The sequence below is a fragment of the Eublepharis macularius genome, chromosome 5 (assembly GCF_028583425.1).
Source record: "Eublepharis macularius isolate TG4126 chromosome 5, MPM_Emac_v1.0, whole genome shotgun sequence".
Lineage (NCBI taxonomy): Eukaryota > Metazoa > Chordata > Lepidosauria > Squamata > Eublepharidae > Eublepharis > Eublepharis macularius.
This window is the reverse complement of record NC_072794.1, coordinates 123,071,605-123,200,122: the sequence shown is the minus strand read 5'-3', so window position 1 is coordinate 123,200,122 and position 128,518 is coordinate 123,071,605. Positions and strand designations below refer to the sequence as shown.

At 42.2% G+C, this 128,518-nt stretch overlaps 2 protein-coding genes across 3 annotated transcripts; one reads left to right on the top strand and one right to left on the bottom strand.

Annotated features, from left to right (window-relative positions):
* Window positions 1-9,201: 9,201 nt before the first annotated feature.
* RHOC (ras homolog family member C) lies at window positions 9,202-43,103 on the top strand. The gene is made up of 5 exons (XM_054980126.1): window positions 9,202-9,287; window positions 36,523-36,680; window positions 38,415-38,535; window positions 40,032-40,162; window positions 42,239-43,103. Exons 2-5 carry the CDS (start codon window positions 36,525-36,527, stop codon window positions 42,410-42,412), a joined length of 582 nt encoding a protein of 193 aa, XP_054836101.1. The 5' UTR covers window positions 9,202-9,287; window positions 36,523-36,524; the 3' UTR covers window positions 42,413-43,103.
* A 14,884-nt stretch (window positions 43,104-57,987) lies between these two features.
* On the bottom strand, window positions 57,988-127,712 carry MOV10 (Mov10 RISC complex RNA helicase). Of its 2 annotated transcripts, none has more exons than XM_054981068.1 (22): window positions 127,481-127,712; window positions 107,110-107,209; window positions 105,166-105,290; window positions 101,180-101,406; window positions 95,486-95,726; window positions 93,939-94,076; window positions 88,203-88,365; window positions 87,719-87,873; window positions 85,646-85,822; window positions 84,810-84,957; window positions 80,702-80,863; window positions 80,413-80,516; window positions 76,113-76,210; window positions 75,506-75,625; window positions 74,860-74,962; window positions 73,542-73,659; window positions 73,252-73,446; window positions 71,821-71,889; window positions 64,039-64,164; window positions 63,150-63,238; window positions 59,620-59,741; window positions 57,988-58,631 (listed from the first exon to the last, which is right to left on the bottom strand). In XM_054981068.1, exons 1-22 carry the CDS (start codon window positions 127,609-127,611, stop codon window positions 58,567-58,569), a joined length of 2,976 nt encoding a protein of 991 aa, XP_054837043.1. In that variant the 5' UTR covers window positions 127,612-127,712; the 3' UTR covers window positions 57,988-58,566. The 2 variants fall into 2 exon arrangements, with proteins under 2 accessions (XP_054837043.1, XP_054837044.1); XM_054981069.1 differs by having other exon boundaries at window positions 107,125-107,209.
* Window positions 127,713-128,518: the final 806 nt, after the last annotated feature.

Below are 128,518 nucleotides of genomic sequence, written 5' to 3'. Positions count from 1 at the left end.
CCTACAGGATTGCAAGTTATACAGACACAAGGGCAAATGGGTAAATTACTCAAATGAACAAGGTAAAACAGTAGTTATAAACTTGTAGCAGCAGCAACTTCCAAATACAGACAATAAGAATTAATAAAAGGGCTAGCATAGAAATAATGCTCCTAGCCAAAGTTTATGTAGAAATAATACAGCTATCTATCCTGAGCGGTCTGAAGAACCACACATCCATTCCTTCTAGCGCATGGATTCTTACCGCTAACCTTAATCACAGTTAGGTATTAAGTCCTCTGTGAAGTTGACTGTGGTTAGGCTAATCAGTATTTGAGTGCGGATCCTAATTAATTAAGATTAGGAGAGTTACATTTGCAAAAGAGTCAAAGAAAAAGCTAGATGTTTGCTAGTTTTGCTATCTGAAGTATACCATGAAACTCATGCAATCCCATTCAACTATCTCCCACCTCAAGGAGAAGTAGCAACAATATATTGATGTTAAGATTGGCAACAGGCCTGGACAAAAATGTCCTGTCCCTTTAATGGAGGCTTAATGTATGGAAATAGGCAACTGAAGATTTCCACTGGTAATCCATTCAGTCTCTTCTAAAGGGCATTTTTTTAAATTGAGGCAGTTGGCAATTCTAATGCTGTTTGCGTGTGAATGCTGTGACAGAAGCACTCCATGAAGGGAAGATATCTGGATCTTGTATATCAAATGAACAAAAACTCTGCATTTGTTCTTCCGTAAATTAATGCTCTGGAGAAGCCCTGAGAAACAATGCTCTCAAGATGCAGAGGAGTTAGCCGTGTTAGTCTGTGGTAGCAAAATCAAAAAGAGTCCAGTAGCACCTTTAAGACTAACCAATTTTATTGTAGCATAAGCTTTCGAGAATCAAGTTCTCTTCGTCAGATGCATCTGACGAAGAGAACTTGATTCTCGAAAGCTTATGCTACAATGCTCTCAAGGGGGCATTTTGACTTGACAACATGCATAGATATTGATCAATATCTCATAGCAACTTGTGATTAGTGGTCAGCTAATAGCTGTATGTTACAAGCAGCTACTTGGCAGTAGCTTCACAGGCTGCCCCTGGCATTTCAGTGATGGAACAGCACAGTTCCCAGAGCCAGGACTGCTGAAGAGTCGTATTTCCAAGCAGTTCAGTTCAACAGCGCACCACAGAGTAAGTAATGGAATTCTTTTATGTTTACAGCCCTGGATTAAGATCAGAAACGCCCCAGAAGGCTACTTGCATTCTGAGGATGATGAAAGGGCTGAACAGCATGGGGGCGGGGGGGGAGTGGCAAACAACTCGATCACAGTTTTTCAATGTACATTTTCACTGAAGATAGGGTGCACAGTTGTGGAAGATACACGTATCTTCGTGGTCTTCTGCTCAAAAACATGCTTTGGTTAGTTTTTTTAAACTTATTTTGAGAATCACATTTTTCAAATCTAAAAACTTGGTGCTATAATTCTAGGCAGGTTGGGAAACACACACAGTCTCAGATACTTTTTAGCAGGTTTTATGAGTTATCCTCATTATACAGATGACATATCTAGTCTCCTATCATCAGTAAAGAGCAATCGCAAGAGCAAGAAATCAGACTGTGATGAATTTTATGGTCCAGGCACTATCTGACTGGCAGTTTTGCATACATATAAACATTTCACTTGTATAAGCAGAGTTGTCTGCTGTGCCTTTAACAGTTGTACAACCTTTGAAAAGCTGGACTTTTCCCTTGCATGAAGATATAATGAGAAAAGCTTCACCTGCTGGAATTCTGCTTGGCACAGGAATGTTGCTGGAAAAAAGTTGTGACAACCTTATGAGAGAGCAGATTCTGAAAGCTGATGTCCTACGGTGTAGCTGGAGTACAGACGTCATTGTTCCCAGGGTGAATAAAGGAGGTTCCATAGAGAAACAAAGGGAGAAACAGCTTCTCGTCTTTTAGGAAATGGACAGCTTTTTTCCAGCCCTGAAAGATGAGGTGCGTCTGCCAAACTAGCAAGAAGCCTGCTCGCTTTTGCATCTGGTATCCTCTGTGGTTCATGTAGGACAGAAAGGGAAGCAAAGCAAAATGTAAATCAGACATTGGAGGTAGCATAGAATCCATATGGGAAAGGAACCAATGTAAACTTGGAAATTTCTTTAAAACCAGAAGTCAGCATTCAAGGTCTTGACCAGAGGCTGTCTTCTGATCAAATGTCCTGGGCAAATGACCAGGTCTTCTGATCAAATGTCCTGGGCAAATGACCCCAGAGTCACTGCCACCCTACTGCTGGCCTCCCTCTGCCAGTACCAAGCAGGAGGGGTGGGCTCATCCTATGCAAACTGGGCTAGAACCACCATTGCCATTGGAAGACAGCTATTCTAACCCAGATGAGGCAGGTGCACATGGAGGCAGGAGCCTGCTCTTCTTTTCCTGCTCTGAGGAATAGGGCTGGAGGCAGCTGCCCCTATTACTCACTGGCTAAGACCACCTCCTGGTCCTGAAGGGCAGAACAGGCGCTCAATAATGGAAGGAGAAAGCACTGGGTGTGAGGCTGATAGGCAAGTTCACGGCAGAATGGAAGGCAGGTCTGTGTTGAAGAATAGACATGGGCAGGAAATGGAAAAAGCCCGAAATGAGTGTTTCATGTTTTGTCGCAATCCATGAATCGCGAACCATGAACATTCATGAAATTGACATGTTTGCTGAAACAATTTGTTAGTTTTGTGATTCATCAGAACGCAGGGCATTTCAACGGCCCCCTCCATACCCGGAGATGCCAACCTCACAGGGAGACTTCAGCAGGCTCTCCTCCACCCACCCTCCCAGTTTGCAATACATTGATTGGGAAGGGTGGGAAGGGAAGTGCTGCCAGAGTGCATGACGGAAACGGTGACCGGGAGTTGCTGGATCAGAGGAGAATAAAGAACTGGCTGTGATGGAGCTGGGCCAGGAAGATGGAGTGAGGGGGGGGGAGGAAAAAAGGCACCCTCACCCAAAGACCTTGCCACAGCAAGGCCAAGAGCTGGAAATAAGAAGCTTCTTTCAGTCTCTTTAAAGCAGCAGCAGCCAAAAGACCAATCCCAAATCCTTCCACACACACTCCCACTCCAAACCCAGGAAAACACTGACATAGATCAGAACAGGAGGTCTGTGGTTGGCAGAAGACCTGCCTAATAGGGTTTGGAGGGGTGAGACTGGTGTGCCCATGGCTACAGAAGGCCCACATCCTTGGTTGCCTAGGGGATTGATCCCCAGCTCCTGGCTGTATAGGGCAGAATGGAAGCTCTCCAGATGGCTAGGAGAGCTGCCAATCAAGGGTAAGTGGACTATAATTGGGGTTTCCAATGGCAACAAAAGGTCTGGGCCCATTGTTACCTAGGGAATCAATGGATTGGTGCTAGCCTGTCTGCAATTATGAATCATTCATGAAGCTAACGAAACAGGCCCCAAAGTCGTGAATTTCGTGATAACCACGGCCACACAAAACACTGTTTTGCGATATACAAAATGGCCCGTTTCATGATGAAATTTGCTTCATATTTCGATTTCTGCCCATGTCTATTGAAGAACACAGTTCAAAAGGCTCTCCAGTTGATCAGTGCCTCGAATTTGTCCTGTTCCAGATGGACGGTAGGATGAGCAATTCCCAAATGGTTAGATTCAACAGCAAGATCAGAATAATCATGATTATGAAGAAGTCTGTGTTTGAATTATGTCAGCCGCCCAGCTGATACACAAAAACATCACTGGAGCATTAAACAGAAGAGACCTCTTTGCTGGAAGGAGAAATAATGAGGGGAGGGAAACCCTCCACTTGGGTAAAGAAAGGTAGGGGAATGGGACCAGAAAATGCAGCTAGGTATGGACTGGATGAAGATAAATAACAAATGTTGGGGAGAAGTAAAAATCTTGGAGATTATGTTATTCCCAGAATGAGAAGGAGATATCTAGTGTAAGATGCAGATAAGGACTGAGTAGTCTGCATATTACCCCAATACTCAGAAATATGGAAGCTCTTGTAAAGATGTAATAGTCAGGTAAGTGAGATGACAAAGAAGAATGTGTTAATAAAGCTACAACCAAACCCTCCTCTAAATGCAGCCAGGGCATATACTTGAATGTGTAGAACAGGATCACAAACATGTTTTTCCAATAAAATCACAACACATCTTGGGGTAAAGATTAGTCTGGTTCGCCAGACGTATCCCCCCCCTTCTTAAACAGCTAAATGACCCTGGTTGATAGCAAGCAAAAGGAAGTTATTAGTACCAATTGGGGGGAAATTACCTTAATTCTAAGATAATATGCAGGTGTGGCCAGTGTAGAGATAATAGCAACTACCAACTTGTGCTCTAAAGGTTCTGTTCAAAGCTGTTAGACCTTTAGTAAGGCCTTTTATGGATCCTTGAGGAAGTTTTGCCATGTTATACTTACTCTATAAATGACAAAAAATGATTGCCCTTGAGAGGAAATCCCACAAAACATCTCTATACCTCCTAGTTCTACTTCCCTAGTTGTAATGTAGGGATAACAAAAATTAAACTACTTTACAAAAAGTACTGGTGCTGCTTGGTAGGGTTGCCAGCAACCTGGAGGAAAAATTATCCCATCCCATTAATAAAGGCTTTATGGGATGTCATTTACCTCCCCGCCAGGAAAAGCTTCAGCAGCTCGTTTCTACATATTAATAAGCCATCTGTTAAAAGGATAGGGCATTCTTTTTCTCCAGGCCTGTGGGCAACCTTGATGTGACCCTTCTCTGATCCAGGTTTGACCACTTGTAGATCCTGACCCTCCAGCTGAAAACTAGTGGCCCTTTTGCATTATTTTATTAACATACATGACATACATGCTTTCGTTCATGCACATACCCACAAAAATATACTGGACAATACAGCTTTAAGGACAAATCATGTCAATGGGAGAGGTGCAACCCAGTCCTTTGCTGGTTTGTTTAGAATCAACTCCAACTGAGTTCAGTAAGACTTACTCTCAATTATGTGACTCCAGAAAGCAAGTAAGCAAAATCTTTATTAGGCATTAATTATAATCAGTAATAAAAGAAGTCTAATTACTATGCAACAGGATAAAGCAACATCAAAATAGCATTAATGTAAATGATCATACACTTGAAGAAAAAAGGGCAGGAAGTTATCCAAGATCATTTACAATTAACTCACAAAGCATAACAATTAGAAGATGCCTAGCAACTTGTTGGTAATATTAGGGTTTCAGTCAGATAAAAGATATAAGACTAACTGCTCATCAGGGTGACCCTTGAACTTATGTAAAAGAGGGCTGATTATAGAGTTCCTTGACTCAGTATAAAAGTTATAATATAACAAAACACAAGAAATATTCAGGAACTCTAGCTCTGTATGGGCAGAGCCTTTTGTGATGAGGCATTCTCAAAAATCTACCATAAAGAACTGCTGAAGGCAAAACTTGAAGCCTTGCAAGAGTAAAAACTCAAGGTTTCTATATAACTACAGAACTACAGCCTTAAGTCTGAGAAAACTAATACCAAACCAAAACTCTACCAAGTAGTTTAAAAAAAAACCAAATTACAAGCTTGTTATTACTTTGCTAAGTCCTAACCAAGGAGTTACCCTATTATGCTTTTGGAGTTTGCCTGTGAATCAATGTGGCTACCTGCAAGTTTAGCTTTAAACTGAGCTTGTAAACTTTTAAACCAGTCTCTCTAGCTGTCCTTTTATATTGGTTTGATCCACACTGACTATCAGGCGATGTTATTTAACTTCATGACATGAAAAGCTTCATCAACCCATTTCCACTCATTAAAACCTGTTCAAGGAACAGGACATCCCCTCCCAATCCAGTTAGCAACCTTACTTTAAATATGTTTATTTCTTTTCCATTTTTTCATCAAATAAACTGAAAATGTTTAACTGCAGCTGAAAAGATATAAATTATCTACAAGTATATAGTCCCAATTCTCATTGTAACTAAAGCACCAGGTATTTTTCTCTTCCTACCGATCCTTTAACAAAAGCTATCTTTTCAGTGACATCCTTGTTTAACCCTCAATTCTCTTCAACACCTCCCTCACACCAAGCAACAGAGAGATGATCTCATGTTCATTTGTGTTTTCATCATGTCCTTACTCTATCCTTTTACCTCTAACAGTACATTGGAAAATATTTGGGCCTGTCTTCTCTACTCCTCATTCTGTAAAGCGCCACATACCTTGATGGTACTGTGGCCCTTGTAATGTACTTGGTGAGAGTCACAGGTCAACAGGTTAAAGCCTTACTATGCTCATAAGGCCATCAGTAGTATATTCTTAGAAGAACCAATACTACTTTCATAACAAATCTGTGTTACTGAGAACTAGAACAGAAAACAAACCAAGTTCATGATCCATATATCTCCTCCTCCTTTCCTTTCATGGAACACAGAAAGTTTTTAAAAAGAAGAAAGTTTTTGAGGTATGGCTGGGCTAAAGCCAGAAGCCTTGCATTTGCTTTCTTTTCTGGATTTGTTTCTCTCCATGTGAATCTGTATAGTTAACTTGATTCTCTCTTTATTATTCACCCCAGTGTGTATGGTCCCTTTGTATCTTAATTGTATGTATTTACACTAGCATTTTATTCCTGAATTACTGCTGGAACTCAATCAGTGGTAGTTTGTTCTTAAATCAAATTTTGTTCCAGCTGGAAAACTTGCAGCTGTGGCAAGAAGAATTAGGACATTTCCAGGAGATGGAGAAACTACTTTAGTCTTTCTGAGCTGTCTTTAGCTCCATGTGACTTTATTCCATGCAAAAGCCATTCCCTGGAGAGGGTGTAAGAAGGAAGAAAGCTAGGATGATGGAGAGCAGTTTCAGTGGCTTGGATTTCCACAGAGTAGATTTTTCATTTTCAGAGTGTGCAGTTTGGTGTAGTGGTTAAGAGTGGCAGGACTCTAATCTGGAGAACTGGGTTTGATTCCCCACTCCTCTGCTTGAAGCCAGCTGGGTGACCTTGGGTCAGTCACAGCTCTCTCAGATCTCTTTCAGCCCCACCCACCTCACAGGGTGTCTGTTGTGGCCTGGGGATAATAACAACACACTTTGTAAACTGCTCTGAGTGGGCATTAATTGTCCTGGAAAATGGAATGTTATTATCATCTCTCACACACACAGTGTAGTCCCCAAGCCCTTCAGTGTTGTTCCTGTGGTTGAAAATGCTCCTCTCTGCGGAAATCCACTGGTGGATCTAAGCCGCCATGTAGTCATTGCCTGGGCTTTTCCCTATGAGGCAAATTACAGCTTCAGGAGTACAGCCATTTGTCCCCATCCCCCTGCTGCATATGACACAGATCCAGACAAGCTGCTATTTATACTTTTCATTAATTTGTGAACAGTACTTCTCTCTTCAAATCTATCAACCCACATGGACAGATGAAGTAGGAAACAAGTCATCCTCAGTGAAAGCAACATGAGAACTGAGTCAGACATAGTTATAATATTTCAAGCAAAATGAGCCACCTTGTTACACCTCACTCCTCCTTTTAATGGAGGGGAATTAAAAGAGGGTGGATTTATACAGAGGATTTATTTCAGATATTTTCAGTCTCTGGTTTCCCCTTTAATGCAAACACACCCTGAATGCTTTTGTACACAGGGCAGGAGGGCTGTAATGTAGGGAAATGGTTCAAAAAGATGTATTAATAAAGGGATAGGGTCTGTGGCATATACTACTGTGTACTGTCTGCCGCAGTATGTTCCTACAGGGTAGGTTCTGCCTTGCTAATATGTCAAGTTTAATTACTTATGCTCTGTTTCAGAATTGTATCGGCTCAGTGTTGAATTTTCTGCTTGTTTTCAAATCTCTGCAAATTTGCAATTGCATATCCTATTGCATTGTTTAGTGAACATCCCAGCTGTTGAGTGTATTGATTTACCCTGTGTTATTCACCTTGAGTCTCAGTGAGAAAAGCAGAGCATAAATGATATAAATAAAAATAAAATGCTTGAAAGCTGATAGCCCTTGTAATTTTTGTTCTTTACCACATAATTGATGTAAATGCTATTCTCATCAATCTAAAGTAAACATCTAATATTCCCCTCCGTCTTCCAATTACTCAAGAAATCAATGATGACTCTTCTGTCTCTGAAGATTACTGCTTTGGCAAAAGGCAGGCTTCTTTATCTTTTCTACTGTGCAAAGCTGAAATCATTATGTGACCTTCTGCCTCCTTTTTAATTTACTTGATTTATATCCCACCTTTCTCCGTAGTTGGGACCCAAAGTGACTCACAGCATATTCTCCTTTTTTCCTCACAACAAATCCTGTGGTTCGGCTGCGAGTTTATGACTGGCTCAAGGGCACCGAGCAGTTTGCCACCGATCTGTGGCAGACTGAGGAACTGAACCTGGGTCACTCAAGACCCTAGTCCACCACTCGAGCCACTACACCACAGTGGCTCACACTTTGAATGGTGTGTAGGGTTGCCAACGTCCAGGTGGGGCCTAGAGACCTCCCAGAGTTACAATTCATCTCCAGACTAGATATCAGTTCCCCTGGTGAAAATGCCAAATTTGGAGGGTGGGCGCTTGCATTATAGCTTGCTGAAAACATTTCCCACCTCAAACTGCCCTTGTCAGGCTGCACCCCAAATCGTCAGGAATTTCCCCATTTGGAGCTGGCAGGGGCAGCTTCGGGTGGCTCACTCCTTTAACTGTTATACGTTCACAAATCAACATATCGGGATTCTAGAGCTCGCCTCCATCCTTATTTGCTCTGCTTCCCATATCTCTGGTCCTCTGGGCCCAGCGGAGTGTATTCCTTCACCTTGAAACAAATAGGACCACAGTGGAGACTGCTTTTATGTTCGTGCAGAGGCCTTCCCAATTTCATCCCCTAACCGCAAATCTGAGCTTGTCCTCCAAGTAGGTGTCATGAACTATTGAACTTTAGATTGTAGAAACGAAATCGCTGTCTTGCGTAACGGCGCCGCGGCTGGTTTGGAAACGCTTTCCAGGAGATTCGTCAGTGATGGAAAACGCATTCCGTCTCTTTTCAGAAACACTTCACGGGTTCAAAGGCGAACTTTCGGAGTTCAGTTCCCGAGGCTCAGTCCTCGTCGAGCACAGGCTCGCCTCCCCGGCCCCACCTTAGTCCGGCCCAATTAAGCACCTCCGACTTGCTCCCACCGCCCTAGTGCAGAGTCTAGCTCCTCCCCGAGGCGACCCCAGAGGCGTCGCCAATCCCAAAGAGTGCAAGCCCGCCTCCCGGTCTTCCGAGCTGCTTAGTCAGGACCGGGAGAGAGGGCGCGCTGCTGGGATCCAACGCCACGCTAAGGTACGGGGAATGAGGCGGCGCGGACTCGGCCATTCCATTCGTTCGGCCAGCGCTGCGGGGTTCTTTGGCGTCCCGTCTAGCGGAGTAGCTTGGGATGCATACGCGCCGCGTGGGGAGCGGTAGCGAGGGCGGGGGGAGGGGGTGCTTTATGGGGGAAGAGAGAAGGGGGGGTAGTCAAAATGCGCAGGAGGGCCGGGGAAGAGGAGTGGGGAGGTGAGCAGACCGTACTTTTCAGTGCATGCTTACTCGGAAACAACTCTGCCTGTTTTCAGCGGGATTTACTCCGTTAAAAGTATAGGACTGATGCTTGAACTTGGTTGACAGCACGATTCTGTACAGCTGTACGTGGAAGTAAATGGCATGAAGTTCTGTAGGGCGTTGCGCCTCAATTGTGTTCGCAAAGAGTGCTTCAGCCCCTCCTGAAATGCCCTTAAAGAAGTGGAGAAGGGAGAACTTTCTCCTTCCCGTTGAGTACATGCTGTATGGAATGGTGAGATGGGGCAGGGGGTACTTATTTTGGATTAATGTATAGCACACTTAGTATGCTACTGAGTTATACCATATAGGGAGGATGGGTACAGAGTTTTACTCTGGGAAGGCAGTGGTGTGGTGGTTTCTGTAGTGGAGGAGATTGGGCTGTAAGTCGAACAAACCTTGTAACTTCAGATGTAAATAGAGTGGACGGCTTACGTGAGTGAGGGGGGTTGTGAGTTTTTCACTTTTGGTTCAGTGAGGCAGCTGATAAACATAAAATCAATTTTTAAAAGATACATTTTTTAACTGAATCCTTATGTCTGGGCTTTCCTGGCAGCTCAAAGCAGCTTACAAATTGTGATTTAAAACATAATTTAAAACAAACAAAAAATACCCCCCATTAACTCCCCCCTCCAAGATACCTTCAGTTTATACCCTGTTGAAATCCCAGGCAAACAAATGAAATTGTAGCAGGCCTGAACATTTCTAAAGAAATTATGTTTAAATTTCTGCACAGACAACCACACCACCTTCCTTCTGGTCCCCAGTGGGATTAAAAGTCTGTAAGTTTCTTATTCACGGTGGGTCTTGGGTTGTCTACAACATCATGGGCCACCACAAAAAAGGCTCTGCTTCTTGTAACTGGTGTACAGGGAAGAAATGTAGGTGATGCCGCTGTGTTTTATGTACGGTAATTTTTGAAGTGGGCATCTTTGTCATCTCTTAATTTATTCCTTTTAGAATAGGAGTCAATAATTGGGGGCTTTGAACCAAATCAGATTTGGTAAAGAGACAAGGACCAAAAAAGTTGAGCACCCACGAGATCGGGATGAAGAGCTGACCCATCACACCTCTTGCTTCTCCAAGGGGCACTCCAAGTAAAGTAGTTGTGGACAAGGCCTTAACTATTGACCATATTGCTCAAGGAGTTTAACAGCTTTTATTTTCTTAAAGGAAAATTGAGCCTTGAGTAGGATTGGCAGATGCCTGGAGAGAGAAAAAAAGTCCTTTCCCTTTAATGGAGGCATAGTGGTATGCTTATCTCCATGCCATGAAGCATTTTAGCTGTCCATCTCTACATATTAAGGGTCTGTTAAAGGAACAGGATACTTTTCTCCAGGTATGTTGGCAACCCTTGGCCCCAAGCCTGGAGTTGCCCCCACTCTGACACTGAAAACATTATCCCTAATCCCTAAGTAGGAGGGTCTGCCTTTCCCTCATCATTGAGTCACTTTACTCTGCACATGCTCATAGGATTTTCCTTCTTTATTTCATTATAATAAGTTTAAGAACTGAGGCCTGGATCAAGCTGAACCCAAAGTTTGGATTCAGCTTCCCTACTGTAATCTAAAGGAGTGGCTCTCTTCATCCAGTTTCTGGGCCTCCCTGACTTCTGGCAGGGCTTGGGATGGGTTGAATCCCACCCCCACCACACTAGTGAGTGAGGACCGGTAGGAACTCTGACTGCAAAATGAGGTGAATGATATGGTGATGAAGAACAGCAGCGAGCTGAGAGCATAATTCCCAAGCTCTGTTTGTTTTTCTTGCATGCTCCAATGTGCTGCTTATTGGGAACTTCATGCCTTTTTGTGAAGCTGTTGTATTCCCTGGTTTGTTACGAGAAATGAACAGTGATTCCCTGTGACCTTTGAAAAATAAGTAATCTTGCTTAGTTCACTGTTAAACATTTATATGAGGGTGTGGGGAGGAGGTTGTGCTGGTTGTTGAATAGCTTCGGAACAAGGAAGCATTCCGAAACCATGACTGAGCATTGCTCTCTTTAAGTAGCTTCTGGAATTTGGCAGCTCAGTCCGAAAATGCAAACCAGGCCCTCTAAATTCTGCCCTGGCTTAGAGGACCCTGACTAAAATGGCAGCAGAATGGTTGTGTTGATTCAGAGTGATCTCTGTGACTGGCAGATGTTTTGTTTGCTCTGTGGGGACTCTGGGATATCTGTTGGTTAATGGATAAAAAATGGCCTTGCTCTCCCGAGTGAAGGAAATTTTTTTAAAGAGAGAGAAATGCCATTAAAAAGCAGCCAGCTGAAGTTTTTCCTGCTTTTAAGTTCCATTTAGATTGTATGAAAATCTTTTGGTTTTCAAACAGCTTTAGCCAACTGTCATTTGAGCCTAAATTTTTGTTGCTCACCCCTCCAGGAAGTTCTCCTGCACAAGCCTTATTTAAATGAATTGGAGCTGCACAGATACATTCTCGTGTTAACTCTTTATTCAGTTCAGCAGGCTGGTGGCTCCACCTTTGGAAACATTTGCTTGCCTTAAGAAGCTACACTGCAATCAGAATATGGGCAGAACAGCCATCCTCTACCAAGAGATGGTCAAAATGGGTTGTCTCCAAATATATTCAGTAACCGTGTGCTTGTTGTGGAGGAACTTAATGCCATGTAATGCAAGGAATGTATTGGACAAATACTAATTGACTGAAGGCAGGAACAGTAATGCACTCATTAGAAGTTCTTCCCTAGACTGTAGTATAATAATATTGACTTTAAAAATGTATGTAGCAGCAACGTATTTTGGTTATGACAGTTGTGTATTTGGAAGTGCTTTGTTTGAAATAAGACAAATTGAACCAGATAGTCTAATGGACCTTTCTAAGTTTTAGAGCGTAACAGTGTGTGTGGGTATCATACACATTTCAAATTATCTCTCAACCACAATTGAGTGTAGGCAGTAAAGAAACAGCACTGTAACTCTAGTAAGTTTGAAATTTCTTTGAATTTTTTAAATGGATTGTTGTTCAAAATAGTCACTCCTATCTGAATCCCAGGGGACTGGAAAAATCACTACTTTAAGTCTCTAATTTTTCATGATGGTGGAAATTCTTGCATCTTGTACACATTCTTTCCTTTTCACCCTGCCTCCTAGTTTGTTCTTAAGGAGGTGCCTGTAGTTATTGCCAGGTATACAGCGACATTTGAATTAGCTAACAGGGAACGTGGACTGCACTGAGTCATATAAAGATACTACAACTGTCAGTCTAGAATGTCTTGTTTGCAAAGATTTTATCATATCTGAAGGTACAAGTGACTGGATCTAGATAGGCCTGTTGGACACCTGGTGAGCAAGCAAGTCTGTGTTCTGACAGATCTAGTTAGATAATGTTCAGGGTACAAATAACATTGTTGCTGTGCCAAGATGAATGAATGTAGACATTGTGCTCACTAAAAGAGAAATTATTCCATAATCCAGAAGTGTAATTCTGGGAAAGACAGCCTGCATTTGGGGGGTGGGGGGTTACTATTTGTTTTTTGGTTGCCACATATTTTTGAGTTCTGAAAGGCAATGTAGAGTATGTCACTAACATGAGATGCTCACTTAAGCAATCTGTCTGGTTTGGCCATTCTGAAAAATTGCTTCTTTTCAGCTTCAGCTTTGCTGTGACGCTCAACAGCAAGAATTCTGAAGTCAGTCATGAGGTCCATGTGACTTGTGGACATGGAGGTTATATTAAGTGCCCCATTTGCTGATTTAGGTTTAAATCTGATTTAGGTATGAGGAAAAAGCTGCATGTAGAACTCTTTATTTTATGCTTTGTTATACACTCATATTATAATACTCAAGTTCAACTAAATACTTAGCTTTTGAATTAATATTCTGTGTTGCATTGTAACTGCTAAAGTGTTATGAGAAATATTTATTTAATGTACTTAAATATTTGGGCATAGTAGAGGCTGCATCTCTGCATGAGTCCCTGAACTGGCCTTGCCTCTTAGCCTCTTTTGGGGACAGGTTCAGTGCTTTTGCAAAGATGATAGCCCGATTACTCCCAATAGCAATGCAGCAGAATGCCCACCCCTCAGACTTAAAAGGGAAGCCCCTTCTATGCAAGTGGCAAATTAGATATTACAGTGGCACAAACCAGGAGGAAAACAGCTAAAACAAAGCAATTTCCACAGGGGTCAGAAGATGGAGAAATTGGGCCGAATTTATGACCTCCATGTCTTGATTAAATTTTCCCATCCTGGGCTGCATCATCTCTTCAATGGATATTGTACTGTTAACTGTACAGCAATTAATTTGCAATAGGATTAATTTTATTTATTACATTCATACCCCACCTTTCTCTAATGGGCATCTAAAGCAGCATACATCTTTCCTTTCTCTATTTTATCCTAACTACAGCCCTGTGAGGTAGGTTTGCTAGCCTGACTCTGTGTGATTGGCCCAAAGTCTCTCAACAGCTTTTCATGGCAGAGAGAGGATTTGAACTTGAATCTCCCAGATCCTAGTCCATCATTCTAACTGGCTTTTCCACAGAGGAAAATCCAAGTATAAATGAAAGCTATAGGGTGGTGACAGCACAATATCCATTGCTGTTTGGATTGAATGTGGCCTTAGTTTTTTAGGAAATTGAGAAAACCGGGTTGTTGCGGAATAGATCAGCCTGTGTCAGAAGTTTGCTTGTAAAGGTCAAACGGGGTGAGATGCTCAGAGATCTGTGATCAGGCTTTCCTATAGAGTATATGTACTTCAAAGAAGCTGTGTGGAGCTGCTAACTTGATTGAAGAGAAGTCTGATTTAAGCTCCGCCTATTTTGTTGTTTCCCTGATCTGAACCTCCTCCTGACTTTCCCTCTAGTTCCTATTAGCTCTGTTTGTTTGTTTTACCCTATAGTGCAAATAACAGCTTGGTGCGGGCTCTAGAGTTAAGCACCTCTTAATTTAACATCACTTTCCCAATCAAATTAGTAAATTGTAAGGAGGGCTTTGAAATAATATCACCTATGCCTCCCCAAAAGGCGAGACAACCTGATAATGGAGTTTATTCCACTCATCCAATGCGTATTTGGAGCTTGCCTTTTTCTAATCAGAAGGCATACATCAGTACTTCATGTAGTAGCAAAAGGGCATGACCTTTTGCATACATCAGTACTTCATGTAGGCATACATCAGTACTTCATGTAGTAGCAAAAGTAGCTCTTTTATCTATTTATGTTATTTACAGTCCACCTTTCTCACTGAGACTCAAGGTGGATTACACAGTGTGAGTCAGTACAGTCAGTTTCAAGGACATTTCAATAAACAATGTAATAGATGAAAATTTGCAAAGTTTTAAAATCAGCAGAAACCCAATACAAAGTAGAAGAAATGCTAAAACAGAGCATAAGCAATTTTAAGACTCTCTACAGTGCATTACAGTAGTCAAGTCTCGATGTTACCATGTCCTGGAATCAGGTGGCCAGAGAGTCCGCTACCTCGACACAGCCTATCTTCCAGGCTAGGCTGGGTTTGTGGAAAGCATTTTTGTAGCTGCCTTCACTTGCTTTTCTAGCACTAGATCCAGTATAACCCCTAGACTCTTAACTGAATTTGCAAGGGTCAGGTGAACTCCATCGAAAGAGAGGAGTACAGTGTCCTTCAAGATCTCTGCCTTCCCAACTAGCATCACTTCTATCTTGTCTGGGTTCAATTTCAATTTGCAGTTATTTGACAACAGCCATGAGGCAGCGACCCAAGATGTTTACTGCATGCCACCATGATTCGGATAGAGAGATATAGAGCTGGATGTTATCTAATATTGATAGATCCAGAGTAGTTACCCATTAGTCTTAGATCCAGAGGAGTTAGCCATGTTAGTCTGTAGTAGCAAAATCAAAAAGAGTCCAGTAGCACCTTCAAGACTAACCAATTTTATTGTAGCATAAGCTTTCAAGAATCAAGTTCTCTTTGTCAGATGTATGGTACAGAAACTGGTCAAATATAGAAGAGGAGGGGGGAGGAGGGGAGGAGAGAGAAGATGCAATTAGGGGGGGAGAGGGAGGATGAAACCAAAACATTCCTTTGCTAGTAAATGTAAACATCTCCTTTTGGTGTGGGGGTCAGTTGGCTTGAGTGAGGCTTCAAAGGAGTTTGCCGTGTTAGTTTGCAGCAGTAAAACAGCTAGACCATCCAATTCCTATGTAGTATAAGCCTTTGATAACCACAGCTCTCCCCGTCAGATGCATCTGACAAAGAGAACTGTGGTCCCCGAAAGCCCACGCCAGGTGCCACTGGGCTCCCCCAGACCCCCCCTCTGTAAAGGAATCTACCAGGACATTCCATTAAAGACTTAAAGGTCGCTGTAGTTCAACAGAAACCTTTCAAAAACAAAATCCAACGGGAGGCTGCTGAATTGGAATTCATATGCAAATTTGACTCTGTCAAGCTGGGACTGAATAGGGACTATGAATGGTTATCACATTATCACAGGTAACAGATTTCCCTTACATGGCAAACTCCTTTGAAGCCTCACCCAAGCCAACTGACCAACACACCAAAAGGAGATGTTTACATTTACTAGCAAAGGTATGTTTTGGTTTCATCCTCCCTCTCCCCACCTAACTGCACCTTCTCTCTCCTCCCCTCCTCTTTTATATTTGACCAGTTTCTGTACCATGCATCTGACGAAGAGTACTTGATTCTCGAAAGCTTATGCTACAATAAAATTGGTTAGTCTTAAAGGTGCTACTGGACTCTTTTTGACCCATTAGTCTGTAGTTGCAAAATAATAAAGAGTCCAGTAGCACCTTTAAGACTAACCAACTTTATTGTAGCTTAAGCTTTCTAGAACCACAGCTCATGCATCTGATGAAGAGAGCTGTGGTTCTCAAAAGCTTATGCTACAATAAAGTTGGTTAGTCTTAAAGGTGCTACTGGACTCTTTACTATCTAATATTGATAGCACCCAGTTACATATCTAAAGGCTTTACATAGAGGTTGAATAACATGGAAGATAAGACTATGCCCTGTGAAACCCTGCAAGATAATTCTCACTCTAGAGATAGTTGGTATCCAACAGCAGCCCTTTAGGTCCATTCCATGAGAAATTATTTAAACCATTCCAGGGCACATCTCTTGATACCCACTTCTGCTTCCAGGCACCTCAACAAGATGGCATGGTCTACTGTATTGAAGGCTGCAGATAGATCCAGGAGGAGCAACAGAGAAGCAGGGCCTTTGTCCACATTCAGGCAGAGATCATCAACTTTCTGTGGTATAAATGGAGCATGTTTCTATTTTAATTCAGAAATAAAGTGTGCCTCGCTATCAAAAGTTTTATAAACATTGTATTAGATTATTTGAAACCCAGAATTTTACAGGGGGGAAGAGAACTGCATTTCCTCTGTGCTCTGCCATTTCCTTGCCAGAAATGATAAACAGAATAGTCCCCTCTAACTGAAAAATGGCCATAACAGGAAGGATTTTGAGAATCCGAAGAATACCACACCACCACTTACAATGCTGTGTCTGGCATTTTATGAGTTCTGATAAAGACCAAATTAGTCAGTTTTGTAGTTTGAAAGCAAGTATATTTTTCTGAATATGTTTCCTACTCCCACCTATAGGCTTCTGGTGCTATATATGGCAGACTAGAAGCATTCGGAGACAAGCACTTAACTTTAGTTGCTCTGAAAATTAGTTGCAATCAACTTCTTAGCAAAGTAGAGTAAAATCTTAACTTGTTTGCATTGCCATCTGTGCTTCCAGCTTTTACTGTGATATTTATAAGGACTTGTTCTGCGCTGGGAGGTTCAGGGCTTTGTTTGATTTTGTATAAAACTATTAGTTGGTTAATTATTGAAAATCCCTGTGTAGGCATGGCTACTTCACATGACCTAATAAAGGCTCGGAGAATAGCAAGTGCTAAGCACTTAGGTCAGCTTGAGCAGCTCCATACTAAGCTCTGCCTCCATGCTAAAACTGCCTCTGGCTTATATAACAAAACACACCTTGATGTGCATTTTATGTCTGCAGTGAGATGTGGGAAGCTGTGCTGATTGGGAGAGGGCCAAGTGGACCATCAGTGACATAAAGGATTAAAGTGGGCCATTCTGCCTAAGCATGTGAAAAATAAACATGAATTGGGCTTTGGGGTCTCAGTAGGACCTGCACCTTTCCCCTGTTTCTGTTTCTAGAAAAGTAAAATGGAAGAGAGGAAAATGTTGTAAACTGCTTTGGGTCTTCATTGGGGAAAAGAGCAGGTTATAACTGAAGTAAGTAAATAAATTTAGATAGCCTTATTCTGCATTGATTCTTCACGAGGCAGTCCATTTCCCTTTCTTCCCATGGACTGTTACATCTAGAAGTAGTGCTTTTAATCATGCCTGTGAAATTGCTTCCAGAATTCTCAAGTTGCTGTGGATAAGAACAGGATGAAGATGAAGGTTCTTCCAGATGGCTCTAAGTATGGAGAAATGTACCTTTCTTTCTATGGGGATACTTCTTGGTTGTGTGATACAGTATTATGTTGGAAACATACTAAGTTGCTGTCTGGATGGGGCCTTAAGACTGCTTGGCATTTTTAGCAGATGTGCAATACAGATCTACTAGGTTTTCCAATTAAAACTAAGGCTTGAAGCAGTAAAGCAACTATTCTTTTAAACCCAATGTGCATGACATATACACCTAGCTGGAATCCACATTTCACAAAATGAAAGGAAAAGACTTTAAAGAAGTCTGTACAGTACTCTCTGTGTGAAAAATTCCACTTCTGAAAAATTGCTTTGCTGAGGCTTACTGTAAGGCAAGCTTGGCCTGAGGCTTCAACTCATGTAGGAGAGGGAATAACTCATCCCCTTATCTGGACAGACATGCCTGAACAGCTGGCTGCCGTAGCTCAATAACGTCACATGAGCCAATGTGTCATGACAGAGCCCTCCAATCTCCAGGTGATCACCCTTATAATACTCCAGTGGACTTGCATTCACTTAAGAATTGTAAGAATGAGAAGAAGGAGGAATGCAACCCTGTTAACTGTCTTGGACCTCTTGGTGGCTCTTGATACCATTGATCATGGTATTCTTCAAGACCACATTTTGGAGTTGGAACTGGCAGGCACTGTTCTGTAGTGGTCTTGGTCCGTGTGATGCTGGGGAACTGCTGCTCCGCCACTTGGCTCTCAAGTGAATGGGAGTCCCCTATGCTTTTCAACATCTGTGGAAAGCTACTGGAAGATATCATCCAGAGATTTGGGGCTGAGTTTCCACCAATATGCGGATGACACTTGGCACTCTTTTGTGCTTCCAGCAGATCTGAGAGAAGCAGTGGAAGCCTGGAGGCAGTTTTAGAATGGGTAAAACAAGCTGAAGTTTAATGCTGACAAAATGGAGGTAGTGAGTGGAAGGTTTGACCCAGGTATTGTGATACCTCTTGTTCTGACTGGGGTTGCTCTCCCCCTCAAGAAGCAGGTCCATAGCTTGGGGGTACTCCTAGCTCCAGGCCTCCTGTTGGATTAACAAGCTGGCAACAGTTGCTGGGGGTGGCTTCCTCCAGCTGGTAAGCCAGCTGCATCCCTTCCTAAGCAGGAAGGGTCTTTCCACTGTAGTTCATGCCTGGGTAACATCTAGATTGGATTATTTCAATGCACTCTACTGCAGTCCTGCCCTTAAACTGTCCAGAAGTTACATTGTATACAGAATGCTGTGGCCAGGAGGTTGACTGGATTGGGTTGTCCATATTGCATGGACAATATCTCCCCAGTCTTATTCTGTGCTAGCTCCCAACTTGCTCTCACACCCAATTCAAGACCTTTACGTCCTGCATGGCTTGGGACCAGCATACCTGAAGGGCCTTTCTGTACGAACCTACCCATCCACTCTGGACATCTTGGGATGCCTTTCTTTAGGTGCCCCAACCATCTGAGGCTAGACAGGTGGGAACCCAAGAAAGGACCTTCTCGTTTCCTCTCTCCTCATAAAAATTCTCGTTTCCTCTCTCCTCATAAAAATTCTTCTTCTGCCAAAGACTTTTTGTTTGGCGTACCCCCAGTAACTGTTGCTGACCCTCTTCCCTTATTGTGTTATGTGTTTATATATATTTATTGAATTGTTTATTTTGTATATACTTTATTTTAATTGTTGTTTTAATAATGAAATTATGGCCGCCTTGGAATCCATATGGGTGAAAAGATGCCATAAAAATGTATTAGATAAAATAAAAATATGGGACACACTCATTCAGCAAGGCAGCCCAATACCTCTAATCTAAAGATTCTGTATCCATATATTTGTGGCTAGTTCTGCAGATGTATGTCCACTTCATTTGATTTGTTTTAAACCCCATCGTTCCTTTAAGGTTCCATATGCTCATGGAGTCATACATGGGCTATTCTGTCCCCCATTTTATAGGGTCAATTAGTTAGGTTAGGTTGTGGGAGTAAAGTCACCCAATGAGTTTTGTGGCTGAGTGCAGCCTTGAACCTGGACTTTCCCAGTCTTAATCCACTACCCTAATCACTACAGTCTCTCATTTTCTTTTCTTTTTTGTAGTGGAGCAGTCATTACTAAAAATTCCATTGGCGGGTCAGGCAATCAGATAACATTACACTAAAAAAACAGTATAATACAGGCAGTTCTTCCTTTACCACCTTCATGCAGAGAGAGTTCACATGTCGCCATCAATAGGAATTACAAGATTAGAGAACAATGCAATAAATCCAGTATAATCAATACAATGAGGACTGCCTTAGGGATCATATGAAGGAGTACTGATACAGAGTGAGAGAGAGGCTGACCATGTGGGAGGTGGCCATGTGTCATGGAACGTTCCACTTAACAGTTCCATTTTTGATTTAGCTCTTTCTGATGATCCATGTAAGTATGTGTTGCAGTCTTATGCCTCTTGTGTATCAGGCAGATTTTCTCCACCTGCTTGACAGCATGAATTTAGATTTACTTTGCCTAAAAGAATCAGATGGCAGCAAGCAGAGATCAGTGCAAAAGTAGTGGAAGATGTGGACTGCATTCTTCCTTGTCAGTTTCTTTTGCTCATTTGAGCCAGTTTATCAAGGTTCCTTCTAGAATACTCTAGAATACTGTCTAATATCGGTTTCTTCTCCCCCCTCCACTCATTTATAGTTTTCAGTGCATGATGCTTCCATTGCCTGCAGAAGTTTGACTTAATTTAGCTGTATCTGCTGGGCCTCAGTTGGCTTCAACATCACACTCCATTTATTGAGTTTGAAGTGTTTACTTTAGCTGGGCATCTTCTTGTGTATTTTGTATCTGCCCTTAATAGAGACCTTGTTTGTCACTCTTTCCTTTCTGCTTTCAGCTTTCCTGTTCTAATTTTTGGGGGTTGGATGCTGCTTCTGAAATTCGTATGCCATACTGGCTTCAGAATTCTACCCATTTTTGAAAGAGGGAAGGCATTTCCCTGACCTTCCTAATAGATTCAACAAATAGTTTTTATACTGTTCTCCCCTCTCCACCATCTCACTTGAGCACTGAGGCTGCCTAGCCTTCTATGCTGGTACAAAAGCTGGCATTTGTCATAAACTGTGTGCCCACTTCAAACTTATGTAGCCCCCTTCATTGCTTCTACCTATTAATAGGTATATGCTAACATGTAATTGCATACATCTAGGGGAGAGATTTTCTCAGAGTGGCTGAGAAACAGGTTGGTTATTGGAACAATTTATAAGGATAGCAAAACGACACCACTTTAAAGACCAACCAAAATTCTTAAAGCAGTGTGCAAATGTTTGACTTGTAGAGGTCCCCCAATTAGACAGAGTGCGTAACCAAGCCAGTAAGAGTTTCTTCCTTTATCACCTTCATGCAGAAAGAGTTCACAGGTTGCCATCAATAGATCTCGTTCTCAACATGGCCAAATCTGTGGGTACTTAGATCCAGAGACTGGAGCTATGAACAGATAAGACAGATTTACCTGCAAACCTGAAAAAAGCCCCAGGTTTACAAAAAACAAAATCTGGACTCTAAAAATAAGTTGGTGGGTTAAAATCCCCAAGATAATAAAAGCAGTGCATGTAGCTTTAAAAAACAAATGTCTTTTCAGTGGTACCCACAACATTATTCCCAATATGAGTTAGAAATCTTGGTTTCTGTCAATACACTTATTTATTTATTAAAATTCACCTTCCCAATGGGAATCCAAGGTGGCATACATAATTCCCTTCCATATTATCCCCACAGAAACCCTGTGAGGCTGTGTGTGTGTGACTGGCCCAAGGTCACCCAGCAAGCTTCTGTGGTAGAGTGGGGATTTGAACCTGCTTCTCCCAGATCCTAGTCCAACACTACCACAAGGGAGAGGGGGCTGGACCCTTTCCAGGTCTCTTTTGGCCTTTGAGGGAGGACTGATTGGGGCCACGCTCATCAGCAACAATTGGGCTACTTACTACCGCCCAGCTTGCATGACTCACACAGGCATGGCTGCTTTTGACTCTTCAACAGCAGCTACTCCATGAAAGCCAGTATGATGTACTGGTTAGAGTTGCTGGTTTGAACCCCAGCCATGCCATGGTGCTGACTGGGTGACCAGTTACACATTCAGCCTAACCTACTTCACAGGGTTGCCTTGGATCCCTGTTGTGGAGAAAGGTGTTAATTCAGTCCCCTTAAGCAGAAGGTCTTGGTTTCTGTCACCCTGTTGGTTATGTGATTGTCAGTAGGAAGACAAGAGACTCTGACATGTTTCTGATACAAATGAAGCAGTTTATTGGAAGGCACTATTGCACAATACTCTACAAAAGCAATCAGAATCAGATGGATGATACATAAACAAATATGAAGTGTCACGGATATAAAACATCATAAAGATACATATGGCTGTGGCAAATATGTAAACAGGCAGCTTATAAGCATGAGCAACCCCCGCCACCCACAAGTCTACAGTATAGTTCTAAAGCAGCCCCCAAGTAGAGGACACTTCAAGTGGTGAACAGATGAAGCATAAATCACTGTGCATTTTAAATATGCTTGAAGCACATGAGACTAAGTCTAATGCATGTTAGCTAGTCAGAATAATAAACCAATAACTGGAAAAAGCAAGAGTCCAGTAGAACCTGTAAGACTAACAAAATTTGTGGGAGGGTTTTGAGAGTCACAGCTTGCTTCTTCTTGTATCTGGGTGACTGCAGAAACAGTATTCTGCATGTCCCTTCATTTGCTGTACATCACCATTTCTTAAAACAACCATACCATAATGCTCTTTTTCTCTTAACATTTTTTTAAAAAATTCTGGAATAAGTTTAATATGGCATGTAATGGGAGAAACTGGTATCTTTTAATTTGAATGATGGTCCCTGAAAGTGCTGTTGTTGCATGCTCACTCTTTTTTTCACAAGTGCAAAGATATTCTTAATGGAGTAGCATAGCAACCAGATATTTTCTAGGGGGAACAGCCCATGTCACAGCAGAAATTTATTTATTTGAAATATTTGTATCCTGCCTTCTTTCCTTAGACTCAAGGTGGCTAATAAAGGAACACCAAGTTACAAGGACAAACCCCAACATAACAGTCCATGAGCAGGATAAAAACACAGGATTGGGGCCAAAACCTTCTGGATCAGGTCGGTGCCAGGTGGGAGAAGGCTTCCTCGCCCAGCACTGACCTGATTGCAGCTCTTTAGGCCCTGATCCTGGCCAAAATGGGCCCCAAATGGCAATTTTTGGGACCATTTCTGCTTGGATCAGGGTGAAACTGTCCTGATTGAGTCGGTGCACTGACCTGGTTCCGGCCATTTCAGTCCCAATCCGGGCCCCAAATGGCCATTTTGCCCCCCCCCTTTCCACTGGGATAAGGGCTGGAATGGTTGGGATAGGATCGGTGCCATGTGGGGGAACCCTCCCCTGCGTAGCACTGACTTGGTCCTGGCTGTTTCTGCCCTGATCCAGGCCCAAACGGGCCCCAAATGGCCATTTTTTTGGCTGGGTCGGGGCCAAAACCACCAGGATTGGGTCAGTGCCTGGCAGGGAACCCTTCCCCTGCCCAGCACCAACCCGATCTGGGCCGTTTTGGGCCTGATCCATTTTGGGCCCCTTTCAGCCTGGATTGGGGTCACTGCCAGGTGGGGGGAACACTCCCCCCTCTGGCAGCATTTTAGCCTGGTCAAGGGGCATGGCATATGCTAATGAGTTATGCTAATGAGTTCCTGCAGCTCTTTTTCTATGAAATAACCTCTGGTTGAATATACCAGTGCTGATTTGGATGTTTGAGACTCCCCAGGTCTGTCGGCAAGTTTTTGGTGTGTCTCAGTCATATGTCCAATAAATACGTCTCTGTATTCAGATGTCTTGAAAATCTGGTATCTGAATCTGTTTCTGTAAAGTCCTTTGTACAGAATGTGTTTTAAAATTCTGTGAATGGCTAAAATGTGTTTGTCCTAGTATCCTTTGTGTAAGAAGAATGCTTTATGCTCATATTTTTCATGCCCCTACATTTTTATGTTCTAGTTGTATTAGAAAGATTACTGGAAATTTGTCTCTCACCCTGCTGGTGGTGTGTACATGTGAAAAAAGAGGCAATTCTAAATGGGTTTCTCATATGTGGGGGAGAAGGCCATTTGAAATGTGTTCGTATTGAGCGTTCTTTGCCTGCTCTCCGCCTGAGAGCAGTCGGCCGCGGGCTATTTTCACCCTGCCGGCTGCTTAAAACGGCAGTCCGGTCAGCTCCGCAAATGGAGCTGCGTTAGACCTCCATGAATCCCAAACCGGAAGTCCCCTCCCGATCCTTGAGGTCCCACCTTGCGACGGGTCGGCTACAATCTCTGCGGCAGTTTTGGGGCCAATTCGGCTGGCATAAGACCTACATACCCAAGCTTCGATTGGGGGAAGAAGTGGAAAGGAGAACTTGAAATCGAAACAGTGATTACAACCCGAGGAAAGTGAAGGGAAGGTAAAGATCACTATCTTCCGATACGGGACAGATTGATAAAAACAGAGAGGAAAAAAAGTAGACTTTTAAACTGCAACAGACTAGCGAAAAGGAGGGGAAGCTTCGGCAGGAGTTGTATTTGAAAAGAGACTAAGTTTAAAGAAGTTATTAAAGAAATCGGACTATTGTTTTGAATACCTGTGGCTTTGGAGCTGTGAGAAAAAGACACCATCGCGAGATCTGCTGTGGGAAGACGGGAGACAGGAAGTGCGTAACAACAATAGAGCGGCTGGAGAGAAGCGGCCCTTGCTGGAGGGCAGGAAGAAGGGAATCGCCATCTTTGAGAGGGGAAGGGTCGCGGCCTCAGCGGAAAAGGAAGTAGGCCATATTGGATTATAAAATCATAGAGAGACCATAGAGAAAAGACGCCCGACATTTTGGACCCTTTAAAATCAATTTATGCAAGAAGACCGGGACATTTGAAATAAAAAAGGTACTAAATTTAACGCCACGGAGCTAAGGAAGAGAGCGGATTCGTGGGAGCGAGCCAAAGCAAGCCCCACGATGTCGAAGAAAGAGTGGCAATCGGCAATAGAAAACCTGGATAAAAAACTTTTGGAGGTGATTAAAGAATTTAAAGACATGAAATTGGAGCTGATCAAAGAGGTTAAACAGACAGTAAAATCGGAGCTGTCAGAAGTAAAATCGGAGCTGTCAGAAGTGAAGAAAGGTATGGAAACAATACAAAGTGAACTACAAGGGACGCAGCAGAGAGTTAAAACAGTAGAAGGAGCGATGGAGAACTTAGCAGATACGCAACAAACAGAGATGAGGCTGATGAGGGGAAGGATGGCGGTTGCGGAAAGTAGACATATGGAGAAGCAGCTGAGATTTCGCGGCCTGCCGGAAATGGAAGGAAAGACAGCGCAAGAGCAGATGACGGAGGTGTTAGCTGAATACCTGGGGAAGGAGGAGGAGGAAGTTGTGGCTATCCTAGATGTGGCATATCGTGTGAACTCGAGAATTGCAACCCAGAGGAAAGTACCAAGAGATGTGATTGTACAATTTACAACAAGAAACATGAAAGAGAAGATCGTGACTAAACAGTTTCAAGATCCATTGGAGATCGATGGCAAGACAATTATTATAATGAAGGAACTACCCAGATCAGTGTTACTAGATCGGAAAAAATATAAAGCGCTAATCCAGATGTTGAAGGACATGAAAATCAGGTACAGATGGGAGCTCCCAGAGGGTTTGTCCTTCGAATTTGGAGGTGCCAAAAAGCGTATTAGATCTGAGCGGGAGATGGAGCGATTTATAAGGGACAATGAAAAAGACTTACCAACAAGATTATGAATATGGAGTGTAAAGTATTATCTTGGAATGTAAATGGACTAAATTCACCGAATAAGAGAAAAAATATTTTTCACTGGCTACTAAAACAAAAATGTGATATTGTTTGTTTGCAAGAGACTCATATTCGAAAACAGGATGTAAAATATTTAAAACTGGGAAAATTGGGCAAGGACTTTGTAGCGGCCTCAAGTAAGAAAAAAAGAGGAGTGGTGTTGTATGTAAAAGAGGAGCTACAACCAAAATTCATAATGAAAGATGTGGAAACCAGATTTGTAGCAGTGGAATGTACTTGGAACCTAAAGAGAGTGTTGGTAGTCGGAATTTACGCACCTAATGGTGCAAAAGAGTGCTTCTTTGAGGATTTGAGGAAGCATTTAGACGATCTTTCATATGATCAGATAATTCTTGCTGGAGACTTCAATGGAGTGACAGACTTGGAACTGGATAAAAAGACTACAATGGCACAAAAGAAAAGAGGACTATTACCAAAGCTCTTCTTTGAGTTGATTCAACAAGAGACTCTTGAAGATGTATGGAGGAGAGAATATCCTAAAAGCAGACAGTTTACTTTTTATTCTGCAAGGCATTCCACATTATCAAGAATTGACATGATCTGGGCCTCAAAAGATTTGGCGTTATGGACTAAAGATGTAGAAATAATGCCGATGGTAGGCTCAGATCATAACCCAATTATGTGGAAATTAGGGAAAAGGAGAAAAAGGAAAGCATGGAGAATAAATGAGGACTTGCTACAGGAAAAAGAGAATATGGAAATATTGAGAAGAGAGACAAAGTTTTTCATACAATACAACGTGAATAAAGAAGTACCAACTGATAAAGTTTGGGATGCTTACAAGGCGGTTATAAGGGGCATACTAATGGACTTAAATGGCAGAGCAAGAAAGAAGAAAGAGGAGAAGAGACAAGAGATTGAGGAGAAAATAAAAGCTAAGGAAATACAGTTAAAAAAGAGACCAGGGAAAAAGAAATTATACCAAGAAATTAAAATATTGCAAGAACAGCTAACAGCAATGAGCAATAAAGAATTGGAGTGGAATCTCAAAAGGCTGAATCAGAAAGCGTTTGAGGGTGCAAATAAACCTGGGAAGTACCTGGCATGGCAACTGAAGAAGAGAAGGGAAAAGAAAACAATAAATAAAATTTGTGAAGATGACAAAACGTATTTGGAACAGACTACCATTAGTAGAGCCTTTTATAAATTCTACGCTAAACTGTACAACAAGAAAGAAGTAAATAAAGATTCAATAGCGTCATATCTGGAGAAAATGACGCTACCAGAAATCTCGGACGCTTGGAGAAATAAACTGAATAATGAAGTAACGGATGAGGAAATAAGTAAGGCAATACAATCTGCAAATCTAGGAAAGGCGCCAGGGCCAGATGGACTTACAGCTAAATTTTATAAGACTATGGCCAATGAGCTGGCACCATTCCTAAAGGAGGTGATCAATGGAGTTCTAAGGGATCAAAGGATTCCAGACACTTGGTCTGAAGCGAACATATCATTGATCCCAAAAGAGGGCCAAGATTTGACTAATGTGAAAAATTACAGACCTATATCGTTACTCAACAATGACTATAAAATTTTTGCGAAGATACTGGCGGAGAGACTGAAGGGGTGGCTTTCGGAAGTTATAGAGGAGGAGCAAGCAGGCTTTTTGCCAGACAGACAAATAAGAGACAATTTAATGACAGTGATTGATGCTATTGAATATTATGATAAGCGTTGTGATAAAGAGGTTGGTTTCTTCTTTGTTGACGCTGAAAAGGCATTTGACAATTTAAACTGGGACTTTATGTTTGCCACTATGGAAAAGCTACAATTAGGAGAAAGATTCATCAGAGCAATTAAGGAAATCTACAGAGACCAGACTGCAGCAATTGTGGTGAACGATGAATTGACTAAGAAACTGATTATAAGTAAAGGAACAAGACAAGGTTGCCCGTTGTCTCCACTGTTGTTCATTTTAGTATTGGAGATCCTGATGATACAAATACGACAAGACGAGGAAATTCTAGGAATAAAAATAAAGGACTACTCATACAAGGTCAGAGCATTCGCGGATGATATAATGTTAATCGTAGAGGACCCATTGGAGAACATGCCAAAAGTGATAGATAAGATCAAGGAGTTTGGAGACTTGGCAGGTTTCTATATCAACAAAAAGAAGTCAAAGATACTATGCAAAAATATGACTAAGCAGAAACAACAACTGTTAATGGAAATAACGGACTGTGAAGTAACAAGTAAGGTGAAATATTTGGGAATTGAACTGACTGCAAAGAATATAGATTTATTCAAGAATAATTATGAAAAACTATGGACTCAGATTGAGAGAGACTTGATTAAATGGAATAGGCTCAATCTGTCATGGTTGGGTAGGATTGCAGCAGTTAAAATGAATGTGTTACCAAGAGTGATGTTTTTGCTACAGACAATTCCAATCATCAGAGACTCTAAACAATTTGTGAAGTAACTGTGAAGTAACAAGTAAGGTGAAATATTTGGGAATTGAACTGACTGCAAAGAATATAGATTTATTCAAGAATAATTATGAAAAACTATGGACTCAGATTGAGAGAGACTTGATTAAATGGAATAGGCTCAATCTGTCATGGTTGGGTAGGATTGCAGCAGTTAAAATGAATGTGTTACCAAGAGTGATGTTTTTGCTACAGACAATTCCAATCATCAGAGACTCTAAACAATTTGAAAAATGGCAGAGGAAAATATCAGATTTTGTATGGGCAGGCAAGAAGCCTCGAGTGAAAATGAAAGTTTTACAAGATGCAAAGGAAAGAGGCGGAATGCAACTGCCCAACCTGAGACTTTACCATGATGCAATCTGCCTAGTTTGGCTGAAAGAGTGGATGACATTAAAGAACAAGAAACTATTAGCCCTAGAGGGATACAAAAAAATATTTGGATGGCACGCATACCTATGGCACGACAAAGTAAAGGTCAACTCGATGTTCCTGCACCATTTTGTACGGAGAAGTCTATACACAACCTGGAAGAAGTACAGAATTTATCTACAAGAAGGAACTCCTTGGTGGGTGGTTCCATATGAGGTGATAGACCCGAGAGCTGTTGATAATGAACGACAATGTTTAACATACAAAGAAATAACTAAAGTAGAAGCATCTAAACTTAGAATAAAGACGCAAGAGGAACTATCACCTAATTACGATTGGTTCCAGTATAGACAGATCAGAGATTTGTATAACTCGGACTCTGTAAAAGGAGGTATACGAATAGAGAATTTGGAACTAGAGCAGACCCTTCTTAAAGAGGACAAGAAAAGAATATCCAAGGTATACCAAGTATTGTTGAAATGGTATACTGAGGATGAGACAGTTAAAACACAAATGGTGAAATGGGCTATAAATTTTAATAAAGAAATAACAATGGAGGCATGGGAATACTTGTGGAAGACTACAATGAAGACAACGACATGTACAAATATCAAAGAGAACATCTACAAAATGATCTATCGTTGGTACATGACACCAAAGAAGATTGCGCTAGGGAATTTGAACACTTCTAATAAATGCTGGAAATGTAGGAAGCATGAGGGCTCCCTCTATCATATGTGGTGGTCGTGTGAGGTAGCCAGGCAGTACTGGAGGGTAATAATAAGAGAAATGAGTGAAATTTTACAATTTCAAATTAATAAGAACCCAGAACTCCTGCTACTGAACTTGGGAATGGAGGGAATTCCAGCCCATCACAGGACGCTGATATTTTATATGACGGCAGCAGCTAGACTATTGTATGCGCAAAAATGGAAAGTACAGGAAGTGCCAACTATCAAAGATTGGATCTACAAATTGCTGTACATGGCGGAAATGGACAAGATGACAAGAAAACTGAGAAATCTGGACTCAGGGCAGTTTAACACAGACTGGGAGAAGCTGAAACAATATTTGGAGAAGAAATGGGAGGTGGGAGGAAAACTGTGGCAGTTTGAGAACTACTGAAGTATAATAAAATGTAGAGGGGGGTGACTTTACCGGGGGGAGAAGAGATAAATGTGAATTTATAAGCAGTTAGATTAACAGATTGACATATATATAGATATATATAGGTTAATAAATAAAATATTGATAGAAAATAATTGACTATAAGGATTAAATATAAGGATTGAGTAACCAACAGTATTTTCTTTCTTTGATAAGATTTGTATAATGCACCAAACTGAATGTCTGAAGGTATAGACGAGTCAAATTGATTGACTATGTGATGAGAGTTATATAGAATTACCATAAAAAGACAGAATGAGTAATATATAGAGAACAAGTCAAATTGTTTGATTTAAATGTGTAAGATTTTTATGGTTTATGATATATAGGTTTATGATATATAGAAATATTTAAAAATGGAAAATGGGATAAATTGTTTATCTAAGATGGAAACAAAGACTTACAGTTTGGGTATATAATAAGAAAAATAGTTAAGGATGTACTGCTTAGTATAATGGAGAATATATATTTGTTTTAGATAGAGGAATTTAATAGAAGTAAGGGAAAAGGGACAAAGGGTTGGAAAACTGTTGGAAGTCAACAAAAGGGGGGGAAAGGGAGGGGGTTAGAAATGAAAAATTTGGGGAAAATTGAATGTAAATGTAAAAATAACGGATTCTAACCCAATAAATTTTTTTTTTTAAAAAAAAATGAAATGTGTTCGTATTGGATTTCTCAATTGTTTGGCCTTTTCCCTGCTTTAGGTCTGTGTTTTGCTGAGTTACCCCGACAACTCATCCTCCACATGCAGTACCCACCGGTGCTTACTTTCGGTTGTGAGGTTGCAGGAAAACCTCCAAACAGTCCCAAAAAAGTGGTTTTGGATGGGAAGTTGGGCACTGTCGTCATCATAGACTAAAAGTGCATGTCCCCCTTTTAATTTTTTTTTACTTTGCAAATGCATAATTGCATGCAAATACTGTTGCAAGCAGGCTTCTGTGGTTGAATGGAAATGTCAGGAAGGAAGCAAGATCTTTTGTGGAAGAACTAGATTGAGAGGCATAGGAGGTTTTATCAGAAATGCTTCAAATTCATATGCCAACAAATGTATAAAAAAAAAATCCAGCCAGAAACCTGCAACAAAAGAAAACATTGGAGCAAGTGCAATCCCAGTAAAGAAGCGGAAAACATGGTAAAAAAAACAATATGCACACATTTGGCAAATGATAACATGTACATGCTTGGGGAAAAGCTGCCACAGTTCTGAGAGTGAACCATACCTCTAATGACGGGCAGAAACGGCCTGTGTTTCATTCTTCCAGCACTTTACAATGCATGTGTAATTTTGATCACATAAGGTTTTCCAACCTGCTGGGTGCAGAAAGATTTCTGACCTGGAGTGGGGTTTGGGCCATGAGGTAATGACTTCTTTTGAGATAGTAGCCTAAAACTTCTGAAAAGGTGTAACTATTAAAATCAAACTCATAATCCAGAATAGCTATCCTCTAAAATAGGAGTATTGAATTTTTTTTTCAATCCTAGTACTCTCCTTTAGCCCTAGATGGAAACTTGTGACTCACTCTATTTTTTTTTACCATGTATGTTCATATTTCTCCTTTATCTCTTTCTTCCCTAATCTCTCCTATCACTATTTTTCTTGGTCTGTCTTGATTTTTTAAAAGACTGGTATGTTGGAGATCCCATTGGCATCACTTGTCTTAGGTTGATACTCAACTCCAACCCACTTGCAGATTTCGTTGCACCATTTGAAGATGGGTGTTCTTTAGAACAGTTTATATTTCTCACAGTCTCTCCCATATTCTCTAATATGATTTGTTCAGAGAGTGTTACCAAATCAATCAAGACTGTTTCAGTTTTCTTTCTAACTCGTTATGTCTCCTTATTTGTAAGCATGGTTTGATTTAGAAGACCAGTGTTATCTCTAACAACAAGATGCTCCTGCATTATGTATTATCTTCTTTTGCTCTTTACTTCTCAGGAAGCAGTATTGTAGTTCTGCATGACACCAATGCTTGGCTGAAAAGATAAGATAATCTCTTTATGAAAAGAATGCAGCTTGTATTTTATGAATGTCAATCACAGATCCTGGGGGATGCACAGCTGACTTTTGAAACAAGCCTGTGAGGGAAAGCTGAATATGTGGGAAGAGGATAATCGCTTGGAAAGTGTGGAAGATATGCCAGGCCAAATAAACTGGCTCAGAAATATTCACTATGTGCAATCTCATTCTATGCCACTCAAAATAGTTCTAGAAGTGCCTAGAGCATGGAGAGGAGATAAAGAAGGGATCCAGGACCATTAATCTGCATTGATATAAAAATATGTTCCCTCCTTATGGAAATAAATAATTATAGCCGCTGCCATCGTACCAAAGAGTTGCCTTAAATTTTGTGGGGAAATTTGACAGCTTCCTCATTGTAAGTTAAATGCTGTGTTAAATTTTATCTTCAGCAGCTCTGAGATTTAAAGCCAGGCCTTCATAGATCACTTCTGTGGCCTTGCCCATATCTATTTATTTACATTATTTATAGTCTGCCTTTCTCGCCGAGTCTCAGGGCAGATTACACAGTGTAGTTCAATACAGTCAATGGCTGAAACATTCAGTAAACTACAATAGGGTAAGGGGGATTGCAGAAAAAACAAGAACAAATTTGATACAGAGCTGAAAATGGTGCTGAAACAAAATATAAGCAAATTGACATGACATATTACAAGACACAGAAATCATTTGGATCATGTGATAGTTAAGCCTTTTTCAGTTGTATTTCCAGTGCTCCTACCACACACATTGGGAGAGCACACTATGCATGATTCTCAGTGTGTTCAGTTACCATTTTGTCTGTATAGGGCAACATGCATATCATCTGGCTTTGGTACACACAGTTGGAAATCCTGATTTTTTTTTTAAGGATGTGTGTGCATACCAAAGCTAGAATATGAGCTGTTGTCCTTTTCAGATAAAATCTGCTCCAAGTTTAAGGCAGCTGTCCATGAGCTGGTCAAATACTTCCAGCTGGCTGCCTATTTCACAATACTTGGCTCGTCAAGAATGTTCTGGAAACTTTTTATTGTCTTTGGGGTGGGGGGGATCATTGTCTGATACTGACAAGACTGAGAGCCCTTTTCTTTGCAGAGCTGCAGGACACACACACACCACCCTTCCTCAGCCACGCTGCCTTTGCGTTCCCTTCCAATTAAGCAGCATAGTCTGCATTCTTCTGGCCAGCAGAGGAGGTCAAAGTAAATAATTAAGTAGTGCAAATGTGGGGCTGCTTGTTGGTCAGAACTCTGTGTGGAGTAATGGTGGTTTAATTTGTAGTGGATTGTGCATGAGTGTTACAAAATCTTGTTGCTCTGGATGGAAACGCTCCATTGTCTTACGCAGTCTTCCCCTTTAATAAAAATAACATGGAGGTGGCTGACACTGTTGTACAAGGTAAATTTCCCTAAACTGTTTTCCTAGATGTGTTGTGGATGAGTCCATCTGCCTAGCCACATTAAGTGACTCACATCAAATGACTGCCTGGCCTCTTTTCCTTGCAGTTCCAGATAATTTATGAACAAATTAAATAGCACTAGTCTCAATGCCGATCCTTCTAGGACCCCAACACTTATTTCCCTACATTAACAGAACTGTCCAAGCAGCCCCACATTTGCACTACTTAATTATTTACTTTGACCTCCTCTGCTGGCCAGAACTCTCTGCTTCCTGTAATTTAACCAACCAGGCTTCTTATCTCATTTTTTAAATTCAATATTATAACTTTTATACAAACTCAAAATTTACAGCTTACAACTTATATCAACCCAAGGGTGCTTATTCATCTTATGCTAAATGTTGAATGGCATATTGTTGACAACTTATCTATAAGCACTATATTTAATAATAATATTTACAAATTAAGAATATCTTGATATAGTTGTTTCGGAGATTGTGTCTCTTTGTTGATGTATTCAAAAAAGGGCCACCATTTTTCATAAGTCTTCTTATCCCATGATTGCTAAACTTACTCAAGAGTCTTTGATGGGGCACTCTGCAGTCTGAAAGTCCAAGTCTATAATGTCTACGAGATCACCGATATTGACATGTTTGTTCATTTTCTTAAAGAACTCCAAAAGGTTGGTGAGGTGGGATTTCCCTTTGCAGAAAACATGCTGATTTTTCCTCAGCAGGTATTGTTTCTCTATGTGCCTAACAATTCTATGTTTGATTACAATTTCTGTTAATTTGCCTGGAACACATGTTAAGACTAACTGGCCTGTATTCTCTGGTTCTCTACTGGATCCATTTAACAGTGTAACATTTGCTACTCTCTAGTTCTCTAGTACAGTGGCTGATTTTAGCGACAAGTTACATCTACTGGTTTGTAGATCAACAGTCTCACATTTTGAGTTCTTTAAGAACTCTTAGTGCATTCCATCAGATCCTCAAGTCTTATTGAAGTTCTAGACCTATTGGGGGGATTAAAATCCATTTCTCATCACCTCAATTTGACTCAATTCTTCAGACTCCTTTCTTGAAAATGTTGGATGTGGCCTTGGGTACATGGCCCACACTTTCCATAGTGAACTCAAATGCAAAGAATTCATTGAGCTTATGTGTTGGCTTCCTTTAGAAATACTTTTATTTCTTGGTCATCCAAAGGCCCAACTGCTTCTCTGGCTGGCTCACTGCTCTGAATATATTTAAAGAAAGGTGATAAGAACCCCCTCCACTGTTACTTCTGGGGACTCATGGACAGTTGAAGAAGCTGCCAGGAGCCTAATGTGGTGTGCTGACTAGGATCTGGGAGACCCAGGTTCAAGTCCCTGCTGTGTCATGGAACCCTGATGAGTGACCTTGGCCCAATCATATACTCTCAGCCTTCCAATCATGAGCTAAGTTTCTCTGAGGGCTGACAATTCATATTTGGTCTAAAAAAAGAATCCTCCTTGGTCTAAAAGCGACACAACTTTAATTCAAATGAAAAATGTGCCTCCGCTGTCAGAAGTTTAGGATACATGGGCTCTTGATCCAAGTGCCTAAAAACCTTCTAAATTTCCATTTCCTGGATTTATTCTTTTGCATAAATGTTTCTTCATGCTGAGTCTCTCTTCCATTCCGTTACTGTGCCACAGGCTCTATTTTGTGGTTTCTAAAATAATTTCAGCTGGGTTGAAAGCAGCCTAAAGCATGGTGTGCAGTGACATTTCTGTGGTTTTATGGTTAATCCATATGGCTGTTTTCAAATGTAGTCCAGTCATGTTCTCTAAGTGAATCAGTAGGATGTCCGATAAAACAAACACAAACACAGCATGTCATCCAGGTTATCTTGTGATTTGGACTAGAAAATGAAAAGGTGCTTGACACTTACAATGAACTTTTTTGTGTGCTCCTGAGGCCATGCAGGCTTTCAGCTACCTGTGTCAAGGTTTCATCTCTAGCATTTTAACCAGAGTGCAAAATAAGGCACAATTCTTTTGATAGCTCTCAGCCACCATACATTACCAACACAATGGGAATATATTTCCCTCTTCCAATTCTCCTGGCCTATCATACAAATTACCTGGAGTTTGTTGCAGATAGCTTAGATCACAAGAGGCATACAGTTTACAACAATCAAAAGCACGTTGGAAGTCTTATGATGTGTTGCTATCTAAGCAACTTGATTAAGATGATCTGCCTCCATAGCTGGATGGATCTGAATGATTTTCAGATGGCAGCAACTTACCTGATGATAGGTGCTCCTGTTGATTCCTGGACTTCTGGAATGCAGGCAATTGATATGATTGCTCCAGGGTGCCCTGTCTCAGGCCTAAGAGACCAGGCAGCCCCAAGGTTTACTGAGGGGCTGTGGATGATGCAAATACAAGGAAGACAGTTAGAGTGACAGTGGTGAAAGACTTGGGATGAATCTGACAAGGCATGGGCTAGAGGTTAGGGGTGTGTATCCAAAACATCAGGGAGATTTGGGATTTGGGGATCACCTTAAAAAATCTCGGATTCTCCAAATCCAGTAAAGATTCCCTGATCCAGTTCAGATAGATCAGAGAAATCTGGGTTAATTTGGCCTTTATTCCACATAGGGAAAACGATCTGGGGGAGGGTAATTTTTCAACCAACCCCCACCAAATTTGCAGGGGCTGTACTCCCGACTGTCCTCTACAGACCCTCCCCCCCAGTTTCATGAAGATTGGACCATGGGGGTTAATTCTGTCAGCCCCCAAAAAGGTTCCCCAAGTCACTCTCCATTATTCCTGATGGAGAAAACTAACCGGGGGCTATCTGGGGTGGGCTGGTGGTGTTATTTTTCAAGCAAACTCCACCAATTTTTCAGCGAACCTACTCCTGACTATCCTCTAAAGACCCCCCCCCAAATATCTGGGGTCCAATTCAATGCCCCCCCAAAGAAGGTGCTTCCAGCCACTCTATTGTTTCCTATGGGGTAGAAGAGACAATGAGACACACTACTTCCATCCATATACATCCATATACATATACTTCCATCCATATACATATACATACTTCCATCCATACATATATACTTGTATATAAAAACTTTTACATTCTGTGTGGAGGTGAAACTTAGAGTTTGGAGAATTTGTCTCAGAAACTTAGCCCTGATATGCTGGCTTTCTCTAATTCATTCTCAGTGTTGGATTTGGCCTGCTTAATACAAAGTGATCACGGGTGGGGTGTGGAGCAAGTGCCTGCACTGACACTGATTCTCAGGTTATATGCTGCAACATTCTAATGTCCTATTGAGCCATATGTAACTCCAGCCTTCCCTCTTGTCTCTACAGCCATGGCAGCCATTAGGAAAAAGCTGGTGATTGTGGGAGATGGCGCCTGTGGGAAGACCTGCCTCCTTATTGTGTTCAGCAAGGACCAGTTCCCAGAGGTTTATGTACCAACTGTCTTTGAAAACTACATTGCTGACATTGAAGTAGATGGGAAACAGGTAATTCTTTGCTAGCAGCAATTTGCACTTTGATCCTCAGAGCCCAGTGCTGACTTTGTCAACTTCTGTTTCAGTTCATCCATAGCTGATAGACATACTAGTCTTGACAGAAATGCTCTTAGAAAATTTTATCTAGTTCACCTTTATTGAGCATTATTCAAACCTTGGTTTTCATCTTTATAGAAGGGATAGCTCAAATTAAGTGTTCCCATTAGTGTCAACTTGATATTTTTAGGCCCTGTGGCTATATTTTCTCCTGAAAGGGAGGTACAGCTCCAGACTAACAGCAACCACATACAAGGTTAGTTAGAAGAATATGAATGAAAACAGACATATGTAAATTGAATGCTAAGCCCAGCATTTGAGGTGGGGGGGGGAGATGTACAAAACTTCAAAGTGAACTGAGCCCAGGAATAATTGGTGGCTCTTGTCACCTAGAGAAACCAGCTGTGCAGGATGCTGATTGACTGGTCCGTGTGACAAATCACACACTTCCCCTCCAGTAGAACAATACACCATGTTTAAAAACAAGCCACACAAGTGCCATGCAAATGCTTAAATCCTCCTCACAAGCCCTACTGTCTATGCCCCTGCCTGCAGAGGTAAAGTGGGTGGCAACCAGAGGCTGTCAGTGGCTCAGTAATGGCATCTTGCCTTCGAAAGCCCTCCCCCTTGAGGCTCACCTAGTGCCAACCTTACTGTCTTTTAGATGCCAGGTCAAAACATTTCTTTTTACTCAGGCTCTTAGTGTTGATGTTTTTAAAAATGTTTTTACAATCTACTTCTAGTCTGGAAACTATTTAGTAACTCCTTTTAGGCTAAACGTTGTTCTGCTTTTAATACTTTTTATTTTTAAACAGTTTCATGGTGTTTTATGATACATTTTACTTTGTAAGCCATGTCAAGCTGGGTCTTTGGAGAGGCAGCATTCAAATTTTCTAAATAAATGCATAGACTGGCTGCTTAGAATAAAAGAAAAGTTGGAACAGAAACTTGCCTGAAGCATGAGAGAGAAAGGTGAACATCTAACCAGGTACATGTGTCAGTAGAGCAGGAAGGAAAACCAACCTTCCCCCTCTAACAGTAAAACCTGCTCCTGAGAGGAGGTACTTCTGTCCCCCCCCCCTAGTTTACATTGTAGGAGAAATCTGCTGAGCTTGCCTGTGCATAGGACAAAATGCTGATTCAAAGACTATGAAAAGTCTTGAACTGAGTTGTCTTTCTGTAAGTCAATAATGAAAGGATTGACTGAATCCATGGTCAGGATGCTACCCTTATTGGAAAAATGTGTGCACTTCTGTAGGTCCTAAAGGCACACTCCAGAAACCACTGATTCAACTTCAGCACAACTATTCCAGACTGAATTATGGATTTCACACTCTTATCTCGCTATAGCTGCACTCCTGTAATTTGCCTTCTTGCATTGGTCAGAAGGGACTTGGTGTCTTCTGACAGCTTTATGGTCCTCTAATACAGTTTAGTGGTGCCCTTGAAAGTAACACTGCAAAGCAGCCCCATAAAGCAAAAGGCATAATGGCCCTAATCAATTACCGGACCCAGGCAGCTTAATTAGAGCAGATGTTATGCCAGGCTGCCTTAAATCTGCCAGAAAGTCACAATAATGTGAAGTTAGAGGGGGCCACAACAGGTTGCTTTCCTGCTTTCAGTCTCTGCTTTTATCCAGAGGGATTATGAGTGTGCTGATTATTGATGCAAACTTCCCTCTGTCTCTAGGTGGAGCTAGCTCTTTGGGACACAGCTGGACAGGAAGACTATGACCGGCTGCGGCCCCTCTCCTACCCGGACACTGATGTTATCCTTATGTGTTTCTCCATTGACAGTCCAGACAGTTTAGGTAAGACTATAACTAGCAGGGTCATGAATACATAGGCCATGTGATTCTGCTCATTACCATGGGAACAAGGGTTTAAGAGATTCTTTTAGAACCAGTGGGAGCCACAGTGATGCATTGCTAGTTGCTGGACAAAGCTCAAAGAGCTGGGTCTGAATGTGATCAGTCCTCTCAGGCAACCAAGATACGTTTGAAAGGCACATGGCACAGAGAAGAGCGTTAAAAGAATGACGATTAGCTTGCTGTAGCTGTCTCTGTTTTTATCCTGTTCTGATATTATCCAGTGTGTTGCTACCTAGGATAAATCTTTAAGTGAGCAAACTTTCCAATAACCAACCAGGATTTCCTTCAGAACTTTTCCTAGCAGTGGCTGCTACTCAAAATATGTTTTAGCCAGTAATTAATTAGGGTGACTTGGCATGTCTGCTCTTTTAAACGTATGAGTTTCATGCAAGTGCCAGCTTCTGTAGAGCAAGCGTTCTGGTCTGTGCATGGGAAATTCTGACCTGCCTTGTAGTCCAGATATTCTGCAAGAATATATGGATCTTTGCAAGATCTCACTGGAGAAAAGAAAACAACTGATTCCTACGGCAGCTACAGTTACTTTGAAACATACAATTTTGACATAGGAGCATAATTTTCTAGCTGTTCATTAAGGAGTTTGTGGCAATAAAGTCAAAGTATTTCTTCATGTTCATAGAGAGATAGAATTTCAGAGTCAAAAGGCTCTCTTCATAGCCTCCATTTGAGAGGCTGCAGAAATTAGCAAAACTTACAGGATTTGACTTCCAAAGTTCACACTGACTGTTGGATTTTAAAATAAGCTGCCCAAGAAGGATCTCTTTCACATTCAAGGCAAAATGGTTTCCAGAATCTCATGGAACTTGGTATGCTTGGTCAGTTTCTTAGATGTGTACTTGTTCTGTGGCATTCCTAAATTCTTCTGCATAACTTGTAAGCAGCTTGGCAGTAGGGTATCAACTGCTGAACTGGCAGTAGGGCATCAGTTGGGTGGGGAAGGAACTGAGTGAATGATGGTAGTATTTGTCAGAGCTGGAATCCACAAAGATGGGGTGTATATGATTTTTTTTCTACACAGCTCTTCCTTTGTGGTAGTCTCTCTGAAGCTGGTCTTCAAGGATGCCTCTGGCTGTGGATCTAGGGTTTGGGTGGGGAACTTCTCATGCTCTACTGAGGCACTTTTCTGGTGTAAGAGTACAGTGTTGCCTTACAACTGCTATAGGGTGTGGTAAATCAGGTAAGCTCTAGCATGCTGACCAAGGCTCTGAAAATAGGACTGCCATTGTATACAGCTTTGCCCTTGGCCACAGACTAGGTCTGTCTCCTCCTTTGGATCTGGAGATGGCTCTTTCAAAACAGAAGTCTCCCAGCAACTTTTTTCCTGCATGTCTGGAGATCATTCCCTTGCATCTCTCTGTGGTGTGTTAGAATATTTAATATAAAGCCTTGTCTGATGGCAAGAATTCCATCCATTTCAGAGAACATACCAGAGAAATGGACTCCAGAAGTGAAGCACTTTTGCCCAAATGTGCCCATCATCCTTGTGGGAAACAAAAAGGATTTGCGGAATGATGACCATACCCGTAGGGAGCTGGCAAAGATGAAGCAGGTATGGGCCTTTCGGTGCCACTTTTAAAAATTTCATTAATTTTGGAAGGGACATGAAACCTTTTTTCAACTTCTCTCAAGAATAGGTAGGTAACTGCTTTGATATAGGAAATCTCCACCCCAGGCAGAATACCTGCATGCTGTCTGGTACCATGCAGTGCAGTACTAGTGTGGAGAATCAAGTGGGCGGAAGGCAGGGAATTGGGCGGAAGGCAGGGCCCTGCTTTCTCTGTGTAGCAAAAGTAACATGCAGACTGACTCTGAGTTTTGATGGCAAATAACTTCTCTCCTCTGAAACCAGGCTAGAAAGTGCACAGAGCTCCTCCTGTCTTTTCTAAATGGCTACCCTTCAGATATATGGGATAGGAGCGAAGCTTATTTTTGATTAATGAAATCTTAGTTTAAAAGAGCAGTGGTTTTTTTAAATCTAGATTTTAAAAAATCTAGATAGTATATCCAAACGAAAGAGCTTGTGCAGCACAAACTTCAAAAGTAACTGAAAATTGAGGGGGGGGGGGGGAAACCAAACTTTCCAGGGTTTCGTCAGAACTGTACGTATTACATTTCCATCCTGCCTTTCTTCCATCAGGGAACTCAAGCGAGTCTCCCATCCAGCACTGAAGGCCCAGGCTTGCTTAGCTTCAGCCAGGTTGCTGCATCATGTGCCTTCCAGCCATACTCTGGAAACATGTTTTCTTTATATGCTGCAACATACAACCTAAGTTAAACCTCCAAATACTCTGAATTTCTCAGGCAACAAATTCTAGGTCTTTGTGGGAGTCCATTTCTCTCTGCTAAAAATGCCATTCCACTTATTCTAGCACTCTCACCTTGGGCGCGGTTCCTACATTAGGACACTGGGCAGCAGCACCTGTCTTTTCCCCCTAATTCCTATTCTCATATTATATGGGTGATACAGAGGATTAAACATTCACAGCCAATGGCCAGTGTCTCTTAGTAGTGTTCAGGTTGGGAGGGCTCTTAATTGCTGGTAGAAGTAAAGTATCAATATCCTTGAATATCCTATTAATTGGAGTCACAGAGGATACTGTAAGCATCTATTCCAGTCAAGCTTTCTGAAGCATCGGCTTTCAGATGGAGGGCTGTGACTTCATGGTTAGGTAGCCTATATTATGCCTTTATCCTATTCTTCCTCCAAGAAGTTCAGAGCAGCACACACATCTCTTCCCTTTTCCATTTTTTCCCTTCCACAATAATTCTGGGTAATTAGGCAGACAGAAAGTGATTGATGCATGGTCGCTCGCTGATTTTCTTGGCTGCGTGAAGATTTGAGCCCAGATCCTGTCCAGTCCTGCTCTGTTAGTCTGACTTCTATGCTATCCTGGCCTAGGATGAGCTGTATTAGCAGCTCAAGTCACCACTTTCTTTAAATCAATAAAATAAAGAAGGGGAAGGCAAAAAAAGTGAGCCAGATTAAACTTAAAGGCGAGTCTAGTGTATGAAAAATTTGAACTGTACTTCTCCAAAGAAGAATTTATTAAGTGGAATGCCTAGTGCTCTATGGAATATAGAGAGCCTTGTGGTAAGAAAAATGGGCAGTGGTTAAAGAGGGTCTTCTAGGCATTCTTGTAGCACTATGAACTTAGCTGAAAATATGTAGATGAAACAGGGTTAGTTTGTTTCAGGTTTACAGTACCTAAGTTGATGACCTAGCTGAGTGACGTGCAGGGTGTAAGATGGAAAGGTATTCCAGAGAGGATTTGATCCCAGAAAGGAATTCTGTACTTCCACTTCTTCTTATACTGGCTTTATTTAATTTATTCATAGCGCTGATCCTCCCCACTCCTAATGACTTGGAAAAGTTACTAGCAGAAAAATTTCCAAGAACACTGCTTAAACCCCAGCAAACTCTGTCAGATCATAGTGAAGGTGACAAGTCTTGGCAAAATGTTCACCCACATTTCTGCAAGGAGCTATTATGATTTTTTTTCATGTGCTTTTCAATGTACGTGTCTTGGGCAGAATAGGGAAATAGCTTGTTATTTTTCTTCCTTCATTGAGACCAGGTCTTGGGAAAACCTTTGGGTTATTTTTGTTTGTTTTGTTTTTTAATAAGGAGCCAGTGAAACCAGAGGAAGGGAGAGACATGGCAAACAGAATCAATGCTTTTGGTTACCTGGAGTGCTCGGCCAAGACGAAGGATGGCGTGCGGGAGGTGTTTGAAATGGCCACTCGAGCTGCCTTGCAAGTCAGGAAAAACAAAAAACGCAAAGCCTGTCCCCTCTTTTAACAAGGGAGCATCAGCAAAGGAAGTGACTGTCGTCTCAACTGTATCTGTCTCTTTCAATATGCCCCACAAATGTGAGGTTGAGGTGGGGAGAAGAGCTGTGTTGGCTGTCTAGAGTAAGAAGTGAACATGCCTGTTGTGCCCTTTTGCACAGTAGTAAGGGCTGTTGGGGTCCCCCTGGGGGTGGTCCCTGTCGTTGGTCTCTGGGCCATGTGCCCTAGCTGTCCTCTCCAGCACCTCCTGTGCCTGAGAGCCAGATGTCTCTTGAATCTTCTCGTAAACACGGTCATTTTTGTATAGAGCAGGCAACACACCTGAATGAATTCTACATTGCTCGTCACTCCCGTTTTATACTAATCCTTCAGTTTGGTGCCTGATATAGGTTCATGTAGCCTGTCGTCTGTCTTTCCGTTCTTGCAAAGTAAGGAAGCTACATTTGATTGCTGAATATTGCAATCTGCGGAGTCATACTCTGATTAAAACGTACAGCATTCACCCCTGCCTCTCTCTACACAAACTTGTTGGTGCAAGTGGAAGCCTTACCAAAATGCCCATCTGTATTTCAGTGAGGAGCTGAGCTCTGCTGTGGTCAGAAATGCTCTTTGTTCTGTCTGTGTTTGGGCAGTGCCTTGCATATTATCCATACTGTATTTTCTCTGCTTTCATTAAATTAAATCAGACCGTGCAACAAAAACGGCTTCTTTATCCATTTTTTTCTGTTGGGCTATTAAAGTTTATGAAGGTGTGTTAGATCTGTTGTATTCTGTCAGCACAGTTGAGTTGTGTTTGAACTCTGCTGAAGGACCTGAAGTAAGTCGTCATCTCTCTTCCCCACCCCCCAAACTGTCCATGGAATATCAGCTACTTCATGTTCCTTTTCTGGAACCCCCCTGCGTATTGAAAACTGGCTCATCCAGGGACAGGTTCCAATTGAGCCTTTTCCCTAATTTTCTTGGTGTGGGGAATTGTTTTTTTATACAGGAGAAAATTCTGAAGTGTGTTCTCCTACCTGTACTCTGAAGTGGTACAGGCTGTTCTTGAGTCTCTACCATCTCATTCCAACATCATTCTACTGAATGGGTAGATTTGCCCATGGTACATCCCTGTGAGAGGGATGGATTCCTTGATCCACACACAGGATTGGGAGAGACAAATGGCAGACCAGCTTTAGGGACTGTGTGTCTCCAACTTCCTAGTAAAAGGATCAAACTAGACATGATGCTGGGAGTTCTGATAGAAACTCTCAAATGTCCTTTCTATCTAAATGGCTGCTGCTCAGGGCCCCAGTTCTGAGCAGGGAGGTATGTAGGGGTTAACTCTTTCCCCTGAGCTGAAATGGCCCCCATTTTGTGCTGTAGGACATGCTTATAGGCACTCAAATAGCATAAAAATTAACTGAGTAAGGACCCTGTGCAGCTGCTGTTTACAAAGAAGTACATGGAAATACTGGCAAGGAAACTTTCTGAGATTCCATTGCGATCCCTATGGCAGGCTTCCCTTGCTTGTGCCTGGTTGCTTTTGGCCTTCTGAGTTCCGAACGATGAATAAATAACTTGCTGAGAAGGTATCAGCCACTTTGTATCACATATAACAACAGTGTGAACAAACTGCTCTCCAGAGAACAAAGAACAATACTTGGGCCGTGCCATATTTGCTAAATGATCCCAACAATTGGTAAAAACTAGGCTGCTCCTTGAAGCAAGAGATTAATTGGATAATAGTTCCTGGCCGGGGTGTGCAGGGTGGTCGCTGAATTGGAGAAGAAAAAAATTCAAAGGTGTTCAAGTTAGCAGCTACTTTGAAACACCCACCAACTTCTGTCCAAACAGCTGTAGCAATTAGTTGTAGATGGAAAAGGTATAACATTGACGTAAGCCACCTGTGCTGCTTGAAGCATATGATGCATATTTTTATAAACTCTTTTAAAGTAGGACAAAATAAGCAATAGTGAATGTTCCGTTAGCTTTGCAGCTTTTCATTGATTTGAACCTAGGTCTCCTTGCTGCTTATCTCATGAGCAGTAGAAAAGAAAATGGCTACATAGGGTACTGTTTATACCAGGAGTACCCAGTGTGGTGCCTTTGGAAACCATGGTGCATGACACCTTTCCTGGTCCCTGCCAAATGTTTTCAGATAGTGGGCAGGGCCAGGTGGGACCCCAGAAGGAATTCTGATTGGCCATTGGAGAGATCTGATTGCACAGATTTTTTTAAAAAATTGCTTTGGCAGTAGTTACCACAGCACAAGAATCTACTGCATGGCTGAAGGTAAGCTGTGTGTATGCAATAAATAAATAAAAATAAAGCATTATGTTTATTTTAAAAAGCATCCTGTTAAGCAGAGCTTCTGCCTGAAGTTTTGAAGAGTTAGTATTAGTTATGCATGTCACTCCTTGGCATTTTGTGGTTGGCTCCACCTCCCTGTATTAGAATTCCAAGGGTGCTCACAATCAAATAGGTTGGGGGCTCATAGATTAAACCCTGGTAACAGTCCTTTGTGATTTAGTAACTATGAGAAATGAACTAATTTGCAGGTAAAAAAATGAAAAAGCAACTATTTTTCGCACACATCACAGAGTTCCAGTGCGCTGGTAGCTGTGTCAGAGAGAGGCCTGGCAGATTTAGTTTTATCCTTCGTGTTGCAGGAAGAAACTTTAACAGTAGGCATTAGTAGTCATCAGTTGCAGCCAAGGAGTACCAGGCCAATATGCACATGGTATGCCACCTTGAGGAGGAATAGAGTGATGATGGGAAGAATAATCATCAGTGTCATACCATTTAACAATTCACATCCATAAAGGGTTGGTTTCTGTCACACACAGATGCTGAGTTGTACTTTTTTGTTTGTTTGTTTAGAGAATGCCCTGGGACAGTTCTGGAAATCCACCAAGGCAATTTTTTTCCAGAGGCATAGACTGAGTCTTTGACATAATCCATAATTCACTAGCAATACTCACTGTTTTAAATTGTAAAAAGTAAGCATGTAATTGCCTCAGAATAGACTTAGCTATGTTAATAGAGGATAAAGCAATCACTGGCTGCTGTCAAGGAGGTTGTGACTATTTGTGCTTGCCACAAACCCATGTCAAACTCAGGCTTGGACTGACCTTCCCCTACCCTGAGAAAAACCTCCTCTGTAAGCTTATGAAGCTGTATACTGGGCTGGGCAGCCTTTGGTAACGTGGTTGATATTGAGCTTCAACCTTCTTTGTCCCACCCTTATGAATATTATGATTTGGTTACCCAGCTGAGTCTTAGTAGAGGACAGATCAGGGGTTTGTGCTTCCCTTTATCAGAAACTGGCACATGAGGCTTGGGAAGGTTCAAAAATGTAATTGAAGGTTTATTAACAAGTTGAACTTAAAAGGCAGGTAGGCAGGTGTTTGAACAGAATGACAGAAAGGTTTTGGTATAACAACTTCACTGGTGTGAGGCACAAAACATTTGGTTACAGGCTGCTTTTGGAGGTTCACACTGCTTCACAGATGTTACACTTTAGATACTTCAACACAAACACAGCATGACTTTCCCTCCTCTCCAGACTTAAAGGCGCTCCACAGAGACAGACCCTTCCCAGATCCTGGGCAGGTGTTATAGCGGTGAACTATAATCCTGTTCCTGGCACTGAAGGGGAGACTCCTTTCTTCCTCCTTCCTTGGCACTCTATACTTCCCAGATCTATTGAGTCTAAGTAGGGGTTTGTGCTGGTTTCCCCCACTTTAGTCCTAGGACTAAAAGTGCTTCATAAATCACAGAGGATTTTCTGGCTGAGCTTCAGTGGTCAAAAGCCAGTCTTCAACTCCCCTTTCACTCCCTTGTTTACTCTCCAACTCCCAGCTGACGGCTTCCCCAACATTCCATCCCCAACTGCCATTTCAGGCTAGCCCCATGCGGGGAGGAAACATGTCAATCATAACCCATAACATATCTATGGAATTCTCCACAGTCCAATAGTCGCAGGAGGCTCCACACCCCACTCCGTTCCTTCTTTGAGCAAGGTAAGTATTCCCAGGGCGAAAAAGGTGGTAAGTATATCCAATTGAGTTCTTCTGTAATACTGATTTCTTTTTAATTTTTAATTACAGAGTCTTCCCGAAGCTGGTACAGAAGTCGGGCAGCCACTGACAGTCCTAACTGCAGCCGGCTTAGCGGCAGCTTTCATCAGGATGACTTCCTCAGGGACTAGTGGCTCACCTGATGTTATCTCTTCCCAATGAACCCTGGAAAGACGCGGAGGAGCAAATCCAATGCTATGTGTTATAGGCATATGAAATGTATTAGTACTTTGTACAATGATTGTATTAATTAGAATGTTTGCATTGCTTGCACAAAAATATATTTGCACTTTGGCATAAGAAATGTATTTTGGGAGACAGACACAGTAGTGTTGTTTGATATCTGGGTGATTTTCACTCTGGCTCTCCATTACAGCTGCAAGAACAGGATGCCTACATTTCCCATCAAAACTTGAGGGAAGTTGACAAGTGTCCAACCTGTGTCAGGCATCACTTGTAGCTTGGCTCTGAGTCAGCAGCAGCAGAACAAAATATAGAACTGGGTAGTTTCATAAAAACTTTTAAAACCAACATGGTTCCAACATGGAACTCCTAGGATGTAGGAAGGACTCGTGGAAGGTGAAGTTCTCTAGAAATACTACGATCCATGGCCAAAGGGCTTCAGAGCCAAAACAGAAACTAACAAACTGGCCACAGTGCATGCTGAAGGTCCTCTGGAAAAAGCACAATTTTAACTTTACAGCAATATCACAATAATTAAAGGAAGCTGTGGTGAGGCCTCTTTTAAAGAAACCATTGTTGGACCCCACTGACCTGGTCAATTACCGCCCAGTTTCGAACCTCCCGTTTCTGATTGAGCAGGCAGTGGTGGAACAGCTGCAGGGCTTCCTGAAGGATGTCTCAGCCCTTCCAGTCTGGGTTCCGTCTGGGACATGGGAAAGAGACATTGCTGGTCACCCTCACAGACGATCTTCGTAGACATCTGCATCGAGGTGGCTCGGTGCTGCTGATATTATTGGATCTGTTGGCAGAGTTCGATACAGTCGATTACGATCTTCTGACTCACCGCCTCGCCGATGCGGGGATACGAGGGACTGCCTTACAGTGGCTTGTCATTTTTCCCCATGGTCAGGGACAGGGGGTGGTGCTTGGGGAGAAATTGTCATCCCACCATCCTTTGGTGTGCGGGGTCCCGCAGGAAGCAATACTCTCCCCTTTATTGTTTAACATCTATATGCGCCCCCTTGCCCAGTTGGTGTGAAGTTTCGGACTTGGGTGTCATCAATATGCAGATGACACCCAGTTGTATCTGATGATGGATGGATGGCTCGGCTCAGCCCCAAATGTCCTGGAACATGCTTTTGCAGTCGTGACTGGTTGGTTGAAGCAGAGTCGGCTGAAACTGAACCCGACGAAGACGGAGGTCCTGTACTTGAGCCACGGGGGATTAGGTTCGGGACTCCGGCTCCTGGCCCTCGATGGGGCACCATTAGTGCCAGTTCCAAGGGTTAAGAGCCTGGGGGTGATCTTGGATGCCTCCCTGAAAATGGAGGCACAGGTCACAGCAGTTGTCAGGTCCTTTTTTTTCCATCTGTGGTAGACCAGGCAACTTGTCCCTTACCTGTCAACCCATGACTTAACTACAGTGATCCAAGCAACGGTCATCTCTAGGCTAGATCACTGTAACTCACTCTATGCGGGGCTGCCTTTGAGCCTGACCCGGAGATTACAGCTGGTACAAAATGCAGCGGCGTTATTATGAGAGTGCCAAATAAGGCGCATATAACACCATTCTTACGCGAGCTGCATTGGTTGCCAGTGGAGTGCCGGATCAGATTCAAGGTTCTGGTATTGACCTATAAGGCCCTGTGCGGACTGGGACCAGCATATCTACGGGACCGTCTCTCCCGATATATTCCCCAGAGGACACTCCGATCGGGGGACAAACAGCTGTTGGTGGTTCCTGGCCCCAAGGAGGCCCGCCTAGCCTTGACTGGAGCCAGGGCCTTTTCGGTCCTGGCTCCCACCTGGTGGAATGCTCTGTCTGCTGAAATCAGGGCCTGGCAGGACTTACTATCTTTTTGCCGGGCCTGCAAGACAGAGTTGTTCCGCCAGGCATATGGCTGAAGCTGAGCCTCCGCCAGCCTGGAAAAAAGAGGTGTATAAAACCCTCCCTGTGAAGGCTGTCCACCACCTTGTTTTAAATATATTGTTTTAATGAACATGCATTTTTATTGTATTTTAATTATATTTTTAATATGTTGGTATCCGCCCTGAGCCTGTTTGCGGGGAGGGCGGAATACAAATTTGAAATAAATAAATGAAGGAGCAAGATTATCCTCATTTGGCAGGACCCTTTGCAAAAAGGGTGCAACTGGAGAATAGGCCCCGTTGTGCTTCAGATGGTGGAGGTACTCACAAAAGGACCTTGAGTTATCATCTCAGTGCGTGGGTTTGTTTGCAAGGGGGTAGAAGGTCCTAAGTGGGGTCCCCAAACTTTTTGAGCCTGTGGGCACCTTCATAACTCTGACACAGGATGATTTGCACAACCCCAAAATGGGTAGGACCAAACAAAAAATGTCAGGGAGATTATTTAATAGTTACTCTTTAACATTTCAGGCAGAAGCTCTGTTTATCAAGATGCCTCTTTAAATGAACATACTGTTTAAAATATTTTCTGGCTTACACACAGCTTACCTTCAGACATGCAATGAAGATCCTTGTGCTGTGGTGATAGCTGCTGCCAAAGCAACTTTTGAAAAATTTCCACAACCAATCAGAAGCCCTGCTGGACAACCGCTCTACCTGACCCTATCCTCTCTCTAAAAACACTTGGCGGACATCAGGAATACAATTGTGGTGTCCTGGTACCCAGAAGGGCCAAGTTGGAGGTCACAGTCTAGGTCCATACTGTTTACAGCTTAAATGATTGGCAGATCAATGGCTTTTTAATGGTGTCTCTTGCTTTTGTATATAGGGTTTGGTTGTATTTGATTTCATTTTAAATATTGTGACACTTTTAAAGACTTGGCAAATTTATTGTGGCTTTATTGGTAGATCATCTTTAAGGTATCACAAAAAAGTAATGATTAAACTTAAATTGAAACAAATTCTGCGAGCGGGTTGTAGCAGTCCTTTAAAGTTTAAAAGTATCCTTTTGAGTGAAAGGGTAGAATACAAATAATTTAAGTCTGCTAAAGTCAGATGTCTTTCTGGTTTTTTTGAGGAAGTTTGATTTTTCCCTTAATTATTGTGACTTGCTTGTTCACAAAGCAAACTGAAGAATGGCAAATAAAGCTTAGGGATATGTCAGACATGGGTGATAGTTTAAGCAAAAAGAAATGTGGTTTGGGAGGAACTTCTTGCACATTTTATGAGTGTGTATGGGGCAGCTGTGATTACCTTGTAGAGTAAATATATTATTGGCTTATAAAGGTGCTCAGCTCTTCTGAGTTTAGCCATTTTCCAGCATGACTCAATCACAAGAACAGCTTGTAGTCCTAAGAAGACAGAGATGTAGCTGGACAGACAACCCTCGCAACAGTAGAGTGATAGATCAGCTCAAAATTCTGCTTCTTTTTCCTTTGCAGTCTTCCCCAAGTCAAGCTGCACCTCTCCAAGGAGTTACACTACTCTGGGTGTTCCCAAGTAGCATATTCATTATTGTCAGTAAAGGCCTTGTCATCATGCCAGAAGCTACCCAAGAGACCCATCTTCTTACTCTTCAATTTGCTTTCTCAGTAGGCAAAGAGCCAACTGCTGCACCAGCTGCTCCTATAATACGCAGATCTCCCAGGAGCTGGTGAACAATAGTTGCTACTTGTACCATTCACAGCTCCTTCTCAACAGCCAGGAATAATAAACGATGTAATGGCAATAAATGAGATTCTTCAACCAGTGGAGACAATGTGACTGCAGCGATTAACAGGCTGAGGTCAGCTTTTGCATTAGTAGCTACAGCTGTTAAAATAGCCTTTCCTAACTACGGGCAAGATTCCTCGTGTGGATAGTTGAGCCTTGGGCCTATAAAAACCTTATTGAAGTAAACTAGTACTTTCTGTGGGGACATGGATTGGTATATTATTTCACTCATACTTCTTGTTGAACTGCATTTGGGTCATGCAATAATATGCCTTTAACAGGGCTCTGTGCAGCCAACATAAACATTTCTAAGTAAAAGTATTCAAAATAAGCAGGAGATCCAGCCACTTCCATGATCCTGAGCTACAAGGGAAACATCTTGCATGAAGCTGCATTATACATGATCTGTCAAAGTCAGTATTGCCTACTCTGATTGGCAGTGGTCCTCCAGAGTCTAGGCTAAGTTTTGTGTCTTTTTAACCTGAGATGCCCAAACTCACACCGAGCCATTACTTGATTAGTAACATGTGATGCAGCTCTTAGAATGATGGCAAGAAACATGCCACTCCTAAAACATGCCCTATGATCATGAAAGCAGCATAAAAGCACCACCCCAAAATGATCTAAGACAGTCTACATAATGGAGGGAGGGGGTCCTCAGACACACAGAAAAATGTGACTTTGTCAAACAGCTAATCATTCCCATTCAGACTCAGCTGTCCTCTGACCCACATGCTGGAGTGGAGATCACATCCTTGTTTTGGAAAGAGGCAGGTGACACCACTGACCTAGGTTCCTGATGGCTATAACAACAAAAATGCTTGGGCTGGGGTGGGATGTATCAGGAGGAAATCCCTGCACTCCAAGGTAGGGAACTGCCACTAATTATCTCTAGCTAACCCTAAGTACAGAAACCAAGATAAATTCTCAAGCTGTAATGGATGTTAACCTGGAAGGCAGCCCTACAACATAGACTGCTGACCTACCAAGATCCACGAAACAATTCTATAGTACATTGGCCAATGGGCTGGTTTCAGTTTGAAGCCCGAACACCACCCAGGGTTACAGAATAATTAAAATTGTGCAGAAACAATTATATATTTAGATGGGGCACAAAACAGGATGAGTAAAATAAGGGTTACTTAAACAAAAAGATGTTACTTTGGAGAAGTTATGCCACAGCCACACGCAGCATCATGGCTCCAAACAGAACATGACAGCAGACAGCCAACGCACTGCCAGTCCAAGAACAAAAGATTATGCTGTAAACTGTATTTTTATCCCATATTGGCCAGCAACATGGGTTATCTCTAGGAACCAATAGGGCCTTGTTAAGACACGTGGTCATGGCTCTCTGCAGCTGAGTCATGTCATACCTCAGAGCAATTATGCCCAATCTTGGTTCTGATAAGCTTCACGAGATGGAATGCAGACTATCCTCACTCTGGCCACTGGGCCTTGGTGCATGTGTGATCTCACTAGCACCATGTTGCTTTTCACTGAGTCAGATTCCAGAGTCCTTACCATAGAATATACTTTGACCAAGAAGCAGGCCTGGTTCTTGACAGCGAGAGCTCTGATTTTCATCCTCTCTGGAGTGTCTGTAACTGGATAGAGTTTAAATCACTCATACTTTGGGGCAACTTTGGGGCAGTGTACCAAAATTTTATTTCAATATGTATATTAATTTTTTTTTACTTTCTAGGCTTTCTTGGTGGTAGCACACAATTTTTGGTATACTTTAAGTTTGGGCCGGCACCAATCCTGGCAACATTTATGCAGCCAACTAAAACATTTGTCTAAGCTTTTAACTGAAGACTTGTCCTGCTTTTTAGTTGTGTATCCTATTTTTCCCCTTTTATCTATGGCCTGTATCTGACCTGTCTGATGTTTCTATCTTGCTATTTTATCGTTTTTATCGTGTTTGTAAGGCTGCTGGGGGTTGCTGGAGTACAAGCCACACACCCCCTTTGTGCTCACCTCCTGTGCTTAGCAGGAAGTGACCTTTTGCATTGAAAAGGCAACTGCTGGGCAGGGGCAGGGCAGAGCAGAGCAGAGTCACCTGGGCTCAGGAGCACATGGTCTGCAGCTGCTAGAGGAGGTAAGGGCTTTTTGCCTTTCTTGGCTGTGGTGGGTTAAGCTGAGAAGCTAAGGGTGGTCCTCTCTAGCTTTGGGGCTTTTTGTGTGTAGTTTGGTGTTGATTTGAGAGTAGTTTTGAGGCTGAGTGTGTTTGGGCTTGCTTGTGTTTGAGGGTGAGTGTGTTTGTAAGGCTGCTGGGGGTTGCTGGAGTACAAGCCACACACCCCCTTTGTGCTCACCTCCTGTGCTTAGCAGGAAGTGACCTTTTGCATTGAAAAGGCAACTGCTGGGCAGGGGCGCGAGCCTTTGGCGCGAGCCGAAGGGCGAGAGCTAAAGGGCTCTTGGCCTGTGGCTCTTAGCCGGGGGATCATAGCCGTTTTCTTTCCTCTTTCTGTGTTATTCCTAAAACAGAATAATGAAGTCAGAATGCCAGCAGGGGGTTGGGGGCTTTCCAGTGTATTGCACTGAGTGTCACATGTATGACTATCTGCCTTCTGGTCAGAAGTCCTGGATGTGTGCTCGCTGCAAGGAGCTCCTGGTTCTCAGGGAACGAGTACGTACCCTTGAGGCCAAGGTGGCTGACCTGGAGAAGCGGAGACAGTTAGATAGGCACGAGGACAAGATTCTCAGGGACAGGACAGATGTGTCCCACTCTAAAAATGGCAGCGTTCTTGTTGTCAAGGAGAATGAGGATCTTGTGGAATCAGGGCACTGTACTGAGGATAAGGGGAACATGCCCTCAGAAGGGACCTCTTCTTCAGTTGGTGAGCAGGTTTCCTTTCGCATCAAGGAACCATCCCTGTGTGGGGCGGGAGGGAGGCTCTTGGTAGTTGGTGATTCGATCCTTAGACAAGTAGATAGCTGGGTGGCACAACCGCGTTCTGACCGTATGGTGACTTGCCTGCCTGGTGCGAAGGTAGCGGACATTACGCGTGTTATAGATAGGCTGGTAGATAGTGCTGGGGAAGAGTCAGCGGTCGTGGTCCATGTTGGAACCAACGATGTTGGGAAATGCAGTCGTGAGGTCTTGGAACAAAAATTTAGGCTGTTAGGCAGGAGACTCAAGGCCAGGACCTCCAAGGTAGCCTTCTCAGAAGTGCTACCTGTTCCACGCGCAGGGCCAGAGAGACAAACGCAGATCAGGAGTCTCAATGCGTGGATGAGACGATGGTGTAGGGAGGAAGGGTTCAAGTTTGTTAGGCACTGGGATTCTTTTTGGGACAAGCGGGAGCTGTACAAGAGAGATGGTCTCCACTTGTCCCGAGAAGGAACCCGGCTGCTGGCACTTAAAATCAAAAAGGTGGCAGAGCAGTTTTTAAACTAAATGCTAGGGGAAAGCCGACAAGAGATAAAGTGTCTCTGGTTCAGGATGGTTCATCTCAGAGAGATGAAGGGCTAGGTATAACACTTCTACAGGGAGATAGATTAGAGTTGTCAACTGAGATGGAGACAAACAGTGCAGATGACCTAACTACGTCTCGAGGCAAAGTGTGCCGGGGAAGTTACAGGTGTTTATATACAAATGCTAGAAGTGTCCGAGGTAAAATTGGGAAGCTGGAATGTTTAGTGTTGGGCGAATCCATAGACATTGTGGGCATATCAGAAACTTGGTGGGATGAGGAAAATCAGTGGGACACGGTGATTCCTGGATATAAATTATATCGGAAGGATAGGGAGGGAAGGGTTGGTGGTGGGGTGGCTCTATATGTCAGAGAAGGTATACATTCCAGTAAGATTGAGAAGGTAACTGAATTAGATTCGCTTCTGGAAATGCTATGGGTTGAAATTACGGGCCCAAATGGAAACTTAACTGTGGGAGTTTGTTATCGCCCTCCAGATCAGAAAATAGAGGAGGATTATAAAATGATGACAGGATTAAAGATGACTGCTAAACAAAAAAACTGTGTTGTAATGGGTGATTTTAACTACCCACACATTGACTGGGCCAATGGGTGTTCGAATCGGGGGAGAGAAAGTGAGTTTCTAGACTGTCTCAATGACTGTGCTATGGAACAGATGGTTACAGAACCTACTAGGGGAGAGGTGACCCTGGATTTGGTCCTCAGTAATGCTGAAGACCTGGTGAGAGATGTAAATGTGATTGCACCACTTGGGAACAGTGACCATAATGTTATTGAGTACAACATATGTATAAATAGGAAATTGCCAAATATGACCAACACAGCCATGTTTAACTTCAAAAGGGGTAACTTTTCTGAGATGAGGGGGTACGTGAAGAAGAAACTGAAAGGGAAAGTAAAAAAGGTCAAAACACTTGGGGAATCTTGGAGACTATTTAAAACTACAATCCTGGAAGCTCAAATTAAATATATACTGCTGGTTAGGAAAGGCACAAATAGGTTTAGGAAAAGGCCAGCATGGTTAACAAGCAATGTAATAGAAGCTGTAAAAGGTAAAAAGGATTCTTTTAGGCAGTGGAAAACTAGTCGGAGTGAGGTTGATAAAAAGGAGCATAAGCTGTGGCAAAAAAAGTGCAAGTCTGTGATCAGACAGGCAAAAAGGGAATATGAGGAGCATATTGCAAAGAACATAAAGAAAAACAATAAACAATTCTTTAAATATATTAGAAGTAAGAAACCAGCTAGGGAGGCAGTGGGGCCCTTGGATGACCAAGGCGTAAAAGGATTACTAAAGGGTGATAGGGAAATGGCCGAGAAGCTGAATGCGTTCTTTGCTTCTGTCTTCACTGTGGAAGATAAGAAGTGCATGCCCACTCCGGAAGCACTGACTTTGGGAGGGGTTTTGAAAGACCTGAGTCACATTGAGGTGACGAGAGAGGAGGTTATGCGACTGCTAGATAATTTAAAAACTGATAAATCACCGGGCCCAGATGGCATACATCCAAGAGTTCTGAAAGAACTCAAGTGTGAACTTGTAGATCTCCTCACAAAAATATGTAATCTGTCATTAAACTCTGCATCTGTTCCTGAGGACTGGAAGGTAGCTAATGTTGTCCCCATCTTTAAAAAAGGTTCCAGGGGAGATCCGGGAAATTACAGGCCAGTCAGCCTGACGTCAATACCGGGTAAGTTGGTGGAAACTATTATCAAAAATAAAATTAGTGGGCACATTGATGACCAAAAGCTGATGAGGAAAACTCAGCATGGGTTCTGTAAGGGAAGATCTTGTCTCACCAATCTGTTAGAGTTCTTTGAGGGAGTGAACAAACAAGTGGACAAGGGAGACCCGATAGATATTGTTTATCTTGACTTCCAGAAAGCTTTTGACAAAGTTCCTCATCAAAGGCTCCTAAGTAAGCTCAGTAGCTATGGGATAAAGGGCCAAGTCCTCTTGTGGATCGAAAACTGGCTAATTAATAGGAAACAGAGAGTGAGTATAAACGGGCACTTCTCACAGTGGAGGGTGGTGAGCAGTGGGGTGCCACAGGGGTCGGTATTGGGTCCAATGCTTTTTAACTTGTTTATTAATGATTTGGAATTGGGATTAAGCAGTGAAGTGGCTAAATTTGCAGATGACACGAAATTGTTCAGGGTGGTGAAAGCCAGAGAGGATTGTGAGGCACTCCAAAGGGATCTGTCGAGGCTAGAAGAGTGGGCATCCATGTGGCAAATGAGGTTCAATGTAGCCAAGTGCAAAGTAATGCACATTGGAACCAAAAATCCAAAATATAAATACAAGTTGATGGGGTCTGAACTGGCGGAGACTGACCAAGAGAGAGATCTTGGAGTCATGATAGATAACTCACTAAAAACGTCAGCACAGTGTGCGACTGCCATAAAAAAAGCTAATGCTATGCTAGGGGTTATTAGGAAAGGGATTGAAAACAAATCAGCCGGTATCATAATGCCTCTGTATAAATCGATGGTGAGGCCTCATTTGGAGTACTGTGTACAGTTCTGGTTGCCACACCTTAAAAAAGATATCATAGCACTGGAAAAAGTACAGAGAAGGGCAACTAAAATGATTAAAGGGTTGGAACACTTTCCCTATGAGGAAAGATTGAGGCGCTTGGGGCTCTTTAGCCTGGAGAAAAGACGACTGAGGGGAGACATGATAGAGGTTTACAAGGTAATGCACGGGTTAGAGAAGGTAGAGAAAGATGTGTTTTTCTCCCTTTCTCACAATACAAGAACTCGTGGGCACTCTATGAAATTATTGAGCAGTCGGGTTAGAACAGATAGAAGAAAATACTACTTTACACAAAGGGTGATAAACACATGGAATTCGTTGCCACAGGAGGTGGTGGCAGCTACAAGCATTGCCAGCTTCAAGAGGGGACTGGACAAATATATGGAGCAGAGGTCCATCAGTGGCTATTAGCCACAGGAGATAGATGGTATTCTCTTTGTGGGGAGGTGGTGCTCTGTTGTCTTGGTGCTGGAAGGAAGGCAGTGGGAGGGCTTCTGGTGTCCTGGCCTCACTGACAGTCCTTTAGATGGCACTGGATTTCTAGCCACTGTGTGTGACAGAATGTTGGACTGGATGGGCCACTGGCCTGATCCAACATGGCTTTGCTTATGTTCTTATGTTCTTATGTTGTTCTTTTATGCTGTGGAGGCACTATCAATTATATGACCATTAAATTGGGATGGTTTTCTTGCTGGTAGGATAATGTATAAAGTTTTTATTAAAAATTCAAGTAAATACTACAAGTTAGTTGCTTTACTTTCATGAGAGAGGTAGCTTGAACCTTTTCTAAATAAAATGCCTGGGCTTTGGAGCACTAGCTGCTAAGCAAAGCATATGCAGCTGCTTTACAAGGGCAGCAGTACAGCCATGTTCTTTTGCCTTACCAGCACCAAGTTTAAATCAGACCTAAACTACACTCTTACTGCATGGTTTCTGCAGAGCACCAACACATTCTCAGAGTATGCTCAGTATGAGCAGGGCAACAGCTCCAACACTCTAAGGATCTACAGCATTCAGAAAACTCTTAGTTTAGACTGAACTCTACCTCCAGCTGGTAAGACTTACTGGAGAGGGGAGCTCATTTGATTCCCCCTTGTTGCCCCATGCCTCTGTCCTATTGGCTTCGTATGCACAGAGATTCCTCTGCATAGTCTTTTCAGGAATCCATGTTCTCTGTTGGCAAAAAGAGGTAATACGCTCCTTTCTGGTTCATCAGTGTGCCTGTTACTTGCATCATCTGCAGACTCACTCAGTCACTCTCCGGGCCCTTTTCTTAACTTGTCGCATCAGCCAGATGTCAATACAGAGAATCAGTGCGTTTCCCTAATTATTGTTGTCATGCTTCCCAATTCAGATTGGTTTCAATAACTATAGTTATTTGGTTCAGATTTTCATTAGTTATTAGCAGAATGAACATCCTTAGTTGTATAACAAGCTGCTGAACCATCAAAGATGTCCTCCAGCTCCAAGCTTAGAAGGTCCCAATCATGTCCAACATAGAGCAATAGTTGCATGTTTCTTCAAGATCTATTACAAGTAAGATACAGAGGAGCATCTCTGAAAGTTCCTCATGCGAGGGAGTTGACCAAAGTGTACCTGATCCCCTCCCTTCCACCATCATATTATCTCTAATTTATTCCATTTTCACTCCTGCAACAGAGGGAGTGGATGGGGAAAAAACCATCAGGGGCACGTTGTGGTCTTGCAATACTATGATACAGTAGTCATTTTATCTAGTAAACTTTAATGGAAATTCAGTACAAAACAGTTAATAAAAATCCGACTGTCTTGGAAAAGCAAGAGTTCAGAAGCAAGCTTTGTTTTTCTAAATGCAATTCACAATAAACTTTAAAAGCTAGCTGGAAATAGAAATAGAGTGAAAAAGCATATTCAGCCTTGGTTTGAGAAATGAATGAAGAATTGGGAAAGTGGAATCCCTGCACTTGGCGCCTTTCCTCAGTCCACTTTTTTATTTCTGCTGCCCTGACAATCCAGCACCTTAGACACTTACAAAAACAGAGGAAATGCAGAACAGTCCCTCATTGTCTAAGGGAAAAGAAAACTTATTCTGAATTAATAATATTATTATTACAGAGTAATACAGAGTATTCCCATTGCATAATAAGGATGTCCTCCTTGGAAATTTGGGATGTGTGCAGGATTCCTGCTTCATCGCCTGAGAGACAGGAAATAGAGAGTTCAAACATGATTCCTTGAGTTGGGCTGCCACCCCCATTCCTATCTATCTGTATCTAAGTAGCACAAAGAGAGGTGATTTATTTGGGAAGGAAGAGAGCAGCAGTGCTGAGCCTCAATGCTCGTGTCTCCAGGCTGGCTCTACTTGTTGCTGAATGTGACTCTCACCTAAGTTGCGGCCTGCAGAGAAAGGGAGGAGGGGAAAGGGGTGAAGGAAGAAGAGACAAGTTTTGTTTGACACAGCAAAGTATGGTGCGACGGGGGATGCTTCACAGAAGAGGAGCTGATGTTGCCCGAGCTCCAGTGCTGTATTGTGAAAGCCGTATCATTAATGCCAGCAGAGAATTCTGCTGCTCCAGCACCCACAGTCTGTTCCCTTAGTGACCTTTATGTGCAGAACTTTTTAGAAAAATTATTGCTTTTTTATCCACAGACCCTATTTACGCCATGCAGTTTTGCAATCCCTGTCCCTTCAAGTATACTATAACATCCGGCAGTAAAAATCTATTCAAAAGTACACAGGCACCTGCTTAGAAACAGAGGAACAAACAGGGTTTGTGATCAAACAACCATTTACATGAGAAAGGAGGAAGTTATAACATTTTTAATCACTTCCAAATGCGCTGTATGGTTAAAGTTTTTGCCATATGGTTGCATACATTTTGGTAAATCTCCAGCAAGTCTCCTCCCCATGCATGGATTACACATTAGAGCCCAGCACAGGATTACCTGAGTGGATGGCCTAGAATCCTTGGAGAGCCCTGACTATGGAACGGCCTCTTCTGGAGCCCTGAGGTATTAGTGGCGATTAGCCAAGGTAGCAAAATAACTTCTGCACTGAGATGCTGTGCAGTGAGATGCTGTGCAGAAACAGTAATTTCTGTGGTACCACAGAGGGAGGAGGTCATTGCCTTCTGGAGGTATCTGAGCACTGTGGAAAACTGAAAGCTGCACTGAATGGACCTTTGGTCTGACTGTGCAGAACTCTTCTTACATTTTTTCAGGCTACTCCCCCAAACCTTAAAATTTTGTTAGCCACTGGACTGAAATTCTGCTGCAGACCAACACGGCTATCCACCTAAAACTATCCCTCTACACTGAAAATTCTTACACGCCAAAGAGACAACTGAGGTCCAAACATTGTCTCAGAGTCACTGTAGGCTCTTACCTGTTGGCTGACTATTCAAGCTGAGGGAACGGAGCTCTACAGACAGATCTTCATCCTCATTCTTCTCTTCCTCATACTGGTATCCTTTGTATGCACCATTATCCTGGCAGTACTTGATAAACCTGGAAACACAAACCAAAAAGTGGTATTTAAATACTAAGCCTAGGAAGCGATAAACTGAAAGGGTAACACCTTAGTTAGAAGGTGTTACCAGTTTAGCACTGCTCTTCCTACAAGGAGCTCAGGCTAGGCTGGTGGGCATAGTATTCCCCCTCCACCATTTTTTTCCTCAGAATAGCCTTGTGTGGTAAGTCAGTCTAAGAGACTATGGTCACTCACTACAGCAGATGACACATATTGATTTGAACCTGGGTCTCCCTGGTCTTACCACTACACTACACTGGCTCTCATAAAAAAGTACTTTTTAAAAATTCAGAACATGCCTCTGTGCATGCGATGTAACAGCCTTCAACACACCAGTGTCCTGGCCACTCCTCCCTGAAAATAAAGGCCCAGTTGGCCATCATAATTCTCAATACCCCTTTTTATTTCCATTTAAGGGTACCATATACCTTGTGGAAAAACTAGGAATTTGTATTTGACGTCAGGATGCTGAGTAATCCACTAGTCCACTCCACTCCACCCCCTTGACCTAGGTCTCTACAGACTAGTCTACCAGTCTACAAACCAAGAGTAGGTGCTCCTGGAGGGGGAGGGGAGGACAGCTCCTACTGACTTGTGCTAGATTACTTTCATTACATGGTTTAGCTAAGAACAAAACAAAAATCTAGGGTTACAACTTAAGCCGGAGCTGCCAAACAATTCCACCTGAACTCCAACTATTCTTCTGTATGCCAAGCAGAGTCCCATCAACTCATACAACTTTCAAGACACAGAGATACCCTGATGCTTATTAGACCATCTTTTATCTCTACAAGGATTTATGAATCCAGAGCACAACAGAACAACTGCACAGCTAATAAGGACCAGGGAGCAACACTCATTTCAACCCAAAGAGGAAGACTAAAATAAGACCAGTTAGGATTCAATTCACAGTTGCTGTTAACTGGGTCTCCAGAGTTTCCTGATTTTATTTAAAGCATTTTCATCCTACACATTAAACCACCACCACCACCACCTCTCTCCAAGATAGCTTACAATGTAACATAATAACTATAATAAAATTAAAAGACAAGCATGACCCTGCAACAAAACGCTGTAGATTGTGTTGTGGTAGGAGGGGGGTGGGGGCGGGGGCAGCAAGCTGTACTAGACTTTGGGGGGATGGAGATAGTGACATTGGGGGAAGGCAGGAAGTTGCACCAGGTGTGACTCTAAGAGCCAGTCTGGTCGGGGGGGGGGTACTTTTCTTCCTTTCTTCCACACCCTTATGATTCATTCTTATCCCCTTCCCATACTGCTCCTCCTCTTTCTCTTGCCCCCTTCACCCCTGCAACCCATTTTCTACCTCTCTTCCCCCTTTTACTCCCCATCCTCTCCCTTCCTTCTCTGTATCTCTCCCCCTTTCCCCTTTATACCTTTTTTTGCTCTCTTTACCCCCTCCACCCCATTCTCTATTTCTCTTCCTCCCCTAAGGCCTCCTACCACTTCTCTCTTCCCCCCTACCCTCCAGCCTTTCTTTGGGGTGGATTCAGGGAGGTGAGATTCCTTCCCTGCTCTACTTGTCCAACTTCCCTTCTCCCTCACTCTGCAGCCCCTCCCCCCCATTCTCCACCTCTCCTTCTACCCACCCTTACTCATTACTGTTCCCAGGCTGTGCTTCCACTCCGACACCTCCTCTGTCTGCTCCCTATGGCTCACACCCTTCTTTTGGTGGTGCAGGCTGCCAGCTTCCTAGCCTTGTCATGGACTGCAGTAGCAATGCCAGGAGCTAACTGGGCAGGCAGAGCAGACTCTGCTATATAACCAGTGTCCTGACTCTTCCACTGGCCCCAGCTGTTTTTTCTTTGAGCCAGGCTGCCAGGAGCTCCCCAATGCCACCTGGGGCTCACAGGGCCACTCCAGCACTCACCTCTTTCACTCTTCCTCCTGCTTTGGTGCAGTGGGTGTCTCCCAGCCTTAGAGAGAAGTGTCTCCTTTGGCAGCAACAATGACACTGGAGAAGGTGAGTGATGCATGCACAAGGAATGCACTGTTTGGGGGAGAGGTTAAACTTCCAATACGTTTTCCTAGGTTTTTGGATTTTTATGCCCAAGGTTACAGAACCATATGTCTTGTAGCCAAGTGGTCGAAACCTGCAGATATAACCACCTGCACATCAGGGCCACTTGACTATAAGATATGTGGTAATTCAAATACGAACCAGAAAACAGCAAGAATATAGGTAGTCATGTAAGAAAGAATAAACCTAAGAAATCAGTTAAAAGGGCATGTAAAATATTTAGCAAGAAATAAAGCTCCAGCTCCAGATCAACAGCAAGCAAAATAGTAAAGAGTCCAGTAGCACCTTTCAGACTAACCAACTTTATTGTAGTAAAAGCTTTCGAGAACCACAGTTCTCTTCGTCAGATGCTGCAATAAAGTTGGTTAGTCTTAAAGGTGCTACTGGACTCTTTACTATTTTGTGACTACAGACTAACGCGGCTAACTCCTCTAAGTATAAAACATGACATTTATATTTTTTGTATTGAGAAACCCCTCATAACCAAAGGCCCTAAACTATAGCTTACCTTCTTGGTAAATCCAGTTCTGGATACATGGTGCAGAGATCTGCACTTCTCTATCTGCAAGCCAAGATCTACAAGCACCTGCAAGCTGCAAACCTGCTGCTTTATTATTTATTTATTTTATTTTACTTATGTCATTTATGGTCCACCTTTCTCACTGAGACTCAAGGCGGATTACATAGTATGAGATTAGTACAATCAATTATACTAACATTAAAAGGGAAGGCAACCCCATCTATAACAGGCTGACTCCGTAAACGCTGACTGGCCTTGCTACCCTCTAACCATACATACATGCAGGGCTGAAATGCACGTGTTGTTGAGAATTCTAAAGACTACCCTGTGTGCTGACAGATGTCTCGGGCCTTCACTATCCGTGTCATCTTCCCAATCAGAAATAGCAATGGCTATTTGCTTCAGTGGGAAAACATACATGTAGCTGCCTTAGTACCCATTCTTCATATAGTCCATTACTGCCTCCAGGAAATGAGTAAGAACCTCCACTGTCTCACCTGCCTCAGTAGAAAAGAAGCAGAGCTGAGTGTCATGTGCATACTGAGGAGGCTTCTCTAAATTGAGTTCCATGTAGATGTTAAATAGAACAGGGAATCTCTAGCCCAGCTTATGCAGAGCAGAGACTGAAATTGGGGTTTTTTTGGTGGTGGTGGGGGGTAATGAAAATGGGCAAAAGAGTGAAGAAATTTAAAATTCTTAAATAAGGATGGTGCATTTTAATTGAAGGGGGGCTGGTCTTATTGTTTATTTTATATTGAAAATTGCCTTGAGAGCACAGTCCATTATTTTTAAAATACAGAAGTAAATACACTGCAAGGAAATACTTACTCGCCCCAGATGGGATCCTGCTTGAGAATAATGGGATTGCCTATGACAATCAAGAGTGCTTTGGATCTTGTAACAGCCACATTGAAACGCTGAGCAGAAAAAGCATTGAAAAGAGAATGAGAGAACATTAACAGCCTGGTCCACTGGTGGGGGGGGGGGAGTTGGTGGTTTGAAAGCAGCTGTTCTCTAGCACAAAACCACCACAGATTGGAAGGCTGACAAGCAGAGAAGTCAAAGCCCCGAAAACAGAACTGAGGTGCCTGATGGAGGAGAGTCAGGATAATCTGCTTTGCATATTGAAGACCCTGGCACTTCAGGGCATGGAGACTTTAATCCACACTGGTTATCTGTCAGTCCATGGTGACATTACAACAGAAAATAACTTGGGGGGGGGGGGAGAGCTCTGTCTTGCACTCTGAAGCGCTGAAGGGAGCAATTCAGAAGGCTTATATGCTCATTCAGCTGCAACAATTCCTGTCTGGCACTGTTGGTTGTGTCCTTTAAGCCAGGAGGTGGGAAGGGACAAGTACCTTTTCAGGATAGGCTCCTCCATTATAATCTATGCTGCCTCAACCAAGGCACATGGGATCTTTCCTGTGGGTTTCTGCCATCAGGCCTGTGAAGCCAGAGCAGGGGGTGAGCCAAGAGCCTGGTGTGCTTTTCTCTGAGATCCACACCACAATTCCAATTTAGCTCTGCTCTGGGAATTATAGGAAAGTGGCTCTGCAGACATACTCTTATGCCCAAGACAGGTAACAGAGCATGGGCCTGATTACCAGAGAAGAACTGGATGCTGTTGATGCTCCAGACATGCCCTGCGTCCCACAAGGCAATGAGGCAGTCTGAAGCAAAGGGAAAAGGTTGCAGGGAGAAGTGAGTGGAGTTGTACCTTGGGATTCTTCAGGAATCCAAGACTGAACTCTTCATCTATATAAAAATATTCACTGTTGCTGCGCACCGTGGAAATAAGCAACACACGCCGCTCCTGGCCTTGGAACTCTTCCACAGAACCCACCTAGAGGGAGAGGAAAGGAGAGCAGGAAATTGTCAGAGCCTCTTAACCTGAGTAACGCCATGTTTAACTCTGTAGCACTTAGTCTTCTTTCCCTCTAGGCCCCAACACCTGCAAGGAGCCGAGTCCATGGGAAAGGAAATCCTCTTATCTGTCTGTTCGACCTTGGCCAGCTCTACGTTCCTCTGAGAAGCTTTGCTATGCGAACTCAAGGGGGGAGGCTGGGCTTGGGAGTGTGAAATGTAACCACTTTCTTTTCATGAGTCATTCCTGACAATACTTTGGTTGGCCAGGATCTCTATCCTGGAATATGTACGTCTAGAGATGAATGCTGTTCTTCACAATAGACCTTTTTGAAATCAAAAGACCTTGTCTTCTTGCAGAAAGGGAGTGGAGCAAACTATCCTTTCTGGAATGACATAGTCTGACAGAAGTTTGTTTTACCCAAGACTGACATAGTCTTGGGTAAAACAAAACACAACACACACACACACAAAGAGAGAGTACCTTATGGATGAACAGATTTTGAACTCTATCCCACAAAAGCTTAAGCCACAATAAAAAGTGGCAGTCTTCAAGGTGCCACCAAACTCCTTTTAGTTTTTGCTGTACTAGCACAGCTACTTCTCTGGAACTGAACACCAGAAAGAGACTTCTTTAAAAAGTAACTTACCAGGTGATCCCAGAGACAAACAGGGCAACAAAGGCAGCTCCCGGGCAGGGTTGCCAGGACCAGAACGTAAGGCTTAATTTAAACATGACAACGACTGGAGCAAAAAACAATCCACTCATGGGACTTTGCACTAGCACAAAATTATGCTTAAACTGTGCTGCTACACATGCAAAGTCTGTTAAAAATTGTAGCAATACACCGTCACAATGTAGAATAGGACCATGTAGGAAGAGGAGTCTTAATCCTGCAAGCTCTTGCCATGGATAAAGCTAGAACTAGGGATGTGCACCGATTCGGGATGTTTTGGCATTCCCAAATCAGCCTCAGCATTGTTGAAGTGATTCAGGAATGCCGAAGCAAAGCTTACTGAAGCATTTTGGAATGCTTTGTTAAGCTTCGGGTAGCATGGAAGCAGTTTTTCTCTTTCCGTTCCTAAACAACGGTAAGAGGAAAGTGCTTCCGCGGCCAGCCACTTAACAGATATTACCTGGAATATAGCCGGCTGGGAGCATTTGAGAACTTTGGACCCACCTTTTCTTCATAAGAACTATGATATTCTACTTTTCCAAGTGACTTAGACAACAGATGAGCTTCTTATGGATCGATACTTTGCTTTTAGTAATAGGGCCATCCCTGGTGTAGGCTCTGGAAGGCTAAAAGGAGGTCTGGGAATTTTGATCTCCACAGCACTAGAAGCTAAGTGTATACATTTAGACAGTCTAAGCTCACGAGCAATGGCAGTTCTCTTATATTTTGACAAAGTAATTCTTTTAGTTATAAATGTATACCTTCTACCTCAACAGAGACAGTGAGAGCCAAGCTACAAGTGACGCCTGACACAGGTTGGACACTTGTCAGCTTCCCTCAAGTTTTGATGGGAAATGTAGGCATCCTGGTCTTGCAGCTGTAATGGAGAGCCAAGCTGTAAAACCAGGACGCCTACATTTCCCATCAAAACTTGAGGGAAGCTGACAAGTGTCCAACCTGTGTAAGGTGTCACTTGTAGCTTGGCTCTCAGATATATTAGAAACTTGGGAATGAATTTGAATCATATATCGAAGACCTTTTAAACACCACTCCAGCGGACATGATTCTAGTGGGTGGAGATTTCAACGCCAGGTTGGGCCCAAATGATGGTAACCTTATTGAAAAGTTTGGATTCTTCTTGTGTACTAACGAGTTGAATCACAAACAAAAACATTGCCAACGTCTCTCAAAGGATCCTAGGGCAAACTTCGCAGGTGCTTGCCTAGTAAGAACAGCAAGGAAGTTTGATCTCTCCATTTTAAATGGCTCTACAGCAGGTGATTATCCTGGGGAGATCACCTTTATGGCAGGTTCTAGATGTAGCACCATTGATTATTTTCTAGTTAGCCCTGGACTACTTTCCAAGGCTGTAAGTCTACAGGTTGTGCCAGAATTAGCAAGTGACCATCTTCCACTCTTATTAGACTTGGCCCCCTTGGCTCCTCAATCCCACCCTACCCCTAAATTTGGCCCAAATTAGTAACATCTCAGATGGTAACATCTCAGATGGGCTGCTGTGTTAGGTGGTCTAACCACCTAGCACAAGAAGTAAAAGGGCTTCTTGGGGACAGGGAGGCAAGGGGGACGGAGCGGAGAGTTGAAATTATGAATAGTTCTCATGATTGGGATCTCCTGACTCCCTTTGACCATCTTCTTCAGCTTTTCAAGCCACTATTGATAACGGATGCTTCTGCCCAAAGAAAGATGCATAAGAATTTCTCCAAGCGCTGGTTCTATAAAGATTGTCGGAAAGCAAAAAGTGACCTTAATACTGCCTATCAAGTCTACAAGAACTCTTCGAGTTCCGACACTCTGTCTGCACAATAGTGCCTTTTGCATCTAAAGAAGGTATGTAAGAAACCTGTGGCAACGAAAAAAAGTGAAGAAATGAAAGCGCTACGGATTAGGATAATACAGTCAATGAATGAAAAGATCTCAAACCAGTTTTGGAATCTGGTTAGAAACCACTCGTACAAGGATTTTTCTCCTATTGGTTCTTTCATTTCTCATGAGACCTGGGAGGTATTCTTTCAAAAACTGTATACTGATACCAACTCTTCATCATTTTCCCCGATCCAAGGGGGCACAACGGGTTTATCCCCTTGGCCTCCAGTGATGGCCAAGGAGGTTGAGACCTTGATTAACAAGCTCAAGAAAGGCAAATCCCCAGGTCCCGATATGATACCTCCGGAGCTATTACGGGACAATGTAGATTGGTGGGCTCCCCTTCTGGCCTCACTATTCACTTACATCGATTCAACTGGGGCTATCCCAGAGATCTGGGGAGAAGCCATTAAGAACATAAGAACATAAGAAATGTTTGGTTAGAACTGTTCAGTGGCCATTATTATACCTATATTTAAAGCAGGCCAAAGAGATGATCCAGCCAACTACAGACCAATAAGCCTCCTGAGTATCTTGGGTAAATTATATGCAAGCCATCTCTTGGAGAAATTACAAAGTTGGCTTGTGCAGGAAAATCTATTAACTGACGAGCAGGCTGGTTTTAGGGAGGGGCGATCTACCATTGGACACAATTTGATATTGTCCCACTTAGTGGACAAATATGCGACCAATAATACAGTATCGTTATATGCAGCCTTTATAGATTTAAAATCTGCCTTTGACTCCATTTCCAGAGATATTCTCTGGAAGAAGCTAAGTGCCACTACAATTGACAGAAGACTCCTACTCCTTATACAGGCTTTATATACCAACACTGTTGCCAAGGTAAGATGTAACAAACAAGGACTCCTGACTAACTCTATTCCAACAACAAAAGGAGTAAAGCAAGGTTGTGTCCTGGCTCCTACCCTTTTTGATATTTATATCAATGATTTGGTTAACAACCTTTGCTTAGTTGACACACATCCTCCTTCCTTGGCGGATCGCCACATAGTGGCTTTACTTTTTTCAGATGACACGGTTCTGCTTTCTAGGACACCAGTAGGTTTGAGAAGGGCACTAAAGCAGTTTGGTATTTATTGTGATCTAAACCATCTAGAGATCAACTACCAAAAAACAAAAACAACGGCTTTTGGCCCCAAACCAAGGGAGCATAAAAGGCTATAAGTTACAAGTGTCAACTTACAACTATTTAGGGGTTATGATTCAATCTACTGGAGCAAAAAAGGCCCATTGTGAATATGCTGCAAATTCTGGTCGCAAGTCTGCTCAAGGAATCATTAGGTTCTTACATACCAAAGCAGGGCAGTACATTCCAGTGGCTCTCAAATTATCTCTCTTGAAGACAGTGCCACAACTTATATATGGGACATTACTAGGCCTGGTATACTCAAGTCTAGCTCTTTTGGAGAAAACTCAATCTAAGTTCTTAAGAGGTATATTTGGATTTCCATGTAGCATCTCAAATGCAACTTTACGTTTGGAAACCGGACTGCTGAGACTAGAGGCCAGGGTAACTCTGGCTTCAGTGAATATTTGGCTTAAGCTCAGCCATTGTCCATCGGATATTACTTACCTAATTCTTAAAGATAGGTACTGTTCTGCCTGGCTCGGGACCACCTATCAGAAATTAACAATGCTGAATCCCTACAGATGATGGCCCCGGACCAGACAAGGGCCGTGGTCAAACAGCGTATATTGGATGTCGAAAGACAGAGGGATCTTGCTAGGGTCTCCAATTTCCTAGCCCCCCTGCAAACAAGATATGTGGTTTCTTCAGCCTCCTATCTATCAAGTCTGGAGATCCCATCCCATCGTAAGGCTTTCTCAATAGCCCGATGTAATATATTTCCATCTGCAGTACTTGAAGGCCATTATAAGAAGGTCCCAATGGCTGAGCGAGTTTGTCCATGCAAGGCAGGGAAAGTAGAAACACTTGAGCATATTATGCTTGCCTGTACGTCCTACCACGAAATACGTATAAAGCATATCCAACCTGTATTGAAGAAGCTTTCAAGCCTCCCTAACACAGAGCTAACTAGTAAGCTCCTGTTAGGTGCCGATCCCCAGATCACTTTGGCTAGTGCCACATTTTTAGCCGTGGCTTGTAGAATCCGCAAGGAATGTGCAAAGGAGTAATATCTGCTTTTATTTTTAATCCTGAAAGCCCACACTTTTGTATTTATATTGCCAAGTTTTTATATAATTATTTTTACAAAGTGGTGTATTTTGTGTATGATACTCACTTATGTTTTTATAAGTCTGTACTGGTTATTAACTGTAAATAAATAATCTGATCTGCTTCCGCGGCTAGTAGGGCTTTCTAGGTGGCTGGGGGTGGCATTTTGCAAGCAAAATGCACCAAATTTGCAAAGGACCCTCTCCTAACCCTCCTCTCATGACCACCCACATGTTATGGCCCCCCCAAAGGTGCCCCATCTACTGCCGATCTCCATTATTCTCTATGCGGAAAATGGGGGTGTCCTAAGGTGGCTGGGGATGGCATTTTGCAAGCAAAATGCACCAAGCCTCTAGGGGACCCTCTGCTAATCCTACTCTCACGACCACCCAAGTTTCAGGGAGATTGGACTTCAGGAGGCCCTGTTATAGCCCCCCAAAGGTGCCCTTATGAATTGCCGATCTCCGTTATTCTCTATGGAGAAAAGGGGGGAGGGATTCCTAGGTGGCTGGGGGTGGCATTTTGCAAGCAAATTTGCAGGGGACATACACTTAACTGATGACCCAAGTTTCAGGGAGACTGGACTTTGGGGGGCAATGTTATGGTCCCCCAAAGAAGGTGCCCCTATCTGCCGCTGATCTCCATTATTTCCTATGGTCGATGGGAGATGGAGGGGGTTGGAGTAAAGTGAGTCAGAAGAGGGCGGAAGATCTGGGAAGGGAGGGGTGAATCTGAGAGCGGCCAGTCCTGCAGCAGCTCTCCTTCCAGCCAATTAAGATTCATTGGAAGTAGAGTGCCTTTTTAAAAATGCTGCAAGGATTTAAATTGGAGGATAGGGGCACCTTCTTCAGGGGGCTATAATATGCCCCCCACTGAAGTCCAATCTCCATGATTGGTAGTTGTGAGAGGACAGGTAGGTGTATCCCCTGCAAATTTGAGGTACTTTGCTTGCAAAATGCCACCCCTAGCCACCTAGGAACTCCCCCCAATTTTCCGGATAGGGAATAAAGGAGACTGGTGGTGGATAGGGGGGCCATAACATGCTCATCCTCCAATGTGATATATGCCCTCATGTGCCAACAATGTCCATCTGCTCTGTACATTGGACAAACCAGCCAACCTCTACGCAAAAGAATAAATGGACACAAATCTGACATTAGAAATGGCAACATCCAGAAACCAGTGGGAGAACACTTCAATCTACCAGGACATTCCATCAAAGTCTTAAAGGTCGCTGTAGTTCAACAGAAACCTTTCAAAAACAAAATCCAACGGGAAGCTGCTGAATTGGAATTCATATGTAAATTTGACTCTGTCAAGCTGGGACTGAATAGGGCCTATGAATGCTTATCTCATTATCAAAAGTAACTGATTTCCATTTACAGAAGCAAACTGATCTCCGTATCAGAAGGAGCTGTTTGCATCTACTCCGCCCTCCCCTCTCCTCCTCTATATCTGACCAGTTTCTTCTTGCCCTCCATGACGAAGAGAACTGTGATTCTCGAAAGCTTATGCTACAATAAAGTTGGTTAGTCTTAAAGGTGCTACTGGACTTTTTGATTTTGCTACTACAGACTAACACGGCTAACTCCACTGGATCTATAACTTTGTTAAGATAAAAGTAGCAAGAATGAAATAACTATTTTTATATTTTTAAGATGTTTCAAATATGGATAACTTTGACTGGTGTCCAAAGTTATATTAGCCAAGAATGTGCACCCCTTTGAAGTGTGACAGACAGCTATTGTTAGGAGATGGCTAGCTGAACCGATCGGGAGCTTCCTCCTAGAAGAGGTTCCTTACCTGTGACCTGCTTGATTTGGGGTAAGGTGCTTTTTTGGACTCATGCAATTGCTCTCCTTTCAGAATCGATGTAGTAGCTATTGTGGATGGCATGATTTTCTGTTGACTGAGCCAATTTTAAGAAAGCTGAATAATTATGTTGTAATAAAAGAAGCTTAGAATGGAAACAGAGATCCCATAATTGTATTAGTTGTGTACTATACCCAGTAACAAACTTAAAACTATTTCTGGCGTACCTCTTGTCAGGAGTTAAATGATTTGATATAGGAAAGCTAACTAAAAACTTAGGGCTTCTTAAGTGCACACCTATATCCGAATGAGGCCTGACCACAGTCATCCAGAACACGCTGCTTGGTTTTGCTCACTGAAACATGTTCACTGCACTGTCAATAGCAGAAGTTTAGAAGAACAAAAAGGTGCATCTTTTCTTCCTGTTAAGCTGCTGACAGTGGCATGAAAGGCCTGGCTTCAAGTAGCAAAACTGAGCAGAGGATGAAGGATTAAATCCCTTCTTCCTTTCCTGCATGGCCCCAATCCAAACTGTAGTTATGCATGCACAATTTACCTTTCACAAGCCAGTGGAGATCAATGATCTTGGTTTCATTCATTGAAACAGGACTCCCTGTATTGTGTGTGTGTTATGTGCTGTCAAGTCGTCTCTGACCCTATGAATGAAAGACCTCCAAAATGTCCTATCCCTGTATTAGTTACCAGTTTTAAAGGAAAAAAGATATATGTGATCTCCATCATCTATGCTTTACCCAAACCTAAAGAGCTGGTACAGAAATTTGAACCTTCCCAGGTGCAGCTTCCTCTTTTATTACAGCATTTCAATGCACAAAGTCTTTTCCAGCCAAATCTTGAGCATTTGGCTGTTCACAAGAGTGCTAAGTTAGATGGACTTTTGTAGTGCAAGTCTGAATAGAGCTATACTCTTCTAAACCCACTGACTTCAAAGGGCTCATAAGGGAGTCTTTCTGCTTTGGACTACACTGTCTAGCTTAGCAGAGTAATTCTAATGTTTGTTGTCCCATTACAGCATGCCACAGCTGATAGGACAGCCAGATCTTACCTTTAGATCCTTGATATGTGACAGATCCTTTAGCTTTGATAATTGAATGGCACGTCTTATCTTTTCCACCTGGAGTAAAAAGCAAAAACAATTTATGCATCTCCAAATTTCCTCATACTCTCTGGCTAGCACAACTCCCTCTCTGGACTCATCTCCTTAGTGGTGGGTGAATTTTTTTGGCCCACTAAATGTGGATACTGGCTTCAGAACCCTTCTTGAGTGCAAATGACCTGCGAGCCTATGTTTTTTATCCATAACAAGAATACAAGCCCTGTTGATCCTGACAGGGAGAACCGGAAGGGTACAGGAAGGACTGGAAAAGGGCTTAGAAACCTTAATGATGGGCAGGCCTCACAGGCAAGACATCACTGACAGAGCTTACAGCACATGTGCAATTGCCATTTACTCAGTAATTAGCCTGAGTGAGTAAGCTCTTTAATTTTTGGCCACATGGTTAGTGTAGTGAGCTGGACTAGGATCCGGGAGATCCAGGTGCTGGAAGCTCACTGGGCATCCTTGAGCCAATCACACACTCTCAGCCTAGCCTACCTCACAGGTTGTTGTGAAGAAGAGGAGAGTGTTGTAAACCACTTTTGATCCCCATTAGAGAGAAAAGTAAAGGTTGTCCCCTGTGCAAGCACCGAGTCATTACTGACCCATGCGGGACGCCGCATCACAACGTTTTCTTGGCAGACTTTTTGTTGCCGGGTGATTTGCCATTGCCTTCCCCAGTCATCTACACTTTACCCCCAGGAAACTGGGTACTCATTTTACCGACCTCAGAAGGATGGAAGGCTGAGTCAACCTTGAGCCAGATACCTGAGCCCGGCTTCCATCAGGATCGAACTCAGGTCATGAGCAGAGCTTGGGCTGCAGTAGTGCAGCTTACCACTCTGCGCCATGGGGCTCTATTAGAGAGAAAAGTTGGATATAAATGAAGTAAATAAAATAAAAACTGTAGCTTAGCTAGGTAGATAATGTGTAGCTTTAAAATCTCCAGGCATTTCAGTAAGCTAAATGCTTACTGAAGAGAAATTCACTGTATTCCAGATCTGTCCTATGGGGTCTTGCCACTATAGGTCCTTCCTCTCTCTATTACTATTATATCTATATGATAATGTGAGGAAAGTAGCCCAGCGCTTTAGTGTGAGCCGTGATCTGCAGCTAGCCCAAAGTGACACCTATAATTGTATTACTTGAAAATTGTGGTGCTGCAGTCTCAGAAACAGCTACTGGGATACTGAGACAAATCTGTGAATGGCCCATGTCACAGGTTACACTTGTACCTCTGACATGATCATAGGCCTCTCTGTGCAGCCAAGAACAGCTCAGGTTGCATCAAGGACACCTGACCACAAGGGCTGCCCTAAATCTCCCCAGCTCGCAGCAGCATGCCTTATTTAATAAGTAGGGATCAGTCGAAAGCATCACCTGCTTCCTGTAAGGAGAGATAATGCCAATCTCTTTGGGAGAAATGCGGGACAAGCCTTTTTTGCCCTGCGGTTCCAGAAGCAGTTTACTGAGGTAGTTAATCAGCACGTCTATCTCAGCTATGTTGAAAAATGAAGGGCTCTTTTCTTCCCGCTGGTCTTCTCCACAGACTCCATGAAAGATGATGGGAAATCCCTGCAAGAGGAGAGAAATAGGTACCACTTCAGTGGTCGGGAAGTAGACCCATGGGGGTGACAAAGTGGCTCAACGCCTGCTTGCTGGCCTCTCACCTGCTTCACTAGTCCGCTCCAGGAGCAGTAGGAATCTGTGATGACAGGGTCAGCATGGACCTGCAGCTCCCCCTCGTAGAACTTCTCATTGGGAAACTTCAGGATAGCAGCATGAGACCTGGGGGTGGGAGAGTGGGCCTCAGCACACAAACCAGCACTGTCTGTGGAAGCTGCCTGGCACTAAGGAGAACACAGAGCCTCTTTCCCTTTCTGCCACAGAGGGGGACTGCGCAGGCTGGCATTCAAGGTCTTAACTCCACAATAAACTTACTAGGAGGTCAAAGCACTCTCAGCCTCAACTCTCCTTCTGAAAAATCATAAAAATAGCGACCTGCTTCACAAGGCTACTGTGAGGAAGATTAAGACAAATACTGTACAGAACATTGCACATTAATAATTCCGCATGTTTGAAAAACAGCATGGCAATCCCTATGAAAATAACTCTCCCCTTACTTACTAGTCATTGCATGCATTCAGAGCGATGTTCAAACTTTGGAGGTCCACATGTCATAAGGCTGCATTTGGCAATAAATAAGATATGAAGGTTGGAAGACACGCAGCATGATAATGTAACTAGGAACTTCAAAGCTACAGCTTTTACTAAGTCTTAATAATCATAAATGAAAGCTGGAAACATCTGCAGGCACCTGTTTGTAAATACGTACACTGTTGCAATTGTTTTGACAACAATAACAACAAGAGTCCCTTCCATGATGCGTATACTACTTACACAGCCAAGTTTCTTCCCTTGAATCTAATCCCTAGTTCTGGGCCAGTTCACTCATTTGGTATCTCTTACTTCCTGAAGACAGAGGTACATTTTGCCTTGGTGTTCATGCTAAACTAGATGTGATCCACTAAACAATCCCACCCCTTACAGGAAGGGTGCGTATACATACACAAGTTAAAAAAAAATAAAAAACAAAAATGGAGTTTGTGGTCAGAGGGACCAAACTCTGCTCACGGTCCTCTGCTACTTTCAACATGAAAGCAATGAAATGTGGCCAGGTAAGCAAAGGGAGAATATAATGTTTAATTGTAAATAGCAAATAACAATCTCCAGCATAATCCAGATGTCTGGGGGCCCACAAACATGGGTTCATTTGCAACCCTTAGGAAACTGGCCTGATTTAGGGACTATTGGTAACATCTTCACTAGTAGACCCCAGGAGCCACTCTCATTACACCCATAGCACTATCAGCTTATTTTATGGGTTACCGGCAGGTTGAAAGTTGCATTCTATCAGACAGACAGCCAGACACATACAAGACAAGAATGCTTAAGCTCCATCTGCTGGAGGCAGAGCGAGAATTCTACCTGTAGTTTCGCAGCAGCTTAGTGACAAAACATGGGTTGTAACTCCCATCCTTCTTTTTGTACAAGGAGTTGTGATGCATCAGTCGTTCCAGCAGGGAAAGCTCTGTAACAGCATAAATACATTGAGAGCTGCGTTCCCCTCTGAACTTGGTCCCCCCCCCCCAGTCTCTCCCAGAGCAGCAAGAAGGCCCAATACATGAGCATAGTGTAGTATGATGGCTGCCAAAGACATAAATACTGTAGTAGCCACACTAAAGCATTGCGTAAGCATACTAATTTAATCTGAGCTGATTTTAACCCCACCAACAGCTGGTTGTGCGTGTCTTTTTGCCATGGGTAACATCATCCCAAACCATATCGTCACAGGCTCACAGAACCAGCTTACCACACAGAACTGTGCATGTGACGCATTATAAAGGGCAGATTGAAATAGGCTTCCCTTCTAATGGCTAGTGGATGGAAAAAAGTCCAATGAAGATTACTGCAGTTCCCACACAAGGGCTTCCTCATTCAATTAAGCACAACTGAATGGGCCCAGAGTCTGTTTACTTTGCGATCCCATTGGAGGCAGATGACCTGCCACTGCACAAACACTGGTACAGAAGAAGGAAGGTCTGAAAAGCATTGTTCCTTGTTTTGCACTCACCTAAGCCATGTTCAATAGCTAGAGGAGACCTCAGGATAGGCCCCAGTTGCTGAGGATCCCCTGCCAAAACCAGCTGTCCTCCTTTGGCATTTGTCTTTGGGTCCATCATGGCCAGGAGGCCTAGTGGGGGGAAGAAAAGGTGCTCAAGTTGCATGGCCACGGTTTCCAGAAAAAACAATAGACCGAGATAAGAGCTCTAAAAAAAACTCTGCATCTGCAGAGCACTCAAGAGCATGCACTGGGATCCTTCTCCTCCTAGTAATGGAAGGACTGTGCAAGAACTTTAGCACGGTCCTGCCTGCAGAGCAGGGGAGGACTAACCCACATGCAATGCTGTAATAGGTGAACCCATGAAAATCAGTACAGGTCCTCTGGGCCCGGCAGACCAAAGTATAAAGACAACTGGAAACACTGCAGTGTGTTGGAAGAGCAAGAATGCAGAAGAACTGAGTAACCTGATTGCCGACCAACAAGGGAATCCTTACCCCCTTCACCAATTTGCATTTTGTTCAATTTCTAACAACTTTTAAAATGTCTCGCATAGAAACGTGGGTCATTTTCAAGATAGAAAAGGAGTGCAGATGAATGCAGGAAGGCCCTAATTTACCTGCAATGGCAACCAGGCTCTCTGGCTCCACAGCGTGGCCGCTTTCATCAATGAAGACATGAGAGAAATACCCCCGAGGGAAATCAGCAGAGACTAATCTAGCCAGGAGAAAGAGACAAACATGCAGCTTCTCAGCTGGAGCGAAGTCAAGGGCTGAGCAAAGGAACCTCTTTTTCCTGTACTGTCTGTGCAGTCTGCAGCAAAGCCAAACTTGTCACCTTCTCTAGCTCCCCAGTTCCCACCCAGGACCTTCCTCCACAGATATTTTATTTCAGGCACCAAGGAGCAGCATGTATTTCTCCCCAATCCTGCCCCATCTTTTAGTTTCAGAACAACAAAGTGAGGTGAGGCAGGTTGGCAGAGGGACTGGTGCAGTAAGCTACATTGCTAAACAGGGATTTGAAACCAAGTTTCCTGGGTATCGAGTTTTACTCCTCCACCCGTGCATTTGCCCTCCATTATGATCTTTGTTACGAGATTGTTTCTGGACACGAAGATCTCTAAATACGTATGAAAGTGAAGAGACATCTGCAGTTATGGCACTCAGATGAACTAAGTGTGTTCTTTTTCTACCACCCTTACTATAGTTTAGAGAATGCCAACACTGTGCTAGAGTTCATAGCAGAAGAAACACATTCCCTGCCCTGGGAGACCAATTCTACTTCTGTTCCTTCAGTTCCTCCCCCAGACCACGCCTCTGTAAAGGAAATCTGTTACCTGTGATAATGTGATAACCATTCATAGTCCCTATTCAGTCCCAGCTTGACAGAGTCAAATTTGCATATGAATTCCAATTCAGCAGATTTCCTTTACAGAGGCGGGGTCTGGGGGAGCCCAGTGGCACCTGGCGTGGGCTTCCGGGGACCATAGTTCTCTTTGTCAGATGCATCTGACGGGGAGAGCTGTGGTTATCGAAGGCTTATACTACATTGGAATTGGATGGTCTGGTTGTTTTGCTGCTACAAACCAACACGGCAAACTCCTTTGAAGCCTCACACAAGCCAATTAATCTCCACACCAAAAGGGGATGTTTACATTTACTAGCAAAGGAATGTTTTGGTTGCATCCTCCCTCTCCCCCCCTAATTGCATCTTCTCTCTCCTCCCCTCCTCCCCCCTCCTCTTCTATATTTGACCAGTTTCTGTACCATGCATCTGACAAAGAGAACTTGATTCTCGAAAGCTTATGCTACAATAAAATTGGTTAGTCTTAAAGGTGCTACTGGACTCAATTTTCCTGGGCTGCTTTCTAGTTATATTGCTACTGCTGGCTTAAGATGACCAACTCCCAGTAGCCAAGGGAGACACCATAGACCACATCCATGTACTATATCCCCTGCTGCTGGTACTGATAACTTCCACTTCCAGACCAGATTTGAAGGAACGAAGGAGTGATTCATTGGAAGAGCAAATGGAGGCATAATTCATTTCCATCAGTAGAGAGAAGACAGAGATCTTAGTCTTCTTTGGTGTTAATTTAATGTACTTTGCAACCTTGACCATTCTAATGGAAAGGCAGCATAGCATCATAATACATCAATAAGCCCAATTCATGATGGCTGCCAATAAGCCCCTCTTCCTATCTGGCTGGAGGTCCACATCACATATGGTCAAATACCAACCATGACTGGGGATCCTCTGAGGCTGCCACTTGCATATATTACAGCTGCAATATGAAGTCCTGACCATGCTAAGCAGGGGCTTGGGCAATAACCATATCACCAAGTAATGTGTATTTAAGTCCTGAGAACTGTTTGATAAGACTCATTTTAAGCTGCTCAATGCTTTATGCTGTTTTTATGCTCTGGCTGGGTTTAGTTGTTAGTAACTTTTATGGTGGTTGGTGGTTTTATGTTTTTTATTTGTTTTGTGTTACATAAACTAGGTGCCCTGGAGAGGCAGCACAGACATTTTCTAAATATCAAATAAATTTTACGTAAGTCTGGAAATGGTTCATGCTATGAAAACAAAGGCAGCAGGGGAAAGGCGGAAAAATGAGTTGAATCTCCTGGTCAAAAAAAATATTGTCTCCATACATACATAGTGGAAGAAATTATTTATGATCAACAAGTAGCCTCTTACCCTTCGACATTTATTATGCAGTTGGTGGATTTATTTCTAGAGAAAAATTATTTTTGTTTTGAGGATAAATTTTATTTTCAGATTAAGGGTGTAGCGATGGGGTGCTCGGCAGCGCCGAGCATCGCCAATTTATTTATGTCACGCTGGGAAAAACAACATATTATGAATTTATCTAATCCATATAGAACGTGCATATATTTTTTCGCTAGATTTTTGGATGATTTATTTTTCATATTCAAGGGAAAGGAGGAAGTGGAACCCTTTTGCAATTGGTTGAATACCAGAGATAATAATGTTCAGTACACTTGGACTTATGATGGACAGGAAATTAACTTTTTGGATGTGATTACCTATAGGGACCAAACTAATAAGGTTAAGATTAGGACATATATAAAGAGTACGGACCGGAACTCATACTTAGAATATGGGTCGTTTCACCCACAGCATTTGAAAAGGAATATTCCCTATGGGCAATTATTGCGTATCAAACGTAATTCATCGACAATGTGAGATTTTGAAAGGGACAGTGAAAATATGTGCAGGGATTTCCTTAATAGAAATTATCCCTGGAGAGTTGTTCGGGTGGCCCTAAATCGTGCTAAGGCCACTGATAGATCACGCCTGTTTGAGACACAGCTCCAGCAACCAACACAGAGAATTAAATGGGCTCTTGACTTTACCCCTTTGACAAATCAGATTATCAAGATTGTAAATAAGCATTGGCATATTATTGAGGGTATTGAAGGATGTGAACAGCGCCCTGACTGTGGATTACGCAGAACAGGTAGCCTAAGGGATAGGCTTGTCCATGCTAAGCTGGGAAAACCGCGAGTTGATTCTAAACTCCCGTCAGGTACCTTTAAATGTGGTCACTGTAGTGTGTGCAGACTTATTTGGGAGGGGCAGGAGATACAGATTGGAGACAGGAAACTGATACTGAAACAATTTGCTACCTGTCAAACTTACAATACGGTTTATATAATTGGATGCCCAAGTAAATTATTTTATGTTGGATGTACTACTAGACCCCTTAAAGTACGTATACTGGAACATATGTCTCGAATCCGGAACAGAACATTGGAAGCGCCTCTAGTTCAGCATTTTGTGGAAAGAACTCACAATGAGAGATGTTTTAAAGTTGCGGTCCTTGAGGTAACAGATCAAACTGTTCTTTTACGGAGGGAGGCTTTTTGGATTCATGAATTACAAACAGTTAAACCTTCAGGCTTGAATAACGAACTTTCTTTGAATTGTTTTTTGTAAATGGTTTTCTGATAAATGAATCCACAATTGTGGTAACAAGGGTTTTACTTGAGAATTAGAAACGGTCCCTTTAAATGAAATGCTTGATTCTAAAGAATTTGCATAAGGGACACCGACGGACAATAGGGAGGCTGCGCGAATCCACATGCAGCCACCGGTGTCCTCCCTTTCCAAGGGAATTCAGAAAACACAAGAAAGCAACAGGTCTGTATGGGTAAAATGATGAGGAGTATTTATTATTTGCTGTATTGATAATACAAAGGTTATGTATGAATATATGTATGTATTACAGCGGTATATAATGCCCCTGAGGAAGCAAATGAACGAAATCTGAGCTTATACAGCCGGCAGTCAGATTGGGCATTAACCATCATTTGGAACACTACCGCGGCGTAATATACTGGGAACCTTTCCGGAGAAGAGGAAGGGGAAGAATTTCGTTTGGGACACTGTTGCTTTAACCTGATACAGAAGAAACTACAAGGGAACAACACTTAATGAACTTTTTGAACTTTTTCATCTTGATTCTAATGGACTAAAATGAATGAGGTCACTCTTTATGAGTAACATGTAGCATAAGCACTTGATTAATTGACTTATAAATTTATAACTTGTATGCTCCTGTGAGTGCACTCTCTTATGAAAACAAAGGCAGCAGGGGAAAGGCGGAAAAATGAGTTGAATCTCCTGGTCAAAAAAAATATTGTCTCCATACATACATAGTTAATAAAGAAGTTTTTCCCTTGCAGTACTGAGTACTGGGATATCAATATGGACATTTTAAAAAAATCTTATTTAAAAATAGAGTAAAACATTTTCCATTTGAATAACGTAAAGCAAATTCTTCTGAAAGAAGTTTCCCCCCTCTGCAAAACATACATAGATAAATGCATCTCTCTATTCAGTTCCCACACATCCTAGTTACTTGTTTTTTCATGGCACCCAATCTTTTTTACCTTCCTGCCGTCACCAGGGTTGTGACAATGACCCGGTAGCTTTTCAGCATCTCCTTGCTGGGAAAGACAGGGCACATCTTCTCATTGTCCCAGTTACAGTAAGGCTAGAAACAGGAACATACATTAGGTGTCATTGGGACTGAGGCTCTCCATTACTTGACTGTTTCTTCAATGTCCTATCTTATGACAGGTAGTAGGGGAGAAGGGCCGCTATCACTCTAACAATTCATAGTAGAGAATACTAGTCTGGACTGAAATACATGATTGGGGAGATGAAGCTGCTACACACCTTGATATCTTCAGGTATCAGGCGGTAATCCCTGGAGTAGGCATTTAGCCTGTAGATGTTCCTTTTCTCCACATGTTTCATGAGATGTTGGCACAGCAGGTCAGAGGCACTGTTGGAAGGGGCACAGGCAAGTACATGGGAGCCTTCAATGCAGTGCAGTACCTGCCAACATAGGAGCATAAATTGGAAGTTCTTGATCCACCAGAAAAGGTCACGCTGCCAGGTTTATAGGGATGCAGGCATGATATTGTTTTAAGGGCATCCTGAGACCGGAATGAAGCCAGAGATGATGCAAAGCCAGACTTAGCGTCTCAGCAAGACTCCTGTATTAGGAAAACATTCAGACACCAAGAAAGATCACTTCCCTCCCCCAAACTATGATACCTTTGTAGCTAATCAAATTGTCATGGCAAAATGGCTGCACTCCAGCATTGAAAATTACTCTGTTATAAATCATATGAAAACTTAAAAGCCCCCTTGACTCAATAGAGCAATTAGCATTTTGGTTACAGGGCTGAGTTTTATTACCTTCTCCTGTTGTGGAGAGCTGCTGTAGCATAGTGGTTAAGTGGTTAGGGTGCAAATCAATACTCTGCTGGTTCAAATCCTACTACCACCATGAGCTCAGCAGGTGGCCTTGGGTAAGCCACTCCTCTCAGTCCAACTCCCAGCTCCCCAACTGTATTGTGGGGACAATAACAACACTGACTTTGCTCACTGCTCTGAGTGGGGCACTAATCTGTCTAGAAGAGCAATATACACACACAGTTGTTGTTGTTGTTGTTATTATTATTATTATTTCCCTCAACACAGTATTCAGATGTAAAAACCAACATTTCAAAAGTTCCCCTTACTCAAAGAACACACAGGAATTTCACCAGCTTATTAAACTAGATTTCTACTTCTTTTAATTAAAAGACTATAAAAACGACAAATATATTACATGCACATGCACACACACACATATATATATATATATATATATGAACAGCTGAATGTAGCCTATCATTCCAGTATTTCTAATTTAAGTCCCACAAGATATAACCCAGTTTCAATGGTCAAAGAACTGTTTCTCAACCATCCTGTGGTATTGCAGGATTAGCTTTCTGAGAACCACCAAGTATAGTAAACTCCCCAAAGAGAAGTATTACAGTACTTTATCAAAGAAAGAAAAAGGTATTTTTATTCCACAAGCATTTCTCATAAATCTCACACCTACCAATACTTTTCTACCTGAAATGTATGCATTAGAGGTGGGCACAGACCGGGGAAAAAAACACAGACCATCGGCCCATGGTCCATTGCATTTCACGGGCCACTGACCACGAACTTTTCACAGACCAGCCCCAGTTTGCAGACTGGTTCATTGGTCCATGGTCTGTCACTTCTGGGAGCCCTGGGACCACCCCCTTTGCACTCAGAGATACCAAACTAGCAGCAGGTCTTCAGCAGGCTCTCCTCCAGCCACCCTCCTAGTTTGGCCAAGATTGCATTTCACAGGTCCAAATTACAGACCCTCAAAGTGGCCGCTCCCAGGAAACTTCCATTTGCTGTCAGATTCTTCCTCACAACAGGAACAAATAGGGTGGAAGGGGGCACCTTCTTTGAGGTGCTCTAAAACGCCCTCCCCAAAATCCAATATTGACCAAATTTGAAGGGGAGCTACTCCTAACTGTCCCCTAATGACCCTCCAAGATTCAAGGATATTTGACCCTGGGAAAGGCAGGATCTACGTGTTTATCCAGTTCCTGTCAGATTGTTGTTGTGGGTTTTCCGGGCTGTATTGCCGTGGTCTTGGCATTGTAGTTCCTGATGTTTCGCCAGCAGCTGTGGCTGGCATCTTCAGAGGTGTAGCACCAAAAGACAGAGATCTCTCAGTGAGAGATCTCAGTGAGAGATCTCTGTCTTTTGGTGCTACACCTCTGAAGATGCCAGCCACAGCTGCTGGCGAAACGTCAGGAACTACAATGCCAAGACCACGGCAATACAGCCCAGAAAACCCACAACAACCATCGTTCTCCGGCCGTGAAAGCCTTCGACAATACTCCTGTCAGATTCTTCCTCACAATAGGAAGAAATGGGGTGGGGAGAGGCAGCTAGATCAGGTTGCTGTCTTCCTCTTGCATCTTCCTTGGGCCAGCTGGCCAGTAAGAAAGCACATTCAACTAGGGCTGCCCCATTGTGCACCTGTTCTGGAGGGGGCCTCTCAGCTCTGTGTTAAAAAACTACAGATCAATTAAAAATGTAGTCAGCCGACATAGAGCCCTAGCCCACCACCCTACAAATAAATAAGAATAGAAAGGGGGGGAAATGAAACAGAAGAGTGGGCCCTCAGCTGAGAAAACTCAATAAATTATAACAAGCTTGCTCCCAGAGCGCTGCTGTAGCACAAGCCCCAAGCCTTCCTCTCGTGACGCACAATGCAAAAAAACTCCTGCAACAAGCAGTTCCTCGTTCGGTAACTGCGGGCTGGAAAGTGAAACTGCGGCTCCATCCTAAATGCTCACATAGAGAATAATGGGAGATCTCTGGGTGGCAGCCAGAGCTGTCTATCAAGGTTTTCACGGATAAGATTGGTGTATTCCAAAGGTAGCAAAAGGTCTGCAGGCAGCTCCTGTGTTGCCTAGGAAATTGATTGCTTGGCGCTGGGATGTCTGCGTTCATGGAGCAATGGACCCGCCCAAAAGTTGTGGCTCCATAAAAAATGCACACCCCATGGGCTGCCTGTTCACAAATGCTGAACAGGGCAAGTCTGTGTTAAATTTAAGTCTGTTTTCCGGTCCGTGCCCACCTCTGCTACACATCAATTTTTTTTATCTGCTAAAAACATATAATCCATTTCCTCAGTACATAGCTTTCCCCGATATCTTTCTTCATTAGAGATTCAGGTGTTTTTTACACAAACTCCACTTTTTTTTTAAAACAACTTAATGGTCTAATAACCATGATGAACTAGAGGGATCCTAATTTAAAAGAACAGTAGGAACCGGGCACCTCCAAACTCCTGTTCTGGGCGCTGACCACAGCCTTACCGGACCTCTTAAGCAGTGGGAAGGTGCCGGTTCATTTAATTTTTGAAACTTTTCAGCCTCTGAATTCCCTGAGGTTGTACCCATGGGCAACCAGTGACTCCAGGGAGAGGCTTGAATAAAATATCTTTTAGTTTATTGAATATAAAGTTACAGAGAGTGTTGCTAAGCATAAAGCACTCTAGTTCAGGCAGTAGACAAGAAAACAAACAAACCTTTCTATTGCTAGTTAACAACTATCTGTCTAAAAACACTTAAAGCTTGCTATTTGTGCTTCTCTGATGTAGTTTCTTAGCTTGTAGGTTTTCATCATTTGGTTTAGCAAAGGAGTCTATTTCCATGCCATGCAGCACAAGCCATATTGATGACCCGCCCTGAGCCCGCTTCCAGGGAGGGCGGGATATAAATCTAATAAGTAATAAATAAATGACCAGAGGCATGGAATCAATCTTCTTTCTCCCATGATGGTAAAGGATAATGTTAGAGAAGAGGAGAAGCGTGTGTACTAAACAGCCATCTTTTCAGATCTGCAGATATCACTTTATCAAGCAAAAGCCAATCAGGGCTCACTTGCTTAACTGGTGTTGCTAGCTGTGTGAAACTGGAGAATGAAGATAGGAACTATGAACGCCGGTTTCCCAAAGTCGTCTTTTGAGGGATCTGCCACTGGCCTCCAGGTGTTCTAAATTAGCAGGCTAGCACATTTTTCTAGCTAGGCCAAATCAAGGCCTGCAAAAATTTACAACCTGAACCAAAGTTCAGTGACTTTTGACAGGAGAACAAGGCTTGACTGAGCATATTCCTTACAAGAACTCATTTAGTTAACTGTCAGAATAGTTAATTACTCTATTTCAATTTTCCCTTTATAGCATTCCAAAATCGTGTTTGAAGTATTTGGGTGGGAATATACTGAAAGTGAAGACATGGAATCTCCCCACCTTCAATATACAGATCATTAGCTTCTATTCAAAGTAAAATCTACATACATCCTATAACAGGAAAACACATTTGAACTTCCATATAATAAAAATAACATCATATAATGTGACAAAGTCATATTAAAGACATGCACTCCTTACCTGTTTGATGGCCTCAACCATAGTGACTGTCTTGCCAGTACCTGGAGGTCCAAATATGAGGTAAGGGGCTGGTCTGGATGTGCCTGCCACTATCTGATGGACAGCTCTGTTCTGTTCCACATTTTTCTCCAGGTTGAGATCATATAGACTAGGGAAGGGGGAGAAAAGATAGCAAAGTACTGGCCAAAGCAGGCACAGACTAGAATCGAAACCACCTCATAGTCATAATCACATACTGAAATTCACTCTCAAAGAGCCACCTGTGGCTCTTCTGAGCACTGCTGCTCAGCGTGGCACCTGCCTTATATTTCAGGAAAGTAGGCAAAGCCCGTTCCTGAGGAGCTTATTGTTGGCAGATTGTTCCCATCTTAAAACAGCTGGAAGAACAGGTAAGCTGTGACCCTCCTTAAGGAGTAGGCCTCACCCTAAGGATGGAAGTGAACATCTCTTGATTAAAGGCAATATATGCAGCTGTCTGCAAGCTGAAAAGTGAGTACCACTGTGCTAAAGCATGGATCTTCAATCTTGTTGAGCTGAGCAGAGTGTGTGTCTTAAAGTTGTGAAGATGGGAAATCGGCACAAAATGGCTGCCATGGGGTGAGAAATATGAAAACATTGAGAGGTTCCGAAGCATTGTCCTATAATGGAGACAGCTGCTTCTGAATGGGTGCTCCTGAAATAACTCCCGTTTTAATGATGATTAGGAAAGCCAGGATTGGCTCTTTGCTTTGGGGAAGAATCAAACAGGTGCCAGGAAACACAGGTGAGCACCACAGCATTCATGGATAAGGAGTCACTGTGCTAGTCTTCAGGTAGCATTCTCTCTCTCAGCTCACCTGAGACGCTGCCCAGGAGAGAGCAGGGATTTCTGAGAAGAGAAAGATGGGAACAGCAAATCCTGCAGTTGTCTTTCCTGGGCAAGAACAACAGCCCGATGCTGAACACGTAATGGCAGACGATTGAAGGTGAAAATCACATCAAATTTCATGTTATCAATGAACAGGTTCATCAGCCTGGGAACAAGAAAGGGGGCTGATAAGTATAAGCAACGAACAAGGCACTTCAGCTCACCTATGCCCTATACCAAGACTCCTCATGCAGGCTCCAGATTTCCAGTCCTTTCTACTCACAGCTTCTCTTATCTATTCCTATACTACTTTCTGTACCACTTGTTTCTTCCCAAGGACCCATCCACAACAGACCAGGTCCCACCTCCATGGTATCTACCAATCAACTTTACTTCTACACCACTCTCACTTCCTGTTTAACTTCCTTCATCTTCTCTCTCCCAAGAGACCCAACCATGTTGTGATGGACGAGAGGTGGAAGATGCCTTTAATTATACCCTCCAGAAAAATCAGATCCCGATAAGGGCCCACTTTCCCAGGAAGGGACAGCAATAAATCATTTGAGTTGCAAACTGAGATGAGATTCCAACCATTTGCTTAACTTTCAAAGTGGGCAAGAAGGATGACTATTTATATAACCTGGGACTGGGCAATAGCCAGAAGCCTTGTGTATTCTGTGCTCCCCAATATGATTGGAGGGAGGCGTGCTGGCTCACAGGGATATCCCTTCCAAACGACAGGATTGGTGGTGATGGGGAATCCATACAGTGGGAGAAGGGATTAAGACATCTGAACTTCCTTTTGTGTGGTAGCTGGTGTGTGCAAAACTTCAAGCTCAAACAAGAGTGAATGAGGGAGGAAAGGGTGAGTGGGCAGCTCTACTCCCTGCATTCCCTGGACTTACGACCCATTCCAGAAGTTAACCTAGCTAGAATGTTTTTATATTATTTTCTTAGCTCTGCATAACCTTTAGAGTTGTGATATTACTCCCCCCTGTGTTTCTGTGCTCTTTAGTATATCTAGTTGTAGTATAATAAAAATCTTTCTGTTAAGTAAGAAAGCTGTGTTAAATTTCTGCTCTCACACCTAAGTGCTCGTGCAGGCTCACATGCACAGACCTGGCTGAGTTAGGGAAAGCAAGAAGTTGGGGGGAGTGGGAGTTGATTGCACTTCCACTCTATACATGCTCAGACCCTTACTGGTTTCAAATGGCCAGTGAAAAGAAGGCTGAAATTAGTGTGGTGGTGGCAGACCAAAAAGGACAGCAGACCAAGGGGGAGGGGAGCATGAGGTTTGGTCCTCTTTGACACCTGCATGCACACAATGATCTCCAGTGGGCTGGAACACATCTCTATCCTTCAGAAATATTACTCACCTAAACAGCTTCTCCGTGTCATGTCATGAGAGCTGCTGCAGCCTAGTGGTTGAAATGCAAATCAGCACTCTGCTGGTTCAAATCCCACTACTACTACAAGTTCAGCAGGTGGCTTTAGGGAAGCCCCTCCTCTCAACCCCAGCTCCCCAGCTTTATTGTTGGAATAACAACGCTGACTTGGTTCACCACTCTGAGTGGGGCACTAATCTGTCTAGATTAGCAGTGTATACACACAGTTATTGTTATTATGTGCTACTCTTATCCATCCAGCACTGAGCTACTTTGCTTACTGTCAGTACCGTCCACCATTCTCTATGCCAAGCCTCCCTTTTCTGCTGGATGGCTGTCCATCAAGAACACAAGACCACAGGACAAAAAAGTTCTGCCCAGTAGACTGTGGAGTCCAGACATCCCTACTGTCTACAATTGCCAGGTCTTGACCCAAATAATGTTCCTTGCCTTTAATGGCCTAATTATAAGATGAGGCAGGGTAGATGCTGGTTTCTTATGGGAAGGTGCTGCACAGTGTTCGGTCACACCTGCTGAACTCCTTACCTAAGACAAAGCTACTGAAAGCACAAGTAGCTATGCCAGGCTTCGGAACTGGCAAATTTAATTTCAGTTCTAGTACAGGAAGGTATAAAAAACTGGAGCAAGCAATAAATTATAGGAGACCGGTCGCTCACTTGGAAGGGAAGCCCAGCTTGACCTTCTCCAGTTCTACAGCATGGACATAACCCTGGTACCGGACAATTGAGTTCTGTCCACGCTCATCAGCCAAAGTCACAAAAAGATGATCACCTCTCAGTACCGATGGGCGGTTTTCAGCCACACCGGGCACCTGGAGCAAAGAACAAGGCCAGTTTTACACAGAGAGAACATACATACGAGCACTGCGCCAGTCCATCTTCATAATTTCTAAATGCCCTCCCTAACCTTAACCCAAATTAGTTACGTATATTTGTACACCTACCACTCCTACAAATAACTGCTTTATCACAATTACTGTATCAGGTACAACAGAGAGGCAGTGACACCACCCTGGATCCTTCTCAGCTATTTTAGTCCTAACTTGGCAGTATGAGCAAAAGCTGACAGGCAGGCAAGAAACATCTCCCCCTGCTGGCAGAAGATGAAGTATACTGGTCTCTGAGCCCAAGGACACCTCACCTTCAAGACAAGAAGATTCGTGTTCTGTTTATCTTTATCTATGCAAACATCCTGCATGTCATAGCGGCGAATGTCCACCTCCATTTGTATTTCTTCCAGGTGAAGCAGGAATTCAAACTTCTCATGATAGTTGCTAAACTCCAGGGCAGCCTTCAGCTTGGTCCTGAGGAAGTGCAGGAGATCCCCGTATCAAAGAACTCAAGTCAGACCTGCTCATCACAACAGACGGAACTAAACATTTTGTTCAGGAAGAGCAGGTGCTTGAAGGGAAGGGCAGAGGATGCTCCTCGCTCTGGAACACATCTTAGTGCTCTTTTGAAACTTTTGGTTTGCCCCTTGTTGTCCTGCTGCTCTTTTTATACCTTAGCAACCTGCTATGCTCAGGAAACAAATTACTGATTTGGTATAGGGGTCAGAGACAAACAATTCTTTTTAAAAATTACAGGCATATGACAATGGGGCAGTACAGACCATACCGAATGGTTTATTTTAACCATGGCTAGCTTGTGGAACCAAGATTTGGTTTACAGGGAAGCATTCAGTCCTAGCTTGTGCCTCAACAAATCCTGATGCCAGAGCATTCTTTGTTCCACCCCACCTCCCAATGCAATTGCCACCTCAGCCTGCAATGTAAGAACCAGGCCTTTCACCAGCTTTTATAGAGTGCTAAGTTTGAAACTTTGGTTCAGGCATTTGCTCAGATAAGACTTTTCACTAGGCCTGTTTGGTGCAAAGTCCCTAGCCTGGCTAATTGGATGCACCTGTGAGTTACTTTGTTCTTGTGATAAAGTGTCCTTGAGCAGGCCGGAGCTTGGTGCTGAACTCAGCTCCTTATCAGCACTCCCCACATTTTCACATGCTGTAATGCCAATTAAGTAACTGAGCCCTGATTGGCTCCAAGCTGGTGGGCCAACTCTTTCCAAATCTCAAGAAGCCTCACTGTCTCTAGGCAAAATTTCAACCTATAACTTTCAGCCATTGTTGACCATCTACAATGTGTGAGAGAGCTTCTTAGCTCCATGCCACTCTACCAGGATGACTAGAATTGGCAGGCATGGAAAGATGCTTTGCTAAACCTTTGGTAAGATCAGCCAGCCTTGGAACTAAGTCAGAGAATGTTTAGACAGTTAACCTGCAGTATTTTAGTTAGATGTCATTTAGAACAGCAAGCCTTTATGTGTTTTGTGCCTTGTCTAAATGTCTTTAAGAGGCAATTCCTGCTTTGCATACGCTCATGTGTTATTTCTTTAATAAACTCCAATAACATATTTTACCTGCCTGTGTCCAGTGTTTACTAGCCTAAGAGGTACACGCACTCAAACAAATCCAGGAAGCTGGGGAGCATCAGAAATCCTTGACCAGAGCTCTTAGATGCTCCTAGGGGTCCTGAGTGCTGGAACTGGTACTCAGGGACAGGAGTGAGGGTCTCCAGGTCTTGATATCAACCAAAGCACAGCTTCACAACCACAACATCTTTCTCTTTGTAATTATTACCACAGCGCCATAAATTCACACACACCCTTTTTCCTGACACCAAATTAGAAGACATCCCAATTAAACAGAAGCAGGTACACAACTTCCAAGGGACCAATGAAATACCACCACCACTCCATCCCTATTAGCAGGCTCATTCAATGTTGTCTGTCACTGGAGAGTGCCTCACAAGCCAATGGCTGCAGAGCCGGTCTGGAGACCCGCAGGCTTCCCAGATCCTGCTGATAGTGTCAAAGGTTATGGGGAAGAAGTGCGTACCTTCCATGCCAGTCCAGCTGCCTCTGAAACTTGCATCTTGGACACTGACAGCAGTGGCACTCATGACAGGCAGGGGCCACCCCAAGTACATTTCGCCCTGTGCTGCCCCCACTGAAGCCCAGCCAGACGGCAGTACGATGTGTGTGTTTGTGGGGGTTATGCCAGTGGGTGTAAGGCAGGCTGCTGAAGTAGGACAGCAGTGGCATAGGTACAAGGGGAGGAGAATGACTCCCAGATCAGCTCTACAAGAGGCTGGGAAAGCCAGCCTTGCATCCCAGTGACAGCAAGACAGCTCAGGAGGGGAAAGAGGATGATTCACCCAACACAATCCTGCTTTGGATGGTGAACAAACAAAAGCTTTGGGATACCGGCATGGTGGGGATGGAGTATGCCAGTGTTCCTGTATCTTTAATGACTTCCACAGGCAGAGAATGCCACTCGACAGAGGAGGGAAAAACAGACCAGTCTCCACTCGAAACTGCTCTTGCCAGACATGCCTGCAGCCAGGGGAGGCACAGAGTACCAGTGAAAGATAAGCCAGTATATAACACAAAACCATAGTTAAGAAAAACTCTGGTTAGTAAACCAGCTTTGCATCCTGGCTTCACAGGCTCTAAAGAGCCATAAGAACACTAGTGCAGATAATTAAATATAGTTTAATTAAACCACAATTATGTTTCATGTCTGAACCACACTATTACCCCAGTTAAATATAAAATCCAACATTTTGTGAATTATTCTATTGCATGGAGGCTTTTCTGCTTTTCCCTTCCAGTAGTAGCCTCATAGCTACTTACAAAAGATGTCCCCAAAGGTAAGGGGACCCTCAAGCGTGGCACTTCATAGGCTGCAAGGGGCTGCGAATGGGAAGTGGAAATGTGAAGGCTACCCCCGCACATTTCAATCACATCATTATTAAACTGAGGTACAGAAATGATTCTTGAAGCCTGTAATGACCACATCTGCCAAGACATCTTTTGTATTTAATTTCAAAGTTTCCTAGATATGTGAATAGTAACACCGATATAAAACATACAAAAGATTAATTTCTTTTTATTTATGTATCAATGTAAGATAGCTTGTTTTGCTTAATGGACGTTTTCATCATGTTTGAAGTCATTTAGAGAGGAAACTACTGAAACAGTTAAGGTGACCCTGCTCTCGCCTTTTGCTGTAGGAAAACAAATGAATTACGAAGAGGCATGGGTTAGGGAAAGAAACTTACTTAAAAAAACAAACCCTTTGTAGTCTTCCACAACCATAAATGTGTATTTTTAAAGAAACCAACATTAATTATGTACATAGCCCATAAGTATACCTCTACTGTAGATCACAGAAAAGCAGATTGAAACCATGAGACACGCACCATGTTTACTGAACATGAATGGTGTTCAAATGGTTACCACAGGAAAAGAGAACAGCATAGGAACCACAGAGATGGGTTAAGAGGGTGGAGATACAAAGATGTGTCAGAAGTCTGATGACAGCATGGTTTCCCTTCTGCACTTAGATGCATGTAGCAACAGGAAAACGATCAAGATCTCCCGCAGGGCTATAACAGTATAATTCTTAAAGTGCACCGTGCAGAGGCAATTAATTCACAAAATTCAAAAATATAAGTGCAAGGTGCATACAATACATTAAGTGATAATTCAATATACAGTTCACATCCCACAATAATTCTGCAAAACAATTTACAAAATCCTGAAGACAGATTACATCTAGGAGGAATACTCATCTACTACTCAAGGAAAATGAGGCTGGAAGGTCCACAACAATTCCACAAATATAACTGTCCACTCTCAAATGATCCTTTTCACTTCTCTGTTTGTAGGTGTGACGTTGCAACTCCCGGATGGGAGGCAGCAGAAGGACCGTCCGGCCGAAGATGAAGAGGGGTCTGCAGCCGCTGAGAATTGCTCAACAGGGGGCTAGCTGCTCTCCTGTTTCTGCAACCCCTCTCAAGAGCACTCAGAACAGCAAAAAACTCCATCTCCAGTAAATCAGTCGGCAACTTTCTACAGTAATGACCACAATGGGAAGCCCATTGTGGTCATTGCTGTAGAAAGTTGTCGACTGCTTTACTGGAGACGGAGATTTTGCACTTCACCAGTATAAAGATATATTTTTGAATTTTGTGAATTAATTGCCTCTGCAGGATGCACTTTTAAGAATTGTACTGTTATAGCCCTGCGGGTGATCTTTGATCTTTTTCCTGTTGCTTTGTCTGCGGTTTCCTCTCTTGTGGCTTAGATGCATGTAGAACAATAGTTCTGAATCTGAAGACAGTGGTGTGTATCCATACATGCAGAGTGCAACTGTCACGACCCAACTAAGGGGAGGAGGCACAGGCTGCCCAGTAGGCCGGTGTCACACAGAATTACAAAGTGGCAAAGGGAGAAAGTCTCACATTGCCCAGGTAGGTTGCCATCAGTCCCTTTGAACTATCCCAAGGCAAAGGAGAAAAGGGGCAAAGCTCCAAAGCTCATAAGGGGATTAACAAACAAAAGTCTGCCTTGCAAAAGCGGTTTGCAAGCAGCGTTCACAAAGCAAAATGTTATTCTACGCAGGTGGTTCACGAGCATTCAGAGGGTGAGTTCAACAAATGATTTTATAGCTTGGAGGCTTCAGAGTCACAAAGCCCACACAAAAGGAAAGTTTAATTATTTTATTAAGGTGCAAGGTTATCTAAAATCTCAAGACAGAATGTGAGGGACTAAAACAAAAAGCCTAAAGCAGTAAGCACTATCTAATACATACCACAGTATTTCATCAAAGGCAAAACAAATTGGTATCACAGGTATAAAAGCCACAGCTTTGGTCAAGAGTCAAAGTAGTCAGGCAGCACAGCAATAAGGGTGCCTCAGCATCCCTATAGGTTGAGCCAGAAGTGAAGCAGAGGACAAGTCTGTTTCTGAAACCTAACATGAGCTCAGACTCTATGAGCCAAGCTACAAGTGACATCTGACACAGGTTGGACACTTGTCAGGTTCCCTCAAGTTTTGATGGGAAATGTAGGCATCCTGGTCTCGCAGCTTGGCTCTCCATTTAATTGAAGCTTACAGAGCAGCAGTCTATGGGAGGAAGAACATGCAGTTGGGGAGGGGATTGCAGGCATCGGGCTCTCACCGGGTGCCCCCCCTTCTCCACTGAGTCTGGGTGTGTGGGTTTCTGTAAACTTCAATTAAATGGAGAGCCAAGCTGTTTCAGTAACCAAATTTATTCTAGTTGAGACCAGAGTTATGCAAGCCCGGAACTGCCAATCAGGTCACAACTGCTGACATCACCTGAAAGTAGGTATCTACGTGCAGAAGGGTGTGTGTGACATGGCTGCAGTCTTTGGCACAGACCCCAGTCCTGCAGGTGCAAATTGTTAGCCAAATAACTCAGGAAGAGCTGAGCTATGGAGGCTCAACTAAGTACCAGCTACACTGTCCTATCTTATCTTCAAGGACAGAGGCTGCAAAACTGAAAGTAACTTTATTAGCACACAGAAACAAAGAGGCCTCCTGGGGGAAGTGAAGAAGAAGAAAAAAAACTCTTAGTAAGAGGCAAAAAAGCCTCTAAACCAAAGCCTCAATAAAAGGGCTGGGTACACAAATTAAAGTATAGCATTTTTCCTTTACAGCAACTATCCTGCTTCTTCCACTTGCTGCAGCCAAAATTTTGTTTCTAGGGAGCAGTGGACATTCAGGAACAGTATAGAGGGCAAAGTGGGGGTCTTCTGTGAAAGAAGGAAATCAGCGGAAATCACCGCCCTCTGTTAAGTTACGCAAATATAACACCGTTCTGATGGAGGAACTGCATAGCTGGATATTGTAAATGATATCTGTAACCCCGCAAGAGATTCAATAAGCAAGTTTCAAGAAAAGTGGTAAGACCCATGGCTAATAAATCCTGTTGTCTAGTAAACAAAAAAGGATGGGGAGTGGGGTTTGAAAAGAAAAATGTCACGAATGAACTTCCCAATCTATAGGCACTTACCGAAGCTTGGCAATCTTGGCACGGGAGCCATCATTGGGTGCGTGACCTTCATGAAGATACATGACCAGGTCCTTCAGGTTGGGTGGATAGGAATAGTTCTTTAGAGGTATTATCTGTTCAAGTTCATATGGTACAGAGCTGGAGAGGTAGGATGCACATAAAACACAAGCTTATGTTGAGACATGGCATTGATCAGAGACATGGTTTTAGTTAAGCTACCATTGTACTAATTCAGTAGCCAGAGTAGGCCAGGGACAGGATGAACAGGGAAATATTAAAACCCCTGATTGCATTTCCAGGATGGCCAAAGGGTGAATTCATATGTGTATTTTAAATTCATTGTAATTACTTCACTGAGTGGTGACTTGCGTGTGTGAAACTATCACCACAGATAAAACATTATAGACCTTGCCTTGATAGCAACTGGTATTTGTTCAAATGACAAACAATACTGTCTGAGGTAGCATTTTGGGTATTTGTGAGTTATTGCACAATTACTGGCTGAAAGATAATATCTAAGGTGGTACTGAATGAGGCTGTTTTGTGATTCCTGGGATAGTTTGGCATACTGTACTGTTTTAATTAATTTTAAGTAACCTATACAAACTGTGATAATGGATTTAATTGTTTATTAGTCGATGTTTGGTAAACTGTGATGGCCTATGGCTTTAGACAATAAACTCTTTGGTCTTTAATTAACTTGGTCTTTGATTACTGGCTGAAGGATGAACAAACATGAAGGAACCAGCATTTAGCCAGCCTCTGTTCTTCTCAACAAGGATGGAATATTGATAACTAAACTCAAGGGCGTCATGGAAAAGCTACTTGTCTGCAGTTGGTAGAGGAATATGGCCTAGTTTAAAAATGGAGAGGGGATAGGGAGGAAATACATTCAAAAATTATATTTTACTATGCTACTAAGCACATTCTACAGGTTTTTTAAATCATATCCTGAAATATTTCTCTCTCCTCATTCTTTTTTGTATTGACCACCCAGCCTGATTAAGAGCTCTGTATAACTTGAAAGTTTGCCTATTATTTTGGATGATCCTACTAAAAAGATATTATGCTATGCTGGTTTTGGAATTTTTCCTGGGGACCAAACACAGCTACCTACCATCTTAATCTAAAGAAAGATTTATGAGGAAAAAATAGATAAAGGCTAGAAAAAGGACACAAAAGGTTTTATAGAAATGACAATCAATAAAAGTTTAGTTCCATCCAAAGTCTAGCCCCAGTCCTCAGCTCAGACTTCAACTGTCTACCACAGGGAACAAAGTGCAGAAGTGAGGAGACGTAGCCTTTCTCCCAGAGGGTTTGACAACCTATATCACATAGGCAAGACACACAAAAGAGAAGGCCTGGCAAATTAGTCAGGTCTTAGTGAGAATAAAGTAGGAAGAGTCAGGGGATTTTGGAAAAACAGAAAAGGAGAGGCAAAGAACAGTTATCTGCTGACAAACTGCACTTAAGATAAGAAAATGGCTTAAGCAAGAGGAGGGAGATTGATCCAAACAAAGGAAACACAATAGAGAATCACCACATACTCGCTTGGACAGATGCCTCTCTCTGTAGTCACCATTTGAGGTTTACGAAGACTGGTTTGATAGGGTTGATACGGAGCTGAAGGGCCCAGCTCTTCTGCTAGTCTGCTTTTAGCAACAGCTGACACAAAACGCCCAATTGCAAATGGTTCAGTCTGCTCACTGGTGAACTCAAACACCAAGGTGACTGGAAAGTAGCCATAGAAGACTGTCAAGCAGCACACTGATATCTCAAATGATGCACCTGAGTGGAAAAGAAATAAAGCATCCTGCCATTTACAAGGTAGCAGGGAAGAAGCATAATTCCACTCCCCCCCACCCGCTCCAGTATTTTAAACCTAGTCATTGGTAGGCAATGAAGAGACGTCTACACATTCCCTTTCAGGATAGAGAATGAAATGTTTTAAATCAGGCAACATATTAAAATTCATCACGTATATGGAAGATACACATTGTTTGCAACAGTCTGTTAAAACATTTATTGTGTATTTGTAAAGAGACAAATGGCTGCTTCTCACTTACAATGTATTTATTTAGAAAATTTTTATGCCACCTCTCCAGGACCCTGCCCCAGGCAGCTTACAAAATAAAAATAAAATCATTCACTCTAGCCCAGCATAAGATGAACAAAAAAGTTTTGGCCTGGTGCCCAAAAGGAAGCACTGCAAGTATGTGGCAATAGTGATAACATACTTGTGTTATAACATTTTATTACAGAAGATAGGGAGATACAGAAGTCACAATTAGAGATGGGCACGATCTGCATTACGATAAAAAAAACCCCAACAACGGTGTTCGCGCAATCGGGACCTGGTGGATCGTTGTCTTCCACAGCAAACGATCCAGCGGTCGAGAGGGGGCTGGACCAGGGCTGGATGGGGTGATTGTGATAGGATCGGGAAGCTAGACATTCAGGCGCCAACAATCTATTCCACTGGCAACGGAGGCAGGGGAATGCCCGAGCTGTGTTTGAAACTTGATAATATTTCCCCTAGAGAGGAAAAGCAAACAGTTGTGAGTGAAAAGGTGGCTTCCTAAGAAAAATATAAGCAAAGTGATTGGGAGAGGAAGGGGTTAAGACTTAAGAGAGAGAGAGAAAACAAAAACCCCTGGCTTTGAGCGAAGCTGTTTTGCGCTCCTCTCCCAAGTTCATTCAGTGCGTTGAAAGAGTTAACACTGAGAAGAGATCTCTCCTCCTGACTGAGTTCATTCAGTGCGTTTTGGAAGACTGGCTGCTTGCTTTTAAAATCGAGTGGGGAGGAATGGAGGATTCTATCCCTGCTTTTTTTAAAAAGCTGGCTGAAACTTGTTGACAGGGTCTCTCTCTCTCTCTATTTGGACAGGCAGGGACGGGTTAAAACTCCCCCCCCCTCTGCTCTAAGTGCGCACATGTGTGAGAAAACGTCCCCTCCCTGAGGGGAGGCGGCTCGTCACCAGGTTAAAAACTTTCCCCCCCCTCTGCTCTAAGTGTGTGTGGGGGGGTGCCCCTCCGCTTTGGCCTCCCCGATCCCAGATCGGAAACGGGACTTGATCGGAGTGAATCGGAGATCTGGGGTTGTCACCAGCGCAGATCCACGATTAGCTTGATCAGTATTTTTTTTTTGGATCGTGCCCATGTCTAGTCATAATCATGCAAAAATATATAATAGGAGAGGCAAAAGTACAGGGCAAAAACTTTAAGAATTTCCAAATTAAAAATTCTGATGAGGTTGGAAGTGCAGAAAATGATCTGTCTCCAAAGTTCAGAAGATATTTTCATTGACTTTGACACTGTGGGGATTTCAACACCACTGAATACAAGCTGGTGGGAAATTATTTTTCCAAAACTGAGGGTACTGCCCTGATCTGAGAATGATTCTTAAAAAAAAAACCAAAGCCTTCATCAAACACTGTGTTGCAGTTTCAAGAGCACCAGTTAAATCTATATGTAAACTTTCATTTTTCAAATATCTGGTGGAGTTTTACCTTGAAATATCCCCAATGTGTGGGAGATTTGTCATTCGTTAACCAGACAGTAAAACAGGGTTGCACTTACCTGTAACTGTAGTTCATTGAGTCTCTTTTGTGCAGGCACACATAGAGACTGCACATGCGCAGGCCAGCTGCCATGAAAGGGTTTTAAAGCTTAAAAGGCCTGTAGCCGGTACCCCCATCTCCCTGTGCATGCGCTGCAATTTCCCACCCAACTGCACACGTTAGGTGCCCTGTCCCTTCCCTCAGATCTCCTGAGCCATCAGAGTCCGTCTTGCAATTGGCAGACTTCACAGCAGGGCAGGAGGGAGATAATGTGTACCTGCACTGAAGAGACTCAACGAGCATTCCTGTTTTTAACATTATCTTCTTGTGCAGTCCCACATGGGGAAATAACAAGCTGGTCACTGAGGAGATAGGGAGTGCTGTCCATTGAACACAGAGTGTAGTATCACCAACCCCATGGCTGATTCCCATCTGGAATTCATATCAATAGAGTGGTGCTTCAAAAAGGTGTTGACACAGAAAACAGATGATGAGGCTGGAGCTCTAGTCGAGTGTGCACTGATCGAGACAGGACACAAAATGTTGGCCTGCTTATAAGACATTCTGATAGTAGCCACTATCCATGGAGGCCACGCTTCCCTTTCTAGGTCCAGAGTACCAAACAATCCCTTGGATTTGAGAAAACTCTTTGTTCTGTCTAAATAAAATATTAAAGCTCTGCGAACATCTAATTTGCGAAGAAACTTCTCTGATTCCAAAGAAGCAGAAAGAAAAAACACAGGTAGGGTAATTGTCTGAGACAAATGGAACCTGGATACAATTTTAGGTAGGAACTCTAGATTGATATGAAGGACTACTTTCCCAGGAAAAAACTGAGTAAAAGGGGATCAATCCTAACAGCGGTCAGCTCTCCAACCTTTCTGGCAGATATGATTGCCACTAAAATCTCACTTTCTATGACAACATGAGGCATGAAGCCATCAGTTCAAATGAAGGGAGTATGAGTCTTGCTAGTGCCAAACTTAAGCTCCACTGTAGAACTGGGGGAGGGGGGGCATCTTGAAGGGAAAGTGTCAAGAAGTCCCTCTAGAAATGAATAACAGCAAAAAAACTGTCTTGCCCTCTATGGGTTCATGAAATACTGATATAGCTGCAAGGAGGACCTTGATAGAGGAGACTTGTAACCCCAACCTAGCTAGTGACAGCAGGTAGTCAAAAATGGACGCTAAAGGACATGAGAAGGGAGATTCCCTCTACTCTTTATTCAAGCAAAAAAGTTTGACCAAGTGAGGGTGGCAGTTTCATTAATTCAGTATTATATCCTGCACCTCTTTGGAAAAGGAGTGGCCCCCAGGTTTAGTGCCCCTGCCATGAGTTTTAATTTGGACTAGAGATGGGCATGAACCGAAATACGAACCAAGGTTCATGATGAATCGGGCCAGTTCATGGTTCGTGAACTGGCGGTTCGTCGGCGCCCATTTCTGATGAACCGCCATGAACTTTAGGCTGGTTCGTTTGGTTCATTTTTTGGTTTGTTACTGCAGAAAGCCTGGCACCGATCAATCAGTTTCCTAGGCAACAGGGGATGGACTTTCTGCAGACCTTCTGCTGACCTGGAAGTAACGATTTGCTGACCTGGATGTGATGTTTCCATGAACCAAACGAACCAGTTCGCGAACCATCTCTAATTTGGACACATCATAGTATTGAAAATGCCATGATTTGTCCAACATGTGTCCCTCCTGTCTAGAGGGACACACATTGAGGATCGCTGATTCTCACAGTGCTGTAGCTTCTGCATAGAGCATGTTGAAAAGGAGATGTCAAGATCAAGTGTCCTAGCCATATGGGTCACCTGCTTTGCAAACAGGTGGTAATCATCAGTGAAGGATGAGAATGTTGGTTCAATCACAGCCTTCTGAGGTGAAGGATCAAAGGCCAGGTCCATGAGGTCCGATTATGAGGCAACTTCTTCACTCTATGATTCCAAGGAAACAGGAGTTGGAAGTGTTGGCAGAACTAGCAGTGGTAACAAGGAGGTCGTCAGGACACAACCAGAACTACAGACATGGTTGGAACTGAGAGCACCAGGAAAGTGGCTGACATAAACTGGAACCACATAATGATATCCTGCCAAGAAAACATCTGCGTGGTTGGTGTCTTGGAGGGTGGCCAGGGAATCAAGGAGGTAGCAGTTAGTTGTGAGGGTCAGACAGCTGGCTTAGCTGAAATGGTTGAGTGCACAGGATGTTGGAAGCATTCAGAACTGAGGCTGGGACCATCAGATCCATAACCTCATCGCCCAGGAAGTAGTCCTTCTCATCCATGTTCCGAGAGGGAGTAGGTAGAGGGGAGAGTGCAGGGTAACTCAACAACCTCTTCTTCACAACCAGAGATGATCGGATCTGGGGTCAGAGCCGGAGCAGTATGTCGTCTCTTTTTATGACACTGCAAAGGAGATGTGATAGAGGCTGATCATTTCAGATGTTTGGTCTTGTCCCTGAATTTTTTAGCTGGTGGCTCTGGAGAAGCTCACTTGGAGAAGCCTCATAACCAGAGATTGGTTTCAGGTCCAATCCTGGGTCGAAGCCAACAGAATCGAGGAATGGACTCCAACACAGTCAGGCAACACAGCAGGAACAGGGGAAGTATCAGAACCAGAGGGAGGCTCGCTCGCAGTAGATGATGTTCCTGCTGGGGTATCCAAGTTAAACATGACCTTTTCCCAGAGAGCTGCTTTTAGTCTTGCAGCTCTGTTGCTCCTGGCTTTGGATGTGTACCACTGGCAGTGTTGACACCCAGCCGTGTTACAGACCTTACCCAAACAAAGTAGGCACAACTCATGCTCATCAGCGTGGGGCATCTTAGTATCATACTGAGAGCACTTCCTGAGTAGGGATTTTGGGGATATGTTTTCCTGCAGAAGGTAGTAAAAGGCAATAAAACAGGGCAGCTGGCTGTAAAAATCTCTACCGACGGCAGCAAAAAGTGAACTGAGGGAAGGGAAGGGGCACCTCCCCTCTAACTTGTGCAGTTGGGAAGGCATGTGGAGAGAGGGGACACCCTGCTATAGGGTTTTTAAGCTTTAAAACCTTTTCATCAACTGCATGCATGCAGTTCCCATGTGGGACTGCACAAGAAGAGACAACGGTGAACATATTGTTGTGGACTAGTATGTCAGAGAAGTCACTCACTAAAAAAACACCCAGAATATTTCTGTTCCATCAAGAGTAAGCTCTCCTGTGGTTAAAAACAGTTGAATCATATAGGTCTACTCTCAGCCTTCCATAGATTACATGCCAAACACTTCTCAACAACCACCCAGGCACCTTTCAATTGCAGACTCCAAAAAAATCCAAAACCAGAAACAACCCATTAAATTATAATGGCCATTTTCCAGCAGACAATTCCAAGAGCTTATCATGTCCTCCCTTATCCCTGCAGTCCTTTGTGCTGTGAAAGCCTCACATGGTTTCCCCACCAAACTATATAGCAAAAAAAAGCAGAGCTTGGAATAAAGATGTTGGCTACCCTACTCCTTCCCCTTAGTCACTCACCAAGACCTGAACTTGCCACAGGGTTAAACCAGTAGAGGGCTACAAGACCCTAATGTGATTTTTGTACCTGTTTGATTACAATAGGATTTTAATTTTTCTCGCTCAGTTCTCATTCCCACCCAGTGCAAGCAACAGATTTCAACAAATAAATAAAACTTGTTACCTGGTGGAATTCTCACAGGGAGACGCTGGGAAACTTTAAAGGTCAACTCATGACTTTTACGCAGCTTTCTGAAGTTGTTTAGAGTCACGTCAAGATTCCCATCATTTTTGACACGTATAGTGACTGTTTTAGCCTCATCAATAGATACAGGGAAGCGGATGCGGCCGTTCACCAGATCGTGGTCAGAAACAATATCCATGCCATTCTTCTTTGAAATGAATTCGGCTCTGGAGAGCAGAAACTGCAGTTACATGATTCCTCTAAAACATCCCATCCTGTGTGTGCACATTTGCATGACAGGGCTCAGTTGTTTGGTGGTGATATGCCTAGCTAGTAGCTCAGATCTACAGCTTTACAGAAGGCATTGGTGCCTTTCAAGCAGTATTTCAGAGCAGGAAATGGGATTTTAAGAGGTCGCCTCACAGAAGCAGAACACAGGAACACATTTTGTAATACTACCTGGACTTCATGTACGTCTTCTGTCATAATTGGGTCAAGTACTGAGAGGTGTGGGAAGCAACAACTCTGACCCCTCCACCTTCCTTCCCCAATCTTCCCTGCTGTCAGCTGCTGCAAACAAGGGCAGCGTGACACACACAAAAGCCATGGATAGCAGTGCCACTGAGCCTGCCAGACACAGCTCTGTCCCCTTGCTGAAAACAGACACACAACCACAAAACCAGCTTGAGTTATCATCTGGGCATTCACTGAGTGATCAAAGGCAGTTACAGATTAGGGGAAAACACAATTTATTTAGACCAGATAAACAAGCCTTATTTAGAGAGGATGCAAATGCGATACCTGGAAGATTAAAGGAGAGGGGAAACAAAGAGAGCGATCATATAGAGTTGCAAAGTTTCCAAAATAAAAGATCCTGATATAGTCCTAACTATACTTTTCCTAGCTTTAACTTACATTAGTCCAAGTCTAAAAAAGTCCATTTGACCAGAGCGCTTGCAGCCATCCTATAGTTGGCACTCTCCACAGGAAATGCAATTTTTTTAAAAAATGGGCTGGTTAGGGCACTGCCTCTTCCCTGGAGGTAGGCTTGCTCCTTTGAGGGGCAGTTTTTGATTCCTGCTGTGGAGAACGGCCCATAGCAAGGAATTAGATTTGGAGACCAGACTGACTGTGGGGAGTCACACCTCTGCCACAACAAAGAAACTCAGGCACCATCAGTAATCTTACTAGAAGGTAGTTTCAGGGGTAGTAGAATGGAGATACTCAATGTACTAATTGACGGCTGATTCTTTTTACAGGCTCCTTAAATATCCCAAATGCCTCTGTGCTCAGAAGATACATTGCTGGGCACCTGCAGGTCACTATGCAAGGCTGATAAAAAGCCTGAGAACTGCCCAGGGAAGCTGAATTCACACTCCTGATGCTAATGGGAGGGCAAGTGAGAGTTCATCAGCATTAAAAAGGAACAGATTGACCAGAGAAAGGGTAGTAAAGGAGATAACTATAAACACCTTGCGACTATTACTGAGCAAGAGAAGAAGGAGAACATGCTATCAAGTTGCAACCAACTCATCCAGACCCCATCCATGGGGCATTCCAGGCAAGAGATGAGCAGTGATTTGCCACTGCCTTCCTCTGCATAGTGAACCCATCCATAGTGAACCCATTCTCTCCCATCCAAGTACTGATTAAGGCAGACCCTGCTTAGCTCCCAAGTTCTGACAAGTCCACGCTAAGCAGGGATATTTGCTTTTATTGAGCAAACAGACACAATCAGGCTATGCAAGTTATAACCAAGGAAGTGAAAAGAACTCTAGTATGAAATTATTTTGCAGACCTATTTAGTTCCAAATAAATACATTACATGCATGAAGAGTCTCCAAGCAGATGCATTGTTTATAGGAAAGTAATGTTCCCCATGTTTTCTTAGATCATGAGTGTTCCACACAATCTGTGGTCCGAATGTCCCTCAGCCAATCATAAGAAGAGAGAGCCGTAGAGTCCTGTGAATGAAGCAAGTCTACTACGATGGTTGTTGTGGGTTTTCCGGGCTGTACTGCCGTGGTCTTGGCATTGTAGTTCCTGACGTTTCGCCAGCAGCTGTGGCTGGCATCTTCAGAGGTGTAGCACCAAAAGACAGAGATCTCTCACTGAGATCTCTCACTGAGAGATCTCTGTCTTTTGGTGCTACACCTCTGAAGATGCCAGCCACAGCTGCTGGCGAAACGTCAGGAACTACAATGCCAAGACCACGGCAGTACAGCCCGGAAAACCCACAACAACCATCGTTCTCCGGCCGTGAAAGCCTTCGACAATACATCAAGTCTACTACGTTTATTAAACGTGGAGGGGCGGAGGTTACACAGAGAATAAAGGATCCCCTTGTGTCCAACACCCATCAAAGCTACAATAGCTGTGCAAAGCATTTTATACCTTTTGATTAATTAAAATATGTGTTATTCTATTGGCTCAGATATTGCTGTGGTCCCCATTGGCTCAATTGGGCTACCACCTCTAATGATACAATAGTCCAGGGGTATGCTTATTAGAAGAAACAACTTTGCTGAACAGCATAATTACAGTATTTCCCGATTGCCACTGCTTATCTTATCTGTCCTTGGTTTATCTCTAGGAGGAACATCTCTCTTCCTTTCCCACACATCTCTTTCATAGGCTTTTCACTCTGTCCCCTTTTCTGGTCCATGTAGCATTTTAGTAAGGCACCGCAATGTCGCTTTTGGCAAACTTGTATGCTGGGCTCCGTGGGAGGGGAGCGCTCTCCCTTCCTGAGGAATGTGCTTGAAGTTGCATTTAGCACCCATTCCTCTTGCTCTGGGGCTTCTTCTCAGCCTTGAAAGGTACAGCTAATCTGATTAACTCGCAGCTAGCGTCCTTCTTTCACTAACACATTTTCTTTCCCCTTTCTTTATTGCTACATTTAGCATAAAGCAGATTTACTAAGAAGTTTCTGTATCAAGTCATGGGCAGGTGTACTGCAGGTGCAACTACCTTATAGCAAGCTTCACAGTGGCTGGTCTTAGTCTTCACAGTGATTAACATACATTCTGCTTTGGTCATTTTGTTTCAAGTCTCATTTTCTTGCAAGTTGCATTACAAAATACTACACTAGCTCCTGAGAATAATAATGCATTGCAGTAATGAAGGCACATAAAGGTGCATGAAATATTCTCCAATAAATCTACTTCCCACATGAGTCTACAGGAAATATCTTGCTGCACATGCATACCTGATCTGCACCATTTAGTAAGATGATCCAGATTATCAAGCTATCCCAGAATCAGACCTAAACATGGGGGTCATTTGGTTATATGGGTTTAAAAGGCTGCCTTTACTTTCATATAATAGCTAAGTTTCTATTTGGTAAACAGCTCATCCCGTATTTTATGATGATTCAGGATGCCAGTAGCCAGTAGCTCACGTTACAGCACAAAGATGCCACAAAGTTAAGTTAAATCCTGTCATTCCACATAAGGACAATGAGCACAGAAGCCTTAGATCTTGCAATTAAAATAATCAAAATGGAAGGGAAAAGTTCAGCTCGCCTGCTCTCTCCAGTTTTTCTCGTAAGCTTTATAAAGCTTAAAGTATAAGATACAGGAATTCTTCATCTCAATTCCCAGGATTCTACATTCATACACATGCACGTGCACGCACACACAGCGCAACAAAAGGTAATCTTACTTCCGTACATTATACATTAATGACACTGCATCCTCCCATCATACATACATTCTGCTCGTTCAAACCTCAAATGATGGACAATGATTATTTACCCCTTGACAATCTGAGGTTCTTCTTAGCAACTCTAGTTTTTTGATTTCAGCACTCAGTTCCCAAGTGCATCTCTACAGCCACAAACTTGCTCTCTCTTAAATGGACATTGGTTCCCAGGACTATGAAAACCATGGCAGAGCCTAAACTGTGCCCTCAAAGAAGGCATACGAATAACTTGTGCTCCACGTTACAGCCTTTTATAGCACATCACTTTCACTCTACTCCCATACCTGTCCTTTGCACGTGATCTTCGCAGAGGTGGGACAGCAGCCAATGCAGGATCGAGAGAAGTCTGAACTCCAGCAGTATTTCCTGATCTCCAGTACTGATTGGCAAGCTTCACTTTCTTCTTCATCTATACAACGGAAAGAACAGGAAAGTTTCGAGCAACCATTAAGTAAAGGCTATAGCATGGCGGAGGTCACAAATCAATAGCCATCAGGACAAACCTGTTAGTTCCAACACAATCCAGCTGCAAGGAGCAGCCTAAGAAGCTCCATCAGTGCCCCTGCTTCTAGATGGCGGGTGGGAACTGGTGATTAGGGATATGTATGATCTCAGCTTAATGCACACTAGAACACACACACCATTTTTGTAATAACTTTGCTTTTCTGATAAGAAAAGCCTATTCTGGCTGTATAAATTATGTAGATTTACTTATATTTGTATACTTTACGAATTCTATTTGTGTATCTTGCCCCTCAACCTTAAAGGACTCTACAGAGAGTTACTGTTTTAATGCCATCTCCCGTGTTTGTGCAGTGCAGTCCCAAAATTGCAGAATACATAAAGCTTTGTCCAAGTTTTCTCCAGTCTCTGGATTTAGTGGCCAAATAGAGCAAGAAACAAGGAAATGACGACTTGGGGCTATACATTTGAGAGCACTATCTATTAGATCAAAAACCGGCACGCAGTTGCCAGGAAGGAAACTGCCCTGCCAAGCAACTGTTTGAAACTTTGTAGTCAAAGAGGCTTACTTTTCCCTTTATTGCTGGTATTATTTCCTTGTTCCATATATGGATTCAAACCAACCATACATCTAGCCCAGTCCTAAAAAAAAAAATTGGTAGGTGCTCTCCAGAATTCCAGACAGAGAAGTAAATTGCTAGAGAAGTGTAGGACCTCTGCTATATTAAGTGAACAGTGTATTCTAAAACTAGTGCTAAAGTATTAAAAGTTCTAAGGACTAAAAACCACCTTTGGATAATTAAAGAACAGTAGCTAAATATATAACGGAGGCTTAAAATGTCTACTAATTCTCTACTTTGATAAACTGAAGCTGTTCCAAATATTTTGATAAAATTATTTTTGATAAAGTTTAAGGTTATCTCAAGACTGGTGATCTTAAATGATTTTTAACACTACAGTTATTTGTATGATTTAGTTATAGTATCTAGTGACCTTGGGCCAGTCACACTTTCAGCCTAATTTACCTAACAGAATTGCTGTGAGGATAAAATGGAAGTGAGGAGAATGATGTAAGTTGTTTGGGGTCTTCACTGGGGAGAAAGGCAGGGTATACATCAAGCAAATAAATGACGGTACTTGGGTTTTATGTTTCCAATTTGTGTTTTGCTTCCGAGCCCCCTACTCCCTAACACTAGCCTGGGTGTGACATGGCCTGCTTTCTCCCCAACCCAATCCCCACCAGCTGAGCCATACTTCTACAGTTTGGTGTAGTGGTTAAGAGCAGATTCTCTCTAATCTGGAGAACCGGGTTTGATTTCTCACTCTGCTTAAAGCCAGCTGGGTGACCTTGGGTCGGTCACGACTCACAACTTCTTGGAGCTCTCTCAGCCCCACCCGCCTCACAGGGTGACTGTCATGAGGATATTAACAACATACTTTGTAAAACGCTCTGCGTGGATGTTAAGTTGTCCTGAAGGGTGGTATATAAAAGGAATGTTGTTGTTACAGCATAGACCAATTTTACTGATGCTTAAAACAGCCACTAATGGAAATGTCAATAATACGAGTCAGTAACTTTTTAAAAAATTGCATTCAAACAGTAATTGGGAGGAGAGGACATAAAAATATACTGGGCCTTTATTTTTGTCTTTGTCTTGACAGGTATGAACAAGCCGCTATGAATTTCCTTTGGCTCATCAAGGAAAGTAACCATGCTCAACCCATCAGAAAGAAATTCCAGAATCAACAACACAGTCATTTCTTACAGTGCCAAACCGTACAATGTTCTTCATCAATACTTCAGCATGACCACTTTGCACAAGAGTATACAGTACGTTGGAGAAACTGGGTCTTCTTTCATTATCTCTGTTCAAGCAAGAACAAACAAAAGCAAGAACATTATTCAGCAACTGAAGCTAAAACAGTAGTATGCTAAGAACTTCATGTCCAAGAGGGTTCCCTTTCTCACAATGCTGTCTAAAAGAGACTGGGGGTGGGGTGGGGAGTGCAGATAGAATATGGCATGAAAAGTAACACCTTTATATACTCTCACTTCTGTGCACACGTCACAGGAGCATGTCTTTTTGCATGCACATGCAAATGTATACACTATACATGCCAGAGTTAATTAAGGCATTTCATGCAAATAATTCAGTAACAGCTTCAACAACCCTCAGGGGACATGCACACACCCAAAGTAGATGGAACAGTGACTTAATTTTGCTTTTCCACGCAGCCACCTGTGAATTCAAGCTATTGTTAGAGTAATTTTGCTCAAGGTACAGTGCAAAGATATATACTAGCAGTATCTCAAGAATGAAAATGAAACTAAGAGCTAAACACTAACTAGACATTAAGTATTGTACTATGTTGTTGTTTTATTTTGATTTTATTGAATATATGTTTTGTATTGGTTTTTAACTGATGTAATTGTTGTGAACTACTTCAGGCTCTTAACTGAAGAGAAGCAGTATAAAAATCAATCAATCAAACAAACAAACAAACAAACCAATAGACAAACAGACAAGAGTTCCAGTGGGATGTTCGAGTACATCAGCAAAGCTCATATTTGTCCAGCAGAATTAGAGAGTTGTTTATTTTTGCAAAACAGGCAAACTCCAGTTTTCTCAGGGAATATTTTTTCTTTTTAAACTTTATTTTCTTAAACAAACATTTTTAAACAATAAATATAACAAAAACAACAGATTACAGTTCTTTTGATCATACATTGTTGGTGTCAATTCCTATTATACTAGCTTGATTGGTTATATTATTTCAATGATTAACATTCCAGTCAGATATCTAGCAATTACACAATGAATTTTTGATGGGTTTTTGAGAGTCAAAGTATTCTGTTATCTTTGGTAGATGTCCAGAAGTTGATAAATACAAAAAGCTGAAATATATAGAATAGGTTAAACGATTTAAGGTTCTGCAACATTATATAAGGCTTTTGAACAATATAACTATAAATTGGTACACCGGCAACAAATATCTAAACTTATACATAAACTTAAGAAAGGGGGGGGGGAAGGAAAAAGTTAAAGTTATAACTCTGTACCCACCTCCCACATAGAAAACCTATATAGCATTAATATGATTGTAAATACTTCCCTTTCCCCTCTTACAATAACTATTGAACTCAAGTTAAATGTTAGCTATAAGTGATTTACAAACAAAATGTTAAGTACAATAATATGATAGCTGTACAGCCCTCTGAAAGACCCTGAAGGGAGCAGTTTCCTGAGGGTCTTTGTACAAATTTACAAAGTCTAGGGGCTGTCAGTGGGAGCAAAGAGAAAAACTGGCTCCCCCCAACCCCCCAAAAACCTCAGTACAGCAAGGGAACACAAATTAGCAGCTTTGTTTTAGTTTATGATCTCTGAATTCTGATCCATCCCCTCTCCCTCTTTTTTCAACTTTCAAGTAAAGGCAAAAAAAAAAAAAAAAAGCAAAAGCAGAATTTCTTGACTTCTGGAGTGTTTTCCATTAGTTACTCAGTTGTTTTGAACCGGGATTTTGCTTCCTTTGTGAGGAGTGGGTGGTTGAATGAGTTTTCTCTTTTGTGTAGACTTCGATGGATCTGTAGGCAAAATGTCCAGATTCTGCAGTAAGGCTTGTCCTGATTCTTGATCAGTTGCATAAAGATGTTTGTCCTTAAGTTGAACGTAAAGTTTGAAGTAGTTGATCCATTTATATTCAATTTTTGCAGCACGTTGTGGCTCAGTAGTCAGTTTGAGAACTCTTCTCCTATTTAGTATTTCCTTTGGTAGATCTGTAAAGATTTGAATCTGGGATCCATTATATTAGAGCGTTTTTTGTTTCCTAGCAATTTCCAGAATTCTTTTTCTTGTTTACCAATCTGGGAAAGTAGTAATGATGTCCCTTGGAGATTTCCTGTTTGTTTTTAGAGGACCAACCGGGTAACCTTTGGAAATTGCTGGAGTGATGTTTTTACCTGGATGCAAAAGGCTAGCAAGCCAGTTGGCTAGGAAGAGAGATAAATCTTGTTTTGCTGTTAATTCCTCATTAACCCTCCTAAATTTAAGATTCTGCTGGCGTGTTATTATTCCAGGTTTAGAACTCTTTCATGCATCTCCTCTTTCTCCTTTTGCAGAATGTGAATTTCGTTTTGCAAAGAGCTAGTGAAACCTAACACGCAATCAGTTTTCTGAATAACATTGTTCATTTTAGTTTAGAGATCTGCAATCTGGTCAGAAAGTGGCTTCATAAGATTTGCCATTTTGTTTAAGATACTAAGTTCCATGTTTGCAAACAGGGCAACAAGTTCTGAGTCAGGAGGGATATTCAGTGAAGTTCCTACCACGTTTCCCGTCGACACCATTTTGCTTGCATCGCTTGCAATTGCTGGCTCTGGCGTCGAGGCTTGAGTTGCAGGGAAGAAGTCTTGAAGAGGTTTTGCAACTGTGCCGTTTTGCTTCTTGATATTCACGCTTCCCCATGTCACATTTCCCCATGTCTGGGTGTGATTTTCGTTTAATAAGATGGGGGTTTTGAGGATTTGGAGCTGGGTGGGATGGAGCTCAGCTCTCAGGCATCCACCTTCTCCGAAGCTGGCACCACGCCCCCATGGAATATTTTTTAAAGGAGATATCTTGATTGGCCCATGGCTGCAGAGAACATGCTGCTCTATTTTTCCTTTGAATCAATTGAGACAGCGGATGACCTGGATGGGTATCCTAGGCAGTAGTGGCCAGGATGAGAGCTAATAAACTGAAGCTCAACCGTGATAAGGCAGAGATGATTTTTAAAAGTCTGAGCCTATTTTTCCTGAACAAGGCTACACTTGCCTTTACGGAAATGTTCTTCTGGGGGGGGGGTGCTTCTAGATGCTCACAGAGATAGTGCAGTGTTGAGCAAGAGACTAGGACTGGGGAGAGACTTGTCCCTCGATCACCACTGACTGACAGTGTAATCCTAAATTGAGTTACAGCCTTCTAAACCCATTGACTTTAATGGATTTAGCAGAGTATAATTCTACTTAGGGGTGCACTGAGTAGCCAGTCACCTTCTCTCTCTCAATCTACCTCACAGAGATACTGTGAGCTGAAACAGAGGAGGGGAGATCCATGTACTCTGCTTTAAGTTCCTTTCAGGAAGAATGGAATAAAAATGGATCAATAAATCCTTGGCTACAGATGGGAAGCACAGATATTCTCAGTAGCACAGACAGCCTTCAGCAAGGTTTGGTAGTTCACCACCTGTAGACCGTTCCTCAAGAGGCATGACTTGACTACAATTGCCCATGATTCAATCATATCCTGGCTATGCTACTGCAGTACATTCTATGAAGACTGCCTGAAAACTTTACTTGGTTCAAAATGCAGTGGCTAAGCTGCCAGCAGGTACAGGTTATAAGGACCATACCTTCTCAGTTTTAAAAGACCTCCACCAGCTGATGGTTTGTTTTGGGGCACAATTCAAAGTACTGGTACCTGTAAAGCACCACACAATGTGGAATCAGGTCACCTGAAAAAGCAACTTTTCCCATAGGAGCTTGGCCGTAAAATGAGATTCTCTCAGAGGCAACTAATCTGTGGAGAGCCAAGACACCTGTTATGAAAGTATATAAAATCTTATTGCAATATGAAACAAAATCGAAACAGGTCAAGAATTGTATGAATAAATGGATGCAAAACTTCAGTGAAAATATTTCAAAGAGTCAATGGGAAAATTTATGGACTAAAGAAATTAAATTTACAGATTGTCAAATGTTAAGAAAAAAATCGGTATAAAATGTTTTTATATGGTATATTACTCCTAGTGATATTGCAAAAACTAGGACTTCCAGTTTGGATTCATGGCGGTCTGAAGCAGCCTAAGACTTGGGCTGTCCGAGACACTGTTTTTCTTGGAAAGCGAGGCGCTCCAACGCCCGTTTCCACCCCAACTTCAGGGAGAAGTTGGGCTTGAACACTACACACCCCCGAGAGCATGTGATCTCGGTGAGGGAGGGGGTTCTGAATCAAGGACTCCCACCACCACCTTGAGGTCCCCTCAGAGAAGGGCAAGCTTCTATCTCTGCAGTGCCTCAGGAGTAATTAAATTGGCATAAGATCGTCAGAACCAAGCTTCAGCAACAGCTTTTACCAAAGAATAAGCAAAGGAAACAACACAGACAACCCGCAGAATCAGCAAAGGTAAAGATAGTTATCGGACTTTTAAAAACGGAATGGCAGTAAAAAGACCAAGGGAAAACAAAGTAATGGACAGAATATAAAAGAAGAGACGTTTAAGTAATAGAAGCAGAGTAAAATTGAAGACGCTGAGGAAGTAAATAAGGACTAAAAATTTGAAAAGAAATATTGTTTATACTTACTGCGGTTAGAACTGAGATAACCAGCATGAGAAAGCGGAGGGGGGACTGGAGAAACATCGCGAGACGGGAAGTTAACAGCAGAGCAAACAACTGGATTCCTAGCAAGGACAGCAAAGTGAAAGGGAAGAGGATTGACGGAAAAAGGAAGCAAAATAAGTATACCACTGGGAGGCAACGAAGGTAACAGGAACAAGAAGTGCGCCATCTTAAGTAAGAAATTTTAAGAAAAGGCAAGGTTTAAATGATTCAACATGGATTTGAGGAAAAGAGCAGACACGTGGGGAGGCTCGAAACCGAGCCCCACGATGGCCGGGAAAAAAGGAGCAGATAAGGAATGGCAAATTTCGGTGGATGCTGCGATTGAAGGACTGGGGGGGAAAGTGGCAGACAATCACAAAGAGTCGTTACAGAAGATGGAAGAAATGTTGGCAAAGGATTTTAAAGAGATTAGAGATGTTATTCAAGCCGATGTAGCTGCACTGGCAAAAAAGATAGAAGGAGTAAAGGAAGATTTGCAAGTGACAACTAAAAAAGTGGAGCAGGTGGAACGAAAGACAAATGACATAAAAGCAGAAATGAAACATGAAAATCAAGTGATTCAGACAAGAGTGGCAATGATGGAGTGTAAGGTGACGGAAAAGCAGTTAAGATTTCGTGGCATTCAGGATTCTGAGACTCAAACCACACAAGAACAGATGACAGAGATATTGGCAGAATTTTTAGGGAAAGAGAAGGATGAAATAACAGCAAATATGGATTTGGCGTACAGAATCAATTCGGCTTTTGCACAACAGAGAAAGCTACCAAGAGGCATTATTGTGCAATTGGTGACAAAGAGAATGCAGGAAGAGATACTTAAGAGGCATTTTCAAAAACCTTTAATAAAGGAGGGGAGTAGAATCAAGATCATGAAAGAAGTCCCAAAACGGATTCTCCAAGAGCGGGAAAAAAATAGGGAATTGACCCGGAAACTAAGAGACAAAGACATCAGATATAGATGGGAGATTCCAGAAGGTCTAAGCTTTTATTACAAAGCCTTGAGAATTATCATCAAAACAAAGGAGCAAATGGAAAAATTTTTACAGGAAAATGCAGAGAACTTTCCTGGACTATTAAGAATGTAAAATATGGAGTACAAACTAATATCGTGGAATGTGAATGGACTAAACTCACCTCAAAAGAGAAAGACAATTTTTCATTGGCTAAAGAAGCAAAATTGTAATATAGTATGTCTACAAGAGACACGCATTAAAGATATAAAATATTTAAAAAACAAACAATTGGGGAAAGAATATATATCAGTGTCTAAACAAAAGAAGAAAGGAGTAGTGATTTATGTAAAGGAGGCTGTAGAACCAAAATTAATTTTTCAGGATCAAGATGGAAGATATGTGGCCGTGGAAATAAATATAAATGCGAAAAAAATACTGGTAATAGCTCTCTATGCACCAAATGGAGCAAAAGACCATTTTTTTAAAGATTTATTGAATAAATTAGATCAGGATGTATTTGATCAGATGATATTGGTTGGAGATTTCAATGGTGTGGTGGACTTGCAATTAGAAATCAAAAACAACTGTTAAAAAATCAGGGAAGCTACCAAAAACTTTTTTTGAACTAGTTCAACAAGAACATTTGGAAGACATATGGGAGAAAAGAAAATCCGAAAAGTACTGAATTTACATACTACTCCGCAAGGCACTTACCGTTTTCACATACTGATATGATTTGGGCAACAAAAGATTTGACTCTATTGACAAAAAAGTGGAAATCTTACTGAAGGTGAGTGCAGACCACAATCCAATGTTATGGAAATGGACAATGGGTCGAAGAAAATTTAGATGGAGAATAAATGAGGATTTATTACAAAATCAGGAAAATTTGAAGTATTTGAAAGAAGAAACTAAGCAATTTTTTGTAATAAATAACAACAATGAAGTCTCAACACAGATGGTATGGGATACCTACAAGGCAGTAATGAGAGGAAATTTAACCTTACTTAACAGTAACGATAAGAAAAGAAAGCAGGAGAAATGGCAAGAAATTCAAGAAAAAAATATTTTTAAAAGAACAACAATTGAAGAAAAGACCAGGAAAAAGTCGATTATACAGGAAATTAAAATATTGCAGGATCAAATAACAGCCATTAGTAATAAAGAGCTAGAATGGAAGTTAAAGACATTAAAGCAGAAGTCATTTGAAGGAGTAAATAAACCAGGAAAGTATTTAGCCTGGCAACTGAAAAAAAGGAAGGAAATGAAAATTATTAATACAATAATGGAGGAAGGTAAAGAATTGAAAGATCATCAACTAATTAAGCGTGCGTTCTTTAAATACTATGCTAAATTATTTCAAAAGAAATCTGTGAATGTACAAGAGATAGATGGGTATTTAAGGAATGCCCACTTACCAAAGCTACCAGAAGAGACGAAACAGAGACTGAATGCTCCAATAGCAGAAGAAGAAGTCATACAGGCAATTGAAGCGGCTAAGATTGGGAAAGCACGAGGACCTGATGGGATCACAGCTAAATTTTATAAAGTAATGAAGGAGGATCTAGTACCGATTTTAAAAAATGTAATGAACGATATGCTTCAAGGAAAGGGTCTCCCAGATACATGGAATGAAGCTAGTATTGCACTGATCCCAAAAGAAAGCCAAGATTTGACAGAGTTGAAAAATTATAGACCCACATCGCTCATAAACAATGACTACAAAATAATGGCAAGAATACTGGAGGATAGGCTCAAAATATGGTTAATGGACTTTATAGAGGAAGATCAGGCCAGATTTTTACCAAATAGGCAGTTAAAAGACAATTTGAGAATAGTGATAAATGCTATTGAATATTATGATAAGCGACCTGATAAGGAAGTTGGCCTTTTCTTTACGGATGCAGAGAAGGCCTTTGACAATTTGAACTGGGATTTTATGTTCGCAACTATGGAGAAGATGGATCTAGGTAATGAATTTATACAAGAAGTGAAAACAATTTATAACTTACAAAGGGCAACAATATGTGTTAATGACGACCTGACAGAGAAGTTGGAAATAAGGAAAGGAACCAGACAAGGATGTCCACTATCGCTGCTTTTGTTTGTGATGGTCTTAGAAGTATTATTGAGGAGGATTAGAGAAGATGATAGTATAAAAGGAATAAAAATAAAAGGATCCTCCTACCAATTGAGAGCATTTGCAGACGATGTGATGTTTATAGTGGAAGACCCTCTACAAACCTTGCCAAGACTGCTGGACAAAATAAAGGAGTTTGGAGATTTGGCGGGTTTCTACATAAACAAAAAGAAGTCAAAAATAATAACTAAAAATATGACTAAGAAGAAACAACAAGAATTAAGTGAATTAACAAACTGCGAAGTGGTACACAGAACTAAATATTTGGGGATAGAGCTGACAGCTAAGAATATAGACTTGTTTAAGAATAACTATGAAAAGCTCTGGACTCAAATTGAAAGAGACATGATAAAATGGAATAAATTAAATTTGTCGTGGTTAGGTCGAATTGCCACAATTAAAATGAATGTACTGCCCAGAGTGATGTTTTTAATGCAAACAATTCCAATTGTGAAAGATAAGAAACAATTTGAAAAATAACAGAGGAAGATATCAGAATTTGTCTAGGCAGGAAAGAAACCAAGAGTCAAGATGAAAGTTCTTTGTGACGCTAAGTTAAGAGGAGGAATGCAGTTACCTGATCTAAGACTTTACCATGAAGCTATATGTTTGGTGAGGCTAAAAGAATGGGTGTCTTAGACCAATCATAAGTTATTAACATTGGAAGGACATAATAAATTATTTGGATGGCATGCATATATGTGGTATGGGAAGCATAATATGGATGCAATGTTTTAGCACCACTACCTGAGAAGAAATCTACTGTCAACCTGGCTCAAGTACAAGACATTTATAGAGCTAAAGAAACCACTTTGGATTGTTCCAGCTGAAGTAATCAACCCAAATATGGAATATCAGGGAAAGGAATGGCTTACCCTCTAAGAATTAACAGTATTAGAAAATGATGGGTTGAGACTTAAGCGAAATGAGGAGTTGCCATTTAAATATGGTTGGCTACAATATAGACACATTAAAGATTTATTTGATTCAGAACATAGAAAGAATGGTTTTAGAATTAAAAATTCAGAACTAGAGGAACTATTATTGGGGGATAACAGTAAAGCAATATCTAAAATGTTTAAGTTGTTATTGAAGTGGTTTACAGAAGAGGAAACAGTCAAGGTGCAAATGGTAAAGTGGGCCATAAATTGTAATAAGGAAATAGCGATGGAAGCATGGGAACAACTATGGAAAAATACCTTAAAAATATCAACTTGTACCAGTATTAAAGAGAACGGTTACAAAATGCTGTATAGATGGTACTTAACACCGAAAAAATTAGCCATAGCTAACAAACAGTTATCGAATAAATGTTGGAAATGTAAGGAGCATGAAGGTTCTTTGTTTCGTATGTGGTGGACTTGCCAAAAGGCTAGAGACTTCTGGTCTAGAATATGTGCCGAAATGTCTTTGATATCACAATATAACGTTGCTAAAAATCCAGAAATGTTATTACTATCTTTACATTTAGAAGATGTTAATAGAAATGATAAGATATTGTTGTATTATATGATAGTAGCAGCAAGAATTTTATATGCTCAATATTGGAAAAAAGAAGAAGTACTGAATATTGACGAATGGACAAGGAAGCTGTTGTACATGGCCGAAATGGACAAATTAACTAGAAATCTGAAAGAGCAAGATCCAGAAATTTTTCTGGAAGACTGGAAGAAATTTAAGAAATATTTGGAAAAGAAATGCGATGTTAAAGGACAATTGTGGTCTTTGGAGGGATTTTAAATTCTATTAAGTAAGATTTTAATGAAGGGAATATATATAAGATCTCTACCATGGGTAACATAATATAATTGTATCATAGTGAAATAATAATCTCTATGAATAAACGGGGGGTTCAAGAGTTGTTGGAAGTCAATAGAGAAAAGGGGGAGGGGAGGGGGTGGGGTTATAGATTTAGAAAGGTTTAATTTGGATAAGTTGTATGTATTAACCAACTATTTTATATCACCTCATCCAATAAAATCTATTTAACAAAAAGATATTGCAAAAACTAGTAAGTGTTGGAAATGCCAATGTATGGATGCAACGTTCTATCATGTGTGGTGGACATGTACGATGGCAAGAAGATACTGGATAAAAATACATGAGGAGATGCAAAAGATATTGAAGTTTCGCTTTGTGCTAGATTCTTAAAATATGTTATTAAATATTTTATCAAATAATATAATAAAAGAGCATAGCAAACTTTTTAAATATATGGGGACTGTGGTGAAAGTAGTATATGCAACAAAAAGGAAGACAGAATCTTGTCCAGATATGAATGACTGGATGGATAAATTGTATGAGTACGTGTAAATGACAAAATTAACTTCTTATATGCATAACAGACCAAACCAAGAATTTCAGGAAAAATGGAAAGGTTTTTTGAATATGTAGCTGTAAACTAAGAAGAATGAAATAAAAATCATATTAAAATAGATCACCTGTTAAGCTAAATAGTTAAGTTAGCAAGCTAATATGCTGGACATAAGACTGAATATAACGTTGAATATAATATGTAAAATATAAAAGACTGTACGTAAAGTATCTTAAGTATGTATAGGTAGCGAGAGGGGAAATATGTGGTTTTATTATTCTATTTTTTTTTGCCTTTGCTTGTATTTTATGTGTTTGCTGTTTGTTTCTAAATGTTTCATTCATTGTTTATTGTTTTATTTTTTTTAAAATTCTCTCAGAGGTGTTGTTTTGCATGTCTCAGCTGCCAGGCACTGCTCCCCAGAAAAGATTCAGATACCCGGCAAATGCGTTTTAATTTTTTTGAAAATGCACCCTTCTCTGATACAGTTATATTAGGTTTCCTATGTTTTCATTTTTTTAAAGGACTCAGACACTTTATGTTAATTTTTAAAGGAATTTTAAGATATCCACTGTGTTTTATTTTTACCTCAAATGATGTTTTAATGTTTTTTTTTAACAAGGGCTAACAAGCTGTAAGTTAATCCTGACAAAACTGTGCTAGGAGGTAGTGTGGGGATCTGACCCAGAAATTAGAATGTCTCCCTTTTCTGTATGTGGTTGCACTCCCCCTAAGTTTTCAGGTTGGGGTTGCTGGGAACCAGGGCCTCCTGTTGGATAAACAGGCAGCCGTGGTAACCAAGAGTGTCTTATATCAGCATTGGCCCTGCCTGGACAGGAAAGATTGGATATTGCAATGCACTTGTACGTGTGGTGGCTCTTGAAGACTGTCTGAAAGCTACAGCTGGTAGAGAACGCTGAGGCCAGAACACTGACTGGAGTGGGTTGTAGAATCGTATCACTCCAGTCTTGTTCCATCTACACTGACTCCCAATTTGCTTCCAGGCCCAATTCAAGGTGCTTGTATTGACCTTTAAAATGTTATACAGACTGGGGCCAACATACCTGAAGAACTGTTTACACCCAAATGAACCTACACATGCACTCTGGTCATCTTGGAGGTCCTGCTTTGGATGCCCCCACTATCTGAGACTAGACGGATGGTGACCCTCTAGGACCTTTCCACCAGTGGCAGTCTTTCACTAACTCCTATTTGCCACCCTCTCTGTTTGTGAGTTTGTATGTGTGTATGGTTTGTGAGTTTAGATGTGTGTATGGTTATAGTAAGTTTTATTTAATTGTTTTAAATATTATACGCACACATATATATGTATGTATTACAAAGGGTTTCTAATGCCTTAAATGGTTTTTGTCATCCTTAAATTGCCGTTGCACATTTCCGACCATTGCTCTAAGTCAATTGTGTGTCCCACATTCTCTGCCCATTTTATCATGGTATCTTTAACTTCCTCCCCCTGTAATTTTGCATTTAAAAGCATACTATATAATTTCTTTATTATTTTAACATTGGCACCACACATTATCATGTCAATATTCTCATCCTTTTCGTAGAAGCCCATTACCTTGTCTTTTTTATATCTAGATTCCAACTGCGCCTGGCCCCACCATCCCAACTCAATGTCTAACTCTGTCATTTCTTTTGGGTTTTTTAATAGACCACCTGGTTTCAACAGTACCTTGTAGGTAGGTAGCTTTCCTCTCTTTTTTCAAGTTAGGTTGTGTAAATGGTTTGATTGGGGAGACCCACAAAGGGATTTTCTCATAAAAGACAAGTCTCATTCTTTCCCAAACCATCACTAATGCCTTCCTTATTCAATGATTTTTAAAGTATTTATGGTATTCCCATTTTTTATACCAGAGAAACGCATGCCAGCCCATCAATAAGTCATGTCCTTCCAGGTTTAAAAGTCTTTCGTTTTCCAGGGTAATCCATTCTCTCAGCCAAGTCAACACACAGGCCTTGTAATATAACCCCCAATCCGGTAGGGCAAAACCTGCTTTTTCTTTTGTGTCTTGTAACGCTTTCAGTTTGATTCCTGGTCTTTTACAACCTGGTTAAGTTCCTTGAAAAAAGCTTGGGGTACCCCTACTGGTATGCTTTGGAACAAGAATAGAACTCTTGGTAGAACATTCATTTTTATCACCGCAATTCTTCCCAGCAATGATATCTGCAAGTTTTTCCATCTTTCCAGATCTTTTTTGATTGCTTTTATTAATGTCATATAGTTATCATCATACAGAGAACTACATCTATTAGTCATCCAGATTCCTAGGTATTTTATCCTCTTTTCAATTACAAGTTGTGATTTTTGAGTTAGTTCTTCCATCTGCTGTTTCTGCATATTTTTTGTAATGAGCTTTATCTTTTGAGTGTTTATTTTTAGGCCTGCCAAGGCACCATATTCCTTAATTTCTTGCAGGAGCTCCTGAAGTGATGTTAAAGGTTCTTCTAAAATGAAGACTAGGTCGTCTGCAAACGCTTGTACCTTATATTCTTGCTTTTTAATTCTAACTCCTCTAATTTCATCTGAATTTCGTATCTTATCCATAAGTGTTTCCAATGTTAGTATGAACAGAAGATGTGATAGTGGACAGCCTTGTCTCGTTTCTTTTTCGATTTTTATTGGTTCTGTTAATTGGCCATTAACTAAGATTCTGGTTTTTTGTTTATCATAGATTTTTTTGGATTACTCTAAGAAATTTTTCTCCACGTTGCATCTCTCCTAATTGTTTAAACATAAATTGCCAGTTAAGATTGTCAAAAGCTGTCTCCGCATCAAGAAACATTAGAGCTAGCTGTTTTTCTGGGTGGGCCTCATAGTATTCCAAGATATTTAATATTTTTCTTATGTCGTGGCTAGTCTGTCTTCCTGTTAGAAAACCAGCTTGCTCTTGATGGATCATCTGGTCCAATCGCAATAACTGATTGTTAATCTCCTGGCAAAAAAGTAAACCTTGGCAACAATTCTAGATTCTCCTCTGGTTTTGTACAAAATAAATATCTAAGACTCTTTGTAGCTGTTTTCCTTGTGTTCTGACATTCCACACAGAATGTATTTGATTTTGTCTACATTAAGAGAATATAAAAATACCAGTGGTTATATAATAACAATAATATTTGACTTATATTCCAGCCTTCAGGGCAACTTAGTTAACACCCACTCAGAGCGGTTTACATGTATGTAACATACAAGTATGTTATTATTATCCCCACAACAATCACCCTGTGATGTGGGCAGGGCTAAGAGATCTCTGGAAGAGCTGTGACTGGCTTCAGGTGGAGGAGTGGGGAAGGAACACTGATTGAGCCCTGTTTCTTAACCTATGCATCTGTACAGGCAAAGATGAACTTGTCTTGTGGAAGCTAAATATATAATCATATATTTTTAGACAGCATGAACTAAATTCATGCATGTCTCTCTTCAGACATTGTTATTCTAACAAAAATATATCAATTTTAATGACTGAACATTCTAAAAGCATATAATTATTTACTGAATATTATTTTGTTTTGTCCTTGACAGAGTAGCATGCTCATTATTCTTCTGGTTCTCTCTAATTTCCCAGTTAACATGCTTTCTGTATCTACTGATAACTTTTTGAATTCCTTCATGACCATGACCACCTTGATCGCCTCATGTTCTTGTCCATGCAGGTCCTATCCTCCCAGCACAGTGTTTTTAGTAGTCCAACACCACCTTCTGTTTTCACTAGCAGAAAACCTGGAGCTAAACCAGATAATTAAGCTGAGAATGAGATGACAGAATAGACTGCACTATTCAGACTGCACGTGGCAGCCTGCTACAAAACTATTCCCTGCCTGCAGAACAATATATGTCCAGAACGGTTTATGGAAAAATGAATGCCAAAGTTTGATCCCTCCATTTGCACTACAGTTTATTCTATCACCTCATGTTACTGGAGGCCTTCTTCCACTTCCAGGAAGGGAACAGGATTCCACACAGAAACAAAGCAGGGCAGTAATTCTACTCTTACACTTACTTCTTATCTTTTGAATGTCCTCTGTCCGCAAAAGCATTCTAGATCTATGGGACACAGACATAACAATCTATAAAGACAGATAACTGTAAAAAGGAGCTATTTCTCCCCCTTCCCTCTCACCACAGCAGCTGCCTCGACCCCTAGAACAATCCTTTCTAGGTCAGAAATAGCTATGGAGGAGGGGAGGGGGGGAGAAGATTCGATAATGCCTGGGCCCAGAGATCACAGGATCCAACCGAGAGAGATTATGGTATTTTATGCTGCAAGATCAGAGTGCCTTTGACCAAGTTTCATTTTTTATTTACATCATTTACAGCCCATCTTTCTGCCGAGTCAGGACCAACAAGTCGTGAAGTACAAATACACAATCCTGAAGCCCATTTAGCTGACATTGGCATACTCTGGTATGAGAAAGCAGTTAGAGTATCAGACTAGGACAAGGGCCAGCTTGCATAAATCCTCAGGTAACATTTTCACTGGGGCTTTCTTGCCTCACTACATTTGTCACATATGACCTAAGTCTCAAGTTGGGGAGAAAGGGAGACAAATGGCCAAGGACTTATGAGAGCCAGTCTTCCAAGACAGGATGAATTGTTTTATGATATGCCATACTATATGTATTCCCAGCCTGTGCAACTTTATTATTAATATAGCTCAGTGGAGTCTATCTATACTCATCTAGAAGTTTGCCATATTGTTATATGTAAAATGAGGATGAGGCTGAAAAACTAAAATTTCTTTCTGCCTGAAATACGAAATTTACTACAAAGAGATCAGGTCTAATTTAGTTACCATTCCTGAAGTGCTGGCTACACCTGGTTTCTTGATGCTACTAATTAAAAAATAGATTTTTTAATTTACATCGGATTTTGTCTGATAAAATGCTTTCTGAGGAAAAATCTATCTAAAGATAGTTTTTTAAATTTAAGATAAATTATAGTCCAAAGATTTTTCATCATGAAATAAGGATTAATTTTTAATTATGTAATATGAGACTGTATATTCATGAAATGCTTTTAAAAATTATAAATGAATTCTATTCATTCATTCATTCGGGCCCCGACTTCACGATCTCCCAGAGGTTTCTGTAAGAGTATTTTGGGTAATTTTTCTGTCTAGAAGACACCATTGCAGATGCTTGGTTTTGCGGTTCTCAAAACTGTGAATTTGTGTCAGCAGAGATAACATGCCTCTTAACAACAAAAATGTTTTTAAACAAACATATAGAGTTGAGAAAGAGATGTCAAGGCTATTGTTCCTCTGCAAATATGTACACAGAATGACCCATTACCTCTTAAGTGCTAAGTCTTAAGAAGTTCAATGAATAGAAGACAGTTTCAGGTGGAATAGATCTTAATAAGGAGGAGAGGTTAAGAGCTAAGTGTGAGGAAAGAGGGGCAAGCAGTACAAATAAAAGTGAAACTTTTTGAGCAGAATACTCCAGAAGTCTTGAGATCTTTGTGAATATGGCCTGAATATTATTTTCTCTCTTGAAGAGAAAACCTATAATGGAAGCAAGATGTAAAAGAGGCCCAGTTTCAGAATATTTTTGTTTAACTACAATAGTTAAGAAACATGGATGTTTCAGCAAATATAATATATGCTATATAATGGTATTGTTTTAGTGAAATAAAACAATTTAAGTGAGTATTGTTATATGATTGTTTTTCTCCTCCCAATAAAATACAGCAGAAAAGTTGTCCAAATATGAATGACTAAACTATTAAACTGGAGATCGTTCATCACCTCGTAATGTTTTCTTAAGTATCTATTTCAAATTGTAAATAACTAATAATTCGTTTTCTGATATAACTGTAAAGCTAACCTGAGAAGTTATTGTTCTAAAAATGAAACCTTCACCTGGGTTGTAAATTATAACAACCTGCAAGAATGAGCCTTACAGTAGAAAACCGTGATTTAAACCAAGTCTTACCCTGCTACCGCATCTGACTTTCATTCAGCAAACTCCACCACTCTCCGCCCAGTCCTGACCCTGCCTTCCTTGCATCTCTGTAACCCATCAAATGCAGCATAAATCCTCTAGGCAGAACTCCTACGGATTATACAGCATTTAGTCCCCTATAGATATTAAGTAAATGTAAAGTACAACTATTAGCAATTGACAAATGGGATGACTCCCCTACTCAATCCTGATTCAAGTACCTTTTTAATTGTTACAATAAATTTGGTGCTTTAAAAATTCAGGACCAAGGTATTTAGACAATTGACCAAATCTTCCACTGTTTAAATACTTGACCTTTCTGGGGAGCAAGGATTAGATCACCTTGTCCTTGCTCCCCCCCGCTTTCTTTATTTTAAATAGAGCAATTATGCATAGAAGTACGTATGAATTTTTCCTACCATTCTGGAAGAAGTTTGGTTTGGCTTGGTCCTAAGTGGTGTCTTGAAAACCAAGGAATGAACCAAACCAAATTAAGACAAATCAAGGAAATATGTAGGGTAGACTGATTAAAATTATAATTGTATTACAACAAAGCAGATTATATTCAGATATAGCATGCAAGGAGGCAATTTTATCACAGGCTGGAACAACTTCTCCCCATTTACTTTAACCAAATGAAACTGACTTGAGGGAAGACCCCCCCCCCCAAGTCTGGTTAATTTGGTTCATAAAAGAGTAACGGTAAACAGGATTTCAGAGGATTAGCTAAAAGGGGGCTTTATTAACTCGCAGTGCTCCTCATTTACAAAAGGGGAAGTGAAAAGGGTGAACCTCAGGATTTCTCCACACAAGTGTGCATGAACTCAGTAAACAAGGGCAGAGAGGAAGATACTTTTGATGTGTTTTGACAATGTTTGTTTTAACTGTTAGTCACCTTGGCGGGCCCTGTTGGGGCAGAAGAAAGCCTGGCATACATTTTGTAAATAATTTCCCCCAAAACCTTTTCCATCTCTAAAGAATGAGACACTGGCATTCCTGAATGGTAGACTGAATCTTTCCATTTCATATGACTTGGCTTCCCTGCCCCCTGCTTCTGTCAATCTTATCTCACACCTCCACCCCCAGCAGTAAATAGGCAAACTCCAGGGCTTTTCTTAGGAACTTTTCTTAAACTCTGAGCATTCAAGGTGTTATTCAAGCAGCAACAGGCGTCTTCCTAACAGGAAAAAAACAGTTTATCAAAATGCAGATGTAAATTAGGAAAACAATCCCAGTAGAAAAGGGGAGAGGGAGAAGAAACCATAGGTGCATATACCATTAAACAATCAATATTCGAAGACAATTTCAGTAAGGTTAAACATTAAGTCAGGTAAATGGCAAAATATTCAAAAGTTACAGGAAAATGAAGTTTCACAACGGTCTGAGGATTTTAGCAACAGAGTAAGGATAAGGAAATCATTTTTACAACTGTGGCACTTCACTGAAACCTTTGCTGAATTTTATTGATTTGCAAGACACTGGAAGTAGAGTTGCAAACCCTTCAGGCATTTCCATAGCTCGCAGAGCAGTAATATCCACACAGCTCTAAACTAAGAATACAATGTATTGTCGAAGGCTTTCACGGCCGGAGAACGATGGTTGTTGTGGGTTTTCCGGGCTGTATTGCTGTGGTCTTGGCATTGTAGTTCCTGACGTTTTGCCAGCAGCTGTGGCTGGCATCTTCAGAGGTGTAGCACCAAAAGACAAAGATCTCTCAGTGTCACATACAATTCACTTTCTTGAGCTATCAGATTTGGGTTTACTAACTGTAAGTATATGTTAAACCATTATTTGAAAAATTCTAAGTGTGCCAGTTTTGTGTAATGGTTAAGAGCAATGGGACTTTAAACTGGAGAGCCGGGTTTGGACCCCCCCCCCACTCCTCTGCTTGAAACCAGCTGAGTGAGCTTAGGTCACTCACAGCTCTTTCAGCCCCCACCCACCTTGTAGGGTGATTGTTGTGGGGATAACAGTAACACGCTTTGTAAATTACTCTGTGTTAAGCTGTCCTGAAGGGTGGTATATAAAGCAAATATTATTATTACTCTGCCACAGAACCTCAATGAGTAACCTTGAGCCAGTTACATCCCAGCCTAACTTGTAAATATATTGTTGTTGTAAGGATAAAATGGAGGACAGTCAGCCTAAACTAATTCTCACTGAGATTGTAATATGTGAAGATCAACTATCAAATCACAAACTCCAGCCGCATTCCTGTGCTGTAAAAATCCTTAGGAAATAGTTTCTCTCTACAAACTCTGTAACATTTTCCCTATCTTCTAGTCAGCCGACATCCCCTTTCCAAACTCATGGACATTTGAGGGTAATGTTCCTTTCCAATCCTAAACATGACTCAAACCTTGAATGTTTCAGAAAACCTGTATCACCAAGTCTTCCCAGAAGAAAAATCAAAATTTTTGCACTGCAGCCCATTTAAACCCAGCACAAAATTTTATGCCATAATAAACATGTTTGCCTTAAGATGCCACAAGATGCGGTTTCCAGTCTGGGCCGTTTCTTATGCTTTAACAGCCTTGCCCAAAGTCTAGCACTACAACAGCATTCTAGTCAAAAATAAACAGTTCAGAGGTCAGCTTCCAGCTATGCAGCGGTATAGAACTTTTCTTCGGCCAAGAGAACACGGTGTCATTGGAAACCATAAGATGGGCAGCTCTATTGGTCTGTAGCAGAACAGCAAGATCTGACCCAGCAGTACCTTAAAGATCAACAAGATTCCCAGGGTATGAACTTTTGAGAGTCAAAGCTCCCTTTGTCAGATAGCACTGCTCATTACTCAACACACTCAGCTCTTGCAGTTGAGACCTTTCAATTTTTTAGTATCTGTAGCAGCAAAATACAGCAGGAGGCTAATAGTATCTTAAAGATGTTTTAGCAGAAAAGGATGAGAGACCAGTAGCACCTATCAAGACTAACAAAATTTGTGATAGGGTATGTGCTTTCATAACACTCACTAAAGCTTCCCACATTAAGGAGAAACCTAATAACCACCTTACTGGTAGCTGCAAAGAGTGCAATAGCTTCACTTTGGAAATCTAAGGCTACCCCCTCAATTGACAACTGGCAAAAAAAAAATTGGGGACCATTATATATCGGAAAAGTTGTATGATAAAATCTATCAAGTAGAACACTTCCCAAGAACAACTAATTTTATGGAGAAATGGTTTCCATTTTTTGAATATCTGGAATATAACATCTCCGTGCTCAGCCTAAAAATTTTTCATACATATGCAAATATATAAAATACCTCTTAGTTTCATAGAATATCTGATGTACTTTGTAAGAATTCCCACTCTTTACTAGATCAACTATAATTCCTTATATTGTAATAAGCATAACTTAGGATAATTACTACTCATTATTAACATAGACTTCTTGTGAGTTATAAATGTTTGTATATTTAATTGTTACCTATTACTTGCTTTGACTTTATGCATGTTTTTAAATTTTGTGTGCTTATTGCTTAACAATTTATAGTTGTGTTTTAGTTTTAATAAAGTTTTATTAAGAAAAGAAAAAAAATAAGACTCACTAAAGCTTATAGTCTTATAGGCAGACAGAGTGGTCCTCTCCTACCAGTGGACCTCCATTCATGGTAATCTGGACAAGAGATGCTTGAACACCTGCTGATTTGGCTAAAAAAAGTTGTGATAGGGTATATGCTTTCTTTCGTAAGTCACAGCTCACTTCTTTAGAGATGCTTCAGAGAAGAAGTGAGCTATGACTCACAAAAGCTTATTGTCTTATAGGTGCTACTGGACTCTTGCTCTTTTCTACTGCTACAGACAAACACAGCTACCCATCCTGATCTATCTTAAAGCCGTTTTGTTAGTCTGTTGGTTAGACTCCAACTTTATTTTGCACAGCCGCCCATCCGGACTGATTATTCCAACAAATATTATCGTCACATTCCAAGCTTTACACCCACCCCAGAGTTTTACCGGCCTCTCTTCTCCCTTCTTCACTTCCATCTCACTCAAATCGTCTTTAAGTTTCGCAGGAAGTTCCCGCGACTGACAACATTCACTTTGCCCCTGGAGCCCGCCCAGAGGCCAGAGACGACCTCCGGGCAGCTTCTCCATCCTGAGACAGGAAACCCGCTCGGCGGAGTCGGCACCAAGCGCGCAGCCGGCGCAGTAAAGGGGACACAAAGCGACCCCGCCCCTCCCGCTTCTCTGACTCTCTTCCAGTAAAGCGGGGAGGAGGGGAACGGCATGAGTCGTCAGATTCCTCCAGCCAGGCACCTGGGCTTGCAAGGCACCGAGCCCGGCTCCACGCCCTCACGCCAGCCCCGGGCAGTTTCTCTCGAGTAGGGATGCTGACACGACCACCAGCATGCCCTGCCTCCCTGTCGCTCTACGCCGCTTACCTGTTTTTGAACTCAGTGTAAAACGTCCGCAGGACCGCTCTGTCGGTCTCGCTTTGCCTGCCAGAGTCCTTTAGGAACTGGATAAACTGCAGCCCTGTCTCCCTCCGCTCCTTAAAAGTGAACTTGGGCATGATCCACGCGCTCCCCGGCCTCTCCCGCTGGCTATGAAATAGTCCAAGGGGAAACTTATCTGCAAGCAGGCGAGGGCAGTGGACGCTCCTGCGCCAGGGAGAAAGGAAACCGAAAGCGAACGGCTAGGTTGACTTGGGTGGAGACTCAGCCGCCGCCGCCGCCCTCTATACCGCTCTACAAGCAATCGAGGCCTTCAAGGAATGGGTGAGGCCCTATCCGTTTCATCCAATCACAGGAGGGAAATTTTCAGTTTCGGGCAAGGAAAGCGTAGACGGCGTTCATAGCGGCTCTCCTGAGTGGTGGTGATTCCTAGAATTAGGAGCGCCCGCGAGCACGTGAAAAGTACATTTACTCACCACGGGCCGAGGGGTAGCTATTATGAGGCAGAAAGAGCAGTCTTGCCTCAGAAAACAAGTTCGGGGAGGGGGCTTCATCAACAAATTGGTAATTATTTCGTTTACTGATGGATATATGGGCGGAGCGAGGGGACCTTTTGGACTTCATGCTTGGGAAATCAAAGGAGGCAGGTATGAGCATTTGACTGTCCCAGCCAAAGGTCAGCTTCACCAGCTAACCTAACAGAAACTAAGCGTCAATCTAATAGAGATAATAGTACTTTGCAAATAAGAAGGGGAATAGTTACTAATAAGACATACACCAAACAAGCTGGTGGCCGACAACAAGAGAGCAGGGAGATCAATAGCCCAGGCGAAGGGATTTCAAAGTTGCCACCCATCTAGCCTTAGATTGCAGGGGTGCCCAAAGCAGGAACCCCAAAGATGACCTGAATGGATGGGTAGGTTCGGGAAGGTAGTCTTTCAGCTCAATGTCTACTCACTAATCCTCCTTACAAAGAATATCAGGAAATTAAGACCATCTATATTTTAATCCCCCAGCCTTTTCTTT

Bases quoted from the DNA above. Each gene is read 5' to 3' on its own strand.
- RHOC (XM_054980126.1), top strand. From the start codon at position 36,525: ATGGCAGCCATTAGGAAAAAGCTGGTGATTGTGGGAGATGGCGCCTGT. The intron at 36,681-38,414 runs GTAATTCTTTGC...CTCTGTCTCTAG, and splicing joins TTGAAGTAGATGGGAAACAG to GTGGAGCTAGCTCTTTGGGA. The intron at 40,163-42,238 runs GTATGGGCCTTT...TTTTTTAATAAG, and splicing joins AGCTGGCAAAGATGAAGCAG to GAGCCAGTGAAACCAGAGGA.
- MOV10 (XM_054981068.1), bottom strand. From the start codon at position 127,611: ATGCCCAAGTTCACTTTTAAGGAGCGGAGGGAGACAGGGCTGCAGTTT. The intron at 80,864-84,809 runs GTAAGGAGTGCA...CTATGTTGGCAG, and splicing joins TGGTTGAGGCCATCAAACAG to GTACTGCACTGCATTGAAGG. The intron at 80,517-80,701 runs GTGTGTAGCAGC...TCCTGTTTCTAG, and splicing joins TGATACCTGAAGATATCAAG to CCTTACTGTAACTGGGACAA.